This window comes from Patagioenas fasciata, chromosome 17 (assembly GCF_037038585.1).
Source record: "Patagioenas fasciata isolate bPatFas1 chromosome 17, bPatFas1.hap1, whole genome shotgun sequence".
In the NCBI taxonomy this organism is placed as follows: domain Eukaryota; kingdom Metazoa; phylum Chordata; class Aves; order Columbiformes; family Columbidae; genus Patagioenas; species Patagioenas fasciata.
This window is the reverse complement of record NC_092536.1, coordinates 5,350,628-5,455,543: the sequence shown is the minus strand read 5'-3', so window position 1 is coordinate 5,455,543 and position 104,916 is coordinate 5,350,628. Positions and strand designations below refer to the sequence as shown.

At 50.1% G+C, this 104,916-nt stretch overlaps 6 protein-coding genes and 1 long non-coding RNA gene across 13 annotated transcripts; 5 read left to right on the top strand and 2 right to left on the bottom strand.

The window, feature by feature from the left end:
- Positions 1-1,085: 1,085 nt before the first annotated feature.
- On the top strand, positions 1,086-50,102 carry CORO1C (coronin 1C). 4 transcript variants are annotated; one of them, XM_065851257.2, is made up of 11 exons: positions 2,947-3,137; positions 26,335-26,534; positions 35,747-35,869; positions 41,972-42,101; positions 43,576-43,757; positions 44,335-44,454; positions 45,033-45,137; positions 46,242-46,387; positions 46,754-46,811; positions 46,903-47,148; positions 47,648-50,102. In XM_065851257.2, the coding sequence occupies exons 2-11, from the start codon at positions 26,340-26,342 to the stop codon at positions 47,765-47,767; spliced, it is 1,425 nt and encodes a 474-aa protein (XP_065707329.1). In that variant the 5' UTR covers positions 2,947-3,137; positions 26,335-26,339; the 3' UTR covers positions 47,768-50,102. The 4 variants fall into 4 exon arrangements, with proteins under 4 accessions (XP_071672278.1, XP_065707329.1, XP_065707330.1 ...); XM_065851258.2 differs by lacking the exon at positions 2,947-3,137 and adding an exon at positions 9,643-9,773; XM_071816176.1 differs by lacking the exon at positions 2,947-3,137 and adding an exon at positions 23,213-23,308.
- A 1,226-nt stretch (positions 50,103-51,328) lies between these two features.
- SELPLG (selectin P ligand) lies at positions 51,329-54,103 on the top strand. The gene is made up of 2 exons (XM_065851689.2): positions 51,329-51,577; positions 52,689-54,103. The coding sequence occupies exon 2, from the start codon at positions 52,694-52,696 to the stop codon at positions 53,924-53,926; it is 1,233 nt and encodes a 410-aa protein (XP_065707761.1). The 5' UTR covers positions 51,329-51,577; positions 52,689-52,693; the 3' UTR covers positions 53,927-54,103.
- A 3,549-nt stretch (positions 54,104-57,652) lies between these two features.
- Positions 57,653-60,840, top strand: TMEM119 (transmembrane protein 119). Of its 3 annotated transcripts, none has more exons than XM_065851567.2 (2): positions 57,653-57,764; positions 59,416-60,840. In XM_065851567.2, the coding sequence occupies exon 2, from the start codon at positions 59,430-59,432 to the stop codon at positions 60,156-60,158; it is 729 nt and encodes a 242-aa protein (XP_065707639.1). In that variant the 5' UTR covers positions 57,653-57,764; positions 59,416-59,429; the 3' UTR covers positions 60,159-60,840. The 3 variants fall into 3 exon arrangements, with proteins under 3 accessions (XP_065707639.1, XP_071672168.1, XP_065707641.1); XM_071816067.1 differs by lacking the exon at positions 57,653-57,764 and adding an exon at positions 58,255-58,348; XM_065851569.2 differs by lacking the exon at positions 57,653-57,764 and adding an exon at positions 59,151-59,243.
- A 1,498-nt stretch (positions 60,841-62,338) lies between these two features.
- ISCU (iron-sulfur cluster assembly enzyme) lies at positions 62,339-64,423 on the bottom strand. The gene is made up of 5 exons (XM_065851910.2): positions 64,284-64,423; positions 64,097-64,210; positions 63,763-63,873; positions 63,235-63,313; positions 62,339-62,867 (listed from the first exon to the last, which is right to left on the bottom strand). Exons 1-5 carry the CDS (start codon positions 64,371-64,373, stop codon positions 62,770-62,772), a joined length of 492 nt encoding a protein of 163 aa, XP_065707982.1. The 5' UTR covers positions 64,374-64,423; the 3' UTR covers positions 62,339-62,769.
- A 402-nt stretch (positions 64,424-64,825) lies between these two features.
- SART3 (spliceosome associated factor 3, U4/U6 recycling protein) lies at positions 64,826-78,612 on the top strand. Its single transcript, XM_065851413.2, has 19 exons — positions 64,826-65,141; positions 65,951-66,077; positions 67,095-67,199; positions 67,583-67,767; positions 68,782-68,887; positions 69,611-69,735; positions 70,179-70,334; positions 70,871-71,009; positions 71,324-71,431; positions 71,830-71,907; positions 72,112-72,170; positions 72,369-72,478; positions 72,754-72,866; positions 73,275-73,351; positions 73,732-73,897; positions 74,543-74,991; positions 75,691-75,843; positions 76,734-76,921; positions 77,552-78,612. Exons 1-19 carry the CDS (start codon positions 64,965-64,967, stop codon positions 77,730-77,732), a joined length of 2,802 nt encoding a protein of 933 aa, XP_065707485.1. The 5' UTR covers positions 64,826-64,964; the 3' UTR covers positions 77,733-78,612.
- A 798-nt stretch (positions 78,613-79,410) lies between these two features.
- FICD (FIC domain protein adenylyltransferase) lies at positions 79,411-83,809 on the bottom strand. 2 transcript variants are annotated; one of them, XM_065851414.2, is made up of 3 exons: positions 83,716-83,809; positions 82,845-83,186; positions 79,411-81,995 (listed from the first exon to the last, which is right to left on the bottom strand). In XM_065851414.2, exons 1-3 carry the CDS (start codon positions 83,792-83,794, stop codon positions 80,920-80,922), a joined length of 1,497 nt encoding a protein of 498 aa, XP_065707486.1. In that variant the 5' UTR covers positions 83,795-83,809; the 3' UTR covers positions 79,411-80,919. The 2 variants fall into 2 exon arrangements, with proteins under 2 accessions (XP_065707486.1, XP_065707487.1); XM_065851415.2 differs by lacking the exon at positions 83,716-83,809 and adding an exon at positions 83,290-83,448.
- Positions 83,810-90,352: 6,543 nt separating this feature from the next.
- LOC139829285 (uncharacterized) lies at positions 90,353-96,774 on the top strand. Its single transcript, XR_011741726.1, has 3 exons — positions 90,353-90,511; positions 95,402-95,625; positions 96,542-96,774. It is a non-coding gene; the product is annotated as an uncharacterized lncRNA (long non-coding RNA).
- Positions 96,775-104,916: the final 8,142 nt, after the last annotated feature.

Sequence of the window (104,916 nt, the reverse complement as noted above, 5' to 3'; positions counted from 1 at the left end):
CACGGAGAGGCGACTTGGCTTTACATTTTGTCACTCACAACCCTCAGCAAATCTCGCTGCAGTGTTTTGGTACCTGTGGGGGTCAGTGCTGCGAGGTGCCCTCCAAGCCAGGGCCATCAGTGGGTCCTGGCGTGGCTCGGCAGCCCGGCCGGCCCTGTGGGGAGAGGCTGTGTTTGTTTGGGCAGCCCCAGCAGGGATCGCCAACTTCCAGCGGTAACAAATGGTGTTTTGTCTCGCTGCAGAGCAACTCTGCAATGTGCACTGATAAAAAACCTCCCTCTGCGAGGGGGCCTGGCTGGCTGATAAGGGCTGAGATAAATGTCGTCCCTCGCTCCTTTGCTTTGATGGAGGCCGGCACTCGGTCCCAAGCCAGCCCGTGGGGCATGGGATGAGGTGGTGGCATCATGAGAGACTGTGGTCCAGGCATCACCCTCGCAGCCCGAGTGAGCGCAGGGGCTGCCGGCATCCCTGGGCTCTGGATGAGGATTTCCCAGCCCCGCCGACTACCGTCAGGACACTCGGGACTGGCGAGCGGGTTGCTGGGGGCTGTTTGCAAAGTCTCTGGGCTGACACTGGGGTAACTCAGCATCGCCCAGCTCCACGGAGGTGCCTGCGCTGCTCACGTCTCTTTAGCAACCATCTAGGTGTTTTCCTGCATCCCGCCCTGGATGTTTCCCTGGATCCGGCTCGGGCAGCCGGCACCTCCTGCACCATAAAAGGCAAAACGCTGGGGAAGAGCTGCCGGGGTGGGAGCTGCAGCGGCCGCTGCAATGCCAGGCATCCCGGCTGTGGATAAACGGAGCAGAGCCCTCAGCCCTGCTGCTCCCCCTCCCTCCAGAGAGTTTACAGGAGCCTGTTTGGCAGAAGGATTATCCAAAGGGCAGAACTTTCTGCTCAGAGAGTTGTTTAGAGAAATGCCCGGAGCGTTAATAGGGATTTTTCATAAGTTATGTTTTGGAGTCTCCTAAGAGAAACTTGTTTCTGAGGCTGTTGTCAGGCTTCTCTGTTTATCTCGGGTAGATATGTTTTTTCTTTATGTCACAGCAATTCCTTTCGCAATAACGTATTCCCGCAGATCATTCCAGCTGATCCCGGCGTGCTCTGTGCAGGCGGCATCTCTCCCCGAATCGCTGGGACACAGCCCAAGGCAGGAGCCTGGGGCAGATGCTCCGTGTTGGGGCGGGGGGGCAGCGCCAGGGACACGGCTGCGCGTTCCCGAGCTCTCCCCAAACCCCACGGAGGAGCTGCCAGAGCTGATCCTGCCCAGACGAGCCACAGCAGATGACCTGGCAGTAAATCCCCTCTGGAAGCAGCGAGATCGGAGGGGAGCCAGGGAGGGTTCTGCACGGGACCGCAGGGAGTTGTTGCTGCAGCAGGTTGGGGAAAAGAGCAGAGTCCCTGAAGATGCAGCCGGGGAGCAAGTCCTGCCTGTAAAGTGCTATGGACCAGCAAATTAGAAGCTGGGGGGTTGCTTTTCCAGTTCTCCAGGTGGGATATATTTGGGTAGGGACCAGCGTAGCATCAAGCCTGACAGCTGTTGTGTGAGGGAGCCTCCTGGCCAGCCGCAGAGGATGGGCTCCATCGCGCCAACGTGCATTATTTTCATCTCTGCTGGCCAGGAGGCTAAAAACTGCCGATTCACATGACCCAGGCACGGAGGTTTCCAAGCTGCCTCCGTCTCTCCCAGTAGCGGAGGAAGGAGAAGGCGGTGCCGAAAGGCTGCCGAGACCCAAGGTGGGAAGAAATCTTGGCTTGGCCAGTTTTAAAGCATTTGGACCAGAAATTACGGTGATTCGAATTCCCGGCCATGGAAGCCTCCACCTGGCAGTACTGTGGATATTTGCAGGATGACACAAGGAAGGCAAGAGGCAGAGACTGTGCTGCTCCCCGGGGAGGCTCCCCGGGGACGTGCGAGGATTATTCCCCATTGCAGCTTGGCCAGGAGGGCCTGGGGCACGAGCTGGAGAGGGGGGACCCTCCCCATCCCGACACGCGAAGCCCTGCCAAGGCATCAGAGATGAGCAGCAGCAGGCAGCGAGGGGGGCTGGCGGGGGACCCCGACTTGGAGGAGCGCCTCATGTCAAAAGCGTGCAGGAGCAGGGAGGAGGGAGAAGCCCCTCCGAAGGTGTACGAGCTGGAGGTTGGGCATGGGCGAGCGGGCACGGGCAGGACGGTGAAGCCAGTGGTGTACAGGCTGGAGGAGAGCGAGTACCGGCGCCTGATCCAGGAGGCAGAAGCAGAATCCGAGGAGGAATGGGAAGAGACAGAGCAGAACGTCCTGGTGATCCACGAGGGATACCCAGAAGATGGGAAGGTGGCAAGTCCGAGCCTAAAGAGGCTCAACACTTTGCAAGGAGCCCTGGGGAGGCAGATGAGCTGTTCAGACTCGGAAAGCAGCGCAGACAGCAGGCAGGTAAATAAACTGAACCTGAACTCTTCCTCGGAGGGCAACAAGCCCAGTGTCCCCATCAGGTCAGACAGCTTTGAGCGGAACGCCATACTCATGGATTACCTTTTGCAAAGCAAACAGGAGGTGACAACAGCTGTTTCCTATGTCGCCAGAGAAAGCAGCAAAGCAGCTGAAAGCTTCAGGCAGGCGCTGAGCTTCGCCCCCCAGCCCGACAGCATCCCGGACCTTTGCCAGAACGGTGAGGAGGATCCAGACAAGCAGGTAGCGAAAAACCTCGAGAGAATGGTCTCTGCGGTTGCAAATTATACTTCGGTGGCTAGAGACACCACAAAGCTTTCACGACAGAGCAGCAGCCAGCTCCTGGAGAGCTTGGAACAGCTCGAAAGTGAAGCAGATGCAGGGCTACTCAATTCATACAGCCAGAAAAAAATCCCCCCGGCCCCTCCTGTCAGGTCACACAGCAAGGAGAGTCTGGCTTTGAGCATGAGCAGGACTGTGGCCATGACCGAGGCACTGCTGGAGCCCCGCGGCGATGCGGCGACGCCGGCCAAGGAGCAGAGAGCGGGAGGCAGGACCACGGGAGGAGGGGGCTCGGAGGAGCCCGAGCAGAACGGGAGGAAGAGTCAGGAGGACGAGAACGTGCTGAAAGTCGCTGACGCAAAGAAAACCTTCGAAAGGTCCAAGTCGGTGGAGGGGGCAGCAGCGGCGCCCAGCGTTGCCAGGAAAGGTGAGGTGTGAAGGTGATGCTGCGTGGTGCTGTGGGGGTGGGAACATGGAGGATGTGGGGCTTTGGGGACAATACCTGCTTTGTCACAACAGCTGGGATGCACTGGGGACAGGTGTTGATCTGTGGTTGTTAGGATGCAGGACAAAAATCAGGCGTTGGTACCAGCACGCTGGTAAAAGTGCTTCATGCCGCAAAATCGTTTTGTGAGAAAGGGATTTGCTTTTTAAGACTCTCCTGTATATAAATATACATAATATCCAGCTCTCCTTACTGCTCTTCATCAATACTGTGCAAAAAATGCCCATATGATACTTTCTTCCCCTGTCACGTGTGCTTATTTACCTCTCTCTAGTCAATATAATTTTATTTTAGTTATAGCATGAGAAGGAGGAATTCTTTTCCTTAGCTTCTTTTTCTCCTGCACTGTGACTTGGCTGAATGAGACTTTCAAGAGAATGACATCAACTTGGAAACCCTTTCACTGGAAAACTTACGGATAGATGAACTTTGTTGACATTTTACTGGTAAAACAGCAGTTCTGCAGAAATGGGGAGAGATGAGAAACGTTTGTTTGAGAGTTTGAAACATGTCAGAGCTGTGCTGGTTAACTTGCATCTTCTCTTTATTGACAATCTGCAACTGTGGATTCCCTTATAAGGGAAAATCAATGTTTTAAGGCACAGGAAATCTATGCTAGCTTTGAACTGAATAGCATGTTTACATAAAAAATAGGTGTGATTATCCACTGTGCTCAGTGCATTGTGCTGTCAATCACTCTCATTCACAGAAGTCAGGAAACCAAGTCAGAATCTGAGCAGTGCTGCAGAGTTTGCGTGTGTGTCAGTGATAACAAAAAAGCCAACAGCGATGAAAAATAGATCCTATCCTTTCAGGAAGCATCAGAGGAGACATTATCATTCTCACGATGTAAAGAAATAGGGTCGTGAGGTATTTGTCACTGTTAAATACCCGCCAGCTGACAGGTTGAGGCTCCGTACATGAAGCAGGGCTGGTGCTGGCGTTATCGGGGTGTCTGGATCTGCGCAGCCCCTCCTTGAGTGCTTGAGTGGGAGATTTGTGTGATTTATGGGCACGGCTGATTTGGCACATTTTCAGCAGCCTGATTGGACAGAGGGATTTTTTTCCTTAGCAATGGGGCGGTGGATGCAATAGGTGATGGAAGGGGGTGAGAAGGGACCACAAGAGTTCTGGGTGCATCCCCACGGCAGTGCTGGCTACAGCTGGATCGCTTCTCATATACATTTACCTGCAAGAGGGTCAAGACCATCTATTTCAGTGCTGAAGTGTGAAAACGTCACAATGAAGAAGAGCAGGAGTGGCTTCTCATTTTGCTATATCCATGACATAGGCTGTTTTGGTTTGTTTTGTGTTTTTTAATCAATTTCTAAACATACATCTTCCCAAATCTCACGCTGCCTAACTGAACACAAACACCTCACGTATATTTGCCCTTAGGTGATTCCTTTCTTACGCCTCTGATTTTTCCAGCACCTTTGGTCCAACTTGATCGTAGACAGCAGGGAGAGAAACAGAACGTGATGGCCAAAGGCTTCCAAAGGGGTTGACTAAAGAGGACGAGACAGGGATCCCAGCCCAGCGCCAGCCTGGCCTCTCGCTACCTGTGCCTGGCTGGGGTTTTTCTGCTATTTCAGAATGATAGGAGGTGTCAATCCCAAGATATTCACGTTGTAAATAAAATACAGCTTGCTTTTTGCTTTTTTCTTTTTGTGTGTGTGTGTGTGTGTGTGCATGTGTGTGTGTTCTGCTTTCTTGTCTCTCTCTTCCTAGTTAATCATGTGGTCTAGTGGAGATAGCAACAAAGAAAATACCATCTGTTGCGACTAATTGCTTCGTTTGTGTTTGGTGGCCCAACATTTTAATTAGGGATTGGGATCACCTCCCCTTTACCGCAAAAATGGGAAAAAAAGAAAGAAAAAAAAAAAGTCATGATCCTGTACAGTGAATAAGAAGAAATGAGGAAATAGATGAGTTTGCATCTCATTTTGAGATTTCCTTTCACTGCAAAACCTGTGGGCAGCAGGTATTTCTAGGGTAGGTCGGGGATGTGTACGACATCTATTACTGCATGTAACAGGCATGAGGGTGTGCACATGTAGTGACAAAGTGCTTTACGAAATGTATTTTAAATCATTAATAACAATAGCATAAATTATTAATAGCCATCCTGAGCTAATGTTCACTAATTATTACTCATCATTCCATCTTCCACCCCCACACCGCACAAGCCCTGTCCGTGCCATTTCCACCGCCCTTTGGGGAGGGGGTTTGTGATCCCACCCCAATTTACGGGTCTGGGAGTAGCGCAGGGACTTGTTCGATGTCACACAGATAAAGGGTGGAATAAGATCAAGGGTTCTTGACTCTAACCCTCTGCTTCAGTCCACGTATTCCTCTTTCCTCCCTGTCCACATGCTCTGATGCACCCTTGTACCCTTCTCCCTTCCCCGCCGTTATTTTAATAATGGGATGGAACATTTTGCTCTCCTTATCTCCATTCCATAATTCTACAGCTCCCCTTTCTGGCCAAGGATTGAATAAAGCCAAACCAAAGGGATTTTGCTCCCTGGTGCTGGATCTGGGGAAGGGAACAGTGCAGGGCCATGCTTCCCTGGGCAGAACAAACCCCGTCAGAGCCAGAAGTGATGCACCAGCACCCAGAGCTGCTACACGGTGGCTGTTTGTACAGTTTTGTCTTGGCAGTTGCTCAGCATTTGATGATTGTTGAAATGTCCCTTAAAAACCAGGTTTGTAAGCACTTTAATAAAACTGCCCTTGCCATTCGATATGTGCCAACAGACATTGAGAAAACAAGGTGGAAAGGGTAGATTTAATGCTACTCCATGCACAGAAGTCCAAAACACAGTCATGTCCAGCATGTTTTGTGTGGCTTAGAAGTTAAGCTGCAAAATAACAGGACTTTAAATTGCTGATCTCTCTAAACCCTCCAAAAGCTGTTTCCCTTCATTCGGAATAGATTTAGTGATGAGGATTTAAGCAAACTGAAACGTTCAAGACAAATTCATGCCTCAAGTGACTTTACTGGCTCTGAACGGCCGGGTTTGCATCCACCCAAGGCTGCTCAGAGCTGCATCGTATCAGCCAAAGGGCAAAGCCAACAAAATTTCTCCTAGAAAGAGGTGTTTGCATCCATCCTAGTGAAGTCCCCTGCAAACAGGTTATACTGCACTATTTTCCATTAAGGGTTTATTTTAATGTCTTATTTAGTTGTCTAAAAATGCTCATTTTTTTAGTATGAACCCCACACAGCATCAAGGGAGGGGACTCACAAACAAGCATTTCTGGGATTTTTCATACCTGATTCTGCAACTGATTTGCCCCATGATGTGCTGCAGGTGCAGGGGCTTTCCAGCTGTGCTGGGTACCACATCTCCGGGCAGCCAGCGATGAGCTGTGCTCTAGACTTGCAAATAACCCATGTACCTTTTGGTGCTGCTTTCTTTGCTGTTCCAAACTAAAACCACCACACTGGCGAGGAAGATGGTCGGGCACAGCAAACGCATTACCTAAAAGGCACGTCAAGTTCATCACAGGAACACACCAGCGTGATTTATTGCAGTGATGGAATTGATGCATATTTGTGAGGACGCTAAATTTAGCCGCTGACATAAGTTTCAGAGGTGGAGTCTGCAGACACGGCACTGCTTCCGTATAAAGCTGTGAGACAGGGCGTTTGCAGCAATCGTGCATCCATGTAGCAAAGGGTAAAGTGTGGGGGATGGATAAAAGTAGCAAAATGTAGTTTTGAGTAAATTCTGAATATTTTCTGTGAAATTTACTAATCAGGTGTGTTGGTAGTGATAAAATGGGACAAACTTTGTTGTGTGGTTCCTTGTAGCTGCAAGAATTTGGTAATAGGATATTTTCCTTTACAAAAATGAGAATTTGTGACATATTTTGACAAGTTGTTAGGCTTACATCACTCTGGCTATAATTTAAGTACTGTTTGTTGCAGTGATTTTAGTCAGCTGAAGTGATGAAGATTACTGTTTATGGTGGAATCAAAGAGCATGTGTAAACTCCCAGCCTTCCTCCTGCTGTTGAAGACTTCAGCCTGAAATTAATATCACTTCTTCATCACCTCACACGTTGAGCTGTTGGTGATCTAAACGGCTCGTTAATCCAGGTCAGGATCTCAGTGATCTTTGGGGCACTTCCATCCAAACATTTCAGGAAGGTCTAGTGAAAATTCAACAGTATCATTTCCTTCTGAGTCCCCCTAACGCCATGTCGAGCTAGCGGTGTGCAGGAACATCCATCCCTGAAACGACAATGTGCACTGCTCAGGTGGCAGTTTTTGAGAACATTAGGTTTCAATCAGATTTCCCTGGAAAAAAATTAACTTCGTGTCTTTCTGTGCATCACCCTTCTTTTAGACGGATGCTAAAAGCCTTCCTTGGTTGGGTAATGCTGGGTACTGCTGCCTTCTTGTTGTTTTTCAGTCCAGGGTGAAGCATCACCTGCTACACGATTCAAATGTCATTTCAAGCTTGCCCGCTCTTCTGAGCTAGAAGGAGCTATACATATGCATAACGCTTTTAAGTACCATTTCATATGCTTGTTTTAATAGTGCTTTATAAAATTTTAACCCTAATAAGTTAATGGCCCAGGGACTGGCAGTCAAGACACTCAGCTCTGTCACTGACTCATTGTGTGACCTTCAGCAAGTCACGTACCTACGCAGGAAATATGAATCACAGTCTAAACCCACTAAACTGCAGATTACCTGCAGGTCTGCGCCGAGGCTGCCAAACTGCTTTTGTTTTCTTCTTCTTTAGCTTTCAAGAGCTTGTTTGAGGGAGGAGGGTGGAGAGCGCGTGTGCTGGACTGGCTGTCGGAAGGAAGGGATGAATTTATGAGGAATTGGTGCTGTGGGCAGCATGTGGCAGGGATGCGGAATCGCAGCTCTCATCGTTGGGTGTAGGATTTCTTTTTATCAAGGTGTTGCTTCAGTATGCGAGACTTTCCTGCTTATTGAATCAGCGGTTAGACTAGTGCCAAAGTTTAACAAATGCTGGATAAGGTTTGTTCAATTTGTAGCTGTGGTGGCAGCTGATGTTTCCATCAGCTGTGATCAGTCTGCCCATGACCATGTATCTCTGCGAGGTTTTCTGCATGTTTTATCACCAACTATCACCTAACAGGGGGGCTCACAGTGCTGTCACAGTTTTATGGGGTGTCAGGAGGGTTCTCAGCTCATCACAACACACGTATTTTTCCAAATTCTGATTATAAGCAGAGTTACGGGTGTGTCGCTCCCCTGAAAAATTAGGCCCCTTTAAGCACCTAACCACATGCAAATGAATTTGCAAATATTGGTCAAAACGAATCAGGAAGTCAGACGAGCTTTTGGTTTTGGCCATGTATGGTAAACACTGTGCGATGTGGGCCCTGATCGCGCATCATTCGTCCGCCCTTTGAGTTCCCCGGAGGAACAGAAAATCACAGTATTTGAGGTATCTCCCTGCGTGCCTTGAGGTTCTGGCTGCAAAGGCACCCACCTTCTTACTGCATATTGTATTAATAACCATTAGCTCCTTCCACTGAACAGCAGCGATAAAAATACCATCTTTAAAAACATATAAGCCAGTTTTATGGGGTGACAGGAGGGGTCTCAGCTCATCACGACACGCGTATTTCTCCAAACTGTGATTATAAGCAGTTATGAGCGTGTTGCTCCCAAATGCATTTTTACTTTTAGTGCAATGGGGAGAATCTTTGGTTTCAAGTCACTGTTTTGTACTTCTCATTAAAGTGGGATTTTTAGCAGGGGCTTAAGCTTTCCTTTCGTCCCCATCTTGCTGGTGATGACATTTTCCATGGCAGCAACAGGCCACAGCACAACAAACCGAGGCGACATGGTTGGTTTCTCTTGCAGAACTGTTGGCTCTCTTCAGTTTTGCACCCATCGACATTTGTGCTTGGGCACGAGGGGCCACATCCGTGGGGTTGTACCTCACAATTTTCTGTTTATGTGCCCCAAACCCCCCGTGTCCTTGCGCCGGTACATCCCAGCTTTGCGCACACCGCGGGGCGGAGGATGAGAGGCGGCAGGTGGGGCTGTGAGAGGCCTGAGCCCGGCTGGGGAGCAGCGCGAGTACCGCGGGGCGCTGACCCGCCGAGGGGCTGAGGAAAGAAGGGAACCGGCCTGCCGCGTCCCCGCCGGGGCCGCGAAGGAGCGAGGGGAGCGTTGGGGCCGGAGCGCGGCCCCAGGTCCCTCAAGCGGGTCCCGTGGGTGACACCGGCTGCCCCTGGGGAGGAGGAAGAAGCGCCGCACGCGACCACGCGTGGCGCCGAGCGCCGCGCCACCATTGGCTGAGAGAGCCGCCACTCACCTCCCCGTCCCCGCCCTCCGCCGGGAGAGGCGGGACGGGAAGGCACGGAACTGGGCGGTGCCTGTTGGGAGGGGGCGTGGCGCGCCGTGGGGAGGCGGGCTCAAGGGGGCGTGGCCTTGCGCCGGCGCTGCCCGCCCCCGCCCCGCCGCGGTCAGTCGGGCGGCGGCGGCGGCAGCGGGAGGCGGCGGAGGCGGCTCCGCCGGGCTGAGGAGCGGACGCGGGGAGGCGGCTCGGGATCGCGGTGCGCGGCGTGAGGCGGGAACGGAACCGGGGAGCGGGCACGGCGCCCTGCGGCGCGGCGGGCGGCAGCTGGCTGGGCGGGAGGGCGGCGGGCGGCCCGCCGAGGGGAGGCGGCGGTGCCCGCCGGAGGGCGGCGGCGGGCGCCGGGGCAGGGCAGGGCAGGGCGGGCGCGGGGCCGGCCGGGCTGGCTCTTCCTGCGTGGGGCCGGCTGTTACCGCCGAGCCCTTCCTGAAGCGGCGGCCGCTGTCAGCGCCCGGGCCTGCGGGGGGAAGCGCCCTCCCCGGCCCGGGGCTGCTCCCCCGCTCCCCGCCTTTTTAGGCAGCGGAGCGCCCGGGGTCGCGGCGGGTCCGGCATCCGGCCGGGGCTCGCAGGTTGCCGGCGGGACGCGCCCGAGGCGGGGCGGCGGGGCCGGGCTCTCCCGCCGCACACACACCTGATGCCACTGCCAGCCCGGCTGCTTCCTGCACGGAGAGGACCAGTTGTGCTTTTTAATGTATTTTTTTTCTTTTTTCTTTTTTTTTTTCCTTTTCCTTCAGTTCATCACGTTTGTTCCTTTCCCCCCCCCCCCCCTCTTTTTTTTTTTTCATGGCGATGCAGCAGCAGCTCGCTGGCACCGGCGTGTTTCTCGCCCCCAGACCGCTGCGTCCCCACTGCCACCATGTAACATTGCAGAGGACTAAAGGATTTAATTTTTTAAAATTAATATTATTATTATTATTATTATTTACACTCCTGTTGGCCGGGTACATGTCACGCCATTATTTATTGGCTCTTCCGAGTCTGTTCAGGGGATGTGTGAAGTCCTGGCTTGTGTGACGTGTTCCTGGGCTTTGTTTTTCTATACAAAAAGCCGCACTGTTTTAATAGCAATATGCCAGATATTTAAAGGGTACTGTTTATCTGTGCTTTGTGAAATAAGCCGCTTCTTCACTCACGGTAGACGGAAAGGCATCCAGTGCACAAGCACACAAACGTTCCGCTGTGGTACCCGGGTCTAGACAATGTGATGCTGTGACTGCACAGGAGAGAGGGTTTTTTTTATTTAAAAAAAACCCAGAGTCTGGAAGCTGTCTGGGAACAAAAGTAAAACTGATTGATGCAGTTTTATTGTTGAAGATAAGTGATATGCATTAGCGTTGTGTGTTTTTCTGAACAGCTGTAGTTTCAGCCCTGTGCGTGTTTGTTTGAGCAGGTCTGTTCAGCCTATTCATGCAGATGTGCGCGTGGATTAACGCAAGCAAGACCAAGGATGTTAGCAAAATGAAACAGTGACATTGTGAACGTACTAGGCTGTGGCTGGCTTTCCAGCTTTGCTGAGACTGTTTCTGGTTTAATTTTAGGCCAGGCCGTATCCAAATAACCCAGCGTGATCGTCTCTCTCCGTGTGCCTCGATAAGCACATGCTGGGGAGGAGCGCGGTGCTGCTCGAGTGTGGGCACATGGTGTGAACTGGCACAGTCTGTCCTGCACGAAGCGCGTTCGGATGTGCCGAATGTGCGGTGGCTGGAGAGAACAGTGGGTATCTTGTGTGTGAGGTGGGAGAGGATATATTCGATTTTTCATTTCGATAACAAGCCTTGAATCATCTTTTCTGCTCAAGGGGAAAAACAGATGGCTGTGCGCTCACCGAGACGTTTTATTGCAGCTAATATTCGTGTTTGCTAAAGACTGTGTACACAAAGGTAGAAGATCAAATACTGTTGTGATAAAGCCCATGCATGTTTATTTTGTGTATATATATCTAGTATTTTCAGTAGCCATAGTAAGACCTGACACACTGAGGTACATGTCAAGCAATATTTGCTTTGCATTTGTTTTAATATAACACTTCATAATAGTAATTTTTCAATGGTCACTTGTAGCCTTTTGTACAGATTGCTTTAATCAGCATTTGTGTGCGCCTGTGTTCTCTGTTGGCATTACTCTGTCTTCTAGTGAGCTGCCTTTTCAAACATCATTGGATTTTTTCAAGTTAAATCTTCATGCTTATTGCATCTGTCACTTCTGGGATTCACTCCAAGCGAAAGGCAGAGATTCAGTTCAATGGCAATGGGAAGGAATGCACAGAAGGGTAAATATCAGCTTTCCTGAGTGATGCAGCAAAGGACACTGAGAGATCTGCCCTCGGTCTCTCTTCTGTGCGTCATGTTCAGGATTAATATTGGACTTTAATGACATCTTCATAAAATGGCTCATTAAAGCACGATGCTGCCTTTTGATCGCAAGAGAATTTATGTTATTGGTTTTAATTTGCTCATTGATTCTGAGGAGCAGGGCTTGGATGGCAGCTGCCTGTCTGGAAGACATGAGCAGAACAGAGCGCTGCCGGGCCCAGCTGAGGTCACCGCGCACCCCTCCCTGCGCCGGGAACGTCCTTCAGCCACGCTCACAGCCACATTTTCACTTTTAAACTATGGATTGGTTTGTTTTGATTTTTCTTTTTTTTTAAACTGATGCTTTTGTGATAATCCCAGCCCTTCTCTTAAGGATGTCTTGGAACAGAAACTCACTGAGGAGTTGAAGTGCCCCAGTTTAAGCGTTTGCAGGGCATATGAACAAGAACTAAATGTCTGTTCTTGTCTAGTTCTGTCCCTGTAGTCTCCTGCACCTTGTATTTTTGGTGTGCTTACATTCTGGTTTTTAACTCTGAAATCAGTCTGATCAGAAGCTGCTTTAGTTTACAGTCGCGCTGGTTATGTGGCCACATGTGAAAAGTCAGGTTATCGGTGGCTTTAGGATGACAGGACATGAAGTGTTTTGTTGTTGTGTTGGTTTCTTTTTTTGTCACAATATGCAGAAATGCAGATGGTGATGGCATTGCTGGGATGAACACCACATCTAAACTAAAAAGGTTTTGGTTAGCTGAAGTGACTCAGGAAAGCCAGCACTGAAAGCTGATTATTCCCGATGTGTTGAGCACCAGTATAGTTGGGATACAGTTACTGGGCCCTTTCTTTCTCCTTAACTAGTAGGGTTGATTTCTTCTGTTTTCCCCATGTGAGTAATTATACTAAAAATCAGTTATTTGTTTGTTTTTGAGGTTATAATCATGCAGTACATGACTTTGTGTTTTTAGATGATAGCATTAGGTATATAAAACACCGTGGTGACACTAGAATTACTCAGCGTCTCAGCTTTGCTCTGATGTGCTGATGGTCCTTGGAGGAGCAAACTGGGGAATATACCAGCCCTTGGTTGGATTTACCAACCATTAGATGTGTATGTGCCTGGATGGCTTTGTGTGGTGAATATAAATCTGATCAGAATTAACGGCTTGGAGGTGATGATGCAGCTATGAAGTAGAAGGTGATTGGTGGGCATATAGATAATGTTATTTTGTGCCTCTCCTGTGCAATTCTACATGCCAATAAAACAGACTTTACAGCAGACATCTTCGTAACAAGTTACAAGATGTTCCTGATATGGAAGAGGCTTTTGTGGTGGAAAACCATAAAAGCTTTAAAGTTCTGGTCTGTAGGTCAGGAACTTGACAGAGAAATAATGAAAATGGAATCTGCCTCCGAAGGGGAAGGAATCCCACTTGTTCTTTTGAAAGCTGCCAGCCTGCTGGTGTTCTGGTGGTGCCCATCTTGGTTTAGAGATGATAAAGGAAAACACAGGCTCTTTGACCATTTTTTTCCTCTTCATTTTTCTTCATTAATGAGTTCAGTACCAAGGTAGAATCACCTGCACTGGAGAAAGGACAATAGCATTTCATCAGCATGGTCACTTTGCATCGTTATTTGCTCTGTCTTAATCCAAATTTTCTTGATGGTAACAATAAATGATAGGCAATGTGCTTTTTTGTACCAGCACGTAATGACTGTTGAGGTCTGGCTCTCAGTGGGAGAAGCTGGATGTGGATGAATCAGTTCTAGTGACTGTTTGACATTGAGCTGGGCCTCTCAATCCATCATAATTAGATTTTTCTTGTTTTCCCTTTTAATAATTGAATTTGAAAAAAAGCAGTGGAAATAAAACAGCGGTGGGATCTGACTTAAAGTGATTAAGGTTCAGCCTGGTGCGGTCAGGCGCACTGAGATGAGCTCACAGCTCTAGTCTGGAGCATCGCTGAGCTGCGCTTAAGGCCAAGGGTTCCCTTTAGGAAGGAACCCAATTTCCTTTGGCTCCCCAAACCTTGGCTGGCCACAGCTTCTTTGTATATAATCTAGGTATGTACAAGCATATATGTAACCAATGTACAAATCTTTTTAGCTGAATACTGACGTGACCATTTCTGCAGTCCTATCAAATAGGCCCGAGCAGGATTTCACAAACCTGGATGGGGATGGTGTGACTAAAACTAGACCATGTTTGCACCCAGGTTTGAGCCCAGGGAATACATTTCACCTGCCATTCCTGGTATAAACAGTCCCTGGAAAATGGACTTAAAATCACTCTGGTGGGAGTATTTAGGAATGTGGGAACTTCCCCTCCCTTCCCTCTAGTTCTGCATATAGTTGCCATAGAGACTGTATTTCTGGAGTCCTTGAAAATCCATTGTTTATCTCGCATAAATGTATAAACCTGCTGTACTGAAACATTGTGCCTTGCAGCATGCCCTTCCCCTGCAAACCTGAGAGGGACTCGACATCCCGCGGTGCTGCAGGTCTGGATGTTGGACATGCGTCAGGCACAATCAGACGGACTGATAATGGGTATAATTAGCACCACCAGGGATTAGCAGGCAGGAACAAATTCAAGCTGGAGCAAGCACTGTGTCCCTTGGGAGCCGGGCAGACTGGCAATGCTGGGCAGATGATCACTCGATATGGGAGATATCATCAGCAAGGCTCGACGGCTGCAGCTCAGTGCTACTCTTGCCTCTTGAAACTGTATATTTATTTTCTCTTCGTGTTAAATACTTAAAAACCTCACAATAGGTTAGTTTGTGCTGGAATCTCAAACACCCAACTGATTTGGGGTATATGTTTGGCGTTTACTTGGCATTTTTCATCCTACCAGTCGGCGTTACGGTTGTTTCTTGCAGTTGCCCCTGTGAAGCAGGTTGATGTCCTTGCTCCCAAATGGGAAATGCGAGGTTAAGTGTTTTGCTCAGGGTCTTGCAGGTGTGAGGCTGCAAGTACTTCTAGCATATAACACTAAGTATACTACTTGTTTTACAGTTGGTTCATGTATTTGCACCAGCACACACAGTGGGATGTGTATGTGTGAATAAATGGCCATTCTCACACTCAGCTTTTGAACTCTTAATTTCTTACTGCACTTAGCTTAAACTTAATTATAGTGTATGTTGGAGGTTGGAGTAAATAGGCACGAAGCTGTCTTGTTCAGAATAGGAGGTGGATTACATTTTTGTGAGTTTTCAGTGAATCTTTTTTAAGGTTAATTTTCATTTTTGGATCTGCTGAGATGGGTTTGCAAGGCAGGAAAAAATCCCGAGCCAGCTTAGACAAACAGGAGTTGCCAGACGTACTTCAGCAATATCTACTTCTGCTTTAGCACGGCGTGAAGGCACGAAACACTTCTAGCGGAGTGTCGTTGTGCCTTCCAGCATCTTTTTCCTGGCTGCTGCTGCTTTCTGGAGCAATTTGTTGAAGTTTAGAGGTGGGCTACCCTGGTGTGGCCTCCTCTTTGGATGCGCGGGTGTTATCTCTCTACTCTTCGCTTTGCTCCTTGATGTTTCTCGGGGGGTAAAGGTTATCTTTTTGCTCTTTACGTGCACTGCTTGCCACATTCATCTTCTGGTCTACTAGGGGAATTCTTAAGCACTATGAAAGATGACATAAAAACCAGCTGGGGCTTATCTGGGCATAATAGTGCCTGTTGTTTTGGCTGGTTTCCTCCAGAAGCGCTGTAAATGCCGCAGGGACTCTCAAAGGGCTGGAAGCGTGGGCTGCACGTGCGGTAACGTGACTGTCAAGCTGACAGGTAAGTAAAGCTTAAAGGTCATCAAACACAGGCTGTAATTCTCCATGCCCCTTGTTGAAAACAAGTTCTCCAGCAGGAACATCTCGCATCCTTGGCGCAGGGAGCCCGTGGGTGTAGGAAGGTATTTCTCTCCTTCTTGCATCCAAAGTCTTTCTTCATAGTGTAGCAGGAATGTTTATTAAAGCTGCTTACTAAACTACATATGGTTTCCTAAGCCAATTTTTTTTCTTGCCTGCCTGGAGAGGTGATAAAGATGCTCTGTGTTGTGTTTGACAGCAGCTTGCCCAGGTTGCTGCTGCAGTGCAGGACGGCAGCCCCGGCCTGACATGGAGCAGCGACAAAGAACATCTGTATGACAGAGGAAATGCGTTTGAACTTGGAACCCTTTGCTGAAACAGATGTTTGAGGGGCTGTAATTGGTACCACAAGATAGAGATTTAAAATCAAGTTAGCAGAATGAGCTATCTGGATTGGAGTTTTAGCCTCCTCCGGTCCCTTCCTCCCTCCCCCAGCCCTGATTTCAAATTGCACGTTGCGGAAACGGGACAGAATGACAATGGTACTCTTTGAATTATAGGCTGCTTAGCCAGAAGAGCTGGCAGGACAGCAAATGGAAATCTGGAGAAATACACGCCAGTTCCAACTGTGAGAATTGAGATTCACTTTGCAGCTTATTTGTACAGCGTTAAAATCCAAAATGCGTTTGCATTGTCCAGCCTGAACCTTCTGCATTCTTCTATGTTGAGGATATTGTCTTGTCCTTGACAATTAACCGGTGTTGGTTTTATTTTGAGAACATCAGAAGTTCCATACGAATGCCTGGCCTGTTGGATGGGTGTTACTGAGCAGCTTCGGAAGTGGAGGTTGCTAAATTGGGCTCGGATTTAGTAGCATTTGGATGAAAGCGTTTCTTAGGGTATGCTAACCAAGCCCGTTACTGCTTTTTGGAGGAGAGTGTCTCCATTCCAAATTGCAGAGTGCTGGGCCACACTGGTCTGTGCTGAGACTCCAGTCCAACCATGACATTGTCCAGCGCGCTGGCCCATCACATTTGCCATGACAGGGCTGGAAACAATCTTTGGACAACACGATGGTGGTGTACGGCTGCAGTGCTGCCCGAGAGGAGCTGCCATTCCCCTTGGCCATCCCACTCCTCTCCGCTCACGTCCCCCGAGGCAGCGGGGTCTTCTCGGTGGGCTCCAGGCAGGTCTGGGGACCGTTCTCCGGCCAGCAAACCCCTTTGTGGTCAGGCCGGACCATCTGGAGAACGCGGCGTCCTCGCTTGGTCAGTCTGACTCACACTTGGCCGGTCTCTCTGTGAGCCTGGGTTGTGCTGATGTGTTGTTTCTGCTTTATTTCTAAGTTGTGAGGAATTCGTGTCCCAGCTAACTCGGTGTTTATAGCAGAGGGCTCGGTTTCCCGATGGTGGATATCAGGCTGGAGCTCCTGTAGAACTGGGACCTGTGACCTTTTATCCGTGAGACCGTTTATCTCCTTAAAACATCTTTAACATTTATAGTTTCTTCTTGTGGATACCATGGCGTGTTGTAATTGAGGGGGAATAGAAAACAGCTAATCAAGTCCTTTAGAGATTTCTCATTTTGATAAATCTTCTTGTCTTTTTTTTAAGGAATGATCCAATTAACTGTAAGCAATGAGAAGCAGTGTGATGTTTCAGATAATGTCTTAAAAGCCACTGGAGTTGAACAGGAGATGTGCTTACCTTAGAAAATCCTGTGTTTATCAAATTACATCCATGTCTGCACCTCTTCTGACTTCTGCAGGATGGGAAATCCTGCATGTTTTATTTGTGTGTATATATATATATATATGTATGTATGTGTGTATATATACACATATACACACACACACTACTATCTGCTTGGCTTCTAGCTTAAGTTCATCACTGAAGAGTACAAACTATATCCTGCATTGGGAGTTGAGTTTCAGGTCTAATAGCTACTGGGGAGCTCCTCTGTCACACATGTAGACTTACGTTTGCCATTTATTTTGTTTGTGCACATTTGATTGCTTCATGTTGTAGGAGAAAATACAGTCGTTTTCTGCCGTTAGCACTCTGCTGTGTTAGGAAAAAGTGCTTGTTCCTTGGCTGGTTAGTTGGGAAAGGTGGGAGTGGGTGGTGATTTGGTGAGAAATCACTGGGCAAGAGCTTTTCTCCTTCCGTAACCACCATCCTTAGCTGGTATGATGCTTTTGCCCATTTCCTGGGTTAAATATAAAAGCTTGTGATGTGTCTCAGGAATGTAGCCTGGAAGAAGCTTGCACGTAACCTTCCAGAGAGCAGAAGAATTCAGCAAACTGAGGTAGCAGCTCTGAACAGACTGATACTTCCTCGTTAGCTCGGCCGCTCTGATAAGAGAACTAGGTCAGCCCTGTGCAGAAGGCATTTTATCTGCATTCTTCTCGGAGCTGGAATCCCGGTGCTTGGCTGTTGTAACCGGCTGGCTGACTTGCAGCTCTGCGCAGGGGTTTGTGCTCCCATCTCGTGTTTTCCTCGGGGTCACAGCGTGCTCTGGAGCCCGGTTGCTGCCTCTCTCTGTGCCATGTGCTGCTTTCACTAGGGGGGCGATGCAGTCGGTCCCTCGGGGTGGAAGGAGCATCTTCCATGGTGCTGGTGTAACGTCTCTGGCTGGTGTTCAGCTCTTGAAGTGAATCGCTTCGTCTCCTGGCACTGGGTGAGGATTCAGTGTGCAAAGAAGCATCTCTGGTGTTTATTCCAGTGCAGAAAGTGGAGGAGAAGGAAGGCTCTTGGAGGCTGAAAGGCTGGAGCAGCGGTGTCTTAAGGGGGGAGTCTGTCTGCTCCAGTGCGAGGTTTCCCTTTCCTTACCCAGCAAAGCTCGTTTGGTGCCCCCGACTCTAGAACTGTCTTCAGGGGCAGCAATAGTGGGAGCTGAAATGCAGAAGTACGCTCAGACATCTGGGATGCTTTATCCATAGGTACCCTGGTCTTCTTTTCCCCATGTATGTTACTTGCTTCTATGAGGTTTTGTCCTAGGTTTTGATTTTTTTTTTCGCTCTCTACTTTGCTCTCCTGTGTCTTCTATTTTCATTGTCACCGACCTTTTTTAGCCCAGCGTGTGTTAAATATCCCCGAGTACGTCACCCATTGCTGCCTGCGAGGTTGGTACTTTCAGCGCCAGCTGCCAGGAGATGTTGTAAAAGGTATAAACCCAAAAGAGGGGGTTGGTGTGGAGGTTGTTCTGACACCCATTCCTGTTCCTCAGACCCAGGGTTTGTGTAACTGCTGCAGTGTTTCTCTTTACCCATCCCATTATGGCCTCCCGGTAAATTATTTTGTGTAGTGATTTTTGTGCGTGCTCACTGCTGTAGCTCTATGGTGGATGAGACAGATTAAATGAAGCCAGACAATGCTCTCTCTTCAGGGTAATGATTTTCAACTGCGGTGTCCTTTTGTCACCATAAATTATGGTAAATGATGTAATGTCAGACCGTGAAGATACAAGCGACAAAATGGTTTGAGGAGTAAGATCCCCTAAGAAGATGAATTTCATACCTGGAAATATTTAAGTGAAAACACCCATTGCATCCCTACGTGCACGTGAAAGGAGTGTCAGCTGCAGCATGGGAGATGTGAAAATGAGGAAATAACACGTGTTTCTTGGTGATACCTAGAGGATTTAAACATTATAGGCACTTCTGACCTGGAGTTCTTCATATTATAACGGTCTTACTATGATTGTTTCAAAGTACAGCTCTGAATAAGAGAATTGTATCAAGTATTTCACAGGTTAGAACCAACACCTTGCGCTTTGTCCAGAAGAGCAATTTCAGCTTATTTTAAGTTGGGGTTGTGTTACATTTTTGAATGTGCTGGGCTCCCCAGTTGAGATACAATCGAATTCCCTGGTAGTTTGTGGTTTAGGTTCCCATCCCAAAATAGCATCTTGCCAGTGGTGCAACAGCTGGAAATTTCAGTATTATGTTCATATTCCAGCTTTTTGTCTTTAAAATGAAGTGAAATCAGATGGCAGGGTCTTGCTCAACCTAGACTAAAGTAACCAAAGACTGAAAATAATCTGTGCACAAATATGATGTATTTTGGAATTGTGACCATCTGTAGTAGTGTTCACCCTTGGTTTAAATAACTCTGAACATCTGAAAACAAAAGTTCTGTCAGCAATGGACTTAATATGAATTGATTTGAAACAGTATACCATAGAGGGAGTAGCTTTATGTTTGAAAGCGGAGGACTGTGTCAAGGTGTTGGTGCCTGTTCCTTTTTCTTGCCAGAGGTTTCATGTGAAGTCGTGGGGAGAGATGAAATTTTTGTGGCCATGTGATTATTTCCCCCCCTTCCTCCCTTGCCCAAATATCTCAAGACTTAATATCACGAGGCTGAGTTCATGGATTCCCTTCATGCTTGGTGAGGGAGATGAAGTTGTCCTTCAGCCTCGCTGGTGGCAGATCGGTTCTCTGGTGTGACAGTGGTGGCAACTTGCTGCTCTTGTGGTCTAACACCAGTCATGGCCTGAAGTTGCTGTAGGACGCGTCTTTGCCTTGGTCTCCCATGGTGGTTACATTGCTTCTTTGGGGCTTGTTGGTCCGTGTTCATTTGGTTTCAAAGAGCAGATGGTCTTCACTGTCCCTGCTGTCTCAAAAAATTACGTCCTTAAAGTGATCTGGAGGACTTTTCTTCTCAATGAGTGAGTCTTCTGAGACGTTTGTAGGACACTGTCCTGTGCAGTATGGTAAGGCATAGTATTTATGTGGACTGCTTGTACAGCTACATCCACACAGGTGTGTTGGTGCTGGTGTACAACACGCCGTGTGCACATGTGGGTTACAGAGAACCCGTGGAGGTTGCACAACCAAGCGCTCCGGAGTTGAGAAATGCCAGAAGTGAGTGATTAGGAAATAACCTGGGTGATATTTGTTCCCCTTTTCCCAGGCTGTGGGCTCGGTCTCTGCTCTGTGGGCAGGGGGGTGGGATGGAGCCCTCCTTGCCCCCGTGGAGCGGGAGGTGCGGTGGAATGGTGGCGTCTTCATGGTTTTAAAACCTCTGGATGCTTCCACACTCCATATGCAGCTCTGTACCTTATCCGCCATATGATGTTCGAAGTGCTCCGAAGGGTCAATCAGTAGATTCCTTGTGGGCTTTTCTCTGGTGCTTCTCTCCATCACGGCCAACTGCTCTGCAGATGGGGCTGAGTCCTGCTGTGGGAAGGTGGTTTCTCCATGCTGGGGCACTTAGGCCTCAGGTTGAAACATCCACAGATGGATTATTGGTTTAGGATTATAAAACACCTTCTGTTACTTTTTGAAAAGGTTTCGGCTCTGAGGGCCCATCGCTTTTGCAGGTGCGGCCTGGGTGTCTCAGCCTGGGTGTTCAGAGGGACCTTGGGCTGCCTGGTCAATGTGTGGGGCCTGGAGAAACCCCTGGGCTTCAGATGCCTGGTGCTGGTGGCATTGCCTATAGTCTGGCTTGATTATTTTGTTTTATTGTCTGTATCTGCTTCTAGTTTGTTAATAGTTAGCTGAGACTGTACCTTTATTCCAAAGCTACCATTGAAGCGTACGCAGCCTCTTCAGTAAGGCTGTAATTCCGAGTTTGGGGGCTCTCACCATCAACAGCTGCAACTTACCTTGACATTTTCCACTTAAATAGCCTTTCCAGTCCCAAGTACCACCCTGTTGTAAGAGCCATTCCCATATCCAGGGAATTTCTGTCTCCTCACCCCCACTTTGATAGCAGCCTCTGGCTGCCTGTGACTTAAACCAACCTTTTATTTCCAGCGCCTCCCTTTCCAGAAAGGATCAGGATCACATGGGCTCAGCAGGATTTTGCCATTAGTGGGGGGTTTTCCTGCCAGTGTTCCCTCGCAGGATGCGTTTCCTCTTGCATAAGCAGCCTGAAAACCCTCCGAAGCCACAGAAATACATCTGTTGGATTCTGGAGACAGATAAATCCTTTATAAACAGGAAAATGGGCAAACTCATGGTCACTCTTGTGACACATCATGATGGGAGATCAGAAAGAAATGGAATGAAAAGTATCACTGTGCGGGCCCGGCTGACGGCATCCTGCGTTTCTAAGGTCCTTTTAAAAGCTGCACGGCGGGCACAGACAGTGGGAGACCAAGTTAAATCGTTGGTAAAGTTCAGCTGGAAGTCACTTGATATTTTTTTGGGGACAAAAGATGAGTTTCAAAGGCCTTTTCCTCCGTCCCTGTGAGGACGTGTAAGATGCTGCGTGTCGCAGAGCGGGATCCAGGAGATCAGTGTGGCCGTAGATCTATCAGCACTTCCATTGTGGTGGCCTTTGCAGGGTGTCTGGCGCTTCTGGTTTAATTTCGCTGAGGGCTGGAGCTCTGGCAAAATTTAAACTCCTTTCAACTCCTCGTCATGAGGTTTTAAATCCTCCAAATTTGTACTTTACAAAAAAAAAAAAAAATCTATTTCCTGTCTAGCAAGTGTATGGAGACCGTTCCAGCTCCTTAGCGAAGATTTAACAGTGCAGACAACGATCTAATTAAGTTTCTTTTTTAAAACTCTCGCTCCGTGCCCAGTTCTAGGAGTAAATCCCTCACGCAGCCCATCAGCCAGGGATGCGCTTTCCTGCCCTCTCGGGTATTTCCAAAGCTCCTTCCCCAGGGTCCCAGGTCTTGCTTTTACATGTGTGACAGAGGCTGAATCAGCCTTTCCTTGGGGTGAATCATCTCAAATTTGGGTGTTTCACCTGATAATCCCACAAGCGGCCAACCTGGGAGCCGCTGCTGGCAGGTGGCCAGGCTGAGACAACCTGTGGCAACCAAATTCATCTGTGTCTTTTTGCAGATGGTGGAGGAGGGGATCCTTTGCACTGCAGTATTGAGAAACAAACGAGGATACTAAATGCTCTTAGGATGGGGTAGGGAGAAAAAGACCTTTTGGTGCTTGGGATGGAACTCATCCCATTTTGCTTTTCACCTGCTCGCTTTCTGTGCTGTGCTGAAAGATCCGCGCTCGCCGCCCTTTATAACCACAGCCCGTGCTTATATTCTTTTCTTTCCCTTTTTCTCCCTGGAGAGCAGCCAGATCAAGATGGCTGTGATCCAATGCCAAGAATCGCTCCCTTTGCTATGGAAATGAGGACTGGGAGGCTGCTCGCCATGTGTTCCTCAGAGCTCCTGCTGAGGAGGATGAGCCGGAGGTGGGGAACAGGGCAGCGAAGGTGTGCTCCGCTTGGAACAAACAAGGATATTTTTGGATACATCTGAGTCTTTGCATTTTCTTTAAAAGTCTCTGAAGGGAAACCAACAAAAAAATACCCTTTCCATAAAATGGTAAAAATGAGGGAAATAAAGTAGTAAAATTTCACCATAGATAAAGGGTGTTTGTCTTCCATTAGAGTGGAAGGGGTGGCAGACCTAGTATCTGATATTTGAGATGATTCTGTGTTGTGTTTGGTTGGTTGGTGTTTGTTTTTTGGGTTTTTTTTGTGTTTGTTTTTTATGTTCAGGGGTTGATCAAGCAAAGGAAAGATAGAATTATCCAAACAATACACATAATCTTCCTCCTTAACTATCACATCCACATCCCCAGCGTTAAAGGGGACAAATGGCAAAACCCCTGGGTACATGATATATTGACACCGGGCAATTTGCTGCACGTTAACTCAGCAAGGTGGGTTTAAGCCTTCGCTTTACCTTTTATTTAAACTATCAGATATTAATCTCGATGCACAGTGGGATGGGAACATTGCCAGTGGGTGAGGAGTTATGAAAATCGTGCACAAAGCAGGGGATTTTTCTCTTCTTTGAGATGAATTGTGCACCCCAGGCAGGTGACTGAGGAGGGTTTTGCTGCAAAAAGACATACAAAGTGTGTTTTCAGAAGGGGAAAGGGCTGAGCTGTTTGCAAGGACGTCATTGGGCTCTGCAAGCACATCCTGGCTTCTCCAGGGTGACCTGGTGTCACCTTGGGTACCAGCGAGGGATGGAGGCGGCTGGCGGGGAGGGAGGAGGAGGAGGATGATGCTCTGGCACGATGCTCGCTGCAGGGTTTGGCAGAACCAAAGCCATGGCTGCAAAAGTCCAGGCAACCCCGAACATCTTACGACTGGGATGGAAACGTCTGACAGGTCTCTGAGTGAGTCTACGCAACAAATTAGTAACAGGGTGTGGAACTGCATTTTTTTATGATGTATCTTAATTGGGCCTCGGGCGGTTTGATAGTACAGCGTGTTTCTTGTCTTTTGGGGATCTTTTTGAGTTGAAATTTGGTTTTGTTTGTGTGTGTTTGAGAGGGCTGATGCTCCTGCTCTGAATCCCCCGGGAAGGGGCTGGTACCCGGGATGGAGCCACATTCTGCCTCACCCGGGGATGCAGCATCCCACCTCCATCAGCTTTGGCAGAGCTGCTCCCATGTACTTTGGATAACTTAATCTCTTCCTTTGCCTGAAAACAAAACCAAAACCCACATTGCACTGCAGGTGGAGCAGTTGTATTTTTTTTTCCCCCAAAAAATGGGTGCAGCTTTGCTGCCAGGTGATGAATGATCTGTCCGGTGTGCATAATGGTTTGCTCCTCATATTTCATAGTCCCATTGCATGAAAGGTGCTGTCTGCAGCTGCTCCATCCCGTTGTGGAGCTGAACATGATCTCTCAGGGTATCGCTGTGTATTTTAAGTGTAAAATCTGGATTTTGCAGCCTTGCGTGGCTGGTTTATTGTTTCCCATCACACTTCGATGTCCCGGGCGTGCCCAGGATGGAAGAGGCCTTTTAGTTGTGCTGTCAGTGAAATAGTTGGCAGGAAATGCATTACGCAATTCTGTTAACTGATGTTAAGTACAGAGGAAGCCTAAGTTCATGATAGTAATTATTAATAATTATATACAGCTTTTTCACGTGGACATCTTAAGCACCCTAATAATTTACAAAATTTTTTGCATTTGAAAACTACACCTTTTATTTTTTTTCATAAACTGTGTGAGTCCTTAGTAAAACGGTGTTTGTGCCACTTTGAAATGACTGAATTAACTGGGGAGATATAACAGGAGATCGGTACAGAAATGGTACCGGGAGAACCCACCTGCTCGCCCATGCTGGAAACAAATGCAGAGCCCTTTGTGCCGGTGTCACTGACCCCGTAATCGGTGCATTCATTATCGGTGCGTGCAGAGAATACTGAGGTTTTTTCCCCAAACTTGCTGCCTGGGCTGTGACTGTGGGTCTGGGCTTGTTCCTGGTGTCACTGGTGACACTGGTGGCATTGCCACCTCAGCAGCCACTTCCCAAATGCTTCAGAGCTGGATGTGATGGGAGGAGCTGGTGGAAAACAAATACTCTGCTTATTTTTTCTTATCTCTGCAGAAACTGGAGTATTCCACTCGATGGCTGTCTGTTATGTTAATGGTAACATTTTTCTCCTCTTCAAACATGTTCTGCGACTGCTTATTTCCCAGCTCTGATAAGTGCTTTCCTCTAGTTATTCAGCTTTTTGTTGCTGTTAATTTTTTTTCAAGCTCCGAGACTACAAAACAGCGATCATTCTGAAGTCTGGTTTTTTTAATCTATTTTTTTGACTAGGCTTTCACACAGAGCCTTTGCAGTCAGAGACAGCGAACACCCTTTAATCACCCGTGCTGCAGACAGGCTGCGCGGGGGGAATCGGTGTCTCCAGAGCATCACGCTGCTGGGTCGGGAGCAAAGAACTCCATCAAGCTGAGCAATTTTTCCCAGCCTCTCCATGTGCTGGGGGAGGCAAGATAGGAGGTGGACTCTGCTTATTTTTACTCTTTACATTTTTGTTTGTTTTCCCTAGAGACAGCATAGAAATACTTTTTTCTCATATGTAAAAGCAAGATGCTGTATGGAGGCTCCTCATGCTGCAAACCGTGATTGAGGGAGAAAAGTGTGATGGGAAAAGTCCTTCCCAAGCGCGAGGGCTCTGTAGGTTTTATCCACAGAAGGCAGGACAGTCTCTTGCTTCCAGGGCTGCTGTTTGCACGTGGGGCTGTGCCCACGGCTCCTTCCAGGGAATCTTCCCCTTTCCCTCTATTCTACCTCAAGCCTTCTTGAAAATTATTTTCCTCAGGAGAAGTGCTACAGACACACTAAGTTAATTTGAGTCATTAGCTTGTTTCCATTACTCCTTTCTGCCTAGGAAACTAATTTTATTACATTTTTAGTGAGATTTTGGAGTTAGAAGAAAGAAATGGAAGCCAGCGAACATGTGGAACCACTTCGCAGGAACACCGGATTTTGAGAGCGTGCCTTTTTATTTACATCTCCTGGACCCTGTCTGACTTGAAAGTAAACAAGTTCAATCCGAGACCAGATTTATCCCTGCAAATACGTAGAGACGTGTCTAGAAACTGCTTTTAGGATTAGGAACTTCCTTTACTGCAATAAGAGAATACATGTACAATGGGAAAACTGATGCATAACTGGCAAATTCTTTCTGTAAAACACCCTCAGAAGTGCAGTTGTGTTTGGTGCAAGACTGAAACTTTATTTAAAAGAATAAAGAAAAAGGTGAAAATGAGTGAGAACTCAGCAGGTCTAAAGCAAGGTGCAGGAATAGGAGGTGAGGCTGTATATTTGTGTTGCTGGATGCGGATGATGCAGCAGATGAGAGGGTCCCGCAGCGATTCTTGGTGGATGCCATAACTGATATTTTAACTTTCCTATTTTCCTCTTCCCTGCAGACACGATGAGGCGAGTGGTACGACAGAGCAAATTCCGGCACGTGTTTGGCCAAGCGGTGAAAAACGATCAGTGTTATGACGACATCCGCGTCTCCCGCGTCACTTGGGACAGCTCGTTCTGCGCCGTCAACCCGCGCTTCGTGGCGATCATCGTAGATGCCAGCGGCGGCGGAGCCTTCCTGGTGCTGCCTTTGCACAAGGTAAGTGCTTATTTTTGGAAGTTTCTCCCTGTTGCTTGCTCAGTGTGGCGCTTGTTTATGAGCGACGTTAAGGCTGGGAAGCCTGTGTTGTGACAAATGCCACGTAAGAACCCATTTAATGTCTCTAATCACTGTAATCCTTCCTGTACATTAAACACGATAAATAAGCATTTTGCTCAGTCAGTCTGAGCCAATTCTTTATGGCAGAAGTTTCAGCGTAGCATCATACTCCTAATGAAGCCCTGTGATTTATGGCAGCAGCAGGCAGGTTTTGCCACTGGCAGGGGTTCAGCTTTTTGAGCTCGGTATCACTTAATTCAGGACTGCACCTGAGCCCAACTCCTGTCAGAGGGATGCAGAGGAGTGAGGTGGTGCTGAGAAGGGGTTTCCAGCAGCCTCGTGGCCCTGGGCTCTGAGCTGCTCTTGGTGCTGCCAACCCTCCAGTTCCTCTTTTCTATATGGTATAAAACAGGAATAGTCTTGGTAAGAAAACAGCTCTTCCAAATACCATCGCAGCTGTCCTGAGGTCCTCCCAGATCACAGGGCTGTGTTTAGGCTTTATTATACTCCATATAGTATAAATATACACACACATATATACTTTATTATACTACCAGATCTTGTTATCCCCTAGTACCTGGCGTACTGAGGAGAGAGGCTTCTTCATCTGATCTTTGGCTGGGAAACACTCCTTACAGCCTCCACTGTGCAAAATGCTGCTAATTCTGCAATAAATAACCTTTCAGTGAGCACATATATCCACTCTACTTTGTTCCCTTCTCCTTTGAATTTATTTGTAGAGCCCCAGGGGCGTGCTTTGCAAAACACACGGCAAAGTCGGGGCGCTGTCTTGTGAGCCACGAGAATGGCCGGATCAAAGGAGGGAGGCTGAACAGCCGGGTACAAACGCCTTCCTGGCAGGCTCTTACAGCGCGGTGGGATAAAAGCCCACAAATGAGCAGGAGTGATGTTTCAGGCTGAAATGAATTCCTGATGCCCCCTGACACTGCATGGAAAAAATTGCAGAGCATCTTTTTTTTCCACCCTCATCAGAGAGCGGGGCTCTCGTCTGCCTTGCTGATGCTCAACCCGCAAATTCTTGTGATGAAAGTCTTTTTCCGGAACATTATTTTCTTTGTGACCCTCAGGCTTCTCTCTTAACCATACACTTCAATTCTCCTCAGTCTGTCATCAGCCTTGTCTTTTTCTTTTTTCCCTAGCTCCATTTGCAGATCTGCCCTGTTTATATATAGAAATAGTGACCAGAATTCAATATAGCATCCATCCCACGTGGCGAGTGCATTACAGGAGCAGAGGGGGTGTTTCTCACTTATCCCTCAACCCCCTGGCGTCCTGAAATAGCTCTTCAATTGGCTCATAACTCGTTAACAGCCCTTCTTTGTGGGCATTCTGCTTTGCGCTCATCGTAGTCCTGCTCTTGCCCAAGCCGCAGGTCTCGATCAGGAGCTTCTTGCTCAACGCAGCGCGCGGTTGCACACGTGTTGCATCACGGTGCAATCAAATGCGGGTGGCAGAGGACGCACAACCTTCATTTTCTCTTAATTCCTTAGTTTTCTAATTTCCTGCCAGAAATTCCTGCTAATTCTGAGCGATCTGGCCTTTTGCATTTTTAAGTGCCAGCTTACGACTGATTATTTTTTATATTTATTCGGCGATTCCTCCTGCCCTCCTCTGTTCTTGTCATTGCCTTTGTGCCCTCAGCGACGCTCTGGTCTCACACAGCTGTTAAATATTCAGATATGATGATGTTTCATGCAAAGCCGGAGGAACTTGGTTCCGAAACCCCCCAGCCTGACACGTTCTTTTGCAATGCAACGTGTTGCTGGCTTTGCTCTAACCAGTTCCTGTGTTCCTCATTTATTTTTATAGCCACAGCTGATGAAATCTTTCCTTCAACACCCGAAAATTCTGATTTCTGGTTGAGCCCATTTAGCAGAACATCATTGTGTTCCCACAGCCAGAACCTCTCTGTTATATTCAGGGGTGGGGGAAAAGGATTAATTTTAAGGCATGGTTTTGGGATGATGTTAAAACTGAGCCATAAAAACATGATTTTCTGCATTTTGGAGCTTTCCGGAGGCTGCCAGGCTCTGCAGGGAAATGACCCTCCTGCGACTTAATTGCACCGTGTCTGCTCAGCCCCGGCTTGTGTGGGTCACTGGGGATGGCTTCTCATGTGGCTTGACCTTCCGCACGGGGTGAGCGGATCCTGCGCCGCTCATCACAAAAAAGCGGTTTTTACTCATTTTAAACGGCTTTTTTAAGTCTTTTTTTTTTTTTTTTTTCCCGGTGGCGGTGGGTTTTGCACCCAAGCGGGTGCCTCCCGCCTCCCTCCCCGGGCCTGCGCTGGGGGTCGGGGGTCTCTGTGTGGGTGATTTTAGGGCTGGACACCCCACACCCCGTTCCGCGCACCCATGTGCGGAGGCGGAAAACGCGGGAGTTTCCCCCCCGCGGCCCCGCCCTCCGCGCCGCGCGCGCGCAGCCGCTCCCGCCGCAGCGGCACTGCGGCTGCCGCGGCTTTTTACCTTATATGGTCATGGCAGCGCTCGCGGCCGCCGGCGCTGATTGGCGGGGGCGGGGGCGCGGCGCGGCAAGTGCGCGGCCGTTAACCCTTGAGCGCCCGCGCCCCGCGATCCCCGGGACCTCCCGGGACCCCCCGGGACCCCCCGACCGAGCCCGGGGGCGGTGGGGGACCTTCCGGCAGCCCCCGGGGCAGGGAGGTGTGCGGAGACCCGGGGGGCTGCACCGCGTCCTCTCCATCCCTGCGTCCTCCTCCATCCCCCGGTGCGGAGGAGCAGCCAGGGCCGCTGCAGCCGAGCGGGGTTTGCTGGCAGGGGAAAGGCTTTGTCTGAATTTCCTGTTTTGTTTTGTGGGTTTTTTTGTTTTGTTCTGTGTTTTTTTTTGGTTTTTTTTGCATGCACATGTGCAGGGTTTTTTGCCAGGACCTCACCATTCCCATGCTCCAGCGAGAGCCGCCGTCCGAGTTGCTGCAAATTGCAATTCCCACAGGTTTGACCGGTCTGCAGAGAGATGGTCTCGCTTGGAACGCAGCACATGTTTCCAAAAAGCTGTGATTTATGTCAGTTAATGATGTGTAGATGATGAAAGTCAAGCTAATCAGCATTAACTGTACACACCAGGGAAAAACTGAAAACGCGGCTGCTTATCCTGGCTGTGGGTGACTGGTGCTGAGCAAAGCATTACTGTAGAATATCACCATTAAACTGGAAGCTTGCAGGCTTTTAGAGTTGGTTTTCTTTGAGCCTTACACCAGGTGAAACAGGTAACCCCCAGATAAAACTCTTCAGCCTTTGCTGGTGGGTACGTGCTGCTGGGTTAGGGGGAGGTGGGTGTTAGGAAATTAAGGAAGAGTGGGGTTTTTTCCCCTTCCTTGAAAAATCTGTGCTGTTTGTATCTGCAAAGAATAAAGCTGCTGCACAGGATTCCTTTGTGTTTCAGTTCCTCTAGAAAGATGCCCACAGCGGAAAGTCACGTTATGTAAGGCCTTCAGAAGAGGCTTATTCGGTCCCCTTTGGGTGTACCTTGTATTAGATGTTTGCACTGGTGTGCCTGGCTCCTCGTTGTGCTCCCTTTGCCCAGACCGCGATCAGACGGGTGCTCTGAGGCAACGAGCACGTGGGTGGGCGAGCGCACACCTCGGGAATGATCTTTGGGAAGGAATACGTTGTTCTGCGAGCGACACGCTGTCGCGTTCAGTGTGCCATATGTAGGTTGATAATCAGCTGTTCCGGGTCCTCATTGCTCCAGGAAGGACTGGGGGGGCGAAAAATCACCCTTTTCTGAGCTGTATGTAAAATAAACTTGAGAGATACCGCTCTGATAGGCTCGTTGAGGCCTTACAGCATTTTAGGTGGAGTGTAGATGGAAGTACATGAGTTAAAATGAATTAATGTGTTGCTTCGGCTGCCGTGGAGCCATGTCAGTGCTAGCACTGCAGCTCATATTGGTAGCAATGTCCCTCTAAGAGAAGTTTGAAGGTGGGATGCTATGAAGGGGTATTTCCCCCTAAAATTTGGTCAGACTTCCATGCAGCTCCACGTGGTTTGGAATGTTGGGTGGAGGAAATTAAAATTCAAGACAACTCTGTAACAACTGACTAAAAAGCAAGACGTTGGTGGTTTTAAAATATCCAGGTTATCTTGTGACTGGTGGAGCTGCTAAATCCTGGTTTCTTGCAGATTTTTCGTCCATCTGCTGTGCATAGAGAGGCGTTGCCTCCTTTCTCCGCTCTGCAGGGGTTTCACCGCTTATCCCAGAACCTGGAACATTTAAGACACGGATCGGTTTTCAGTTGAAAGTTCCCCATTTTGCTAACGGGGGAATTGTCTGCTTCAGAAATTGTACTTTAGGGACAGAACAAACAAGTGACTCTGTGTCTTTTTAATGTAATTTCTGGGCAGCAGGTCTCTTTGTTTCAAATCTCTGCATCTTCTGCCTGAAGGGCTTTCTCAGCTACAGGTTAGCTGAGGCTGAAATTTAATTGTGAATTGTATTTAGAGCTTTCTTCTAGACATCAGGTGAAATACCAGAGTCACGCTGTGCACCCAGCGCTGAGGTACAGGAATTAGCAGTTCAGGCTGGGTTTCGGGGGGGGTTGTTTGTGTTGGTTTTTTCAGTTTTTAAAGCTAGTGTGTGAGTAGGTGGTTGTTGCAGTTGAGTCATTGAATCCCAGGTTGGAAGGGACCTCAAGGATCACCTGGTCCAACTGTGTTGGCAAAAGCCCGGTCTGGACAAGCTGGGCCAGCTTCCTTTTCAGCTGAACCTTAAAATTCTCCAGTGTTGGGGAATCCACAAATTCCCTGGGGAGGTTGTTCCGATGGCCACTTGTTCTCATCAGGAAAAATTTTCCTATTGTGTCCCAGCAGAATCTGCCCAGGAGTAACTTGCACCCATGTTTTTCTTCACTTTGTGCATCCATTTATGTTCAGAACAAGGACCTTTATTCTGTAGCACCTGTAATGTCACAGCCCTGCCACCATCAAGGCAATAGAATGAGAACAGAAGCACCACAGAGGGATTTTCGGAGGCGCAAGCGATGTTTGGAAAGCAGCATGCAGTTATCCCTTGAAGTCTCTTATTGCGTGACGTTACAGTAGAGCTTTTGGGAGTAACACTTTTCATAACCTTCCCAATTCGTTCTGGATGCCTTGATTGGTTTGCTGGGTGACTAATGGCTGTTTGCCCCGGTCACGGGAGAGCGATGTGCAGCATTTTCCCCCAACCGCCTTTGCACCACCAGCTGCTGCAACCAGTGCTGGGGGTTCCATGGTTGGAGCACATTAAACTCAACTGGACTTCATGAAACTTGAGCTCGTTGCAGGGAGAAAAAAATGACAATTTAGCTGAGAAAAGGGGAATATTTTCTCTAGCAGAGAAAAGGTACTGGTGTGTTTGTATTTCAGGCTTTGCAATGGTGACCTGATTTCCTTCCTCAAACTTTTGCAAAGCAGGGAGGGGGGAGTTGCTTTTGCTTGTGCAACTTGATGCCACTTCCCTGTTTTAAATGGGGATCTGAATGAGCACAACCAGGGGCTGGGGGAAGCAGCTGTTCTCCCCGATATTTTTACCATAATCCATGAGCTGTTTCCTGCAACCAGTTGCCCTTTTCTGGCAGAGAAGCCATCGTAAGGCAGTCAAATTAATTCATAAAACTACCACTTTTAGGAGCAGTTTTCCTGTGACACTTACCTGGCCCTTCTGGATTTCATTGCTTTTTTTCTTTCACATCTGTCACTTTTTTTCCTGATCCAGGATACATGGAAGCACTAAATGAGTTCACTCGGTAAGATCATCTCACCACCTGTTGCAGGGCTTGAATATTGAGTGTGCTCCTAGTGAACACCATCCAGCATATTAATAGTAATCCTCAGTTTCACCTTTTTTGGATGACTTTTTATAAAAACACAACTCTGAGTTTCAGAAGTTGTTACTGTGGTGTGTTGCTCAGCCAGAGTTGTGATGGATTATGAGGAGGATTTAATTTCTTGAAGTCGTTCCAAGTTAATTTTAAGCTGTGTATCAGCACTTGAGATTTATTTAAAATCCTTAACTAATTAACAGATTACATTTTAAAAATAAATAAATAACCCCCCAAACCTGCGAATATTATGGTGGTGTGAAAACACTCCCATTTGGCCGCAAAGCTGCGAAACCTTGTGGTGTCCTTGTGGCAGAGCTGTCTCTTTTCAAAGGAATTGTGCTTAGAAGTATAGAATTTGGTCATTTTACTAGCTGGTGTATCATTAATACCCTTCTGCAGGCTTCCTGGTCTTTACCTTTTTGGCAAAGCCCCCCAAATATTGTTTTTAAAGCTGTTTTGTGCCTGATGGCATGAACAGGGTCCCCAGAACGATGCTGGGAGGAGGAACCTGCGGTGTGTCCTGCACAGACGCTCGTTACAAATCGGTGGTGAAGTAACACATATGAGTTCAAACCCCCTCCTTTCTCACCCTGCGGGGTGCTGGACGGGAAGGTGTGCTGGGCCAGGCCCCGAGCTGGTGACCCGGGTTGTTGTCCTGTGACACCCCACCCTGCCTCGATCCCCTTTGAGTGGTCAGAGTTGCTAATAGAAGTGGTGTTTGTTTTTAAATGGAGCAGATGAAGCGCGCGTCAGCATTGCCGAGCAGAGCTCTCGCTCTTCGCTGTGTGCTCAGGAAAGCACCGTGGTTTCCTCTGCCCTGTGAGGATGGTTTTGTGTCTCTGACCGCACGTCAGCGGCTTCTCTGAAAGTGCTTGAACTTCTTGCAGCTTGGAGCAGTGCTGCAGCCTTTTACACTCGCCTGTTCTGTCCCTCTGCATCCTTATTTATTCTCATTTTGCTGTTTTGACACTATTTGTGAACGCTGGTGGGCAGAGGAGGCTGTTCTCGTGCAGCAGTGCTGTGCCCAGGGGTGGGAGTTGATCTCGGCATCTCCCCCAGCCGAGTCTTCCTCTGCCAGCCCTGGGAGCTGCTGTATTTGCAGCAGCGTGACATCTCTTTTTTTTTATACTCTTCTTGCATGGTTTTGCACATTTTTGTGAATAAATACGCTTGAGGTTGCTTGGAGTTATCACATCCCCCACACTCCTCCTAAATAACATCTCGTTTTCCCCATCCTTGCTCTGTTCCCTTGTTAGAACTGGGTTTTGTGTGTCACTGGCCACATCCAGGCAGGAAAAGGCTTAGCTTTGCAGGTGATGCTGGTCGACATCTATTCACCTGCAACGTGGTGCGAAGGTATTTCTGCTCAGTTTGGTTTAACTTCTCCTTTGTGCATCTGGTGTTTCTTCTTGATCCAGATGGCTCTGGGCTGAGAAATGCATCATGTCCTTGTCCAAAACGGCCACGCCTGTGCATCCATCTCAAGTTCCTCAGCTCGGTGTCAAGGCTGAGTTTTGTTCTAGCTTGGTGACAACACTGAGCTTCACCTGCCGCAGAACCACGCTGAGCCCATGGCTGGACTGCTCCCTTCTGCTTTCGGGCATCGAGAACTCCCATGGAGCCTCTGTCATCTCATTTTCCCCGCTGCCCATTAGAGAGCTAATGGATGTACGAGATAGCTGGTTTAAAAAATGAGCTGGGTTTTAGGTGATCAAAAGCAGGCGGTGGGGCTGCCTGGTCCCCGCTGTCACAGGCACTTGGCTGCTGCAGCTCCTGGTGTTCAGGTTCATCGTGATCAAAACTGAAAGGTGAAGTTTGTGGTTTAATTTGTTCAAATTGAATTTTTTTTTCCCTTCCTCCCTGCAGTAATAAATTACTGTAAAAACTCTAAACTAAACTGACAAGCACTCGTGCAGCCTGCAAATAATTACCGTAGGCTCCTCTTAGAGGATTACTGAGCCCTGCCTGGGAGCGAGATCAGGTAGTCACTCAGCCTCACAGAATTAGTCCTATTTTTTGGTTTAGGTCTATGTTTGTATCTGGCCAGTAATGCGACTTCTGAATTATGTTCGTCTGCATATGCTCTGCATGGTTCTTTTTTTAATTAGATAAATTAAAGTGGATTGACTATACATGTCAGTTGGGTGTATTAATTTTTTAAATCCTATTTCACATTATGGCATCCAAGAGGGATTACACAGACTTTAATTTTTGAATATCTGGTTTATGGCTTTTCATCTACAACACTTTCACTTCTAATCATTTTAAAAGCATTTGAATCACTGAGACAGGCTTTTTTTTGAAACCTAAATTTTCTATTTCGGAAATAGCAGTGGTTTTGTTTCTGTAACTTTGTTTGGATCTACATCTTGTTGTGCTGCAAGTAGAGGTCTTCAGGTCAGTGGTTTTCCAAAGCCAGTATCCAGCATTATTCCGATGCTTTGTACGTACGACAGCGTTGAATAGGAACAGCCTTGCGCGTGGAGATGGGTGGGAGGCATAGATTACGAGGTGCAGCTTCCAGGGCTGGGGAATGTCACCGCGGAGTGGCAGCAGTGACATACCAGCCATTTCTTCTGCGTGTTTAAACACGAAAGACGACGACCCAGTCCCAGACCTCTCCCTCCTGTCTCTCTTCTCCCAGCGCTCAGGAAAAGGCCATCGCAGCATTCCCTGGAAACAAAACCCCTCGGAGAAGGACTTGACCAAGAGAGATAACGAAGATTAGCCAGAGTGATTTTTATTTCCTTTCACATGGTGCAGCTGGGTCCATCAGCAGTTTGGGGGAGTCAAGTGCTTCAGGGTATTAAGAGGCCCCATCAGCACAATGTAGATCTAGTTGGCAAGGTTGATGTCTTTGCAACAACTGTGCTGGCATCACTAGATTTGTCTCATTTAGAATTAATTCAATTAAAATTCTAGCTTGGTTATCTTTAGCTGTCATCGGCAGTTGTTGTGAAGCGCAGACAAAACCAAAGCTTCAGTGGTCGGGCTGAGTCCTTTTCCCAAAACGCTGGGGACAGGCGGAGGGACGGTGTCACAGCAGGTGCTGAGATACGGGCAGCAAAGCATCTCTGCATCCGCGAGGAGTCCAGCCTCTGAACCTTGTCTTTCACCATCAGGAGCTTCCAGCTGGTTGATGCTGGATAAGAGAGTTGCTGATTTGTTTCCTCTACCCATACATCATATGATTCAAATTTCATGCAACTGTGAATACTGAGAGAGCTAATGGGGAGTTTGGAAACATCTTCCTCCACTCCGAGCTGTGCTGGCTGTGTATTACAGCTCTGTTTCTTGTTTCCCCCCTCAGACAGGCAGGATCGACAAGTCCTACCCCACAGTGTGCGGCCACACAGGACCGGTGCTGGACATCGACTGGTGTCCCCATAATGACCAGGTCATCGCCAGTGGCTCCGAGGACTGCACTGTCATGGTGAGTGTATTTACTTTATCTTGCAGGGTGGCGTTTGCTTCACACTAAAAATGAGTCTGAAGACGTCTCTTGTCCTGATGCTGAGGGCAGAGTCCTTGCTGGTACCCTGGTACCGTGATACCATGCACGTTTTGTCTTGCTTTAAGAAATAATGCTGTCTGGGCTGCAGGGCCTAGCTAAAAATTGGAGCAAAAATAGCAGAATGGGCTTTATTACCTGTGGAACAGCAGAATTTGGACTCTCACAATTGGTACTTTCTTCTCGTGTTACTGTTTGAGAAGGTGCAGCCTCAGACTTCCGAGAAGAATCTCTTCAGCACTGAGACGGACTTGGCCCGTGTCTTCCTGGCTTTGTCTTCAATTGCTTTTCTGTTTTTCCTTCCCCTGGGGATTTGTCTCATGTTTGGGAAGAGGAAAGAGAAGCGTGCCAGTCAGTGCTGGGAGGTGTTTTGATTTTGCAGAAGATGGAGGTGGTTCCTTACCTCAAATATCCCAATGGATGCGGTGGGAAGAGGTGGGGATTGGAGGGGAACAAGCCCATCAGGTTTCAGAATTGCTTCACCCCTTGATTTAAGGGTGAGGCTTAAATTTATTTCATATACTTGCAGGTTGTGAGTAGATGTCAAAAGGGCTTTTAAATGGAATAGATTAAAAATAGTCCAAATTCTGCACCTGCCAGCCTTAGTCCTGAGACCTATTTTACCTCAGTCAAGGCCCAGTGAACAATAGACGACCTTGCTCCGTGATGGATGTGGAATCCCACGTATGCAAACACAGCAGAATAAGTGAAAGAAAATCCTTGTAAGATGAAATAATGCCAAATAACTTCAGTGATCTTTGGCCATATTTAGAAATGCTGTAGGCTGAATGTTATATTGAAATCTTATTATAGATCATGTCAGATAAATTCCTTTGCTTCTGTTCATCGTTAAAATGTTTGGGAGGGGATTCATCCCAAGAGGATTATCCTGTGATCTTTCAGTCTTGGAAGCTGAAGCATGTTAATGAAATGTGCTATATTTAATATAAAACAAAACAACAAGCTTCTGTGTTTGTAACGTTCGCTACTGGGTTAGAACTAAGCTTCGGAGGATGCAGCAATGTTCCTCCAGAAGCCAGGATCTAGAAGGGCTGCGAGTCGGTGTCTGAAACATGAGCATCGACAGAGAGTCCGTAGCTGCCGCCTTGGAGGCAAAATAAGTCGCTAATCCATGTGCAATGAGAAGTATGTTGTGAGGCTCCAGAGGGATTGAATTATGCAGAAAAACCAACAGTGTTCAATTACAAGTTGTCCAAATGCTCCTAATGTAGACACAAACTCGTCTGCGAGTGCCCAGACGAGCTCTGTGGGCCGCGCTGGGTTTGCTGTGGCTGCTGCTTTGTCTGCATGGGAGGGATGAGTTCCTCTGCGGCCCCGGGGGCAACACGAATGTGGACAAGTCTGCATGCTCATGTTCCTGTGTGACCATGTCTTGATGGAAGCAAGCAGTGGGGAAGGGGAAATAAAAATGAGTCCTTGCTGCACTCAAAGGAACAAGCAATACGCAGCTCATGGTGTTAGGTGCATGTCAGCTGGAGGTTTAAAATGCGGTGAAGCTGAGTGCCAGCTGTAGCGATGGAGAATGCAGAGAAGACCAGCTAAAGAATCATCAAATCGTGGAATACCAGGTGGGAAGGGACCTCAAGAATCATCTGGTCCAGCCTTGAAGTTAAAGACTTAAATTGAATTTCTTGTTTAGCATCATGGAACTTCTGGTGGGAAATGATGTGTCCCAAATCATTTGGGATAGTTGTTGGCTGGACAGAGATCGAGTATGTAAAGAACAACCTGGCCTGGGCTATTTGGAAAAAAGCTGGATGAGCTAATGGACCTCCCCATTTTTAATTGCTTTTCTGTCCTGGCACAGCTATTTTAGCATCCTGGTTTCTTTGCTTTTCTTCAGTAAAGGTTTTGGAGTCCTGTTTCCTGAACAGCCTGGCACTGAACACACCTCGCTTGAAAGGACCTGTGGTTGTTCAGCAGCTCCAAACTCTTCATCAGCCAATGTGAAATGAGAAAAGGGATGTGGCAGAGGAGATCGCGTGGCTTTCTGCACAAGTGCCAGCTGATTTGTGAGAAATATCCGATTCTCTGCAGCCACCACTTGGAACCGTCTGCAGCCTTTGTGCTGCGCAGGGAAGGTGAACTTGGCCCTTTCAACAGCTAGAAGCGTTTTCATACATCTAAAACCTCAGATTTGCAGAAGGTGAAAATACCCTGTGAACTGCACGTAAACCTTGAGCAGGTTCTGGTGTTTGAGATCCTGAGACTAAGGGTTGAAATAGGGGGCTGGGAAAGAAAGATCGTTTTCTGGTACCACTGGGCTTTGTGGCTTGGGCAGCTCTAGAGAGTTAACTGTTAGCAGCTGCGTCAAGATTTGTGCGATGGGAGGTAACTGACAGGTGTGATCTGACAGTTTCAGATGATACACTCATTTATTTTGCTGTCACATCTGGTGCGTTCAGAAATGATGTGGAGGCAGAGAGGCAGTAGATGGTGGGAGATGATGCTGAGGGCAGCTCAGCCTCGCAAGGCCACCTTTGTGCAGGTCCCGGGGCTGGTGGGTATGGGCACATCACTGATCCCAGCAGAGGAAAAAGCAGAACGGACCCCATCTCTTCCACTCTGAATTGCTCTCAGGAAAACATCCTTTAAACCCCTGTGGTGTGCAGATACCTTCTGTGGCCTCTGCTGGTGTTCTCTTTGACGAGTGGATTTTCTTGTGCCAACAAATAAGGAATTTCTGAAATATTAATGGTGGTTGTTCTGCTGAGTGACTGTAATTTACTGCAGGTTTTAAATTCAGCTAGAAAATGTTTGATTATATCGAGGCTTGTAGATGGTATGAGGTGTCCTTTCTCAGATATGGAGAATTTGCTCCATCAGAAGGTGAATACTAATAAGATCACATGTAATGGCCAGAGTAGAGTGAGTTTGATTGAGCGCATTGTTTTAAACATTAATCCATATTCCTTGCGATGACCGGGGACAGCAGACTGGTGGCAGACAGCTCAGATGTGGTACCCGGGCAGGATGAATCGGGACTGGCTAGTGGAGGAGAAGGTCTTGTAGCCGTGAAAAATGGGTGCACAAAGTGCATTTTCCTGCAGTGACACAGGTAAAACCCAGGGCTCAAACTCATTTCTTTCACATGTAATGTGGATTTAGGAATTAATGTCATTTCTAGAAATTGACTTAAAGGTCTCTGCAGGTCGGTGCAGAGCCAGAAGAGATGGGTTTTGATTCTTTTTAAAGGCTATAAAAAAGCTGCTGGAAAAGTTGGCTTCATTTTCTTTCTCACACGCTGTTTGTGCAAAACCTTTTCCCTTCCTGCTCTTCCTCTGAGACCCAAACCTCTCCGCACCACCGTGCCGTGACTTCACTTCCTCCATCGCAAACAAACCAGCCATTTTAACTTAAAAAAACCCACAAAAACAAACCAAACAACCCCCAAACCCCCACAGGTGGGCGATCTAACAAACTTACTGATGTCCAGTTAATCTTGCAATGTTTCCAGGTTTCCTTTCTGTGCTCACCCCGAGTCCTCACCTTCCCCAGGATGGGTCCTGCTTCAAAAGTGAAAGTGCCTGAATTTGCCCCGTGAATCTGATTTCACCCCCGCTGCAATGGGCTCCCACCCCATGCTGGAATGAGTGGGCCGGGGCTCTCAGGAACACACCCCGACCCTGCACACTCCTGGGTTTTGGGGTTTTTTTGCAATACCAAGCAGGATTATTAAGTCAATAGTTTCTGTCATCTGCAGAGGACGACGCTGCTCTGCAGCTGCTGTAAACTATAGGGGCTTTCCCTTAAAAAGAAAACCTGTCCTCCGGAGGCTTTTAAAAAATCCTTTTCATTTGTATTTTGCCTCAAATACCTCCCTTTCCTTTCCCACCCCCTGCCCTCGCTGGCTCACCTTTAAACTTGGTCCTGGAGTTTTCTGGCTCATAAGTTACTTTGCTATGAAGCGCTTGCACCAAAGGATCCCCACACTGTTCCCAGCTGGGACAGCGCGGATCAGAAACAGGGACCCTGGGGACACAGTCCCTCGGCTGGGAGGACGGTTGGCTGCAGGTGTTGGGGCTGCTCTGACCCTGCTGCTGTCCCTGCATCCCCAGCTCACACTTGGCCGAGAAGCTCGTGCTGCTCCTGGGCCTTTTTGTGAATAAATTCAATTTTTTACCTGCCAGGCAGAGCTGTTGGACCCGAGCTGCTCGTGTCGAGCATCCCCTGGTCCCTGCGCTGGTGTCACCTCCCGTCCCTCTGCTCCAGAGCCCCTGGCTCCCCTGCCTTTTCTCTGCTGACATCTCCCAGCTCCCATCCTTTCTTTCCAACCATTTTACTGGTTTAGGTAATAATCTGTTTTCTGCAGCATTGTGTTCTGCCTACAGCTGTGAATGGAGGTGGCTCATCTGAGAGATGTGCAGCCAGTCGTGACGTTAAGTGCAGGGAGCAGTGTTAGCAGGCGGATATTGAAGTTCTCCCATCAGCAGGTGTGTTTTCAACTGTTGCTCCTGTCAGGTTGTTATTCCCTGACTGGCAAGGAGAAAGCTGCTTCTTTACAACTTCTAACTGGGTTTTATCTGGGCAGGTGAGGTGATTTGTTGCCGTTTGCAAGACGCGTTGTGTTTCAGCATCTCGTGCTGTGGTCGCTCACAAAGCTGGTGCAGAACTGGCAGGACAATGTTCTGCTTTCCCAGGCTGAACAGCTCTTGTTTGCAACCCAGTTTTAAAATGTGCTTGCTGGTAAAAGCCCTGGTTTCTGTTATCTGGGTGCTAGCGCTGTTCTGTCAGGCAGGAGGAAAAGGAGGGATTCTCAGCCCTGGCAGAGGAATTCTCTGCTGACCTGATGTGTCTGTCGCAGGTTCCACCGCCGGGACGCTGAGGCTGCTGAGAGCTGCATCAGCGAAAAATGAAATAATGTTAGGGTTGTGCAGAGGTGAGCTGGTACATGCTGAGAATTTTTACATGTCAGAGGTTTGATTTGAGCAGCAGCCACCCCTGCAAGAAGGGAGAAGCTGGGATTAGCGCAGAATCCCGTGTCGCCCTCCCTCACACCGGTCTGCATCGGTTTGGAAACGCGCTGGGCTCGCGTCTCCCGGCTCCGACAGCTGCTTGGGCACCCTGGGCAGCTCTGCCCAGCCTTGTCCGCCAACTCCGGGAAAACCAGACAAAAGAAGGCGAAGCAAATGCGCTCTAATGCTGCCACCTAGCTATAGGCAGCTATAATTGCTCACTGACGGGCTTTCCATTCCATTTTTAATTCGCTACATGCAGGTCAAACTCAGTTCAAAGGTGATTGTCCGGTGCTGAATCGCAGGCATAGTTTTGGCAGGGCTGGTCCTACCTTGGGGCACAGGCGATGGGTTTTATCTTTCCCATCCCCAGTCCCTGCCGGTTGCACAAGCCGCTTCCTTCGGTGCATAAACCTGCTGTGACCCCACCACTGGAATCCCAGCGCTCTGCCAGCCTTGGGGTCTGTTCCCCTCCTCATGGCACTTTCCTGGAGATGTTTGCAGCAGAACTGTTGTGCAACCACACGGGCAAAAACCAAACAGACAGTTTGCTGTATTCCTGCAATGCTAACTTGGGCTGCTTTAACCTTTGCCAGGAACAAACTGCTTTTCCCCAGTTAAATGGCGTCTGAAAAGAGGCTCTAAACATAATGGGAAAACCAATTGTCAGTATTTCGAAAGAAATTAAAAGCAGTTACCACTATAGCTGCGTAATTTGAAAAGACAGCAGCTTGTTCAGATGGAATTGGAGCTGCAAGCTGAATTTTTTGGTGAATCCTCAGGCAGCACCTGACACAAATGGATCTCTGGACACAGCGATAATGCGCTGGTTGCGACCTAAGTAGCTGGTGGTTATTTGCTGGAAGGATGTTACATGCAGATGACCCAAAGGTTTATTGGTGTCCGGGAACGATTCTCTCCCCATTTCTCTCTTCCTGTTTATATCGAGAGGTGAGAACTCAGCCTTGTGCCGTGGCGAAGCAAACGGGTCACGCGCTTTTCTGCGGGGACGGCCCTTGGCTGACCGTCTTTCCTTTTCCCTTCCCAGGTGTGGCAGATTCCCGAGAACGGGCTCACGCTGTCCCTGACGGAGCCGGTGGTGGTGTTGGAAGGACATTCCAAGCGAGTCGGCATCGTGGCTTGGCACCCCACGGCGCGCAACGTGCTGCTCAGCGCAGGTACGGGGGCCGCCGGCATCTCTCCTGCACATGCGCTTGCACACCGGGTGTTTCGGAGAAGAGCTTGTTGACTCCTTTTCCTTCTTTCCTAGCTGCTTTAGGGCTGGTGAATCACAAGACTAATGGCAATGGGAACAGCGGGACACGTGGCTCACAGCCCCCGCCTTGGCTTGGCCTTTTCTTATCTCTGGTTTACAGGGATGAGGACCAGGAAATTGTCTGGAGGCATGAGTTACAGTACTAAAATTGTTCCAGACTTTATTTGATCTGCAAGCTTCATCCGCTGATAACTGTTTACATCTGCACTCTCCTCATCCCTGTTTGCGTATACCTTAAAAAAAAGGCTCAACTGTTTCTCCTTTCCACTGATCCCCGCAAGGTATCCCAGAGTCTGTTCCTTCCACGTGTTTTCATTTCCAGCATTTCTAAAACTGTCTCCTTGACTGGTACGGTCTATGCAATGAGATTCTTTAGACCTCTGAAAAACAGTCACATTATAGAAATAAAATGGGTAAGTCATTCTCCATTAACATGGTCTGAGGCTTTTACAGCATGACTTTAAGGCTGGAGCCCAATAAAAGCAGCAAATCTGATTTGGTTTTGATCTGGTTTCTCCAAAAATGCTTGGACTTCCTGACCTTGTGGCACTTAATGTAATGAAAGTCAGTGTGAGAACGTACCAAAGAGAAGGTGATGTTTCGTAGGTATCTCCCTCAGGCTCCAGTGCTCACAGGCAGTGCATGTGTGTGTCCACGCAGTCCGGCCAGGATTACTCCTGAGAACACAGAGGAGAAGTGATGCTGTCAGGTCATTCCAGGGTTCCTCCTGGTGACAACAAACTGATTCGGGATGTCTTTCATGCCCTTTGGGAGTTTAGAGTGATTATCTTTTGCCTTGTTACATATTTTCACACCTGATCCTTAGGAGAAGTTGCTCAGTCGCACATTGTGCTTCCCTTCCCTTACCTGGTCCCCCAGTCCTGTTCTTTATGTTGCTGTTGTCTTATCTTGAGCTTTATTCTTTGTCTTCTTGCTGTCTGGTCCTTGAACAAAACCACCCAGCCGAGAGCTGTATTAATAGTCCCTGTGGCAGTGCTGACCTCAGCTTTCACTACCTGCCATTCTTTTTTCCCTTTGTTCTGCCGTTTCTCCTGCTGCCACTTTGCCTGTTTTCCATCCGTGCCACTTGGACTCGTTCTGCCACACATCCCCCTGACCCGAGAAGGTGACAACTGACTGCCGGCCAGCGTTCTCACACACCAAATACAAGAACATCTCCTCCTTGCCCTTGCTATCTCTTGCTCTTTATCCTGCAGTTGAACCAAGACCCAAGAGCTCCTGCACAAAGCTCCTGCTGTAGCAGTGTTCACAGACATCCATCTCCACCAGTACCTGCTTTTTCCCTCCTTTTTTCTCCTATATACACCACTGCAGTGATTTTAGCTTTTTTTTTTTGGTTTCTTTTCCATTTTTAGGTTGTGACAATGCAATCATCATCTGGAACGTGGGGACAGGTGAAGCCCTCATCAACTTGGATGACATGCACGTGGATATGATTTACAACGTGAGCTGGAATCGCAATGGCAGCCTAATCTGTACAGCTTCCAAAGACAAAAAAGTTCGAGTTATTGACCCCAGGAAGCAAGAAATCGTTGCTGTAAGTTTGTGTGATAATGAAAGAAGGAACTGGGTTTCACTGCAGCAGAGAGTTAGCAAGAGCTTATAGAGTAAAGAACCTTTTTTGCTTCGTTTATACCATGTTTAGTTGTGTTTTTCAAAGTGAGGACAAAATTACAGGAGGGATAGCAGCGCTTGAAGGATTTGTCTGGGTTTACTGGGATTAGTGTTTGAACTAGGATTTTAGGGCTCAGTTTTAAAACCTACAGGAGTGTAATTCCACATCTAATCCTTTGGTATAATTACAGTTCCAAAGTTGTGTACGCAAAGTGGAGATTTAGCAGCCTGTGTATGTGTCTTAGCTTGCAAAGAAGCCTTCCTCCAGCCTTGCGAGAGGCTGACGGGCAAAGCTGAAACACGCCAGGAATGACCATTTCTTTTGTGGTTTAGTGATGGATTTCTTCCCTCAAACATCGGGCAAAGATAGTTGGGTGTTGCTCCATCCTGCGTGGAGGAGCAGCGTGTCCTGCTGGGGATTCTGTGCCACCAGAAGAGAAGCCACCACCGTGTTGGGCTCCATGTTCCTTGCTCCTGGCTGACCTGTCCATCTCTTTCAGGAGAAAGAGAAAACCCATGAGGGAGCCCGGCCCATGCGAGCCATTTTCCTCGCCGATGGAAACATCTTCACAACTGGCTTCAGCCGCATGAGTGAACGGCAACTCGCCCTTTGGAATCCCGTAGGTTCCTGTCCCGTCACTACTTTGTTGTTGTAACTAATGTCCGTGGAGCTACCACCCCAGACCCACACCCGCTAAATTAATAATTCATATACTTGAGCGTTTTCCAGCTCCTGCCCACTCCTCCTGTGCCAGGAGGTATTGCTGTTATTTGGGCTGGATGTTGGCTTGTTAAAGGAAATGAGTTATTTTGTACCAATCCCATCTCAACCAGGAGCAGCTTCCCAGCTCAGGGAAGGTCCCTTCATTCTAAACATTACACATACAGAGCCAAACAGCAGCAATCCCATCACACTGGCACAAGACACTCGCTAATGTGACTGTGTCGTGCCTGTCCCTTGACTTTGTGAATTTTCTTGGGTCCTGCTTTTATTGCGTTTTGGGATTAGAATGTCCTTGGGGAATGGATAAGCTTGCGAACATTTACAGCATTTGTTATTGTGACACACAGGTCCCTCAGGGCAGTGAAGACACCGCTGCATGTTCGCTAGCTACAAAGAGCTGTTAATAATTTAGAACCTGTGTTAACATGAACTTTTCTGATTTCATTAACATCCCTGGCACTTTTTTATTTCCAGAAAAACATGGAGGAGCCAATAGCTCTTCATGAGATGGACACCAGCAACGGGGTCCTGCTGCCGTTCTACGATCCAGATACCAACATTATTTACTTGTGCGGCAAGGTAAAGAGAAGCTTTTGGAGTGACTGTTGAATGCATGGTGCCTGCGAAATGTTCCCTAAGTGTCCCCATGGAGAAGGGGAGACCCAGAAGTCAGCACTGGTCAGAGCCGCGGACAGATCAGGCTGCTCTGAAATGGGTTTGATCCTCACTCAGCCTGTGGGCTCTGCCCTGGGAAGGTCTGGTGTGTAATTGGGTGTTGAGGTGGATTTACTCAGGTAAAGCTGCTCTTAATGCAACAAGTCTGATACCATCATCAAAACACCTCTTGTTGGTGCTGACCTGAGTGATTGTCTGTTCGTGTGGGAGGAAAGTACATTTTAGATGTTATCCTCCTTGCGCTTGAGAATGGTGGAGCATGCAGCAACACTTGCTGTAATTTTGCAGGGTTAAATAATAGAAAACTGCGATCACATGCTCCTTTTCAAAAGCAATTTGTAGGCACTGAGTGCTCTGAAGTGCCCACTTCTGGTGCCGCAGCTTTGGAATTAGTACAAATAGGAGCCAAAGATAAGATGAACGAGTAATTACAAAGGATGATCCATGCAAGTACATTCGAGAATCCCATCTTTGTAAACAGCTAATGGGAAATACTTGTTTTATAGCTGCTCCCTCGCCTGCTGTGTCAGAGATCCTAGTGTAGTAGCATTGCCAGGAACCAAAGAGAAATTAGTTTCTAGCTGTTCTGTCTGCCAGGGGCAGACTTTAGCTTTTTCACAAGGGGAGGTGTGCAAGTTGACACCCCCAGTCTTGAAGCATGAGCTCAGGTCGCTGTACCATGGTATTTTAAAGAGCACTTATCCCAGAGTAACTGATATGGGGATGTAGGTGGGTCACAGGAGGGATCTGCTTTCTGGTGGTTCTGCTGCCGTAGGGACAGTGAACGCAGCAGTGCGCTGTCTGATTGTGCCAGTGGGCGGCAGCCCGAGGTGAGACACATTTGAAGCCTGAAAAAATAATCTGTAACATGTGCATTGCTCTGTGAGGGGGTTCTGGAAGGAAAGGCCCTGGGGTGAGAGCAAGGGCTGCCTGGCCTGGCGGGGAGCAGATGTGTGGGCATGGGCAGCGCTGGCCCCTCCAGAGCGGTTCTCCTGTCGATTCTTGCAGGGTGACAGCAGCATCCGCTACTTTGAGATCACAGACGAATCCCCCTACGTTCACTACCTCAACACCTTCAGCAGCAAAGAGCCGCAGAGGGGCATGGGGTTCATGCCAAAGAGGGGCCTCGATGTCAACAAGTGTGAGATTGCCAGGTAGGGCTGCCGGGGGGTCGTGTTGGCTTTGCAAACCATCCCGTACAAGTTCAGCCATTTGGAAATGAAAAGTCCCGCTGTTGGAAAGACCTCTCTGCTGTTGTTTCTGCAGTTGGGACCTGTGACGTGAAGCGATCCTTGTGCTGGGCATAACATGATATAACCTCAAAATACACTGGGCCTTAGGCCGAGTCTGTTATAAATCAGTGAGACCTAGCAGAATACATTGTCTGCAGAAAACTTAGCATCGGGTCGGTTACAGCCTGCGCTGTCAACATATCAGCGATAGATTTTTGGTGCCAAAACTGAACACAGTATTCCAGGTGTCCTCACATCTGAGTCTCACCTTTCCTTCTTCTTCTAAAGGTTCTTCAAGCTTCACGAGAGGAAGTGTGAGCCCATCATCATGACGGTTCCTCGAAAGGTGAGCGCTCCGTGTTGGTTCTGTGGTTTGAAGCCAGCTCGTGTCTTCCAGCCCCAAAGCGTTTGACCAGTTCGTCTCTTCTGGCTTGCAGTCGGACCTCTTCCAGGATGACCTGTACCCTGACACCGCTGGCCCGGAGGCAGCTCTGGAAGCAGAGGAGTGGTTTGAGGGGAAGAACGCCGATCCCCTCCTCATCTCCTTGAAGCACGGGTACATCCCTGGCAAGAACAGGGATCTCAAGGTGGTCAAGAAGAACATACTGGACAACAAGCCCGCAGCGAACAAGAAAAGTGATCTCATAAATGCTCCAAAGAAAGCAGCTGATGCCTCAAACACTGTGAGTAAAATTCAGAAGGTTTTGGGGATGGTGGCCCAAGACGTGATTACCAGGGTGCTGCATCTTCAGTGGCAGCTGTAACAGAGCTCAAGCGTGGATGATTTGAGTACCCGGAACTGGGTGCCAGGGGACGTTCAAATTGGATCGTGGGAACAATTTTTTCCCCAAAGGGCTGTGGGGCATTGGAACAGGCTGCCCAGGGCAGTGCTGGAGTCACCATCCCTGGAGGGGTTGGACAGATGCGGAGAACAGGTTCTTAGGTTCATGGGTTAGTGCCGGGGTGGATTAATGTTTGACTCGATCTTGAGGGTCTTTTCCAACCAAAACTATTCTGTGGTTCTGTATTGGCCCAGTGTGTCCTTGCTGCTGGGGACACTGGTCTGTGCCCCGAGCGTCACCGTTCCCGCGGTGCCCATGCTGGGTGCACATCAGAGCAGCCCTGGGCTTTGCAAACTGTCTGCGGAGCTCGAGCAAACCCACCTCCTGTCTTGTCTTCCAGCAAAACGAAGCCAAATTGGATGAGATTTTGAAAGAGCTGAAATCTATAAAAGACACGATCACCAACCAGGATGAGCGCATTTCCAAGCTGGAGCAGCAGATGGCCAAGATCGGAGACTGAGCGGGCGCAGCGCCGGCCCAGGCACATTCCAGTTTCCCCAGTTCGGCAAGCAGCAGCGTGCAGCATTCCAGTACGAGCTTTCCTGTTCTCCTAAATTCACGTCAACGAGAGCTGATGATTAAAAGCCAAGCTTTTTAGTGATTTTTTTTTTTTCCCTGATGTTTTAATGAATTTATGTGACTGTGTCAAACGAGTCAAGAAGAATAAGTGCTACTTTTACAGTATTTTTTTTTCCAGATGTTATGAATTCTAGAAAACAAATCCATTCTGACTTTCAATGTTGTGCCCAAATATCTTTTTCTAGATGTAGGGACCAATGCCACATTGTTCTTAACCATTTTTTAAAGTTGCCAAAAAAAAAAAAAACCACACACAAAAAAAGTTGCTTTTTATTTTTCTTATTTGCCACTTTGCAGTATTTGTGTTTTAAATGGAAAGGGACAGCACTGCGTGTGTGTGCGTGTGTGCGTGGTGGGTGTTTATACTGTTCTCTGAACAAAACCGAAGCTATTTTGTACAAATCCTCGATTTCGAACAATCAGATCGGTTTGCTTTGCAGTGTGGCCGCGGAGACCGTACGAGCTGCCTTTCCTGCCTCCCTAACGCGTCCTCATGTGACAGTTTAACAGTTCTGAGTAGGGTGATTCGTGCCACAAAATTTGCTTCTACACCCTGAAGAACTTTCAAACTCGCATCATGTTGCCGTTTTAAAATAGTCCTGCATTTTGGATTCATCTTGCTGTGTCCAAATGGGCATGTTTTACTCTCCTTTTTGTTAATGTAATTTTGAGGCAGGAGTTCCTGTTGTGCAGGAGATGTGTGTGGATCTGTGGAGGACACCGGAGTCCCCGCGGTGCCCGTTCCACGTGTGCGTTGCTGCACGTGCTGTTTCTGCACCGCCGTGCTCTTCGGCTCATTGACTTTAAGAACAGCTTCTAAAAGTCCGTCAGCTTGCGATTCTCTGGCCCCTCACAAGTCCTGAAGTTAGGAATTTAGACCCTCCTTCCAAAGCAGCATCAGCAGTGGACGGGTGACTTTATCATGACGGGTCTCTGGAAATAAAATGCCTCCGTATTTTTTTTTTCTCTGCATCATTCCTGCCTCTCCCACCCTGCTGGAAAACTTTGCAGGAAATTCCATGTTCCCGGATCAAACCGGTGACCTCCAGACCCCCCCGTCTTTGGAGCAGAAAGGACTGGGGAGGGTGGGTTTGAGGCCAGTTTGGGGAACTGGTTTCTCCCCTGCTCCCTTAGGGAAGGGACCCCGTGAGCTCATGGAATTTCTTGTTGGTGCCTCTGCTCAGCAAACTGCTGCTCGGGGCGTCTCCCCTGCCAGGGGGGTCCCTGGGGCAGGGATGGGTCGGTGCCACCGTCCCAGTACAGCCAGTCCCTCCAGTGCCGGGGAAACCTCAGCAACTGGTGTCCAGTTTAAACCGGGCAAAGACACTGGGGGTCTGAGAGCTGCTGCACTGCCTGTCCCAGCTGGGATCAAAGGGAGAATGTCCCTTCGGCCAGGCTGATCTGTTTTTTTGGTTTGTTGTTTATTTTTTTCCATTAGGTTAGCTAGAAATCCTCAAATTCACCATTTTTCCCAGTGTTTGCATGTTCAGAAGCTGCAGGTTGAGGATTCTCTGTTCTGAGGAATGACTGGGTGTGAAGGTGGAACCACGGTGGAGCTGGAGAGGCAGGAGAACGGGACAGAGGAGACAGCGGATGTGTTAGGGTTGTGTGGCGTGAAAGCTTCACACAAGTGGGTTTTCTTTGCTCTGAGTGGCGAGCACAGGAGGGACGAGCGTCCACATCCTGTGCCTGTGGCCACTGACGCTGGTTCATGGTCCAGACGCTCTGCGTTATTTGAATGTTCGGTGATGTTTTTGTATCGCAGTAAATGGCTGAGATGATGTGTACTTTTATTTTAACTCTTTTTAAAAAGCCACCAAACGCAGTGCTCCCCCAAATGGTGATCTCTGTGCTGACTTGTATGTGCGACTTCAGAGTTGTGTGCTTGGGGACCTTTTCTTGTTTTTCTAATTGGAGGGAAATAAGTTTTCTGAGACGCTGGATTGCAATGCCCAGAGATCGGTGTGTGGCAGACGGTCCGAGGAGGGCGGAGGAAAAGCCGCCCTGGTTTTTCGTTTCTCGCCTGTATTTTATTTAAATGAACTGATGCCTAGCCAGGCTCAACCGGAGTCAGTGCCTGAAGCTTTTTGTAGCCGTGATATCCCAGAAGAGAACCAGCGAAGTCCTGAAAGATGCGCTCTTATAGAGCGGCCATAGTATCTGTCCAAAAAAATATTTGCTTCCATTTTCAAAAGATAAAAGTCATTGATTATAAACTTCCTCTGGTTTGCTTTTTCTTTGGCTCTCTGCGTCCTGAACCCACTGCTCCCTGTTAGCACCTGCATTGAGGTTTTAGCAATGGCCAGGTTATTAAATGATGGTGTTACCGTTACAGCCAGCGACGGAAATCAGAGTTAGTGGGTTGTGGCTGAGCATGGTCTGGTTTTGGGGACCCCCCACTTGTGTCTGCTCCGTCCCAGGGGACCTGGGGCCCGTCCCTGGGGTCACATGTGGGATCGCTGGTGATTTCCCTGTGGGTGAAGCCGGGAGTTTGGCTGGAGGTGGGACGTGTCGGGGGTCTCAGGGTGGTGTGGTCTGCAGAGGGAACAGCACTGGCTGGAGCTGTGGGTGTTGTTCTGCTTCTCCCCAGCTGAAACCCCTTCAAAGGCACAGGAAACCCTGCAGCGCTCAAAAGAGTCCGGGCTGGAAACGGCATCGCTGCGTTCCTGTCCAGGTTTGACATCTCCCTGCTCTCACCCTGCGTTTCCCAGCCACCTCCGGCTGCTCCCAGCACCCAGCGGGACAGGGGTGCTCTTGGCTGGGATCCCTGGCCACCCCTGCACGCCCCAGGGGATGCTCGTCCGTCCCCTGCAGCCCTGAACCCCATTTTCCATCTGTGCTTGTCCACGAGTGACCTGGGGCCGGCAGGAACCGGGACCTTCCTCCAGCCGCCAAGGCCGGGAGATTTTGGGAAGGTCTGTGGGGAGTCCAGCCTGCACAAGGGGGTTTTGCAGGGAGCCGGGGGGCTGTTTTGGCCCAGCAGCAGCTGCGGATGTGCTCTTGCAGCACCTTCCTGCGGCTGCACATCGCTAGTGCCCACGCTTGGGGTGGGGTGTTCCTAGCAGAGCCAACACCTGGGACCCCTGAGCCCCCCCAGAGCTCCTGGGCTGATGGCAGCTGTGCCAGGGCCGTGTGTGCAGGGACAAGGGCCCTTCTGCAAGGGCTCTGCAGATGCAGGACCTCAACCTCCTCCTCCTCTGCGAACGCCATTTCTCAGGGTTGGGGTTCATCTATGTCCCGTCTTGGGGCACCATAACCCCCCCAATCCCATTCATCCCCACACCGTGTCCGGGGGGGCTGGCAGCACTGGCACCAGCTTTGCCATCACTTCTGCTTTCGGGGCGGCGTGAGCTCCAACATGTAGCTCAGCCGGGGGCTCCCATAGGGCACCTGGCACACCGGGGAGGGGCGAGAGGCCCCTTTTTGGGGTGCACCCCACATCCCAGCCCCCTGGCTGGTGGGTGCACACATCCCCGGCCCTGGCAGCCCCGCACCCAGTGTGACGTCCTTCCCCGAAACCACAGCCGCTCTTCCGCGCCCGCCTTTCCGTCCCCGCCCGGGCGGAGGGCGGCCTGCGACGCCCTGTGGCTTTCGGCGATTCCCCGGCCCCGGGGCTGCCCTCGCGCTCCCATCCCTCCTCACTGATCACACCGGTGCTGCAGCTCGGGGTCCCAGGTGTCTCCCAGCACAGGTGAGTCCAGGGGCTCATCCACAGGGATGCTGTGGGTGCAAAGGGGATGCTCGGGGTCCCTTTGGTGTATGCATGCCTCCCCGGGGGGAATCACCTTACGTGCAGCGCTGGTCCCTGGGGTGTTTTGGAGGCGTGTTGGTGCTTTGGGGATGTGGAGCCTCCCGAGGATGCTCGGTGCTGGGGGATTTGGCGTTGGGATGCTGTTGGGTGCGGTGCTGCAGGGACCTCACTGACCTCCACCCACCAGGGCGATGGAGAAGGGCGTTGTTGGTTGAGAAATGGAATGGGGGGATTTGGGGTGGGTTTGCTTCTCCTCCCACTCCGGCACAGACGCTCAGGCACATGGTGGCCTTGGCCCAGGAGCCCCACACCAGCCTGGCTGATGGAGGGGAGGACAGGCAGCTGGGGAGGGGGTTAATGGAAACGTGTGCGACATCCCCGTGGTTTCAATTCTGCACGGGGAGTCATCCTGCAACTGCCTGTCCCGTACCGGCCGCCTCCATCACGGCTCGTTTCCCATTTCCAGACACTCAACTTCCTTTTCAAAACTTTCTCCTCGAGCAGAAAGTGGGTCGAGTCCCGCAGGTGGAGGCAGCTTGGGGCTGGGGGAGGGGCGTGATCGCATCCTCCAGCCCCCGAACCCGGGGCCCCTCTCCGGTAGGGGAGGCAGATGATTCACTCGTGTGCGGTCCCTCCTTGGGGCCATTTCCAGTCTCAGTGCTTAAACGGGGCTGATAAGAAAGATGGGGACAGACTTTTCAGCAGGGCCTGTTGTGATAGGACAGGGAGTGATGGTTTTAAACTAGAGGAGGGAGATTCAAGCTGGATGTGAGGAAGGAATTCTTGGCCCTGAGGGTGGTGAGAGCCTGGCCCAGGTTGCCCAGAGTGGTGGTGGATGAACCATCCCTGGAGACATCCCAGGCCAGGCTGGACGGGGCTCTGAGCAACCTGAGCTGGTGAAGATGTCCCTGCTCATGGCAGGGGTGGGTTGGATGAGCTCTGAAGGTCCCTTCAACCCAAACTGTTCTGTGATGCTATGAACAATGGAGCTCAGCGTCCTCCCACAGGGAGCGGGACCCCCATTTCACCTCTCCCCTCTGTCACCCCACAGGTGCCATGGCGCTGGACCGGGCCGTGCTGGTTCTGCTGGTACTGAGCAGCCTGCGGGTGTGTGGGGCTGAGCCCCCTCCAGGGCCACCCCAGGGCCTGCAGTGGGTCTGGGGGGTGGCTGGGCAGGCACGGGCTGAGCCCCCCCGGCTCTCCCGCAGCAGGAGGGACGATGGGGGGCAGCAGCCTGGCACCGCCACACCAGAGCACGACCCAGCTGGCACTGCCATGCCCAAGAATATTGAGACCGATTCCCCTGAGCCCGACCTGCTGCTGGGCTCTGTGCCACCCCCCGGCACCAACGCCAGCCTGCACCAGGCACCCGCAGTGACAACCACGGCCGATCCGCTGGATGAGACCGATTCTCCTGAGCCCGACCTGCTGCTGAGCTCAGCACCCAGCACCAACGCCAGCCTGCACTGGGCTCTCACGGTGCCAACCTCAGCTGATCCACAGGATGAGACCGATTCTCCTGAGCCTGACCTAATGCTGAGCTCAGCACCAGCACCCAGCACCAACGCCAGCCTGCACTGGGCACATGTTGTGCCAAGCACAGCTGATCCCCTGGACGAGACCGATTCTCCTGAACCTGACCTAATGCTGAGCTCAGCACCAGCACCCAGTACCAACACCAGCCTGTACCGGGCTCTCATGGTGCCGACCACAGCTGATGCACAGGATGAGACAGATTCTCCTGATCCTGATCTGCTGCTGAGCTCTGTGCCACCGGCAGAGCCCGCCACACAGACAGCACCCCAAAAGGGCGTCACCACTGTCCCCAGCTGGCTCACACCACCCGGTGAGGATGGAACCATGGCCAGCAGCACGCACAGCAGCTCCTCGGTGACTCCCTCAGCTCCTGTCCCCACCACGGGTTCCAAGAAAGCCAGGGCTCCCCCTGGCCCAACACATTCAGCCCCTTGGGACATGGAGCCCTGGGAGCCCAGCCGGGTGGTGGGCAAGTGCCTGCTGGCCATCCTGCTGCTGGGGCTGGTGGCCGCCATCTTCCTGCTGAGCACAGGGGTGCTGGGGGCCCTGCTGTGGCGGCGGACGCGGACGGCCCAGCGCCAACTCAGCCACACCGAGATGGTTTGCATCTCCTCCCTGCTGCCCGATGGCGAGGTGGCCGCCAATGGCCCCCGGCCTGGCCCGGCCCGCCGGCCAAAGCTGCTGCTCGACGGCGGCTCCGAAGCCGATGGGGACAACCTGACGCTCAGCAGCTTCTTGCCAGAGCACACCTGAGCCTGGGGACAGCGTCCTGCATCCCAGAGCATCAGGGGAGGTGGTGTCTGGTCTCTGGTGCTGCCACCCGCGGTCAGGGGACCGCCCCGTCCCCTTGGGTTTGTGATTTACCCTGGACCGGTGTGATGGGGAGCTGCTCCCCCAGTGAGCTCAGCCCCCGAGCCAACCCCATTAAAGTGTTACTGGACATGGTGGGTTACCTGGACATGGTGGTCTCTGCCTGGTGGGGACGGTGCCCACGCCCCTGGTCCCCTCCACTGCCTGCCCACATCCCCCTGCCAAAATTTCACTTCTCCATCCTCCTCCGCAGCCCCCCGAGGGGAGGCAGAAACTAAACCCGTGGCCACCCCTCCCCGGGAAGGGGATAAGATCAGACCCTGGAGTTGGGGATCGCAGCCCCTGGGACCCCTCCCCACGTGGGGCTGGCCTGGTGCCACTGCGTGGGAGCGGAAAGGGTGGCGGTGCCAGGGCGGAAACGCCGGGGGAGGGACAGGGACGGGTGCGCTCGTGGCGTAACGTGTTCCTGTCCTGTGGTTGCAGCGAGGCGAGGGGACGACTCCAGTACCGTCACTGCCCCTCAGTGTGGTCCTGTGCACTGCCGCGCTCGTCCCCGGTGAGCAAATGGTGGTCACAGGCTCTCGGCTTCGTAGAGTGACCTCCCAGGCTGTCCCTGCTGGGTTTTGGTGGGGACTGGAGGGACAGGGACAGCAAAGCCATGAGTGGCCACCCAGGGTCCCACCATCCTGCCTGTACCTGTGCAGGTATTGGTCACCCCTCGAGCCACCAGCCCAACCCCTTCCCTGTGCTCCATCCTGGGGGAGCCACCCAAGGGAGCAGAAGTGGCCCAGGACTGTCCCTGCCCTGGCAGGCTCAGTGTCCCCACGTTCCCATCCCTGCAACCTCATCCCTGCACTGACCAGGCTCAGCGTCCCCATCCCTGTGTCCGTATCCCTGCCTTGCCAGGTTCAGCATCCCTGTCCTCATGTCCCCATCCCTGTCCCACTGAGCAGCTCGTGCTGCCCTCAACATTCACTGTGCACGCTTGGGCAGTGAAGTGTTTCGGCACACGCTTGAGGCATCGCTGTGCCGCCCCGTCCCTGGGTGTGCAGCCACCTCGAAAGCCACTTTTGGGGACAACTGTCCCACGGGGATGCGGCAGCGTCACAGCTCATCTGCACCCCAGCCCTCAGCCCTGCCGCATGTTTACATTCGCGCTGAGCTTCGGATATTTTCCATCTGGAGCCGCGCAGCTTTGCTCCCTCCTGCAAATGTAAATGTTTATGGTGAGTCAGCGGGGGCGAGGGGATCTGCAGCTGGTGGTGGTGGCCGGTCCCTGGATGGGACACCCTGGCCGCAGGCTCCTGGGTGACGCCACCCTGCTCTGCCCTCATGCAGCTGCAGAGCAGATGTTGGCACCCGGCTGTGCCAAAAAAGCAGCCGTGGGAGCTCATGGCTCCACCATAATGGGCACACAGGTTGATGTGTCCCTGGGCTGGTGGGGACAGGCTGGGGACTGAGAGCCCACAGGGGCCACTGTCACCCCCAGCCCTTTCTCTCGGAGGCTCATCCAGCCTCCAGCCCAGAAAAGGGTGAAGCTGGTGGGTCCCGAGGAGGCGGATGGGTGCCGGTCAGAGCGATTGCTCCTGCTCTCAACCAGCCCTGTCCTCACACCCATCGCTCTGGGAGCCCAGTGAGCAGCAGGATAAACTTTCCTCCACCACCACAGCCCGAGCCGGCTGCCAGGAGCCGGGAATCGCCCTATTTGGCATCGTCAGCAGGTCCTGTCGAGCTGCCATCGCCCAGCTCACAGCCCAGGAATCTGCAGGAAGCCAGGACGGTGTCACAGCAGGATCCGCGGGGCTTCTCACCTCGGCAAACCTCTGCTGTGTCACGCACAGGGCTGCGTGTGACACAGTGCTGTGCACGGTGCTGTGACACGATGCCGTGCATGACGCTGTGCACGCTGTGGAGCAGCTCTGCAGGATCAGTCCCTCCCTGGGTATTTCGCTGGCACAGCAAAGTGCAGCCCAGTGAAGCAAATTACAAGCAGAGCAGAGCCGAAATGTCTCAAATTGCAGGTTACCGCCGGCCGGTTGTGCTGCGGAGCCCAGCCTGGCGGGTCCCCACGTTCCAGCCGCCCCAAATTACAAAGCGGGGCGCAGGCGATGCTGCCCTGCCCAGTGCCGAGGGGCCAAGCCCTCCCCAGCCGCAGGTAAAAACGGCATCGTAATGGCCGGGGTGTGCTGGCACCGGGGCTGCCTGTCCCCCTCCGCCTCTGTGCTGGGGAGAGCCCAGGGCAGGGATGGGGACCATGGATGGGGTGGGGGGACCATGGCTGGGGAAAGGTGGGGGCTCTGGACAAAAAGAGATTGTGATCCTGACAAGGAAGAATGGGGACCCTGGACAAGGAAGGATGGGGACGCTGGACAAAAATAAATGGGGACCCTGGACAAGGAAGGATGGGGACGCTGGACAAAAATAAATGGCAATCCTGAACAAGGAGAGATGGGGACCCTGGACAAGGAGGCTCAGCCCAGCATCACCGTTGCTGGGTGCACGATGGGGAATTGCAGCCCCATCCTGGTCCGGGCTGTGGCAGGGAGCCCAAATGTCACTGTCACCCCTCTGGGCTGGCCTGGCTCAGCAGCAGAGCCACCCCCACAGCCCCCAGCCTCCCCTCACCTTTCCCCCTTCCCCTCTAAGGTTTCAGCGCTGATCACTTAAGGCCGGGAAAAGCCGCCCCAGCAGCTGCATGGAGCCACCAGCTGCAGACAGACAGACGGACCCGTTATTTCTGGGAGCCATGATTACATTTGGCGACGCCGGGAGAAACCCAAGTGGCGATGAATCCCCTCCGGCTGCCCAGTGGTGACCAGGATGGGCCCCCTCACCCCCAGCCCCAGGGTGGTCGCAGTCCCCAGGGGCCAGCGATGGTTTTTTGGAGGGGGATCTGGCCGGGTCCCCGGGGAGGCGTGCGAAGGCGAATAGCAAGAGGATGAGGTCACCGGTCTCTTGAGCAACTTCAGCCCAGGCGGGGGGATCAAGGGGGGTGGGCACAGCGCTGCTGAGCTGGGGTCCCCATGGACCTGCACCCCAAGGCAAATTTGCCTGTGCCAGAGCATTTCCCAGCTGAACTGGTGTCCTGAAATCAATGGGGGATTCCCGAGCCCTGTCTGCCCCTGCGCCACACTGCCAGCCCCCAATAACACTGGGGCATTGAGCCCAACACCCTCCCTGTCCCCTCACTCGGTGGCTGTGTCCCCGCAGCTCCTGCCTGCACCTGGCAGGGTTTGGGCTTTAGGGCTGGCCTGGGGGCAGGATCAGGCCCTGGGCTGGGGTGCTGGGGCCCAGACAGACAGTGAGGGGCATCTGAGTGGGGGCTCCTGGCACAGCATCATTTTGGGGGTGCCAGCACCCTTGTCCCACCATGGCAGCTCAGCCACGTGGCCTTGGGACGGAGTTTTACCTCTGTACTCATGGGCAAAACCGCCCTTGCAACAGACCCCCCCCTTCCCCGCTTTCACCCCAAAAGGTGCCCCCTCCCAGCAGCGCCACTGGGTGATGGGGGGCACCGGGGCTCCCCCCGTTGCCAGCAGGGCAAGAGGCCAGGCAGCCCCCAGCTGGGTTTGGCTGGGAGGGGGCCCCTCACCGACCGCCCGCGCTCCCTCCCCAAACCAGCCCTAATGAGAACAAGCTGGTCCCGGCTGCGGCGCAGGAGGAGGAGGAGGAGAAGGAGGAGGAGGAGGCTCCATCCCGTCAGGCAGCAGAAAGGGGCACGAGGAGGCGAGGTGTGCGGGACAGACCCCATCCTCCCGCCGACGCGGCGGCTGCGGGCGAGGTGAGGATCCCCCCGGTTTTGGGGTGGCTCAGGCTGCCCCACGGCTGGGGTGCCATGGCGAGGGCTGGGCACAGTCCCCGCAGAGGGACGTGGGTTGGTCTGGAGGATGCTGTGGCTGGACAACATCAAAATTGTGACTTTCCAGAGCGTTTAGGGAGCAAATGGGGTTCAGCTGTGTCTGGCCAAGCCGAACAGGGATGGGATGGGGGTCCAAGGGCTGGTGGTGGCTATAGGAACAGGCCCTTCTCTTGCCACAGATGTAGGCTTTGCTTGGCCTCTCTGTTGCCACAGCTGCTCATCATCTCAGCTCATTAACAGCAAATTAATGCCTTTGCCCCCAGCCAGAGAAGGTGGTGGAGGGGGATGTTGCCATTATGGCAGCAAGCCCCAAGCCCATGGCAGAGGCAATGCCTGTGGTGAGCCGGGAGAGTCGGGACTCTGGGGTCACCCCCCTGCCTCCACCGTCGTCTCTTTGCTCTGGTTTAATGCAAACCAGATTTTGCAGCCAGGAAGGAGCGTGGAAGCCAAATCCCACTGCTGGAGACCTTCCTAGTGTGGTTTGGTTTTGGGGGAAATAATGGAAGGTAGGTTGGGATTTGGGGGATTTGATCTTGGGGGAACTGTCCTGGGGGGTCCCTGCCGGTGGACCTGCAGGGCTGGTTTGTGAGACTTTCCCGCGGGCCCGTGCGGAGGGGGGAGCTCTGGGAACGGCTCGGTGGCATTACGTGGCGCAGACGAAACGCTCTGTGTCCCCTGGGGAGCACGATGCGACACGCTGGGGACGTTCGCACCCCACTCCTGAACCCCGCAGGGGTACTGAGCCCAGATGGGGGCTCGCATTCGCTCATCGCTTTGTGTGGAGATGGGAGACACTTGTACCATTCCCATAATGTGCTGTGGGGTAGATCCAGCCCCAAAGAGCACACAAAGGGACAGTTTCACCCTTCACCGGGGAGGCTCAGGCAGCCGGGAACCCTCGGACCCCCTTTTCACCCCACCCCAGCTGTAGGGCTGCCCCTTCGCCAAGGCTCTGGGGGTCCCGTACCCTGTCCCGGCACTGGGGTGAATTCCAGCCGCCAGCCTATTTTTAGCCATGTTCAAGCTGGGAATTGTCTGTAACGGTCTGCGCCGGGACAAACGGTTGGGAAATGCCGCTCGCGCCGGCGGCCGGCTCTGCCGCAGCATCGCCTGTGTCAGAGTTTCCACTTGGAAACCTCAGTTTTTTCAGGAATTCTCTAATCAGCCAAACGGCCGTTGTCTGAAGCCGGTTGTTGGCAGCAGCCCCGGTCCCCTCGCCGCGCACGCAGCGTCCCCCAGGCTTGAGCAACTTGATTCAGCTGCTTTCCATCTATTTTTGTGGCACGCCATTGCAAAACAAACACCAACCCTTGCTCGGTGTCAGGGCAGGGAAACTGGAGCTGAGTTTTTTCCTTATTTTTTTTCTGGGTTTTTTCGCCTTTCTTAAGGAAATTCAACCAGGTGAGTAATTGAGTGGCCAAGCTCACTGTCGGTGGTTTGACGCTTGTGCCTTGGTGCCGGAGCCACATGTGGGGCTCAGGCGCGTGTATTGAGGAGGCTTCACATGGGGCAGGCTCGGGGGTCTCACTCCACGGGGGTGTTAATATTTTGCCCCCTTCTCTGCACCCCGCAGGAGCTCTGGGGGAGATGGCGGCGACACCGGCGATGGTGGCGTGGCTCCTGCTGCTGCTGGCGGCAGCCCCGGTGCTGGCGGCAGCGCCCCGGCATGCTGCGGTGCTGCCCGACATTGGGGGCAGCGGGGACGCCGAGGAGGTCTCAGCTGAGCCACCCGCCCGCTATGTGACACCGGGGACCGGCCCGACGCTGGGGGACGCGGCGGGGACCACGGTGACCAACAGCTCGGCGCCGGGCGGATTGTTGGATGGGCTGGTGGACTTCTTCAAGGAATACATGCTGCTGGTGGTGGTGGTGGGCTCGCTGGCCTTCGTCCTCCTCTTCATTGTCTGCGCCGCTGTCATCGTGAGGCAGAAGCACAAGGCATCCGCCTACTACCCCTCCTCCTTCCCCAAGAAGAAGTATGTGGACGAGCGGGACAAGGTGGGGGGGCCCCGGGCTTTCGACGAGGTGCCGGACGGACCCCCCGGCGGCGGGGAGCCCGTGGCCATCGGCCGGCAGCTGGAGGCCGATATCCGCGCTGCCGCCCACAACCTCAGATCACCCCCCAAGGCTGGGGAGCAGAAAGCCCCCCGTGAGGAAGAGGAGGAGGAAGGAAGCAAGAAGCTGGGTGATGAGCAACCCGTCGAGCCCTCTCCCCAGAATCCAGGCGCTGAGGAAGCGGCGGGTTCAAGAGGAGCAGGGGGTGAGGGGGACCCCAATGCAGCGCAGGATGGATCCCCAGACCCCCACAGTGTCTAGGGCAGGGATGGGTCCCTGGTGAGCCCGAGGAGCCCCTGGCTTGGGGGGACACGTGATGGACACGGTGGTTTTTGCTCTGTACATATGTGGTGGCTCAAGGCAGCCCTGATAGAGCTCCCCCTTGCCTCCTACCCCCTCCGGGCCCCCCAACCCTTGCACCAGCAGGACGCTGTGGCAAAGCCACGTTTTTGTGGCAGGCGGTGTTTCCAGCAGCACTGAAGTGCCATCATCCCCATCGCTCCTGCTGCCCGAGGGGCTTCCCCTGTCCTGGGCACTATGTGGGTGCAGCCTCCCTGCTCCGGCTCTGCCCCCGGTGCTGTGCCAGCAGCCCCCGCCCTCATCATACACCGCCAGCTTGCTCCTAAATGTAATTTTACTAATTAGTGGCATCCCAGTCCCTGCCAGGCAGCTGCACCCTCTGGGCAGAGGCAGCCGGGGGGTGTGGGGAGTGGGACGGGGGCCTGATGTGACACCAGCGCTGGCTCTGCTGGTGGCTGTGACACTGAGGGGACAGGACGGGATGAGCTTGGCTGAGGGGAGAAAGGAGGAGGATTCAGCAGCAAGGCCCCATCCTGCCATTTTTCTGCTCCAAATCCACAACTCGAGGGCAGCCAGAGCCCAGCTGGACTTTCGCCTTATTTTCTTAACCCCTTCAGCTCATAATAAAGGTATTTTCTCCGCAGATCTCCCCTCCGTGTGTTCCTGCAGCTTGTGGGGTGCCCAAGGCACCGTCCCCATGCCAGTTTGTTCCTTTGGGGCCCTCCCTGGGTGTTGGAGTGCAGCTGGTTTCAGCTCCAGCCCCATGGGGTCCAGGTGTCCCCTGAGCCCAGTGACGTTTTTCTGCGTGGTGAAACCCTGGGAGCTGCAGGACGCGCTTATCGTTTACGGAACCCGCATGTTGATGCACCATTTCTGGGAAACTTTTATCTATCAGCCTGCAGCTGCTGCTGTGCACCTTGGCATTGGGACACAGCTGTGCCCAGTGGGGACTGCAGCCAAACCTGTGACAGAAAGAGGCTTTTCTGCCTCAAAAGCAACAGGCCCCCTCATCCCTGTCACCCCACATTTTGTCCCAGCCACAGGGCAGGTTGGGATGTGTCCCCCCTGTCCCTGCATGGGGACAACCTTCACCCTGGAAGAGCCTGTTGGGTTTGTTGCATTTGTTGCAACTTTTGCCAGCCCTTTCTGCCCCAAAGCTGATGTGGGTGTCTGAAATACCCCTTTTAGCTGGGAAACTGCAGGACAGTTCCCGGGAGCGAGGCACATTCCTCGCAGCAGGACACGCGGGCTGAGATGTGGCGCGGGCGGAGGTGCCGCATAAGCGATCCGGTGAGCGACAAACCACAGCGGCAACACGTGGCCTGTGCCGTGCTTAAAAATGTTGCGGACAGAAACATCAGAACGAGCCGCTTATTTTTGAATGTGGTTTTTAATGTTTTAACACGCCCTCGGTTGGAAAAAAGGCAAGTAGGGTTTCCTGGGTGGTTTAAAATCTTAAGAGCAGGCAGTTTTTAAATGTGCTTTCTGTTTATTTTGGAAATCTGTGGAAATGCTCCCCCCTGGAAAAAAAAAGATGACCACCAGAAGGCACAGGAGAGCAGGGTGGCCTGGAGCACAGACCGGGCCAGATCACCACAAAATATCTATATTTCAAACACTGGTGTGTCCCCAGCTCCCAGGAGCCAGCCCAGGCTCAGCGTGCAAAGCCTCGGGCAGGTGAACATCACTGATGTCTCCAGCAAAGCTCAGCAGAACTACATCCCCAGGAGACACTGTCCTGAGGGGACAGACTTGCCCCCTCCAGGAGCTCCCACCTGCGCTCACACCCCAGGGGGATTTACTCTTTTCTTTAACAGAGCACTTGGCCAGCCCAATGCTTGAATTCTTACAGAAAATGCTCCAAAATTCAGATTGTTCCTCTAATGAGAGGTTAAAAACCCCTCCAAGTATCAGTTGTGACAGGATGCGAGCAGAAGTAGTTCTGAGCTTAAAAAAAAATAAATTGCCTTAGTTGTGACAGGATGTGAGCAGAAGTGAGCTCTGTGCTTCCAGCAGGAGTGGCACCCAGTACCACCTGCTGTCACCAACCAGAGGCCCTGGAGCCACCAACTGGTCCCAGTCCCAGCTCCCCAGGGAGCAGGAACTTGCTCGGATTGTGAAATGAAACTCTGACACAGCTGTGGTTTGTGGGCAGAGGCGCTGCCCCGCGTTTGTACTGATAAACAGACCCATCTGCAGTTCTAACATCAAGACCAAGGCAATATTTCCTGCTAAATTCTGTAAAATATTAGGCAAAATTATACATCTTCCAAAGAAAAAAAAAAAAAGTGCAGCCCTTCCAGTACCAGAACAAGAGGATTTTCTCCCCAGAGAAAAGCCACCAAACTCCCTGCAGTTGTGCAGCCTTCGCTGTGACGTTCCACACACAGTCGTGACAGGACACGGGCTGGTGGAGCACCCACATCCCCCTTGTGCGCACACTGGCAGCAACACGGGGCACGTAACTTGTGCGTATCTTACAGCTCCACGGAGTAGTGCACAGGGTCCTACTAACAGCTACAATAATTGCACTGCGAATTTGAGTGGAATGAGAACAAGCTTTACAGTCAGTTTAGGCATTGTTGGCTTTCTTCTCCAATTCCTCTTTATTCGGGTCCTGTTTCAGCTTGTAATCAGCCAAGGCAGCCTTGATTGCGTCTTCAGCCAGCACTATGAACAAAAAACACATATTTCAAGGACAAGGAAGTGTTTTTTAGAACAAAAGATGCTGCAGTAGCAAGAGCAGCCGCTACAGACAGCGCCAGAGTCTGAGAACTATTGGCATCTTGGAAAGAAAATCTCAGACTCTGAACTCTTATCAGTCTGTTGAGCTACAGTCCCAAAGTCAAAAGAGATCAAAAAACTCTTAAAGTAACCCCAAAATCTGAACATAGGCAAGCGTCTCTTGTGGGCCAGGATTAACTGTTCCTTGTGCAGAAACTTGACTTAGAAAATACCACTTGGAAGCATCTGTGCTTGTTCCAGAACTTTCCCTCTCCAGTAGAAGGTGGTGTTTGAACTTTCAGTTGTTACTCACTCGAGCAGTGCAGTTTGACAGGGGGAAGGCAGAGCTCTTTAGCGATATCCGTGTTCTTGATTTGCAACGCTTCATCAACCTGAAATGCAGTTATTGTGTGGTCACAGGTTGGGTGAGGGACAACCCCAGCTACAAAAGTGTTTGCTGTCAGAGCTTTAATGCTCCAGAGCCAACAGAATCCACAGGGAAGAATATCTCAGCTGTCAGGGACAGCAAAGGATGGTGGAATTAGGGAATGCTTCAGACTGCGCAGTGGTGGGGATGAAGCAAAGCACAAAGGGCACCACAGACTAAGTGCCACTGCGGGCATTGTTCTACCTTTTATCATAAACACAACCATATTTCTTGTCTGGCAAAAAAAGAGTAGATATAACGTAAAGACACTCCGTAACTAAACTTTCTTTCAGAACACATTGCGCCAGGCCAGCGCTGGGATTCCTTGGCCACCATTTCCTATGCGGTCCCAATGGGGAACACAGTGGGGTTTGACGCCCAAAGCCAACCGTGGTGTCCCCTCCACACCCTTACCGTTTTCCCTTTCACCCACTCTGTCGCCAGTGAACTCGAGGCGATCGCTGACCCGCAGCCAAAGGTTTTGAAACGGGCATCGACGATTTTCCCGTTCTCATCCACTTCCACCTGTGAGAACACCAGTGACAGCTCAGGGACCTGTTCAGCGCCTCGGAGCCGCCTGCTCAGGCCTTGAGCTGAGGGACAGGCCCCGGGCAGAGGGACTGGCCCTGTCGGGGACACTTCATGGCCGGGGGTGCGGGGAGGCCGCTGAGGGGAAGGGGAAGGTTTGGGCCTTGCAGCGGCCCCAAGCGATCCCCTCCTCCGGCTGCCAGCGGGTCCCCAAGGTCACCTGTAGCTTCATGACGTCGCCGCAGGCCGGAGCCCCCACCAGGCCCGTCCCCACGTTCTTGGCGTTGCGGTCCAGAGAGCCGACATTGCGCGGGTTCTCGTAGTGATCCACCACCTGCCGGGTCACCGCGTCACCCACAGCCCGTGTGCCGTGGCCCCACGTCCCCCCGCCTCTCCTCGCCCCTTACCTTCTTGTGGTAGCCCAGCCTGGCCGCCGCCGCCTCCCCCCGCCCGGGCCGCAGCAGCAGCGCCGCCCCCGCCGCCCTCAGCGCCGCCATCTTGAACCCTGAGGGGGCGGGCGGCGCCTCGCCTCCCTTTATAACCTCGCACGGGACGGCCACGCCCCTGGCCACGCCCCCGCGCTGCCTCGGGGCTGGCGCCGCCGGGCGCCCGTATTTAACGCGAACGCGGCGGGGGGCCCTGGCTTAGAGGGGGTGGGTGCTGGAGGTCGTCTTGGTGACCGCACTGTTGGTAAAACAATCAACAAACGTCGTTTTCGATCACAACGCCGTTGTTGTCGCGACACCGTTTTTATCGTGACAACGTGCTGGCCGCGGCGGCCACACTCAATATGGCGGACGGAATGCGCCTCGCATGTGCCGGCCCTCCACAGAGGCCCCTAACAGACTCGCCTCGAGGTGTCCGCGGCGCCGCCGGTGTCTCAGCTGAGAAGACAAGGGGTCTGACACGGGCGGCGCCCACCGCGGCGCGGTCCTCATGCGCGGCCGATCGTGGGGTGGTACGGGAGGCGGCTCGCCCCTCTCCTCGCAGCGCTAGTCCGGCAACAGTGTGCGGCGGAGGGACAGGCACCGCGGAGACAGCCCCGGCAGGCGGCGGAGCGCGGCGGGCTGCGGAGGGAGCTGCATAAGATGGCGGCGACGGGAGCCGAGGCGGCTGCGGTGGCGGCGGAGGAGGAGAAGCGGCTGCCGGAGGACGACCCCGAGTCAGGGGGCGACTCAGAGGATGAGGGCGACTCGGACTCGTCTGGCGACGGCGAAGATGAGGAGAAGGAGAACGAGGCTGAAATCCAGCGGCTGGAGGAGCAGGTGGGGCCTGGTTGCGCCGGCGACGCCGTGGGGAGGGGGCGGTGGGGCAGCGCCCCGGGCCCGACTTCTGCCCGGGGGAAGAGGGGTTGGAGGCCGGGCCCTGGGCTGGTGGCCTTCCCGCCCCGCTAGGAGAACTGGAACGGGACCGGGAGCGGCCCCGGGGCTGTGGGGACCGTTCATTCCGGAGAACTGCAGCCTCTCCCTGGAAAACCTCGGGCTGAGGGGAGTCCCGCCCTGCGCGGGGTCTTTAATTTTGTGACCGCGGCGGTAATGGCAAAAAACCCCGTGGCTGCTCCTGTAGTTTGATGCTGGGAACTGTCAAGACGTGAATGTTTGGAGTCTGAAGTGAAAACTAGGAGTTTGGGGTTTTTTTTGAGGAGAAAATTGGAGAGGACAGCCCCGGGGGACAGTTTGTACTCATCATAAAAAAAAACTTTGTTCGTTGTCTAGGGCCTTTTATTGCCTTTAAAGAAACTAAACCACATCTGGGTCTGTTCTGCAGCTGCTATAATCCCAGTGCTGAGCTGTGACCTTTAGAGCTGTAGACTGAGCTCTAAGCTTAACTATAAACCTCTGTTGAACTTGGAAGTGTTTTTTTTAATAAATACCTGCTTGTGACCTGCAAGTATCTTGCAAATGATAGTGAAGTTTGGTGCAGCTCAGTGCAGGCAGGCGGGTGTTGTCTTGGCGATGAGAACAGATGAAATTTGTATCCCCCGAAAGACAATATGATGTTCTGTTTTGCTAAATGTTTTCTGATTTCCTCATGTTTGTCACTTAATAGTGCTTTTAATTTTATTTTTTTTAAGCTTTCCATCAATGCTTTTGACTATAACTGTCACTTGGATCTGATAAAGCTGCTGCGCCAGGAGGGAGAGCTGGTGAAGCTCCGCCGAGCTCGGCAGAAGATGAGTGAGCTCTTCCCACTCACCGAAGGTACCGAGCACCTTCCGCTCGTGTTGCAGCTGCTGCTGCTGCATGAGCATCACTCGTGTAAAATACCCTTGTTTCGGTAGTGAGATAACGTCTTTGTGCCAGTTCAGAAAAACCTAAAAGAGCAGATTTAGGACTTTTAAGCTCTGGATGCTGCTGGTGTTCGTGGCCAGCGCTGAGCTTGGCCTTTGGCAGGCACAATGAGCTTGTTGCAGGAATTTGAATTCTTGCTGCTGTGCTGCCCTGCCCTGATGTGAGGGGTGTTTGTGTGCACCCAGCTCTTCCTGTCTCTGGTTTGTCTGTCCGTCTGTCAGCTGGGCAGTTGCTGCCAGGATGGCACTTGCTGCAGCCCAGGGCCAGGCACATATTTGCTTGTGCTGCTGTTGCCATAGGGCTGGGACCACCCAGCTGTGGGGCGGAAGTATAGAAACAGCTCCGGTTGCTTTTTAAGTGTGACCCTGAGCCCAGACAAACTCCTGCCAAAAGTTACATTTTGCAGACAAGCAGTAAAAAAATACTATGTTGGTGGGAGCTGCAGGTAGCTCTTGAATTGGGGGCTTCTTTTTTATTTCTAACACAGAGATGATGTAAATACTGCAGGGGCTACTCTGTCAGTGTATGTTCAGCCTTGACAAAGACAGGTTTCCTTCTGCACGTGTGGAAACTTGAATCCCCTGAAGCCATTTAGTGTTTCTTGTAAAAGTGTGAGGAAAGGTGCGCCTCTGGGTGCTCTTTGGTTACTGGTACACACTGATCCTCTGCACACAGAACTGATAAATTGCTGTTTGCAACTTCTGTTCTCTTTAAATAGAAGTGCACTTCTGTAATACTCATTTGAAAAGGTCTCTACCAAACTTTTGTTATAAATTAATTGTGAGTAGTTGTGGAGGCTAAAATTACTTTCTTCTCCCCCTCCCATATTTAATTCTGTTACTAAAAACTCTGATAAAAAAGTCAACAAGTGGATTTAACTTATTCTTTCTAAACATTGATGATGTATTCTAAACTTCTTCCTTTCAGAAATTTGGCTGGACTGGTTGAAGGATGAGATAAAAATGGCCTCTGAAAGCTCTGAGCGAGAGAAAGTTTATGAGCTGTTTGAAAGAGCTGTGAAAGACTACATCTGTAAGTTGTTAATCCAACACAGTAAATTTTACAGCATATATTCAGATTATGGCTTTCTCTTTCTAGGAAAGTTTCTTCCTTCTGTTATAACGTAAAAATTGGATGAGAGATATTAGTGTGAAGTAATTCTCAGGTTTTCTGGATCATTGGAGTTAAAGGCCATTCAAATGACTTCTTTCAGAAGAAAACAGTAGCGACTGGTACTGAACCAAAAGCATAAGATAACATATTTTAACTTTTCTTTACTACATTGGGCGGTAAAGAAAATTGTCGTGTGTTGGTCTATTTATATGCAGAAACGAGGTGTTTGGGAAGCAGAGAGTTGCCTTTTTAAATTTTTTGGGGGGATATTAGGTCATCTGTATTTCATTAACTTTGTTTAGGTCCTGAAATTTGGTTGGAATATGCCCAGTACTCAATTGGTGGCATTGGTCAGGAAGGAGGAATTGAGAAGGTTCGCTCCATATTCGAGAGAGCACTGACTGCGGTTGGGCTGCACGTGACGAAAGGAGCAGCTTTGTGGGAAGCGTACCGGGAGTTTGAGAACGCCATCCTGGAAACGACACAGGTACGGCCGGGCTCTGGGCTCTTGTGATAAAAAGGAGTTGTGGTGTCTCTTCTGAAGTCACCTTGTGCTGCCCCCTCTTCTACTGAGAGAAGTGGCTGTAATGTCACACAGTTGTGCTTTCAGCTGTAGAAACTGACCCTTTGGTCGGGGTAAAATGTTCTGTGTATTTAGTTGATATAGTAATGGATTTGTAGTTAAATAAAAGACTTGTATCCAGAAGCAGTTTCCCTCTGCTTCTTTAGCTTGACCTGACAAGAATAGCTTTAACCTGAGTAGCTTCATTATGAAAGTGTTCATGCCAGCAAATACTTTGCACATAGTCAATCATGTTTATATTTCTAGACAGTTTTCTACTTCAGCTTTTAACTCATCCAGTATTTCACCTTTTTTTCTGACTTTTGGAGGATGATATATTATCCCTGGAACATACTGTTTCACATCTGCAAAAGATGCTGTTACAAGATAGCCAAAATGTGAATATTTCTGTATTTTTGTCACTTACTACATAAGAGATGGAAGTTAAAAGGTGTCCTGGCCCATGGTGGGAGGTGGTACTATATGATGTTTAAATGTCTCCTCCAAGCCAGACCCGTCTATGAAATACCATACCAAAGGAGCAAAGGGCGAACACCCTTTAATTCATGAACAGACGCAAAGCTGGAAGTTTTAAATCACGGTTGCACACACCAGGATTTATTGAAAAACTATTTGGCAGCACAGTGGGTTTGTGAAATGGTACAATCGCATGCGGCTTACTTTGTTTCCAGGTTATTTCTCTGCATGTGTGTCAGCTTTCAGCAAGGAATGCTTTTCACATTGATCCAGCTTCTGAGTCGAGCGATTCCTGTGTTTTAGCTTTCAGGGCAGCACCCTGAAACACGAGTTGACCGTTTCTGTCCTTCAGGGAGCACATAGTCGTTTGAGACCCAGACCCCAACCCAGAAACAACATCCCATCCCATTCATCAGCTCAGGCTCGAGGGAGCCGCTTACATGTCGATCTTTTTGCTTGCAGCCGGCTCCTGGCAGCGTTCCGTCACCTGAGCAGCAGCAGGTGCTCTGCAGCCAGCTTGAGAGGATCCATACACTGTTCCGGCGCCAGCTGGGGATCCCACTCTTAGGTAGGAGCAGGTGCACAGCCAAGCTGTGTTCAGGCCATCCAGGCGTCAGTCATGATTATTCTTTTGGTAGAGCCACACAAACTGCAGCTGTAGTATTCGTGAATTCTTTATCAGTGACATTCTCCTGTCTTTAGGACCTCTTGAATGAGGCACAGATCCCTTTTGTTCAGAAGTGTTCTTACTCATTGAAACTGGGTTTATCTGTTTCTTCAGTACATAATTTGAGGCTATTTAAAGTACAAGTGATGAGCACAGACCATGGCCATTGGGAACTGTGATGGTCACTACATGAGAACATTGCTTGGTGGGGAATTGTACGCTCTGGCAGCTGGATAGTTAGAATTCTGCCTGGTTCCCTTCATTCTTTAAACACCTTGAGTCCCTTTTCTTGCGACTTTGCTTATAGGAGAAAGTTAAGAATAGGTTTTTGACTTTTTTATTTGCATATTGAAAGAATTTGGATTGGTCTCTTTCTTTAAAGCCTCAGGAAAATCTTGACACTTTGGTTTTCTAAATCAAAACAGTAGCTTTAATATAACATCCCAAGTTGGTGTTGTAGTGCACTGTATAAGATGAAGTACCTGAACTGTGTAGGCCTGCAGTAGTGTGATGGTTACACAAAAGCATAAACAGAAATAGAAATGTCTTAGAAACAAATCTAGGTTGAATACTGATTATGTAGTCCAATAAGTTATTGATTGGGTTTTGTGTCTCTTTTAATAGATATGGAGGCTTCATATGCTGAGTATGAGGAGTGGTCAGAAGATCCGATACCAGAAACAACAATAAAGAATTACAAAAAAGCTCTACAGCAGTTGGAGAAGTATAAACCATATGAAGAGGCACTGGTAATGCTGTTACTTATACTTTACTTTAAAACTGAGAGTTAATTGCTTTGGGGTGATTATTTTTCTGTCCTCAAATTTAATTATTTTGCTGTTTTCAGAGGTAAAGCAGCTGTAGGTGACTCAGCTGTGAGTATGTGAGACCAGAAGCCTCACAACTGGGTGTACTGGAAACTGTTGAATGTATTGACTGTGTCAGGCCACCCTAAGGTGCACATACGTGCTCTCGCTGTTCCTTCAAGCATTGATAAGCGTGCTGGGCTAAGAGGAATAAAAAATTGGGATCTGAATGGCTTCAGAACCACGGTGGTAGTTGGAGATATGTGGAATCAAAAGCTGTTGATATTTCAAGGCCAAGCTCTTGTGTGGAATTTTGCATGAGACCTACTCTGTTTGGATCAGGCTTTGTTCAGAAGATTTTAATGTTTTGTATCTCTCTTTTATAGCTGGGTGCTGAAACACCAAAGCTGGCGGAATATCAAGCTTACATTGATTTTGAGATGAAAGCAGGTGACCCCGCTCGCATTCAGTTGATCTATGAGAGGGCTTTGGCTGAGAACTGCCTTGTGCCAGATCTTTGGGCACGTTACAATCAGTATTTGGTAAGGGAAAAAGCCACAGATTCTTGCAATTTTATTTTCATGTGTTTTTTTTTTAATCTTAGTGGCTAATAAATGTATAACCAGTGAATTCCACCTCAGTCCTGCCCCTTAGTCTTTAAATTCTTCAGAAACTGATTTTCATCTTAGTTTTGGTTTCTTCCTGTTTTCACTTGCGAGTTTATTCATCAAATGGGCATTTGGTTGCTTTTTCCTCCAGTTGTGTATTTTCTCTGCAGAATTAAACTGAATGTGGGCATCAAACCTTGTTCTACCTGGCAGAGCTGACAGGGTGTAACCAGCTGTGCTGTCAGCCCTGCCTTTGGTAACCAGCATTGCTTCTGAGGTTGTCCCGTGTTGCTCCTTCCTGTTTTGAAGGTGCTCATTGCTTTAGGAGTACAGAATTTAAAATACCCATCTTTTCAAATGTAAAATGGGAGTGCTGTTTTAGGATGTTGGTTCTTTAAAAACTGGTGTGTCTTAGATGGGCTCTCTGGCTCGTAAGAACTGAAAAGTTTCTTGTGATGGTATTATTTCAGGACCGGCAGCTGAAAGTGAAAGAGTTGGTCTTGTCTGCTCATGACCGTGCTGTTAGGAACTGTCCCTGGACGGTCGGGCTGTGGATTCGATACCTTTTGGCGATGGAGAGGCACAGGGTGGACCACGGCATTATTTCTGGTAAAGAAAGAACATCTCAGCAGGATTTCTTTACGATACAGAGCTGCTCTCTGCACTCTGAATGATGTCTGACAAACCGTGACCTGTAGGACACTGTAGGATTTGTTTTCACCCTGCTGCAACAGTCTTAAAGCTGAGGAAATGTCCAGTTATATTTGTTTCCTACAGTATAGTACGTGTAGTGTTTCTTGTATTTTCCTGTCTTCCTAAAACCGTAAGGTGTATAAACTTCGTGCTCTACGCTGTAGCTTTGCTGATTTTGTCAATGTCTGAAAAGTAAATATGTTTGGGTGCGTTTTCTCCGTTTCTTTCAGAAATGTTTGAAAAAGCTCTGAATGCAGGTTTTATTCAGGCAACGGACTATGTAGAAATCTGGCAGGCGTATCTGGATTACCTGAGGAGACGGGTGGATTTTACACAAGGTGCGTATGATATATGTATGAATAAACATTTAAACTGTTTTCTGTGTACCTCTCTGAAATATTGGTATTACTTTTTAAAAAATTTAACAGTAGCTTCATGTCTTTCACAAAAATTACTTTCTGGCCAGTAAGTGTCTATAAAATATTTTAACTTAATTGTTTTAAAGCAGCTCCTTGCTGACAGAATAGATTGTGCTGTGGCAAAAATGCCCTGCCTTATGTTTTGGCTACTTAGTGGGTTTTTTATTATGCACATAGTGAGTTTTACTGAATTAATAAACTTCAGCTCCCTCTTCCTTCCCCCCTAAAATCATTGTAGGTGTCAGGAAAGAGATTTGAGTGGATGGGAGATGAAAATAAAATTAATATTTTAAGGCAATTATTCTTTTTTTCCGAAGACTCGAGTAAAGAACTGGAGGAGCTGCGGTCTGCATTCGCGCGTGCTGTGGAGTATTTGAAACAAGAAGTAGAAGAGCGTAAGTTAATCATCCAACATATTGTTTTCTCTTGCTCAAAATAATTATAAGCCTAGTTCTCAACACAGTATTTAACTTATCTTGAAGTGTCTTGAACACTTTAAAAATGCTACAGATAAACATTTCTTCTGCAATGTAGAACTTGTTTAATAAACACTTTATTTCCAAGAGCACTTTGCAAACAGCGTTTCTTTTTATTTGCAGGATTCAGTGAAAGCGGAGATCCATCCTGCACCATCATGCAGAACTGGGCGAGAGTTGAGGTGATTTTTTTATCGTCTGTATTTAATTAGCCAGATGATAAGAAATATGATTAATTTAATGTTCCAGCCACAGAATGCAATCTTCCCGTACTTTGGTGTTTTGTCTAGATAACTTTAATGAGTAGATTTTTTTGGGGGGTAATGGTGTTGGACAAATAGTCTTAGATTATACTGAGTACTTTTTGGATGCTGTTTCAGGCTCGCTTGTGCAACAACATGCAGAAAGCCAGAGAGCTCTGGGACAACATAATGACAAAAGGAAATGCCAAATATGCTAATATGTGGCTGGAGTATTATAACCTAGAAAGGTAAGAGCTTGGCTGGTTGGAAGCGTTAATTAACTCTCCATTCCTCGTCTGTGAGAGACAATGTGTAGATGCTTAGCATGGCTCTACTTCATCTGGGTTTACAATATGCTTTGAGGTTCTTACAGCAGCTCTATAGTATGTTTTGGAGATGTTACAGCAATGTGTAGTGTGGGTTTGTGGGGAAGGAGGGAAAACGTTTGCGGAGAACGCAGTTAACTGTCCTGTGACGTTGATGTGGAGCACGGGCTCCTCATGCCGTGGTTTCCCTGCCGCAGGGCGCACGGGGACACGCAGCACTGCAGGAAGGCCTTGCACCGCGCCGTGCAGTGCACCAGCGACTACCCGGAGCACGTCTGCGAGGTGCTGCTCACGCTGGAGAGAATCGAAGGTAACTGACTGCTCAGCGTCTCGTTTTACCTGCTCCAGTTAGTGCACAATGGTGCAGAGGGAGTTTTGATCCAGTGTTTTGTGTTCTGCTGAAGGCTTATTTTCTTTTGACTGCTGTAGAATACACAAGCAGCTCTTTATTTTTTTTCTTCTTGTCTGGCCACACTTGGAGCCTGCTGAAGTTACTGGGATTTTCCATGCCTTTTTGGGGTGTTGTGTTATAAATGAGAGGTTTCTGCTCTGCTTGGCTTTTGTTTTCTTTGAAGGCTACTCATTATATTTAGAATTTTCATGTGCGGTGATCAATATCAAGAGGAAGTTCAGTGAACTCATTGACTCTTATTTTTCCTGGATTTTGAAATTATGGGAAAACTAAATACAAGACGTTGTTTTTCTTTTTATCCTTTAGGAACACTGGAGGACTGGGATGCAGCAGTTCAAAAAACAGAAAACAGATTAGCTCGAGTTAATGAACAAAGAGCAAAGGTCAGAACTTTCTGTGACCCACCTAAGTGGTTTATAAGAAATACCTGTTTTAAGATCATTCTTGTCCGAATGTCAGATTTCCAATGTTAGTTCCTGTAGATAAGCCTGTATTGTCTTAAAGCCTCAGAGCTATTGATCGTAGTTTAAAACTACGGTTAACCTCTTTTGATGCTTTTTATCTTTCACCTTATGACTTTTGGATGGATATAAAAGTCATGTGTACTCCAGGAAGGCTATAAGAGCAAACAATTGATGTGCTTTAAACGATGATCTCGTTAGCACTGCGTTTAATGTAGCTCAGGAGAAAACCCTCCAGGTTCAGTACTCTGGAAAATGCTCTGCTGTCTGCAGTGACTGGAAAACCTCTTGCGTATTTGCAGGCTGCTGAGAAAGAAGCTGCTCTGGCAAAGCAGGAGGAGGAGAAAGCTGAACAACGAAAGCAGGTGCGGGCAGAAAAGAAAGCTTCCAAAAAGGCTAAAAAAAGGATTGGAGACAAGCGCAAAGCAGATGATGATGATGAGGGTGAATGGGGACAAGATGAAGAAGGTAAACCAAACAAATTAAAACTTCAGACCTTTGACAACAGGGTTATCAGTTGCCTCCCTTCAGTTAGAGGCAGACTAAATGGTTCTTGATTAACAGAAGTATATAAGAACTTCTATAGTTTTTTTCCCTAGTTTTTCTTATTTCAGAGAAGTAGCAATTTTCTCTTTTTTTTTTTTTTTTTTAAAGTCATTTTCCTGACTCATGAAATGACGCTGAGGTGTGTGTCTAAATTGGGTTATTCAGTATTGTAGCAGTCTCCTGGAAGGTGGTAACAGAAGATTTGAATAGATTGCTGCCCCTGGGGATTTAGGGAGATTTTACATTTTTGTGTTTCTTACTTTAAAAAAAAAAAAAATCCCATTAGGCAAAGAGAACATGAATCAGTAGTTGTAACTGTCAGAAAAAGGGAAAAAATAGCCCTGTTGCTTTCATCTCTATTTGTGCTGTATTGGTCAAATAATCTGTTGTTACTAATTATTAAAAACCTGAGGGAGGTTTTTATTTTATGGTCTTCAAGACCTGTCATTGTGGTTCCACATGCTGTTTCCAAACTCCATGGTGAGAGTGGCAAACGCCTTAATTTCAATGGTGGATGAAACGGTGTAATTTTTTTCTAGTAAGGCTTTTCATTTCATTAATGAGCAGAGCAGCCCAGCAAGAGACACAAGGGTGATGGTGATGGGGAACTTCCTGAAGAAGACATGGAGGTGGAAACCGGGTTGTTTGGCAGAAGCGGATCTGAAAAGCCAGATCACTCAGCAAACCTGAAGGAAAAGGCATCTACCAGTCGAAAAGACACCCCCAAGGTTTTCCATGACAGCAGTAAAGACAGCGTCACCGTCTTTGTCAGCAACCTTTCCTACACTATGGCAGATCCCGAAGCGAAGCTGAAAGAGCTTTTTGAGAGCTGTGGGGAGGTGGCACAAATCCGGCCGGTCTTCAGCAACAAGGGGACTTTCCGGGGCTACTGCTACATAGAATTCAAGGAAGAAAAATCTGCTCTGCAAGCTCTTGGTTTGGACCGTAGAGTTGTGGAGGGAAGACCAATGTTTGTTTCTCCCTGTGTTGACAAGAACAAGAATCCAGACTTTAAGGTAAAGTTTTATTCTTTCAAGTAATAGGTTGAACAGTGGGACTGCCTAGGAAAACCAGATGAATATGTTGCTTCCAGAGGGTGTGGATCTAACTAATTCCTGTTGTGCTACTTTGTAATGGCAATGTTATGTCTTAGCAGAAAAACTCTTTTCTGAGAGTTCTTGCATTTGATGTTACTTTGCTGTAAGCCAGGATTGACACTAGCAGCTTTCTGCAAATCTGGAGTGAAGCGAATCTGAGCAGCTTGATAATGCTGTCAGATACTCAGATTCCTACTTGAGCATCGCAAGCTGTAAACTACTTGTTTTGGTTGAGTCATATGGCTGTGGGCATTTATTACACAACCCACTGGTTCTTGTTAATGGTGTGTACTTGGTACCAGTTGTATAATCAGTGGAATTCTGGATTTATGGGGTTATTGTACAGAAAAACTTAATAGTTCGTATAGTGAGAACTGAGTAAGAAGACATTATCAATGGCCCTTCTCATTGCAAAGGAGACATTTGTTTAGAAGCATCTCAGTTCTTGAAATCAGGTGCTGGTCCTTAGTGTGTGTCTGTATGTTTATATGCAAGTATCTTTCAAGATACTACTTGTAACTTGGAGGTATTTTTGCTGATAGACTCCAAGGATTTCGGTCTATTACACTTCCAAAAGCTTGAGTGGTTTGATATCTAACAGCCTCTTTGTTTCTTCAGGTGTTCAGGTATAGCACTACACTGGAGAAACATAAACTGTTTATTTCGGGTTTGCCGTTTTCCTGCACTAAGGAAGAGCTGGAAGAAGTGTGTAAAGCACATGGGAATGTGAAAGACATTCGGCTGGTCACCAACCGAGCTGGAAAACCCAAGGTACACACACTTAACACACTCTTAATTTTAAGAAATCTTTAAAAAAAGAAGCACTTCGTGAGGTCTGGATACAAAAAATAAGCTTTGAATTTTGAAAGTTGCCAGCCTGGCTTTGTGTTAAATCTTGTACAAATACTTGGATTTATACAGCCCAGTGTGCCTTGTGCCAACAAATAAGTAGTTGGAGGGGAAGAGGAATTTTTTTTCCGAAATACTACTTATATTAAACAAGAATGTGTGATATAAGTGGGATGGAGGGGAAGATGTTTACAGCACTGTCAGTACAGTAAAAATAGGCATTGATAAGTCTGCAAAGAGTAGGGTTTTTTTTGAGGTACCTGACTAGAATACAGTTCACCTGATATAACTGATTCCCCTCCTCCCTTTTAGTTTCCTGAGGCTATTGTTGCTAACACCTGCTGCACTAACAGATTTGCCAGTGAGAAATGAGCCACCTCTCTCTGACAGGGCTCATTATTTCCATCTGGGAATAAATGACTCCTTGTTAAAGAAGAGATTCTAAACTAACAGCTGCTCTGCCAGAATTCTACCTGACACCGCAGCTGTGTCTGTGTGTTGGGCACTTCTGATGGTGCCGTTCTGGTGATGTGTGTGTGTGTTTTTACAATGCATTTTCTAGCTCTGGGCAATATCTTGATGACAGTTCCTGTTGTGTGTGTGCTCTCGTGTGTACCTCAGGCCTTGCAATCCACATGAAGTATAGGTTGTAGATTTGCGTAGCTTTTTAGCTAAAGAATACTGGACTCTTAGCCGTGTTTAGTCTGCTTTCTGTATGGCTTTCTTATCACTTGGCCCAATTATTAGCAAAAGCTGTTACGCAGAGAAACAAACACTAAAACTAATGTACGTTACCTCTTTTCCTTACTTAGGGCCTGGCCTATGTGGAGTTTGAAAACGAAGCTCAGGCCTCGCAGGCTGTGCTGAAAATGGATGGTCTGACAGTCAAGGAACACGTCATCAAGGTGGCCATCAGTAACCCTCCTCTCCGAAAGCTGCCGGACAAGCCCGAGGCCGGCAGGGCCCCGCAGTTCGCGGTGCCGCGACAGGTTTACGGAGCGTAAGTGGTGGTGAGGGAGACTGCTTGGCCATGCTTAGAAAGAGAACACGGGGTTTCTGTATGTGCTATAATGTAGGAATCTTATCTAGAATGTGAATGTTTAAAAGGTGCTGAACCATAAAAATGTGGGTTGCTGGATTGATGAGGAAAAGCAGTTGTTAGTTTGGTTGGGTTTTTTTACATTACAAATGGTAACAGGTCTGTAGTGTCCGAGAGGATCAGGTGTTTGACGTCCTGTTGGGGCTGATGTGAGCACCTGAACACTCATAACTTTCATGTTCTCTCGTCCTGGAGAACCAGCCATTGCTGCCAGTGACTGTTAATGTCACTGTCATCTTTTGGAGTGCTCTTGCTGCTTGGCGTTGCGTTGGTGTTGTATTGTGTGTGCCCTGTAGATAAACACGGAGCTTTGGTTTCTGGGCACTGTTGGGCAGTTGTTTTCTGCCAGTCCTTGGGTGTCCTGTTTCAAAGGGTGAAAGCTTTGCACTACTTATTACTGAAACAAACGATAGGAATAGTATTTAAATGAGCATTCCTCATAGTGAACGAAGTCCCTTTTGTTTCACTAATCTAAAACTGTACATTCAAAGAGCACTGTTATATTTTTAAATGTCACTTTTTGTTCTCCAGGCGAGGGAAGGGAAGGACACAACTTTCCATGATGCCTCGTGCGTTACAGCGGCAGAGCAATCCCGTGGCCAAGGCTGAGAATGGGATGGTCCAGAACTCACCAGCAACTTCATCCCAACCCCCTGAGGAGCCGAAGAAGATGTCCAATGCTGATTTTGCCAAGATGCTACTGAAAAAGTGAGCAAAAGGTCTTGCAATCAGCGGGTCTGGTAAAATGTGAAATGCCTTTCTGGAAGCCATGTTGTGTCCTTACGCTAGCGAGGAGAGAACGCCAGTCACAATCAGGTGTAAATACTGTTCTGGACCGCTGCATTCATCGAGATCAGTGTAGGATGGTACAAATCCAGCTTTTTTTCCTCTGTTTCTAAGAGCATAGAGTTACACTGTGTTCTGGTAAAACGGCGTTATATGATTCCTCACATTGAGGGTAACGAGGGGGGAAATATTTCCTGTACAGGTTGGATACCACATCGAGTTTGATGAATAATTTCTGAATATTTCTCTTTCATTAATGAATGAGATGCAATGGGAAATCCTAGGGATACCCTTGTTGAGCTCCGCTGGTCAGGTGGGATTGTGATTGCAGTCATTCTCTCTGACAACGAACCCATTTTCCACCCAAACCCACCCACACAGGGACATTCATCTCCTTCCATCAAGAGTTAAACGGCAGACAGTAGTAACTTCACCACAATGGCCTATTTTAGTATTGGGAGAGTTTCTATACATATGTGTGTATATGTATATACACAAATATACATATATATGTATTCAGTTAATGTTCTGTTCAAGTTGACCTGTTTTTTTTTATATTGTGTATTTGTAAAAGACATTCAGATTATTATTTTTAAGTGTCATGAGATAGTACTTAGACTTGGTAGATTTTTGTTTCCCATGAAAGCTGTACATGCTGTTGCTGAGGACCATTTTTGGGTTGTTTTTGCTAGCTAGCTCATACGTCTTTTGCAGGTGGTTTCTGTATGGTTTTGTACAAATGTGAAGTGCAAGCTGACTTTTTGTTTTGGTTTATTAAACTCAAGTTCTCAAAGGTTTTCTATAAATACTGTTGCTTCTGTTTAACTGTGGGTATTGGAATTGCACTTATCCTATGGCAGCTGGGTAAAACTGATGTACCTCGCCTCTCGGGTGTGCCGAGATACTCGGTGTCACTGATGTTCCTCTAATGGCTCATTCCATCTAGTATGAATATCCCAAAACCACCTCAGAATTCAAAATAATCTGGTACGTGATCTTGCCTAGAAATGTTACTGCTTGTCAACTAAAACTGCTGCTCACTCTGGGAGTTGACACACACGGGGGTTGAATGTGAGGGGGGACCCCAGGACCAGGTTCACTTGTACCGCACAAGCACTGCTGCAAATAAACACTATTTTCAGTGCTTACATTCTGTGCTGGGTTGACTTGACTTTGAAACGATGAGTTGGATTCAGAGCTTTGAACCATGTCGCGTTGGCACTTGTGATAACAGCAAGGGACTGAGTTCTGTTGGTGCTTGTTCACAGCCTCTTCTGTGCCACCCAGCGTTGTATGGATGGGATGGGGAGATTTTATCTCCAAATCAGCTTAGAAACATTCTAATAACACTTTAACATGAAGCTTTGGTTTGTGGGTTGGGACCACCAAGGCTGGCTTTGCCCTGATGGGCATGTGCACAACCCTGGTGATGAATTAAGTGTCCTGCGGTGGCTTTGGTGTGGCAGGACGGTTGTACGCGGCAGGACGGTTGTACGCGGCAGCAGAGGGAGCCAGGACCCGCACCCTGGAACGTGCTGTTCATGAGCTGAGCTGTGACGGCCTCTTAGTTCACTGCGGCAATGAAGTGCTTTGAGAACAGCCTCTTCCAAACAAAGACTTTAATATTAAAATAGTTTATTAATCTCTTACTAAAATAACTTTTTTTCCCCTCCTGAGCTCTAAAGTGCAGACTTCATTTATACTCACCTTGCACTACAAAAATAAGCTCTGTAAGGCCAGAACAACATTCCTTGTTTAGTTTTTGTACATAAGCATGGAGTGGTGCTGCAGTAAATGTGTAACTCCAAGTCCTGTCCTATTGTTTGCCTGGCAAAACATGTCCTAATTACCTTGCAGATAAGAGTTAGAAGGGAAGAAACTTAACACTGGTCTGGGACAGTCTGAACCCTTTTTGCAAAGGGTTTAAGCTTAACAGCAGTAAACTGGATCAAATTGAACTTTTCTGAGCAATGCAGGGGTGCAGGGAGCTGGTCTGTCTTCAGCTGCAGCTGCTCTTACCTTAAACCCTGCATTTTTGAATTGCACAGCAGCTCCCAGGTGGGACACCAACTGCCACTGCAGCACAAAGAGGCCTCGTGTGATTCTTGACACATTTATCCCAGTAATAATGTGACCTAGTAATTAATTGTGAAAAGTTCTCTCATGTAGACTGAAGAAACTTACTTTTTTTTTTTTTTTGGCAAACTTGCTGTACACATTCTTCCCAAATTGGCACAACCTGTAACAGTTGTCTCACAATTATGTATAACAACCTTTTCTGCCCACAGCTTTGCAGAAATAAGCTCTGTTCAAAGCCTGAACTGACATGTTGAAGGGCAGGTGCAGTTTTCCCAGGGATCCTGCTCAACAGAGAGGGGTCTGAGGCTAAGTCCTTCTGGCTGAAGTACAAAAGCACCTTGCAGGTCAGTGAAATAAGCCAGGGAGCATTTCTGCTCTTGTTTCCCTCACGGAATCTGTAATCTTAGACCAAATACATCCCACTCATTGTACAAAACCCACCCGAGGAAAGGCAACTGAAAGTAAATGTGCAAAGTGCTACTGAACTGCGCTGGGAGGGGAGATGACTTTGAACTGGAGCTCAGCTCTGTCCTGCCCTGTGCTGCCAAACTGGTGTGACTGGCAGGAAAGAATCCGATTAACACAGCTGGGAGTGCTGGTACTGCTGGGGCTGTGTTTTGGGTGGTTTTTGTTTGTTTGAACAAGAGGGAACACAAAAGCAACAACTCAGTGAAGACTGTCACTGAGCAGCTCCTTGGGGTAAGACAATGCAGTTGCCTGCCTAGGTGAAGGGTTGTGATTGAAGCAGCTTCCTAAAGCTTAATTTTAAAGGGAAATTAAATCCTACTTCACCTCACCCCACCTCCTTCCAGTAGCACAAGCGAGTTATAGTGCACACTCAACATGAACAGTTCACGTTTGAGCTTGGCATAATGTATATAAATAAATTAAATTAATCAAATGTAAGACACTTTTTAAATAAATGAAATGCTAAAGAGTGACACCTCCTGTTGAGTTATTTCCCAGCAGGAGCACTGAGTGGCTTGGCCTTCTGTTCTCCCACGCGTTCCTTGGCTTCTGAATGTCCACAACTCTCAAGTCTTGACGGGGATGGTTTGTTTGCATCCGGCAGTGCCGCCATCTGCTTCAGGTAAGCCCACGGAGTATTCCGTAGTGGCAATGAGCAGCATGTCCAGAGTTGTCTCGGTACACTTGGCAATGAAACGTATGAAAGGCCTCACGTCCCCCTCATTGGCAACTTCCAAGACGTGATAATACTCGGCCCGTTGCTCCTTGCGGATGGTGATGGGCGGGTAACCCGCCTGCATCAGGATGAGGTTCATAAAGAGGCGCGAGGTCCTGCCATTGCCATCTACAAAGGGATGGATGTAAACCAGCTTGTAGTGGGCTAATGCTGCAAACTCCACCGGGTGCAAGCTCATGGCGTCTTCAGAGTTAATCCACTGCACAAACTCCTGCATCTGTTTCTCAACGTCCTGGGGATGTGGCGGTATGTGGTGTCCTACAAACACCTGAGTAGTCCGGAACCGTCCCGCCTCCACCGGGTCGGCGTAGCCCAGCACCCTGCGGTGTATCTCCAGGATGTCACCGATGGTGATGGAGCCTATCCGCGACACCAGCGTGGTGTTGATGTATTTCAAAGCCGCGTGCATGCCGATCACCTCGTTCTGCTCCACTAAGCTTTTTCCAGGAACAGCGTATCTGGTCTCGATGATGTGTCGTATTTCCGACAGCGTCAGGGTGTTCCCTTCAATAGCGACCGTGTGGTAGATGTGGTGATAGTAGGACTCCTCCATCACGCGGCGCAGGGCAGAGTTGCCTTTGGGGATCGCCATCACTTTTTTCACCTTGCTGTCGATAATACTGAAATACCTCTGATCTATCTCTTCCACTAAAGGTAGTGTCCGGTCCCGATTGATCAAAGCCTTCTCGTTACATGGAGAAATGGTTAGTGCTTTGGAGTACAAGTAGTCAGCTTGAATAATGTCTTTTTCCTCTTCAGAAAAAATCCCAAATTCATTCAGGGCATCCACGTAATCGGGGTCCATTTTGAGGGCGTACACAAAGAGCTTGTGGGCTTTCTCCCGCTTCCCTTGGCGCTTCATTTCGAGAGCTTGATTCAGAGCTGCTTTGGCTTCTAACTTCACTTCTGAAATGCAACAATAATAGATAAAGGGCCTGAGTTTTACTGAAAATCTCTGGAAACTGTCACTGTTGACCTCTATGAAAATTAACTAATGCCAGTGTGTGAGAACTATAACAGAACTTTTATTCCAGCTTTTGTCAGGCCCGTGCTGCATTTACAGGCAGAGGACGTGGCAGCAGAGCCGTTCTGGCAGGAGGTGCGGGGAGGCAGGATCTGCGCGCAGCACGGCTCAGGCTGGCCATGGGCCTGTAGCCATCACGGCAAAACTGGCTTTGGCCACCAGGCTGCTCTGGGACACCACAGAGAAATAAGGCTTCTTGGCAGTAATGCCAGTTGTCCTGCTGGAAGCACAGCCCACAGCTGCCACCAGCACTGCTCCCTGTTTTTTCACTGAATTATCAAACATCTTCACAGCAATAATGGCTTTAACGCAGAGAAAGATACAGTGCTGGAATTGTAAAGATTCCTTTGAATGTTTTCCAAATTAATGTCCTGGCCAATAAAGCCAATGAGGGCAGCCCAGCCTGTTCTATGACAGCCAGGATTTTGGGATTAATGCCATTTATTCCAGGTTACTGTGTATTCAAATACCATTTGGTATTCCAGTTAGCTGAACAGAACTTACTAGTACTGAAAGCATGAGGAAAAACTTCTGAGAGAACACAGGGTGATGGAATGCAGCTGGGCTGGCAGTACCATGTCTGGGTCATTTACAACTGATGTTAATTGGCAGTTGGGCAGTGAGAGTTTGTTACCACGATGGGGCACAGAAAATTATCAGGTTGGGGGGTGGATTATTGTTATTATACAGCAACTCGCCTGTTCCCTGTGCCCACCCAGGGACACTCTTACCTGGGGAGGCTTTGCCTTTGAGCACCAGCAGCTCCAGCCCATTAGAGGTGACGCTCAGTCCGGTGCTTTGTCTCGTGTATCTGGTGACGCCCGAGGAGCCTGTGCTGAGTTTACTCTTCAGGAAGGAGAGTCCTCGGAGCGCTGCGTGGCACTGGTCATCCACAGCAGCCTGCGGGAGCAGCAGCATCAGCAGCGAGCCCAGCAGGAGCGTGAGCACGGCCGCCCACCTGGCGCGGACCCACAGCGTTATCCATTTCAGCTCGGGATCTGTCGCCATAGACACGAGGGTCATCCTGCTTCCAGCGCGGTGACGAGGAACATCTCCTTCCCCTCTGCCCACACCTGGGAAGAGAAGCGGCTTTAGCCAGAGCTCCGCTGGAGACGTGGCACCTGCGTGGACTCAGGGTTTCTGTCACAGCTGTTGGGGGTCACCCCAAGCACCCACCTTTCCCTGCCATCAGGGAACACAAATCCCTATGGGGTGTGCTAAACGTTAACGTGACACCTGCAGCATGAGGAGTCGCTGATGCCCACAGGAGCCCCGGGCCCTGCAGGGACAGAGCCCCGTCCCGCACAGCTACGGCTCAGCTCCCCTCTCTCCCTCCCCACCTTCCCGCTGTGGAAATCAGTCCCCAGACCCCGGTTCCCTCCCCGGGTCTCCTTCCCCAGCCCTGCTCCCCATCACCCCCGGCCCTCCCTCAGCCTCCCCTCAGGCCGCCATCCCCTCACCAGCGGCCCCACCACAGCCCGTGCCCCCGCAGCCCCCAGCCTCCTCTCAGGCCGGGGCCCCCCTGACCCCACCAGCACCGCAGGGTCCCCCCAGCCCTCAGGCTCCCGCCCCGGGTCCCCCCAGCCCGGGTCCCCCCATCACCTTTGCCGCCTCCCGGAGCCGCCGGCTGCCGGCTACAGTAGCCCCGCCCATTGAGGCCCCGCCCTCCGCGTGCTGCCATTGGCTGAGCCTCCCCTCTTCTCCCTTCCCATTGGTGCTCACAGCGGATGCTTCTCCCTTGTGTCCCGCCCTCCTTCTTACCCTCGATTTCCTGTGGCGTCTTCCGGGTAGGGCCACACCCCCGCGCGGAAGAGTCTCGTGGAGGATGAGAATAGGTGAGCGCTCATGCCAATCAGAGGCAGAGCAGCCAGTGAGAAGGGAAGCTGGAGGAGGGGGCGGGCCCATGTGCCATTTAAAGGCGCATACCTTGTTTATTTACAGGGGAGCACAACTTTTCTGTGTGTAGAGACGTTCTTGCCGCTTATCCCTGGCCTTTCGGAAAATACTCTTTTTGTGCCTTAAAACAGCGGGGTGTGCCGGTCGGCACCATACCTTGGTGCTCCCTAGCAGGGCTGTGCTCTCCCTGCTGGAGGCCAGGAATGGGGAGAGATTTGCCAAAAGCTGAAGAAAAAGAGACTATTCTAGAGAATTGCGTGTAACTCGCTCAGATTTTGGTATCTAGCAAGATGATGGATTTTTATTTGATCAGTTCCTTCACAGCAAATAATCACTGTCAGGGAAAAATAACCTGATTTATTAGATATATATCCCGACAATTTAAATTATTTGTCTTTTTAGTGGCAGATAATAGCAAAAAATGCAGGGGAAATGCAGCTTTTGTGCTGGGAGGGTTTGGAGCCCGTTCCTTGGAGATCTCCAGGGACAAATCTTCCTTTTCTCGCCCGTTCTCAGTGCAAAGGCGGTAACCGCTCTCCCGGTGCTGGGTCTCTGTCGGATGCTCGTTGATTTTACTGGGCTTGACAAAAGCAGCTTGATGAACTCGGTTCAAGCGGCATCTGTAAAAAGGGCCTGACAGCACCGGGGCGCTGAGACCCTCGGCAGCAAATGGAGCCCAAGGCGATTCCTGCAGCACCAAATTACCGCGTCCTCAGCCGTTCTGAGCCTGCCAGAGCCCGTTAATGAGTCCAGGGGATAATTAGCATGTGAAGGATGAGCAAACCTATCTGCCTTTCCAGAGGAAGCTTCAGCTGAAACGTATTTTCCTCAGTTCCGGGGATAGGGCACCTAAGCCTAATTATGGAATAATTATAGAGCGATGATGTATTTTCCTTTTAAAAATGGTGGGAAGCACATTTAGAGTCTGTTCACTGATTAAATCTGATCCAGCAGAGGGGAACAACCCGAATAGCCAAGAATGCCTGGCATCTCCTCCCGGTCTTTTCCAACCAAAACGATTCTATGACATCCCAGTGTAGATGGTAGGAAAGAGCAGGGGTGTAAAACGCTGGGGCCGTAGCCCTGGGTTGTCCCCCTGGGTCCCCAGCAGCTCCCGGCAAGGCTGGAAATGGATGTGTCTGGAGCTGTGGTTGTGCCAAAGGCTCCGGTCCAGACCCTGAACCTCCAGAGGGAATTTGTGTTTGAAATGGTGCCGCTGGCAGAGGGATGCTGAAAGCCGTATGGTTGTATCGTGGGAGAAGACATTGAAGAAGCTGGTTCTTATAAGTTAGTATTTGATGCTGCTGCGGTGCAGGTGGGAGCGGACGGTCCCTGTGCCTGCAGATGGCACTGAGTCCTCTCGCTGCTCTGCAGGAACAGCCTCTCCTGGACCTTTATACCTTCTGCCTTTAGAGGCACCGATCATGAAAAACATATTTTAAAGCTGAGTAAGGCTCTGGCTTCCTTTTGGAACGCTGTGTGCTGGGATAAAAATTGCCTTTCTGAGCACTGAGGAGGTTCTGGGGATCTGTTGCTGATGCATCACAGAATCACAGAATGGTTTGGATTGAAGGGACCTTCCCAGCTTCCCCAGTGCCACCCCTGCCATGAGCAGGGACATCTTCACCAGCTCAGGTTGCTCAGAGCCCCGTCCAGCCTGGCCTGGGATGTCTCCAGGGATGGTTCATCCACCACCTCTCTGGGCAACCTGGGCCAGGCTCTCACCACCCTCAGGGCCAACAATTTCTTCCTCATGTCCAGCATGAATCTCCCTCCTTTAGTTTAAAACCATCACCCCTTGTCCTGTCACAACAGCCCCTGCTAAACAGTCCGTCCCCATGAGCCTTGCCATGCTGGGGGTGCTGCTGGTCACTTTTTGTCCCTTTCAGCCTGGGTTTCATCTCTTTTCCTGCGCTCTCGAGCAGTGTTGCTGCGACGTTATCGCAACTCTTGGCCCTTGTGTTTCTGGGTTAAGCCGAGGCAATAAGGAGAGACAATCTGCGTGAGGAGCATCGCTTGGGAAAGGCCCCTTGTCTGTCCCAGGGTCTGGTTGTCAGGAGAAGCTGCTGGCTGCAGAGACAGAACTGCATATTGAAGTGTGGGGGTTTAATCAATGAACAGATGGGCAAGTAAGAGATCAAATGCCTGATGGTAAAGCTGTCACCCAGGTCAAAGCAAGGTTGTTGTGAAAAACGGTTTTGACATTCTCTATTGCGCTGTTTGCAAAGCAAATGGAAGCCAGGTCCCAGATCCAAGTGGAAGACCAAAGGGATTTTTAATTAAAGAGAAAGTAGAAGGGTAAGCAAAAAGCAAGATCTAGATTGTACTGTGGTGATTACTTCTAGCTGCAAATCCAAGACACTGCGCGAGGGGGTTCAAGGCTAAGTGAGCGATTTAAGGGTCTTAGTGCCGAGAAGCACAAACAGAAGACTGAATAGATTGCTGAAAACAAAGCCCTGAGAGGGTGTGTGAACAGAGGGCTTTGTTGGCTCTCTTAACGAATAATGAAGAGTGAGCTTCTCAGGCAGATTGGTTTGTGGCACTGGGAATAAATGGACAAAAGGAGAACTTTCAAAGCAATGCTGCAGCTGAGCACGACATTATCCCAGCTAAGCTGGGATGGAGCTGTTCTAACATCAGACCAGTAAAGCTTCTTTCAACCAGCAGGTCCCAAGCAAAGCCACTCTGTCATGTCTGGACATAATGAGGAATGCAATTCAGAGGGAAGAAGGGAATAAGGAGTCCCAGCCATGTGGAAGAAAATCTCTTTAATGATTGCACTGCTGGTCAGCACAGTTTTCCAATCACTGGCATGTTGCTGCTGGTTTGGGAGTCTGAAAGGCTGTGGGGCACAGAAATACCCATCAAAGGGAGGTGGCAATGTCCCCAGGCAGGGACAGAGGTGGGAACAGCAGCGCTGGGAACACCTCCCTGTTCTTGTAGTGCTTGTGAAGGGGTTTAAATCACAGTGCGGGGAGCAAACCTGAAAAATCTTGGGAAAATCCCAGCATATTCTGTGGGAGAGAACATGGTTTGTGGTGGCAGTTCCTGTTCTTGGCGCTGTCCTGCCTCAGAGTGAGGAACATCTTCACAGAAGTCACCAAAGCCACAATCATACATGATCCCAAGGGTGGAGAGGATGTTTCTTGAGGACCTCAGGCTGTTTCTACCCCCAAACCTCACTGGGGACATCTTGGCCATTTACTCAGAGTCCGCAAATCCGTGGGAGTCCTGTCTCGGGGGGACTTGGCAGAGGGGTCAGGCTGGTGGCTGCGCACTCATCTCCAGCCTGTCCTTGACGCGGAGGTGGAACTGCTGACTTGATAAGAATCGTTTTGGACTCACTGCCACATAGACTTGACTGATGTGACTCCACACCAGGCAAGCTGGAAATATATTAAACCCATGAGCTGCTGCAGCGATGATTTGCATGTCAATAAGAAGGGAAATTGCTACCCGCAGTCTCCTCTCTGGGTTTTGATCCAGTTAAGTGCCGGGTATCCCCAGCTCCAGCCTGTTTAATTATTGCAGGAGGCAGCAGAGACCTCCTGGGATCGTGAGGGGTTCTGGGGAAAGATGTTCAGTTCACCTCTTACTTTCACCTCCCTGCTCCTCTGGCTGAGTAAAGGTGAGGCTCAGCTAAAAATGCATCAAAAATGAAGCTTGTTAAGAAGGATTTAGCACCAAAGTCCATGTCGGTGCATGTTCCTGCTGTCCATCCTCCTGGCATGCTGCACAGAGCTTGACCGAATATTGGGGAGCATGGAAACCTGCTTGGGACACGGCACAAGGATGAACGACTTCCCGATAGACACACCGGGATGAAAAAAGCACTTGGTCCTTTCCAGGTGCCACAGGAGCAGCTGAATCGTGGCAGGGGTCCCAGTGCAGCCTGGCAGAGAGGATGGGGAGCTGTCTGTGAGAACCGAGACCTCCCCTCCAGCCAATACACTTTCTGGGGATGCCTTTGCAAGTTGTGTCATTCAATAGTTAAAATCCTGCAGATGTGCCGTTTGCAGGGCTTGTAATCTAGGACAAAGAAGGCTAAAATAGGCAGGATGTTAGGTGTTTCGTAGGAGCAGATTACAAAAGGAGCTGTTTTACCTTGCAGGATTCTCAGCTCGCCCCCTGTGAAGGTGCTGACAGCTGTCAGAGAGTAGCAGGCATCCCTGTAGAGGTTGAGGTTGGATCTTGGGAACAATTTCTTCCCCAAAGGGCTGTGGGGCATTGGAACAGGCTGCCCAGGGCAGTGCTGGAGTCACCATCCCTGGAGGGGTTGGACAGACCAGAGATGCGATTCTGAGGGATGTGGTTTAGTGCCAGGGGTGGGATAACAGTTGGACTTGATGATCTTGAGGGTTTCTTCCAACCCAAATGATTTATTATTCTATATATTTAGGGCTACCATGAAGGGAAAAGCCTGAGGATGGTGGTGGTGCTTTGCTGTCCCCTTGAGCTGTGGTTTGGGAGGATGCTGGTGATTAAATGGGGTCCAGCCACCAAATTAGTGACCGTCAGATCGTGCAGAAAGCAGCCGCTCGCCGGGGAACCCTTGAATGTCAGGAGTAAGCAGGAGCCTCATCTTTTATAGTTATTTTATTTGCATATGTTTAATTGAGGCTCCTGTGCCTGGGCAGGATCCCTGGCTTAACTTGAACGCGCTCATAATGGGGCTTCTGCAGAACCCGTCTTCGCTGTGGTTTTGTTCTTGTTTCATTATTACATTTAGTCTCTAGTGACTACAGAGCTGACAGCTGGTAAAGATTTGCATATGGCATGAAATTAAGTGAGTTCATTTTAATGTCTAATCTGTGCAAAGCTGAAATTTGGGTTCTAAAAGCCTTGCTTTTCCTTCGCATTGCTGGCACATCTGCTTTGCGCGTTGCCCTTTGATTCCTAAACATTGTTTTTCCCTCTGTTTCACCAGGATGAACAATTAGAGCAGATCTTTGCAATCTTTTGTAAATGCTTTAGCACCAGAGCTGAGGATTGTGCAGCAAGCGTTGTGCCTCGCTGGTGAGGAGCATCCCCTGCATTTCCAGGTTGAGGTTGGATCTTGGGAACAATTTCTTCCCCAAAGGGCTGTGGGGCATTGGAACAGGCTGCCCAGGGCAGTGCTGGAGTCACCATCCCTGGAGGGGTTGGACAGACAGAGAAGAGGTTCTCAGGGACATGGGGCAGTGCTAGGGGTTGGTTAATGGTTGACTTGATGATCTTGAGGGTCTTTTCAAACCAAAATGATTCCATGATTCTGTGAGTTAGGGTCTGAGCTTTGGCATCCGCGTGGGGCTGAAGGGACATGGTGGGGGAGCTGCACGGTGGCTCCAGCCAAGGGACAGGGGGTCAGAGGATGGGAAATCCTGTTTGTGGAGGGAGAGCAAGTTCTAGCAGAGGCAGGTTGTGCTTTCCTCTCACCCGGGCTGCGGTGGGGTCCTGCACGCTTCCTCTTTGCTGGCTTTTATTAGTGCTGTCGCTCAAAAGATATTATTTATGCCTGGCGTATTATTTAAGGCTGTTGGCTCAAGCAGCTGCTCACTGGAAGAAATCAATTCAGTTACCTTGGGCTGGGTGGAGGCGCAATACGGGTGCGATGGCAGTGGCAGAGGGCTGTAAATCCTGCGTTCTGCAGTGCTGGGGCTGCCCCTGCGCTTTCCCTCTTCTCCCCTTGCTTTCTCTGAAATCAAAACCCTTTTCCAGCTCTGTCCCTCGTCCTCGCTTCTGCTCCCCTCTGTGAGGAGGAGAGCGGGTTGGCAGGGCAAGAATTGCAGAGCAGGAGAGATGATAAATCCTGGCTGTATTTTGCAGGGACCTCTGTTCTCCCCATGTTGGCAACGCCGTGATCCGGGCTTACAGAAGCCTGGTCGTGCTGAGCATCACCTGCCTGCGAAGTCAGCCTTCCTTGCCTCATTCCAAAGCAGCACTAATTTGCTCAGGGTCATTTATTTTGCGGTGTTTTTGCTGCTCGGAGGGCTGTATAAGCAGGCAGGTTGATCTCGGCGGTGTTTGAATGCAGCTTCCCCGCTGGGTTCTGCACAGAACTGCTGCGGCAGCCGGTTCCTGCTCCATCAGGGCTGAACAAAAACACACAAACAGCTCCTGGGTTAATGAGATTAAATGTATTCAGTGGAACATCTCCATTTGTCTGGAGTGCGCTTCTTGTCCAGGCGCTGTTTAAATCTGGGTTTGATGTCATGAGGCTTTGCAAATCCACCTCTCTGTGGGCACCGGGTCTATTTTTTGGTCCGAAGTGGGGTCAGATTTCCCCCCTTGGGCTTATCAAAGCCTTCGTGGTGCTGAGCTGTGCCAGCTATGCCAGTTGCGACGCTGCCGGTAGCTCTGTGCTCTTGTTTGGCAGCCGAATGGAAGCAATGGGGATTTTGCAGTAAGCACAGCAGGGAAGAAAACACCATGATCTAAAGCAAGCAAGCAAAATCTCATTTTCTCCTTGAATTTCAGAGGGATGAGCAGCAAACAAACAATTACTTCCACATGACTTTGCTGGGTAGGTCTATAATTCGCGAGTGACAGGGGACCGGTGCTCTGAAAGCGAGCTGCTGACTGATGGGTAACGGGGACCATGAGCTGCTGGCACAGGGTAAATCAGTGCGGTGGGGACATTCCTCCTTGGGGCTGTGGAAGTTCCTCATTCATCCCTTGCTCCCAGGACCCATTGTGTCTTGCTGAGCCTTGGAGAAGTGGGGCCAAAGGCTTGCAAGGCAGAAAATAGCAATTTTCTGTTTCTAAGAGCAAAAGCCACGCGTGGAAGGAGCAAGCGATTCTGTGTTGCGTTCCCCATGCCCCGCTGTGGTGCACGGTTTTATGTGCTGTAAAGTTTGTTGTGTTATTGGAAATGACATTTTGGCGGGGGGTTGTACACGGGAGTGCTGCTAAATAGGAATAAAAGGCAAGTGTTATTTCTTTCAGGCACAGCTTTAATTTTTCTCTAATCCCATGGCACAGAAGTTCAAATCCTGTACTTCTGTGGATGCTGTTTCCCCTGCATCTCTCTGCAGTTGTTTGATAGAACTGGGGATAAAGCAGGTGGTTCCAGCATGGTCGCTGACGGTGGGTCGGGCTGGGAGCGGGGCTGGAACCAGCACCAGCCTGCTGCAGTTTTAATCTCCAAAGAAAATATCATCAAAAGCCCTCCTAGCCCAACTGACTCTTTTCTGGTATTCCAGATATGTTCAAATCAGTCGCCTGCCTAATGAGCTTCTAAATATTACTGCATTTTTTTTTCTCTCTTTTTAGGCCAAGCGCACGGCGTTAGGCAGCGAGTGGAAGGAGAAATGCATTATGTAAACCGCGAGGGAAAAGCATCTGTTTTCCTCTCGCGCGCTCCCAGCACAACCTGCTGCTTAAACGGAACAAAGATGTGGCTGTGGAAAGTGAATCTTCTTGTTGGGCAAGAGAGAGGGACATTTGGGGTGTTGTTAGTGAAGTTTCTCTGAAGGAACGTGCAGCTGGGGCATGAAATGCATTGGGGATGGCGGCAGAGGGTGGGCAATGTCCCCTGTTACAGGGGATGCTCGCTGGGGCATGGGGCAGGACCAGGGTGAAACCCCCGGGAAAGTGCATCAGCCTCAGTGAAAGTGTTTGGTGGCCGCACTCCAGCAGGAATTAGGGGGGTGTCCCTGTGTCACCTGAGTTACCTGTGTCAGATAGTCCTGAGAGCAGAGCGGGGGTCCCTGGGGTGCTGCCCCTGGTGTGGGTTTCACTGGGGAGCTGCTTAAACTGGGAAAGCTGGGGTTGTGTCTGGAGCCCATGGCTGGAGAAACGCAATGAAATGCCATAACTTCTGATTAAAATGACTTTGCGGGGGTGAGAGGGGCATTAGCAGACCTGGTGCCATCCGGGGCTGTGGTTGTGCTGGGGCCTCCCCCTCCTGCCCCCTTCCCAGTTCAGTTTTGATTTTTCCCAACAAAACCCCAAGTTTAGGCAGCGCTTGGCTTATGGAGTCATTGGAGAAGCTGTGGTATTTCTTGTTTTTAAGCTTAAAATAGCCTGGAATTGTCTCTTTATGTTTCCTGCAGTCTGCTTCGCTTTCCAAACCTAAATGAGAGTCGTTGCGAAGCGAGGAGGAATTAAAATCCCTGGATTGAAATTTGTGTGTATTTTACGGGTGCATGACAACTAATGCAGGAGCTGCTCCCCCGATAAGCATTATTTTGGATCACAATAAACGCCGCATCAGATCAAGGCTTTTGGCAAGACTCATTTTATGGTGGTTATTAAAGGCTGAAGTGAAGTGCTTGGGGATGGGCCCCAGGGTGTGTCAGTAAATAGAGAAAGCAGAGGATCAAATCAAATGAAACACGTTTTGGGTCTTTGAAAAGCATATCTGGAAAGAGCTCGGCATTATTATTATTTGCAGTCTAATGTTGTTTTCTGCCTAAGTAATGTCGGGAAAGTGTCTTGAATAGCTTCCTAATTTGCGAGGGTCCCAAAGGCACAACGTTCGGAAGGAATCGGATTAACACTTATGAAAAATAAATTACAGGCTGAGTGCTCGTTAGATGATTTTGAATTAATTTATTGATCTGAGGCTGGAGTGTTAGAAAATAGCGGGGGGAAACAACTGATGGCACTTTATCTCCAAACAGACGTGATTCTGTGTGAAACGAGGGGATGGAACAGCTGATTTCTGGTAACCCCTTTGGTTTGAGGAGCTTGTGACAGGTGGGAAAGCCCAAGGGGCTCCACGGCACCATGGGGTATGTGGAAAAACCACTTTGTGATGTGGGGGTCACCCCTGGATAGGGTCGGGATGGTGGGGAGATCTCTGTCCCTGGAGATGCTCAGTGCTCACCCGGAGAGGGTCCTGAGCTGCCTGATGTACTGGGCTCTGCGTCCAGCCAGGGCTTGCACAGGCAGATCTCCAAGGTCTCTTCCAACCTCAATTAATTTGTGGTTAATGAAAATAGCTCCAGATACAGGCAGGCTTTTATTAGACCCAGCTTGAGCTCCAGCTCGCCCATCCGTGCTGACCACAGCAGGTGATGGAGCACCAGAGCACAAACCATCAGCGACCCCCCCGAAACAGTGTTGCCTTGAACAGCAGCATTTAATTTTTGCCAAGTATCTGTGGAAACTGTAACAGGCATTTCCCATGCAGTATAATATTCTCTTTTGTTGCTGCTTTCTCAATCTGCCCTCTCTTGAGCTGCTCTCTGAATTTCGTGGGCCTGCTACAGCGAAATAAGTTTCAGTGGAAGCTGGAAACTTGGCAAACTTCTGCGGTATAAAGTGGAGCTGGTGTTTCTTTTTAAAGGTTGAAAGCAAACACATCCCAGGAACTAACAGTCCATTAAAAACACAGATAACAGAGTCTCTGGGTGCCTCTCTGCTGGCAGGCGTCTGGCTGCCCATATTTACTTGATAACGTGGTGGCTTGTGCAGCAGGCACCGATACCTAAAAATAAATGAGGGAGCTGTTCCTTCGGGCTCTGGGTTAATCTGGTTTGGGGGAAAATGGTCCATGGTGCAAGCTCGGGAAACTATGCTATTGTTTTTTTAATGTAAAGCAGGAATGACAGTGCTGGGCCATATAAACAGAGAGCAGCCATAATGAGATGTTTATCACCAGGCACAGGGTGTGGATTTTTCCACGTGGGGCACTGCGGGTGCTCTTACTGGTGTTACTGGTCCTGCTCTCGGTGAGGGTTTGGTTCCAACACACTTGTTTGGGGCTCCCTGGGATCCCTCTTGCCATGGGTTGGAGTGGGGCAGCAGTGCCCACCCGGCCTCAGCACCGTCCTACTGGTTTGTACTGGAAGCTGCTGGGAGTGCTTGTTGCCATCCTGGATGGGGAAGAGGGCTGACCCGAGGAGCCTGGAGCCCCTTTTCCTTCCTGGATGCAGGTTTGGACTTTGGCAGCAGCAGCCGGCAGCTCGACTACAAGGATCTTGTGCTCTTCCTTGACAGTGGATATAAATCCTCCCAACGGTTGGGAAGGAGAAATACGCGGGCGCCGAGCTGCTGCCATCAATCCCGGTGCGGGGCAGTCGAGGCCGTGCCGAGAGCTCCCCACGGCGCTGCGGGGCTGGTTTGGGGTCCAAGCCCTGGTGTGAGGGGGACGGGGGGTTCTGGAGGAGCAGCAATATCTCAGATTAAAGGATTTGCCAACATCTAATGAAACAGGAGCCTCCAGGCTTCCATTAATTAACAAATTAGCTCATCAAGAGCCTCCCTAATTTGTCGAATATAAAGCTGCCCTATTAATTAAACAAGAGGACAGATTTTAATTTGCATGGCAAAACCACACATTTAATTGATAAATGACTCATTTAAACTGTTCTTGGTGAAAGTTTCCAGCAGTGGTGATGGGGACAAGCAAGATGTCACCGCTGGGCTCCTCCGAGCAGGCAGCCCCCGCGCCCAGGGCTTGAACTGCCGCCTTTGCCCCCACGCTGTGCTGTGTCCCCCCGCATCACTGGGGCTTGGGGACCACAGTGTCCCCTGCTGATAGTCCTGTCGTCACTCATCCTGCCAACGCTCCCTTCGCTCTCTAATTGGGGCTGATTACATCCAGCTCCTCTTCCCATAAATCCCGTTCGCTCATGGTTTCCCATGGCTGGTAAGTTATTCAGCAGAAGCTCCACACTGATGGCTAACGGGGGGTTCTGGGGGTGCTGGGGGTTCTCCAGGGCTGAGGGTGATGAGTGCCCTGGGACTCAGGGATAGGATGCCCAGGGAAATGTTATATCTCTCCCTGGGGAATCAGGCTCCATCGCTTCTCCTTGACGGTGGCTTCCGAAGCCCCACGCTGGTTTGTGCTCCCTGTTTGTGATAAAAGCAGCTCCCCGCAGTTGTCAGCCCTGATTTTTCCTCCGCTTGAAGGGCAGAAGAATAAATCAGAGGTCTCCTGACACTGGGATGATCTCTGTGTGGGATTAATCACTTACATAGCATCTCTCCAGCCAGGGGAGAAGCATCGAGCTGCGGTACCCCAGGTTCCCTTTTACCAACCTTTATTTTTTTTCCCCCAAAAAAATAAGGAGACGTCTTACCAGGAGAGCAGGTGAATTATGTGGAGTCCTGCCCGAGTTTTCAATTTAGGTCTATTGATTTATAAGGGCATTTCAATTACTGTGTCCTGCTCGGTGGCAGCACATGGAGTGGCCATACGTGAGCTCCATAACCCATTGGACCTTCTGTGGCTGCTCCAGGCTGACCCAGGCACAAATAATGAGGATTTCCTCTGCAACGCTTAGTAAATAAAAATCAGCAATTCATCAGCACGAGAACTTGTCTTATATGAAGAAAAGTCTGGAGAAAAATTGGAAGTGCGGGAGTTATCGTGAATATAATATATGAAGCAATTTGAATTTGGGAGAAGGCGATTTGAAATCCTATTAATTTTTTTTATTATTATTATTTTATTTTTTTTTAGTGTGGGCATGGTTGGGTGATTTCTGAGGGAGCTGAAGATTAACAAAATATATGGAGAAGAAGTGCCCTTCCCTGGGTGCCGGGCTTGGGCCGTCCCTGCCATCCCATGGCTCTCGGACCAGAGCTGCCGGCTGGAGAAGACGGAGGACTCAGGAACCCGAAAAGCTCTGAAATCCACCCAAAACCAGGGCAGCCCACACCTCATTGTTCCACTTTCTCTTCCTAGTGAGTGCTGGAGTATTAATAATCTTCCGGTGTAAAATTTTTAAAATTTCATTATGTCTCTGTGTCACAAGACGCAAAGCGGAGGCAAACCTAATTAAATTACCCAGAATTAAATCGCTGGCCCCTCCGGCAAAGCTTGGATTTACAAGGGATCTGAGATTCATCAGTTCTTCCACCAAGTCGGGAGCCAAAGTGCCCGGAGCCGTGGAGCAACCAGGATGGGAGGGAAGTGATGCTTACGGTGGATTTATTGATTAAGGTCCATAATTAATAGCGAAGACATCAGCGGGAGAGGGAAACTGCTGCCTCCATGGGGATGGGGGGAGGGCAGGATGGTTTTGGGGCTATTTAAAGGAAGAATCCTGCATTGCTGCTGCTGACTCTGCTTCGCCAGCCCAGGGCTGGTTGTTGCAAAGTACCTTTGTGGCCTTTTGATGTGGCTGATTTCTAAAACCCCAGCAGCAATCCCTCCGAGAGCACATTTTTAGGTAATGGTGGACCCGAGCAATAAAGTGACACATGGGGTTCTCATTTTCTGCCCCGTTGATGATGGAGACAGTGAATGTGACTCGTGTATTACTCACCGCTGGGGTTTGACACCCGTTACTCTGAGGGCTTGGGTTAGAGCCCTTTCTGCCAAGGTATTAAAAAAATAAAAAGCAAATTGAAATAATTTAAATAGACAGTTGATGCTGTTGGTGTTCCAGCAACTGTTTGGTGTGGTATGTATTATTTATGAGATGTCATTAATATGCAAATCCGCACCACTTGATTGGCTCTCCTGGCATGCTTCCAAAGCACTTATAAATTCAATGGGTCCCTGGCCCCAGCAGGTAACCTGACTCAATCCAGCATCACCCTCAAGCCCCATTTTCCTCTCCTGCAGCTTTTTACCTCAAATCCCATCCCTTTGCAGGCAAACCAGGAGCTGGCGTTGCATTTTCCAGTGGGAATTGCATCTCATCCCACGCATCCCAGATAAACGACATGACGCAGATGCATCTGCAGGTTAATTAAGAGTGAGCGGGTTGTCCAGCGCAAACCTCGTTGCTTCCAACCCTGCAGTCGTGGGCAGAAACCTCCGCCGGCTCTAAGGAGGGATGGGGGAAATATCCCGAGTCCAGCTACCAACATCACCTCTTTGCTGATTTTCCGCCCGGATCAAAGGTGGGAGCAGGACACGGAGGTTCCCTGGCTCTGGAGGCCGCATGGCTACAGGAAATTAAAGCTGGATAATTGCAGCAGACCTCTGGCAGGGCATGTAATTAAAGTGAGGATTTGACAGGGGTAGCTCTCCCAGCTATGCCAGGGGGTTGGCAGGATGGGAAAGATCTGCTGCTTGCGAATTAAAAAAACAAAGGCAGAAAACATCCCTTCTGCAGGGTATAAAACACGAGCAATGATCATCGCGCTGCTCGCAGGGCGGCAAGATGCTCGGATGCTTGGAGCCTGATTAAAACCAAGCTTTAATGACACTGTCCCTCTTGCTCCCAGTTAACTCAATAGCGCTGTCAACAGCCTCCCACCCCACCCTGGTGTCACAAAAAGGGATGGGAGAGGATGAGGGGAGCCCAAGCCCCCAGCAATTATCCTGGTGGGCAATTTAGTTTGCAGGAGACAGCGAGCTGACAGCAGCAATCCTAACGTTGCCCACTCCATGCCTGCACTTTGGGGCTGCTGCTGGGGCCCTAAGTGGGAAGAAATTGGGGAGAAAAGCTCAGAAAACGTGGCTTTTCCATGGGGAGGGTGTGGGATGCGCTGCCTGTCCCTGCCTGTCCCTGCCTGTGTCGCTGCCGGGGGCTTTGCTGTGCTGCTGGGGGATGCGTTTGTGATGAATTTATCTCTGTCAAACGAAAATGGTGATTTTTCCCACCTGGCAGATGCCACTTTGACTGCAGGTCTCACGGCGGGTAAACATTAATTGTGGCACGCTATTAAATAGGGACAAAAAAGTGACAGGACTGAATTACTTCACTCCAGTCCCCTGATGCCAAGCTGTAAATCATGTACTGGAGTTTATAGAGACTATGTGTCTTAGGCCAGGCAGGCTCAAAATTTTCTGAAGAATAATGACATGTTAATAATAGACCGGCTCGGAGATAAAATTAGCAGAACATTTTTTTGCTTCTATTAAAGTCAAAGCTGAGTTCTTTTGCCTTCCTATCAGTCTCCCTTAACTAAAAATGGGTAGGTGGAAGGATGGATGGAAGGACAGACAGATAGACAGGCAGTGTTGGGCACATGGCCAGGAGGGTGAGTCTGAGTGGGTTCAGCGTGATCCAGAGCGATGTTGGAGCGGTCTGGACAGACAGATGGACAGAGAGGTGAAGCCTGAGTGCTCCAGCCAGACAAGGCCACCCAGAGCCAGAGCCAGCAGAGGCGACGGTGGCCACACATTTCCTCTTCCTCACCCCAAATCTCCTTGGCAATAGCTGATGGGTTTTATTTCCAGGTTGCTGTTTCACCAGGCTGGAGATGTGGCGATCAGCTCCTGGGACTCTAAAATCAGAGACGTAACGAGTCAGGGACTTAGGGCTGCCCTCGAGAGAGGTGAGGGGCTCCGCTCCCCCCAAACCTCCCAGGTTAGATTAGACTGTCTGCAAGGAAACTTAATTGATTCTTTAGGTTAAAGCCTTTTCATCTGTGCAGACAAGCCGAAGCATTAATTCTGTATAATGTGACACGGAACATTTGCGTGCAGCTCTGTGGCATGGCGTCCCCTCCCCGCGCTGCCTTTTGGGCTCTGGTTTGTTTTCTTTCCAAGACAAATTCTGGATCTGGCTTCCATCAACAGCGCTAATTAATCCCTTTCAATATATCCCAACGTTTTTATTTATTTATTTATTTATTTTTAAATAATCCTCAGATAATGGGTGCATTTCAGGTGCAGGCTTCTGTCTGGTGTGCCAGCAGGATCGCACCCAGCGCGAGGCTGAGCTTTGGACATCAAGATGCTCCAGCTGCATCCAGATGTGGGAAGCAGCTGCTGGGGGACCCCAGTGAGGGCACAGGTATCCCCACAGCTCCGCCGAGTGACTCTCATCACTCCAGAAATAGTCACACCACTGGCACAGCCTCAGGAATAAAACATATTTTGCTGTTATTTTTAACAGGGCAGAGGGAGCGCAGCCCTGGGGACCTGCACCGAGGCCGCTCCTGGCCAAAATGAGATGGAATATGGCATTGCTTGTTCGGAGCTGGCAGCCGGAGTGGCTGGGACCTGGCAGGGATGCTGAGCCTTCCCGCAATGAAGCAGCAGCCGCGATTGCCCAGAAACTAATTGCAAGGAAAACTGGATTTATATATATATATTTAAAAAAGAAAAAAGAAGGTTTCCTTATTGGTGCTTGGGAAGTTGAAGCCCTTTGCGGTTATTAAGACAAATGCAGCTGGTGCCTTAAATAATTGGGTGTTTCCCGAGGGGTTGATCAGCCGTGTCACATCGCTGGGTCTATTTTTGCCGCGGGATTCCAGGAATACTCGCCTCTCTCTGTGTTTTGTATCTGGCCTCTGTGGTCCCTGCACATGGGCTGCAGGAGAACTCAACCTGTGGGTTTTTCAGGTGATGCTGAAGTGTAATGTGAAAGATGAGCCTGTATTAAGCTTCAGCGGTTTTGTAGCCAACATGAGAGTTAAAGACCTGTCAGCATCGTCTGTCTCTCCAGTGCGATGCTCAGCATCCAAACCTGGAGCCTGGGCAGGGCTGAGTTTAACACTTTTCAATCCTAAATTGCCCCAGGGTCAAGGCTTGGTGACCACTGTGCCGCCAAATGAAGAGAGTGGGGACCTGAGGAGGGGATAGGGATGATAACACGGAGCCACATCCTTGTACCCACCAAAGCCCGGAAGGGTGAGCTGAGTTTGGACAATCACAGATCCCTGAATCTTCCCCTTTTCCAAACCCAGACTGGGTTTATTTTATTTCTGAGATGCAGATGCAAGCAGACTTGGCCTGAAGTGGTTTCCCACGAAAGATGTCGTGTTAAAAAAACACCAACACTCTGAGTGGGAGAAAAAGAGACAAATGGCACATTTTCTGCAGGAAAATGTTTCAGGGCGATGTGGTGACTGGAGAAAACACTCAGTTCTGACAAAATTCACCATTTTGGGGGGAAATTGGGGGTGTAGAGTGTGGAAGAGCTGTGATGATATCAGAAGTTGCCTGGCCACAAACCTGTTTTAAGGATAATAGAGGCACATGCAGACACACAGCATTCCCCATGCGCCAGCATGCTCTGCCCATTCCCTCCCGCTTCTGCCGAACAGCTGGGGGATAAAAATCCTTAACATTCAATAAAGACCATGAAATGAAAGAGCGGCATCGCACTTGAAAATTCAGCTTTCTGGCCCTCATGTTTCCAAACCACCTTCCAGGAGGGGGAGAGCACGGAGGGGTTCACTGCTCCGCACCAGCATGCAAAGGGCCCCAGGAAGCCTGTTTGTGAGTGTGAATTCTGAAGGGTATATATACATATAAATATTTGCCTTAAAAATACAGGGACTGAGGTGTGAAATTTGAAATGCACTAAATAGATTTATTCTCTCCAGGTGGGGCTGGCTGAAGGCAAAGCCCCAGCAGCTCAGCTGCAGCCCAGGGGGAAATTCATCCTCTTGCACCCCTGGGAATTAATCTCCCTGGAAAGCCCCAGCCTGTGCTAATTAACCCTGCAACACCTATAAAAAGTAGGCAGGCTCTCTCTGGGACTGTTTGTGCCCTGTGATAAAGTTAGGCTGGAGGTTGTGCTTAGCTTTGGGGGACTAAAGCCCCTGCTCCATGGGGATACAGGGGATGTGACCACTGTGGTTCCCCCAATTTGGAGAGCTGGAGGCAGCTTGGAGATGCTGGATTGGAAAACAAGTAGAAGGGACCCTCCTTGAAGATGCAAAGGTGAAAATAGAGCTGAGCTGGAGTTTTTGGCCCTGTGTAAAGTCCCCAAGTTGGACCCTGTGTCTCCTTCTGGCTGTGACCGAAGGAGCTTCACTGGGGCCGATGCTGCTGGTGATTACATGAGCTCCAGGTACAAACATCTGTGGGGTCTGGGGACAGGGAGGCTCCCAGGGAAACCTTTTGCATGTTTGAGCCTGGGAACAGCGGGACAGTCTCCAAATATCAGCCCCAGGATCTTGGTTTGTTTTCCCAGCTCCTCACCAAAGGGCTGTGGGATGTGTCTCTGTGATGGGGGCTGGTTTCAGAGTGCTCTGAGATGCAGAAATGGGGTAAAAGTGGGTCTGAATGAATGCTAAAGGAAGGTTGTTTTACATGACAGATGAAGTACATCTCTGGTATGTGGGAGATGTCCCCTGAGCAGGGCTCATGTGCCAGCATGTGTCCCTGTCACCACTCACCTGCAGGGCAGCCACAGTATGTAAACGGGAGGGGGGGAGGAAAGCAAAGCCCAACCCAGTCCCATGGTTCTGTAATGAATCAAGCTGCAGGAGAGAGAAATGCAGAGTAAAAGCTGTGCAGATGCCTGGTGTGGCCGCACGAGACCCTTTAGCTCTGTCCCAGAGGACATATGAGGTGAGCCTGGCTCGTGTTCTGATGACGTCCTCGTTAACAGACTAATTGCTTCCTTGGCAGCTGTCTGGGGCTGGCGGGTGTGAGCGGGTCTGGGTCACCGCCACCCCTGGGGACCTAGGGCAGGGTGCCCTGTGATGCTTGGGATGTCTCATCTCTGGTTTTCCATCCCAGCTGCAATGTCCCTGAATTCCCGCTGTAGCTCATTGAGAGCCCTTAACGAGCCCTGGGGGATAATGTGCTGTGTGTGGGAGCCTGGTGCTGCTCCCTTTGCAGAGGGAATTGTTATTCCCCCTCAGGCTTTTTATTACTACAAATTAATTTTTTAGGGTGGGAAGAAATAGGAAACTCTGGCTCTTGTCGCTTCCCACGTGGCTGTGGGCAGAGGCAGGAGCTCCCGTGGGACAGGGCTGAGGCTGGTCCATGGTTCAAGCTGAGCAACCAGCATCCCCCCTCATCCCAAACTGTCCTTGCAACTGCAAGTGGTTCCTGCGGAGAAGAGACAGATCCTGGAGTGCTGCTGGATCCAGCTGTCCTATTGCCAGGACCAGAGGAAACGGCCTCAAGCTGCACCAGAGGAGGTTGAGGTTGGATCATGGAAGCAATTTCTTCCCCAAAGGGCTGTGGGGCATTGAACAGGCTGCCCAGGGCAGTGCTGGAGTCACCATCCCTGGAGGGCTGGACAGACTGGAGATGAGGTTCTCAGGGATGGGTTAATGGTTGGACTCTATGACCTTGAGGGGCTTTTCCAACCAAACTGATTCTGTGATTCTATGATCTGAAGCACTGCTGCACCTTGGGAACCACCTGAGACCTCAGCCGGGGTTTGCTGCCAAGAGCCACATCTACATGTAAATCCCTGTCTGGGTGACGTCCTGTCTGTCACCTGCTGGGGGGCTCCAAAGGCAAGAAACAAGTGACTGAGAATGCCAGAAAGGATGTTCCTGGGCTGGGGTTTAAAAATAAAACAAAGTGCCAGTGCCCGACAATCCCTCATCCCTGCGCCTGGAGCTGTCGCTGGCTCTTGACAGCTCCGGCACAAATCAGAAAATGCCAATAAATCGCCCGGTGCGGATGTGTCCATCACTCCCCCGGCTCAGCTCTGTCCCCAGGTGAGCTGTCTGTCACCATGCCTCTGCGTCAGCTTCTCAGCCCATTTTGGGGTGGAAACGGTTGGGTGGCAGCCAATGCATGGGGCTGTCGGTGGGGCAGGGTCCTGCAGGCAGCAGAACTATGTGCTGGGAGCATTTGCAGCCAGTTGCATCAGCCTGGCTTTGCAAAGAGGGTTTTTAGGTGCCGAGTGGTGGAAAGGGGCAGTGCTGGAGCACTGTGGGTGGGGATCGCTCTCCTGCGTAGGCCACTCATGTTGCTGAGCATCGCTTGAGTACCTGGCAGTGCTCTGGGGAAAAAATGCTACAAAACTGGAGTCAAATGAGGGCGGGGAAGGTGCTGGGAGGGTGATTTGGGGCTGAAATGGCAGCTCTGTGTGCCAGCCTTGCAGCCTGGCACCAGTGCAGTGATGCCCTGGCCCTGTCCTGCCCGTCCCGGGGGTGGGACACAGCGTCACCAGATGCCACCAGCAGAACCATTTCCAGCCCTGGGGCTGCAGCGAGTTTCGGCATCTTCATCCCAGTGCAGACGCGGCTTCGCGGAGCCCTGCTGGGTTCCTGTGCCATGTTGCTATTTATAAACCCCGAATTGCACAAGGCTGGGACTGTGTTTTTTCCGTGATTGTATCAAATCAGTGAAACGGGGAAAGCGAGCAGTCTATTTGACATCCTGTATGTGGGCTTTTTATTTGTGCAATGAGTTTTCATTTCCACTTGGATCATGAAGCAGTAATTGGGTTACGTAGCTCATTACCACGACAGGTCTTGAAGCCAAGAGCAGGAGGGATGAGCTCCCCGTGGGAAAGATGAGGCAACGCTTAACCATGGGGAAAAAACCTGGCCCTGAAATGGGTTTGGGGCTGGGAGATGTGGTGAGAGCCCCGTGTCATGTCCTTGCAGCTGAACCCAGCTCCATTTCCAGCCGTTTCGTGTGGTTCTGCCCAGGGCGAGGGAAAGTGCTGCTGGACGGCGGAGACGTCTCCCACGGAGAGGGCAAAGCCTCACGCATTTTCTTCCACATTAAGTGTGACATCTGCTTGGGGATGACTCAGGCGGGTTCCCACCACCCATGCGGGGGAGGGGGGAGGGTGAGCACCCGGACCGGCTGAGTGGGGCCTGCTGGGCTCTGTTCTGTCACCCCGGCTCAGCAGGGAGGTGTTCGGGGGGTTATAATGAACCTAAATCAACCCGTTCCAGACACCATGAAATTTAGAGCTGTAATTGCTTTGCTGGGTGTGGGTGGCACTCACTGTGCTTGCTGGGGATGTGATGGATGCTGAAGACTCCACTGGCTTTGGTGCTGTGGGAGCTACCAGCCCTGTGCTCTGAGCTGTTCCCCACGGCTGCTCCTGCAGCACCGCAGCGTTCCTGCCCCGTCCTGGGAACGGGGTGTTTGTCTGTCTGTACCCCACTGCTGTTCACAGTGGTTTGCTGAGCAGGCGATGCTGAACGCCTCGGAAGGAAATCCAAACCACAGCACAAGGCAGAACGCTCAGGATACAGCATTTTATCCCAAGTCAGCACGTTTTTAACACCAGTGTCTTGCTAAGCACAGGAATAAGTGTCTGAGGAGGATCCTGCCTTGTGCAAAGGCAGGTGCCTGGGAAAAGACTTGGTGACAAGGGGACGGACTGATCCTGCCCAGGGACATCGCTCAGCTCCTGCCCCAGTGCTGGGGGTCTGCAAAGCTCAGCCTTGCTGGGGAAACTGAGGCAGTGCCAGGTCTTGGCTCGGGACCCCCCGATGCTGCCGGGCTGTCTGTCGGCTCAGCACGGCATCGCTGCCTGGGTGCAGTGCAGGGGGTGCTGCAGTGTCCATGGCTGAGCGTCCCCAGCACCACCATGCACTGGGGTGGATTTGTGGGAGCCCCCAGCTCCTGCCATGCTGCCTGTGCCTGTCTGCCACCCGAGTCCTGTGTCGTTTTTGCCTTATCCAGAAGCCAGTCCCCAGTTTTGCCATTTGACTCCAAGCACACTGAAGGGGAACATGTTAGTTTGCATTTCTTTCTTTTTAGGTTTTTTTTCTCTGCACTGGCTTGATCTGCAGGATGTTTTGTGGGCTGTCTTTACAGCCAAGACCAATTAATTAACCTTAATTCATTAGCCTTAATGTACGAACATCCTTCCTGCTGGGGCGAGGGGCTGTGCTGTTTCTGAGATCCCAGCTGAAGGGACACGGGTGACCTGGCTGGTGTGTCCCAACAGGACAAATCCTGATCCATCCACAGGCCGTGTCCTGCCCTGGCTGGGGGGGTAAAATTGGGGGTGTCACCTCCAAACCTCCTTGTGCTTTTGGGGTGATGTGCTGGGCCCCAAACCCTGCGCTGGCTCTTCTGCTGGGTTAAACACTGGGGCAGGAGGAGCTGAGGAGTGTGGGGGCTGCGTGGGGAGGGATTTCCTCAGTGCCACATCAAGCAGGGGGCTATTGAACCTCCCGCTCTGCGTGGGTGGGGGCTGCCCTGGGAAACCTCCTGTTCTCCTCCCCATTTGGGGCCCCCCCTGAACTGCATCCCTGCATCCAGCCTTGCCCGTCCCTGCCTGGGGGAGCCTGGTGCTTCTCGGTGCCCCGCCAAAATACTTTTGGTGCATGTGTTAATGGGGCTGGGGGGTAATGGAGCTGCCACCACAGAGCCCCTCGTGGCTGGGGGTGCTGCCTGGGAGCAGC

Excerpts from the sequence above, each read along its gene's own strand:
- CORO1C (XM_065851257.2), top strand. The coding sequence starts at position 26,340 with ATGAGGCGAGTGGTACGACAGAGCAAATTCCGGCACGTGTTTGGCCAA. Across the intron at positions 35,870-41,971 it reads CCGAGGACTGCACTGTCATG|GTGTGGCAGATTCCCGAGAA; the intron begins GTGAGTGTATTT and ends TTCCCTTCCCAG. Across the intron at positions 45,138-46,241 it reads TTATTTACTTGTGCGGCAAG|GGTGACAGCAGCATCCGCTA; the intron begins GTAAAGAGAAGC and ends CGATTCTTGCAG.
- SELPLG (XM_065851689.2), top strand. The coding sequence starts at position 52,694 with ATGGCGCTGGACCGGGCCGTGCTGGTTCTGCTGGTACTGAGCAGCCTG.
- ISCU (XM_065851910.2), bottom strand. The coding sequence starts at position 64,373 with ATGGCGGCGCTGAGGGCGGCGGGGGCGGCGCTGCTGCTGCGGCCCGGG. Across the intron at positions 63,314-63,762 it reads AGTGGGTGAAAGGGAAAACG|GTTGATGAAGCGTTGCAAAT; the intron begins GTAAGGGTGTGG and ends ACTGCATTTCAG. Across the intron at positions 62,868-63,234 it reads TGTCAAACTGCACTGCTCGA|TGCTGGCTGAAGACGCAATC; the intron begins GTGAGTAACAAC and ends TTTTGTTCATAG.
- SART3 (XM_065851413.2), top strand. The coding sequence starts at position 64,965 with ATGGCGGCGACGGGAGCCGAGGCGGCTGCGGTGGCGGCGGAGGAGGAG. Across the intron at positions 67,200-67,582 it reads AGCTGTGAAAGACTACATCT|GTCCTGAAATTTGGTTGGAA; the intron begins GTAAGTTGTTAA and ends AACTTTGTTTAG. Across the intron at positions 73,898-74,542 it reads ATGGGGACAAGATGAAGAAG|AGCAGCCCAGCAAGAGACAC; the intron begins GTAAACCAAACA and ends ATTAATGAGCAG.
- FICD (XM_065851414.2), bottom strand. The coding sequence starts at position 83,794 with ATGGCAGCACGCGGAGGGCGGGGCCTCAATGGGCGGGGCTACTGTAGC. Across the intron at positions 83,187-83,715 it reads GGCTCCGGGAGGCGGCAAAG|GTGTGGGCAGAGGGGAAGGA; the intron begins GTGATGGGGGGA and ends TTCTCTTCCCAG. Across the intron at positions 81,996-82,844 it reads CAAAGGCAAAGCCTCCCCAG|AAGTGAAGTTAGAAGCCAAA; the intron begins GTAAGAGTGTCC and ends GTTGCATTTCAG.